The sequence below is a fragment of the Dysidea avara genome, chromosome 4, assembly GCF_963678975.1.
Source record: "Dysidea avara chromosome 4, odDysAvar1.4, whole genome shotgun sequence".
Taxonomy (NCBI): domain Eukaryota; kingdom Metazoa; phylum Porifera; class Demospongiae; order Dictyoceratida; family Dysideidae; genus Dysidea; species Dysidea avara.
Window position 1 is genome coordinate 20,147,670 of NC_089275.1, and position 144,179 is coordinate 20,291,848.

Below are 144,179 nucleotides of genomic sequence, written 5' to 3' on the forward strand. Positions count from 1 at the left end.
CCCAACTTATACTAGCCTATAGCTAACTATAGCTCTTTATTTTCAAAGTGTGGGATAAAAGGCATGTCATAACACATTATCAGCACCTCAATTTAGCAACTGTCACATTGCTTATAAAGTGAGGTGCTTATTTATAGTGTGTGATAGAAGCCTGTTAAAACCACACTTGTGCTCGTAGGATATCTGTTATCAACACCTTGGCCTTGGCTTTGCCTTGAGTTGATAACAATGATATTCTACATGTGGTGGGGTTTAACTATAACAATTATTGTAGCTCACTCCCAATGGTTTTGTACCAGAACAAGCATGTTTCATGTTGTAAACATATGTGACTGGGCCTGTGAAAATAGGGCATGTGGGCACAAACTACACCCCATCACATAACATCTCATATCTCAGTAGTGGGATGGAATAGTTTTATTCTGTAACTTGTATGTTAAACCCAACTAATTTTTTAATACATGCTAATAATTTCATGGCCAAACACTAATGGAATAATACAAAGTTATGACAAATCAAAATTTGAAAAAGAAGGCAATTTTTATGTCCCCACATTCCCTATTTTCGCAGGCCCAGTCACATATGTTTGTGTGCCTGAATCCATAATAAATGTATGGGATATTTTAAGCATCACTACTCACCTGTTCTTGCTCATATCAGAAATGTTCTTGATAATTAACTCCAGTGTTTAAAGTGTTTGGGATGCTCAGGTGAATGTGAACTGACGTGGTTCTACAAGCCATTCAAGCACAAAGCTTTTTGGGCAAGTCATTATTTTCTGGGCTGTGCATGTAATTGAGATGTCATTGGTACTGACTATTGTAACACAGCTGTGATCTACTGTATAAGCATATGAAGGGGCTCATGACGAACACATAGGGGAGAAAAGAATTATATACAATAATAATAATAGATTTGGACATGGAAAATGTACTGATTGTATTTGAAACTTACACCATAAGGTTATGTTTGACAATAATTATAGTTAATGTATGTTCAGTTTCATGTTCTTACCAAAATTGCATAGTGTTGTGAAATCATACTTCAAATGTGTTACACAAAAGTGTTGAAAGTAATAGAAATTAGTCACATTAAAGAAGTCAGAAAATTCAGTGGTATAGAAGCCAGTATATCACATGCATGCAGCTGCAGTAGTCATTGGTTATAGACACTTGTCTTCAACTTTATCGTACGACGGTTAAACTTGTTAACTTTAATCCGTCAATATTAATGTTGAATTGTTGATATAAACACCTCTAGATCAAACTTAAACACCTCTAGATCTATAATTTCTTGATTTTATCAGTGTTCAATTGGTTCAGTGAAGTGTGCATGTGGATTCATTGTCTTTTCCTTTCATCAAAATTAATTATTATTTTCTGTCTCAGACTCAAGCCACTTGACTATTCCTGTGGTGATAACTTGTCATACTCTCAAAAGTTCATTTAGCATACCGTGCATACAACCTCACAAATGGCTGTAGCTAATAAAAGACAAGGGACATGGACTTCTCATTCTCACGTGCACATTGTGGCATATATACCTATTGATTGCTCATACACAAACCAACTACATTTAGAAGTTGTATATAATGTCTTGCATAGGATTTGTTTTGTTTTTGTGTATCTTAACAATATGGTCACTAACAATAACAAATGACTACAAAACTATCTGTGTTTATTAACTAAATACAGCACCAGTGTTTATTCTAGGATTTCTCCTTTTCAGGAAGTTGGGGGTGAAAGTCTATACTGAGCTATATATGTATTGTTGTTCAAGTTCACAACTGTATGTCAAATAGTTGCATGTCAAACTGGTTAGTTGTTTAAGGCTATGTCAGGTGTGCTGATTTTGATTTTTGTGATTGGGTGAAGCCAGATCCTATGGTTGGTAGGGCTTGATGCATGAGTGTAGTAGTGATGACATAATGATGTAATATCTAGGACAGTCACATGCACCTCACGATCATGTCCACAATTATGTAAACTGATTGTTTAGTAAAATTCAATATCAGGCTAGGTAAACAGCTTCTTTAGGTATACGTAATATTGCACGTAGGCATTTTATGCTGTGAAATATTATAATCTTTATACACTAGCTCTTCTAATGCATCTAGGGTTAGATGCTTGAGTTGCTATAGATATTTTTTACTCCATTTGGTACCCACCACTTAACCTCCATCCTTTCTTGGTCAGCTTTTTTCTTCTGTCTGATTCATCTAATCATTATTATTTAAATATTTGTTGTATACTTATATTGCTTAGAGAATACACAAAAATTAATGAGGGTTGGATCGTCCTAAATGCATTGATTTGCACTTGCTAATATATTAATATTGAAAGACATGTACATCTGCCATTTATGTGACTAGTTTACTAGGCAGTCTAATGTGCAGATCATTGTAAATAGGCCTGAGTCAAATATGCCCAACATTTTTCTAAAAAAGGTTTCAGGAATTAATTTCCCAAAATTTTCACCTATTATGCTCTTCAGTGTTCCCATTATGCTTGCATTATGCTCCTAGGTTAGTAACATTTGTTACAATTACCTTGGAACATTTTAATCAGTGAATGCTCTCTTAGAGTATTTCACTACAAAGTGACTGTTCTATTAGAGAGTATCAATATGATGATCTATGTACAAATGCATTTGAGTGCTCTATTGTAGTTTGCAGTTTCCACTGACTGCTCTATTTAGGGAGTATCGATCTATTTTCATGGAATTAAGCTCCATAGTTTGAAATATCCATCTAATATGCTAGCACATATGTGACCGGGCCTGTGAAAATAGGGCATGTGGGCACATAAAAATTGCCTACTTTTTCACACTTTGATGTGTCATAACTTTGTATTCCATTGTTGCTTGGCCATAAAATTTTCAGCACGTATTAAACATTTAGTTGGCTTCAAAATACAAGTAACAGAATGGAAATATTTATCCCAATACTGAGATATGAGATGTTATGTGACAGGGTGTAGTTTGTACCCACATGCCCTATTTTCGCAGGCCCGGTCACATATATCTACCTAATATACTAGCATTTATATGCTGGCATAGCACTCCAGCCTATTATGCTTTTTATTATGCTTTTTATTATGCTGGCATATTTGACACAGGCCTAGTAGGGGTACAAAACTGAGCTTTGAGGGACACCACTAATAAAAGGAAGCCATAATGATTCAGTATCATTAACCAATGCTCGTTGAGCTCTACCAGACTTAAATGATGATTCAATCCAAATCAGTAGCTTTATTTCCCTGTATACCATGTGCTTTCAACTTCACCAAAAGTCTTTTGTGAGGAATAGAGTCAAATGCTTTGTGATAGTCCAGATGGATCGCATCAACCGAGTAATTGTTTTCAAGTTCACCCGTCCAATCATTCATAACTGAAAGCAGCTGGGTCATACATGATTGTTTAGGCATAAAACCATGACGATGTTCTGAAATTAAATTATTTCTCTGTGTATGTAATAGTGCATCCCAAATAACAGATTTAAAACAATAAAATTAATGTTAAACTTACTGGTTGATAGTTTCTGGAAGATTTCTGGCATCCTTTCTTAATAATATAGGCGCTACCTTTCTTCCAATCCTCTGGTAACACTTTAGGCCACCATCAAAGGGTTTCTGGAAAACGGAGAGAAATTTCATAAGCAATGCAAAGTCTAGTCTGGTACAGGTGATTTAGAAATAATTAAGCCAAAAAGTTTATTTAAAATATCATCTTCACTGATGGAAATGTTGTTTAATGCTGAGCAAAGGAAAGTGATTTGATTGATGGAAGTGAGTTGGCATCCTGAACTGTAAAAATTGTTTGTTGAGAACCTCTACTTTGTCCAGGTCATTCTATGCAAAACAGTCCCATCTTCCTTATTTAGAGAGTCCACTGTATTCTCCTGGTTTTCCAAAAGCCCTTAGGGTTAAACTTCAGGTTGTTAGTTAATTGTTAAGTTTCATATTTCGTTATTAATGAATGTGTAAGAAACCTTAGTTTATTTATTTAATTTATTTTTTATCAAAACTTTACAGCACAAGTGCTGAAGGTCTGTAGGACACCTGGTCCTACAGCCTGTCTAAAGTTATTACATAAAGTGCATTTGAAAAGGTGGTTTACTCCTTAACCTAGTAATGTGCGCAAAATCAATAGGTTGGAGATATTTCTTTCAGGTAGTATATATATATTTATTCCTGCAAAGACCAACAACTGTGGGAGTTGTGAATTTACGGGTTCTATGTTTAGATTTGTTTGGGATAAATCTGTTCATGATTCCCTTTAGCACTTGACTAAAGTATTCTGGTTGACATTTTTCTTGTAGTAGGTCCATCAGTTAATCTTATAAAATTCAGATCTGATGTTATTGTAGTCTCCTTTAGAGTATTTAGGTCTGTATCAAGGTGATGTACTTAGATTAGTGTAGCAGCAGCAGTATTAAAAGGCAAGAAAAGAGTGGTAGCTCTTACCCAGTGGAGGTAAATAAGCTTGTGAAGTATATGGTACATAATTATTTGTAGAACACAATAGCACTGAAGGAAGCTACAGCACGTGTTCTCATAATAGTCTGTCTTAAAGTGTTAGAAGTATGCAGTAGTGATCTCTGGTTGGTGAATCTGCACAATACCTATATAGTAAAGAACAACACTGCAAGATTAAATCACAAACAATTTCAAGGTAGATAGAAAAATATGTGAAAATGCGAAAAGTGAAACAGGTGAAAAGGCAAATATAAACTGCTTCCAAACATTGTGGTCTTGCTAGCATCTGGTTTGGTTGGGGTCTGATGAGCGATGCTAAACTGGCTAATGGAATAATGGGAGTGGATATTGGTGTTGTGATCACACCACCAGAGAACTCAATGTTACGAGCATACAAAAACTATACACCTGTTCATAATCAATATAGCTAAATATTGTATAGTACCCAATTTACTACATATATTAAAGTATGGGATGTTGTAACAGCAGAGAGCAGGAAGAACGAGTCATAGGCAGTAGAAAGAGTAGTTGAGGGAACAAAAGATATTGTATCCCTGTGTTAACCCATAGCCTTGAGGGGAGAGGGATATAAGCCCTACAAATGGTTGAAGGTCTTTACAGCTGCACAGGCTCATACAACCAACTATACACAGAGACCAGGTTTTACCAAACAGACATTTGTTGCTGAGTAGTTACGGAATGGCAGATAACAACTACCCAAGTAATCATGACACTTTTGTCAGCATTCTAGATGTTCATTACGACTGGGAGACAAACACTGGACGAAGTTTTGACTACTTCACATCTGGTGTAGCTTGTAGTGAAGTGGAAGTAGACATAGTGACAGGAACCCATCACATCATTTCTACAGATATTTTAATGGATGTAGGGGAAAGTCTCAATCCTGCAATTGATATTGGCCAGGTGAAAATCAGATAATTGATAATATAGCATGTGTGCATCGTTTATGTAATGTTTTTTTTACATAGATTGAAGGAGCTTTTACTCAACGTGTTGGATTATTTACAATGGAAGAATTAATATTCTTAGAAGAAACCTCGAGAAATCCTCATGGGCAACCATTTACTACTGGCCCAGGGAATTATAAAATTCCTTGCTTTTCTGATGTCCCATTAGAATTCAATGTATCTCTTCTGAAGGGATCTGTTAACAAACGTGCCATTTATTCTTCAAGGGTAAGTCAGATAAAATGTGACCAAATTTGTAAACTTGACTAGGTTTGCACACACACACACAATTGAAGTTGACATTTTGCTATAATTTTACCATACGGTAGTACTGTATATTAGAAGTTTGGATTTTTCTGGCCAAAAATATCACCCAACAACTACCTTCACAATACCATCCTGGTGCCTTCAGTTGGCAGTATTGGTTAGGTATAACCAAGCCCAACAATTTAAAAGAAATTATTCAATGGAATTTTTTGCTCACTGACTAACTGCCTGTGTGCCTGCCTGAAGCCATAACTTGATAACGGCTAAGGCTACAGGTTTGATTTTGTCACTGTTTGGTGTTGCTTTGTCCCAAGATGTGCCTTATGGCATACCGCAGTATGTAAAATGCACTTACTCCTTTGTGTCCCACTTCTTTTTGCTGACAGCCCTAGGTGTCAATTTGCAATGCATGGCTTCCTGTTTGTAAACAGGAATTGTCCATATTTTCTGTGGTGATTGGCAGATTTGCTTCTAATACTGGTCTTTGTTTGTAATGCTGTGTAAGAAGTGTAATTACTTTCAAGTCAGTAATTGGGGTGCACGAATCGTCTGTATTTTTTGTGGTAACTGGATTCATGCTTCTCATACAGTTTTTTGTTTGCAGCACTGTTAAACGAGTTGAACATAGTTGAAAGTGAAGTGGAATAGCCATTTCACTTTTGAGTCAGTGATTGATAGGTGGGGTGCGTGTTCAGATGAAAACATTAACTCTGGCGCTAGCTATTCTGCTTTCTTTAGATTTTTTCCCGGGCTAGATGTGCTGCCCTTGCCAACCATCCCAGCACAAAAAAGCATGTGTAAAAGCAAAATGACAGGCTAAACACCTTAGTAAGACAGGTGGGACTTCACTTTTACTAGATACATTGGTGGTGGAGCCCTAGAGAAGACACCAATGGAGGAAAGTGCATACATTGAATGGTAGATCTTTGTTTTGACACAGTATGACGGAATAATATATTGCATGTCTATGGCTTGGCTCTCTGTTGCTTAACATTGCAAATGACCTGAAAGGACATTTCCTTTGGGAAGCTTTTGGATATGTCCATTCCTTGCCTGTATATGCAGATGCAAAGTTTGCTATTGAACACTTTTATGGCTTTCCCAATACATTTCCTATTCATTATATTATTTGTCAAGTTCTTTTTTGAGCATGATATGATTGGTGATTTTAATGATACAGTACGACAGTACTGTATAGTAGGGACCGCAAATGTTTGGGTATGGCACACAAAAAAACACCCAAAAACCAGCCTCAATTTTCCCTGACGACAATGAGGCAGTATTGGCTAGGTAAACCTAAGCCCAAACAAGCTTTCAGATCAACCTGAAATGCTTTCAACAAGTTGAAAGAAATTTTTTCTACTGACTGACTGCCTGACTGATGCCTTCAGACAAGCGTAACTTGATAACAGCTGAGGCTAAGGGCTTTGATTTTTTCATTGTTCGACATTGTTTCAGCCCAAGAGGTGCCTTTTGGCATACCGCAGTACGTACAATGCATTCTTCATGGATTTACCAGTGTCCTCCTTTGTTTCCCATTCATCTTGGCTGACAGTGAAAGGTGTTGTCAATTTGGCAGTAGCACGTGATGGGGAAATCGCTTGTATTTTTCATAGTGGCTACTTTGATTGCAGAGGTGCTTTTTGAACAGTTCTTGATTCGTAATGCTGTGTAATGGGTTGAACATAGGTGACAACGAAGTGTAATGAATACTTCACTTTTTAGATGATAATTGGTAGCTGGGGTGCATGGCACCATCTCTTTTGATGCGGTATGCATGGGTTCAAAAAGTTAAGAAACAAGTGCACAAAAAAAATTGGAGTTTTAAACTAGGGTACAGACAATAGCACATCGATAAAAAAGTACTGAAACAAGCTGGAGTAGTGCACGATATTAAATCATAGTAAAGTGTTATATCCCTACTGTGCTGAAGATACCATAATGGAAATGCACAGTAGGGATATAACACTTCTTATTGTTTTACTATCATGCACTACTCCAGCTTGTTTCAGTACTGGTCCCTACTCTAGTTGAAATCCCAATTTTTTTGTGTACTTGTCTAATATGAAATAGTATGGTCAGGCAAATATTGTACCAGGTTTGGTGCTTTTATCAAAAAGTGAAAGATTTTTTTGCTTAATTGTTCTACTAGTATGCATATAACAGGCTGAGTGAAAATTGGTCATTTTCACAAAAATTTTTAGGCAATCGTCCTATTCAATCATTGATATGGTCTAGACCTACTGCCACAGTTAAAAAATTAATGTCATCTGATTGGTCTACTTAAATGCCAACTGAATTCATGGAATGTGGTCCAGACTCTTCTACATGGGTGCTTATACTGAAAGTGATAACACCCTGTGTGGAAAAGGGTCTGGCTTGCGAGACCAGTGATTAATGTGTCTGGCATCATTCTTTCCATTGATGTGGTATATATGAAATTACTGCAAAAGAAAAATGTAAGGAAAAATTAAAATTTTTACATTGAGTAGGAATAAAAAAGTGACAAAACAAGGGAGGTGCAGCTATGTATATTGAACACTTACAATAAGGCTTTACAGCACAAGTCCTGAAAGTCTGTAGGACACCTGGTCCTTTTTATTAGGCGCATGTGCTAAACACATTATAGTTAGTCACAGATATCAGTGGTGGATACAGGGGTTGCAACGATTTTGACTGAAACCCCTAGCCTTGAAAAATGTGTGCACCTGAAATCAGTTTGCTTGCAGGCAAATGATACTACGTAGTTAGCAGGCTAGCACTAGTAGCAGCTAAGTACGGAGCTACATTCGCCATAATTATGTAATTATGCATAGCGACATGATCATTGAGGAAGGAATATTATTAAATACTATGAAACTGTAGAATTATAAATGTATAGGTGTTGAGCATGCTGGTCCAGTACCTTGCCCTTATAAGGGTGGTGGCAGAAGACTATCGTTATTATTTTTTTGCTATGCAATTTAGTGTACCTAATGATCAAAAGTAAGTGGTATGTTAGTTAGATTGAAGCCTCTCCACTTTTATCTAGAGGGGATTCACTTTCAAAATGAAGTACTCTAACAGAATGAGAAGGATTAATTCTCTTACGGTGGTGTCATTTGTATGAATATACTCACCACATGTACGTATCAATATATTAAGTCCAGTTCCAGTGTAAATATCCATTGTGTGGAGTATGAAATCCATGGTGCAGTAGACCGTTTTACATGGTAAGCATAGCAAAATTCATGTTACTATTGGCAATATACCAAGTGAAATTTCAAGCCTTGCACCGGTGACAAACCTCTAGCATTTCTTCTCTTGTATAGCTCCACGTCATGTTGGAGCTTCATGTTCCATGTTGGAGTTTCTTTTTTTATCTGCAAGCACTTATCAACTATTATATTAAGTACAAGAACAAGTACAATTTTAATAAATAATATGCATTTAACAACCCTACTCTACAGTATTGTTTTGGAAGGAAAGTTGAAATCTTCATGATCTGTACTATACAGTATGGCTGTACTGATACCGATATTATTATCAGTATTAGTACCAATATTACAAGTATCGGTATAAGTACCATGAAAAGCATCTTACTTTTTCTGAAGGTTTTTTGCACCACTTTTTGGCTTTTGGTGTTAGATTTTTTTTGTTCTGCATAGGAGGCGGAAGGATGCTACAGTCGGGGGTCCCCATAATTTATGGTGGTAATAGTAGGTGTGTGAAATTCTAGGGGGGTCTGGGGGCATGCCCCCCAGGAAAAACTTGAAAATTAGGTGTCAGGAGATTGATATTTGGAGGCATGTTTGGTGGTTTTAGCTGTTAATCAAATACTAGTACTATTACTTTTATTTTAATACATGCTTGACTGTTGTATTAGGGTGACTGCTCTATTAGAGTGTTTCGATCGTGATTGACAAGTTCCTGGAAGTTCACGTGACGACTGTTGCACAATACAGCTTTGAGTTGGGGATGCTCAGCACCCCCAGTAAATAGTTAGGAGTGTTAGAGCACCCCCTCTTCTGCCGCCTATGTTCTGTGAATTTTGCACTGACAAAAACAGACAAGTTTGAACAAAAACTCTTTTGTGAACAGTCATAAGTACCAACAAATATAGGGATTAACATTGTTGAAAAGCACACGAGTGTAGTAATTTAACACAGTCATAGTGATCATGCTAAATACTCTATTATGCTGTAATGCATATCGGTTCGGCTTTGAAGTATCAACTGTGTATGTGATATCAGTTCATTAGAAAACCAGTATCAGATATAGACTATAACATTGGATGTAAAATGTGGTATTGGTACTGCCTTACAGTACTACCATAATTGCATGCTGTATAAATATACCGTTGTTGTGATAAATTTATTTCTGATCATAAAAGTTACTCTGTGTTTCTTAGGCCATTGGTGAACCACCATTACTTTTGGGAGCATCTGTCGCCTTTGCCATTTGAGATGCAATAGCAACTGTACGTAGACAAGCTGGAGTCTCAGAGTGCTTTACACTAGACAGTCCAGTAACCTGTGAACGGATCAGAATGGCATGTCCTGATCACATCACCAAAAAGGTATGCACATCAAGTATATTTTTAAGTTATGTTACCTACATGTTAATTCGATTTTCAGGTATTCAATCAATGGGGACCAAATGCAGAAAATGCTAAAAGATGGAACATCGTCATTTAAGAATACAGAGACATATTGCTGTAGTACCACATATATGCATATATTATTATATAACTAGATGAATAGAATACAATAGGGAATAGCTAGGGACCACTAAAAAGGCCATGAAACAAGAAGGGATTGCTGAGATGGTAATGTATACCACAAATCTCTATTTGGACTCTCTGTCATTAGTTACATGGTCCATTCATTTGTGGTGAGTCAAAATAGAGATTTGCGGTTTGCATTGTCACCCCAGCGATCCCTTCTTGTTATGGCTTTTTCAGTGATCTCAATTCCCCTTTTGAAATTTTATTGTTATAATAAAGATTGTTGTAGACAGAACAAATTTGCTTCCACATTGCAGTTAATGTTTTAGTACATGATGGAATTGCAATGTGCAGATTGCATTATTAGAGTATTTACCTGACTGCTCTATTAGAGTATTTGATGAATAATAATCACACAGCACAAAACAAAAAAGTCTCAGCAAAGATTATTACTTATTAGTGGACCTATGCAAAGGACCACCAGAGGACTGTTTTGAGTTGAAGGATGCTTTACAAGGTGGTTGCATGCATTAATATTTTTTGATGAAGGGTGACTACTTCACAGAATCAGTGGTGAAGAATAACCTAGCTTTTTCACACACAAGCACTTGCCTGCCTCACATTCTATATACTATGGTAGAGTAGCTATTTTTTCAGGCACACATCACTCACAGTATCAGATATGACAGATGCAAGTTGTGTATTGTTCTATATAAGTATTATATAAGAGGCTGTATTTATGGAAACCATCAAAGTGTGGTCAACATGAGGCCATGTTGTTTACACAATACATGTGGTTATAGACACTATGACATCCACAAAAATAGTTTAACACTCTAATTAGTGGGGTTAATAGTGACTCCACCCAACCTTAGGCCTCATGTGGAAAGGATATGGTTTATAAAAATTAAATTCACTACAAAGGATAAGCTGGTATCAATGCAGCTGAAAAAGTCCATGATTTTAAAGTAGTGTTAAACCACCTTATAATATTAATAATATTATGTGTAACACTTAATAATTTTATTTATGAATTTCACACTACTCTAATAGAATACACACTACTTTAATAAAATAATCATATCATGTAAAACTGAGCAAAAATGGACTCGACACTGTCAGAATGGCTACAATAACTGACATACTATACTTCAAGGATGGCCAGACCACAATCAGGACACACTGATCGCCATCATTGTTTACTGGCCATACCAAGATAAACTGACAGTATGATGACACCATTCACAAAGCTGTTGACTATAATTATGCTACAACAGGCACTGCTTGAAGGTTCTTAGTTTACTAATTTGTTAAGCTGCTTTACTGTAGTTGTACCCAGTTATACTGATAGTAAAATGTCAGTAACTTTAAGTTTATGGAACATAATTGTTTTACTAAGTTTTAAACTCTCAGTAAACATCAGTGAATGCAGGTTTACTGAAAAGCTACTAAATTCCAAACAATTAACTGTTCCATATACTGGGGATATACCACTCTAGTAAACTAAGAAACTTCAAGCAGTGAGGTACACACCAGTCACCAAGGATTGTACCAGAAGGTTGTGTTTGCTGAGCCAAAGATATGATATTCTGGCCTGGTACGGCAAAAGAGATACAACACCTGGATATATAGTCAGTGCTATACATGTAAATAGCAAAAGGAACCAGAGATACCATCAGAAGTGCCATCTAGGCTGTGGGTAGTTGTAGTATATAGTGGCACAAGACTTGTCCAACTTTGCCAGTAAATCCTAATCATGATGGACTACTACAGTGATTTCTGGGAAATTGATGCTGTAACAGACACATCCAGTGAAATAATTGCAACTTACACAAAAGCACATTTTGCACAATATGGTATCCCTGAAAAAGCAATCGCTGACAACATTCCCCAGTTCCAGTCACAAACCAACAGGGGAGGCTCCAGGCTTTTGGAAAGGGGACAAAATGACTCATACAGGGAAGGCATACCCACACCAGTATATGAGAAACATGCCAACCTAGGGGGAGGGGGGTCTGGAGGCATGCCCCCCTACCCCTTTAGGAAATTTTTGAAAACTGGAACCTGTATTAGAGATAACTGCTCTATTAGGGTATCTCAGACTTGAAATTTATGGTAGCTCCTGACTAACAAAGTTGGTTTCTCCTGTGTGTTCTATTATAGAGTAGCTAAGTGCCTTCTCTTTGTAACTCCAATTCTTTGTGATGTGATGAAGTGTGTGCCTGTGTATTAAGTTAATTTTGCTCAAACCTTTGCTTGCAGTATAATAACTATAACTGCTGTAAATACTGTTGATCACAATTTCAGTTTACAGTGTCTGCATGATGGGATAGCACCACATAAGTTGCACATGTCTTAGTAATTATTGGTTAGCTTACATGCGATTCTGCTGTTTAGTTAACTCTATATTTTCACATTATTAGGCTGGTTAATGTGAAAATGTGAAATAGTCCTACACGTAGGGCAGGTACCAATTATGCTAGTAATTGAATAAATGAACCTTGACGCACGCCACACCCTTCCCGTAAATTACCGCAGATCAGCTAGTATCAAAAGGTCAGACACGTCAGTCAACATGAATGGCAGCCTTCAGAAACGAATTATACTGTGGACAGCACCGAGAAGCCTCTCCACTCCGTTTTATTGCTCCATTGCAACTTTAAATAAGACGAAGCATTTGCTAGAACTCTTCACCGGTGCTCACCATTTTGGTCCGCTGAGTCAAAATAAAGGAGATGGGAAATACCACCCGGATTGTATGCAGAAGGAGTAACTGAGGTCAAAGATGTCACTTATGAAATGATGAAAAAGATACTTGCAGCTGACCATCCTGGTGCGGATTTGGTGTTTAGTAAAGAATTTGCATTCTGCCTACCAGAATCAATGTGGGAAGGCATGATCAGTGGGAAATTCGCTGACTTCTATCACACCTTCTTGATACGAGAACCGGAGAGGGTGCTTTATTCTAACTACAAGGCACCAAAGTCGCAACCTGGTGTAGAGCCACCAGGTGGAGGGCTGTATGAACTGTATGAGTTTTATCAATTTGTAAAGGAGAGAAAAGGAGTCACTCCTATTGTTGTTGATGCAGCCGATCTGCAGGCTCATCCTGATGAGACAATGAAAAGCTATTGTGAGGCCATAGGCATTACATTTGATCCAAACATGACATCTTGGGAAAAGGACTTTACCAGTCCATTTACTTACCCATCTAAATGGGGAGAAAGATGGTTTGCAGATCTTAAACAATCAACTGGATTTATTAAAATCAAACCAGATGAGCGAAAACCAGTGCCATTACATGAATTACCAAATGATTTAGTACAGTGTATCAAGGAATGTCGTGTGCAGTACTCAGAGATGCAGAAAGATTGCATTAAGCCATCACCTTTATCAAAAACTGCTTAAACTTGTGTAGCTAAGCGTACATAAAATTAATGCACACATTTATTTTTATTGTGCTCAGCTATTGTTGTAAGTTAATATGTAATGATTAAGTAATATTATGGACCTTATACCTTCTGTACCTGTTATAGTAAATTGATAAACAAACATGTGCCAGTAAAAATTTTGTTTTGTTCTGAGTTGCAATGGAACAATAAAAGATAACAGTTTTCTCAGCAGTATAACCCTTTTTAAACTGTGGTATCCATGCAGCAAAGTATTATTTTCTAAACTTTACCTGTTTAGACCACATAGCTAGCTACTTATTAGTTTTATATCCTCCAATACTTTCGATATCTACTTCAGTAGTTATATCTCACAACAAGAACACAGGAAAAATGTATTCCTATGGCACAAAGCTAACCTTGACTCAATAAGACACCACATAACTGAGTTTGCCAATACATTTTTAGAAGTTTATCATCATAGCGATCCAATCGATGTATTATGGAATGACTATAAAGCACTATGTAAGGCAATATGATACCACAAACGAAATCTGTCAAACAGCAACTACCTTGGATTACTAGAAATATTAAGAGACTGTCAAGAAAAAAGAAAAGAAACATAACTTAGCCCGTAGAACAAACAAACTTAAGGTGATCATTGGAGAGCCTATTACAACCTAAAGAAAGAAGTCCAAAGATTATGCCGTGCCTCACACAACAACTATGTTTCATCCCTCTTAGATTCTCATAATAAATGAACAAAGAAATTTTGGCAAAAGTATACGTAAAGATCAGGTTAATGGAGAATCCTATTCTGACAGCTGCTCCAAAGCCAACATTCTCAATGATTACTTTTCTTCTGTTTTTACTGAAGATGACCAATCTCCTCTTCCTGACATAAGCAACGGGCCAGTTCCTAACATATCACAAATATCAGTTGAAGTAGATGGAGTGTGCAACCTTTCAGTCAACTTAGACCCTTACAAACCAGCAGGTCCTGACAACATATTAACACGATTGCTTAAAGAAACTGCACAGCAAATGGCACCACTACTTACATTTATCTTCCAAGCATCACTTGACCAGGGAAAATTTCCTTCTGGCTGGAAATCAGCTAATGTCACACCTATACACAAAAAGGAAAAAGAACAGACCCTTCAAACTACCGACCAATTTCCCTGACTAGTGTCTGCTGCAAGATTCTTGAACACATAGTATACTTGTCAGTATTCTCACATCTAGAAAACCACCAAATATTAATTGATAACCAACATGGGTTTCATACATGACGATCATGTGAAACACAACTTATTAGTGCCATCTCTGACTTCCAGCAATGCCTCAACAATAAACAACACATTGAGTCGATGACGCTATCTTTTTCGATTTTGCTAAAGTGTTCGACAATACTAAGCTCTGTCATAAACTATCTTATTATGGAATCAATGGTCAACTTTTATCATGGATCAAGAACTACCTATCTGATTGATCTCAATCTGTAGTACTTGATGGAATATCTAGTAGACCTACTTAAGTTATTTCAGGTGTCCCGCAAGGGACTGTACTAGCCCCACTACTATTTTTATTCTACATTAATGACATAACTACTTCTGTTAATAATACAATCAGACTGTATGCGGACAATTTTAAATATACAGAGTTATTGACTCTGAAAATGACTGTCACATGCTACAAAATGACCTTAATAACTGGAACACTGGGCAGACTTATGGTAAATGAAATTTAATCCCAATAAATGTATACACTTAGCCATAACTAACAAGAAAACTTTCCTTAAATATAACTACAGTATCTATAGCCAACAGTTAAGACATGTTACTTCAGCCAAATACCTAGGGATCATTATTGACAGCCATCTCACTTCACATTAACGAATTAGCTCCAAAGCCAACTCAGCCAAAGCATTCCTAAAACGGAATATATACCAGTGCTCCACAACAATCAAGTCAAACTGTTATAAATTTTTTATTAGACCATTCTTGAATATGCGGCACCAGTTTGGTGTCCTTTCAACAAGCTCAGATCTATCAAATAGAGAGGATACAGTGTAATATGGCATGATTTTGTGATGAATGACTACTCCTGATACAGTAGTGTTACAAGTATATGTTAAACCATATATCCTGGCCCACATTAGCAAACATGCGAACTTAACTAAAGCTATTATTGTTGAAGTCAGTAGTTTATTTATACTGGCTAATGCTGCTCAGTAAAGCAATCAGTTGTTCTTTTTGGCACGTGATGGGGATTGTGCTATTTGGAACATTTAATTTTGTCTTTTTCTTTAATTTGTTTGTGCGTGTGTGTTGTACTATAACTTTAATAGTTCCTTACCATGCGCATAATTTATACTGTGCTTTTTGTACATCAGTATAGTTGCGTGTCCAAGATATAATTATGTAATTGCAATTGTATGTGTTTTTGGCATCTAAATGATGGTTTACTGTCTCTCTACAAAACTTTCATTCAATGTGGAATTTTTTCTACTGACTGACTGCCTGCCTGCCTGCCTGCCTGCCTGCCTGCCTGCCTGCCTGCCTGCCTGCCTGCCTGCCTGCCTGCCTGCCTGCCTGCCTGCCTGCCTGCCTGCCTGCCTGCCTGCCTACCTGCCTGCCTGCCTGCCTGATGTTTTAAGGAAAGCGTAACTTGATAAGAGCTAAGGATACGAGCTTGACTTTTTCACTGTACGACACCCAACAGGTGACCACAGTGCATACAATGCATGCATCACGGACTTACCTTTGTCCTCTTTGTGTTCCACTTCTTTTTGCTGACAGCCCAAGGTGTTGATTCACAGTAGTACGATGGCTTCTCAGCTACTGTTGATTTTATTTTCATTTGAAGTTGATCCACTGAAAAAATTGTTTTGAAAAGTTCTGTCCATGATACAAGTTTGGTGTTATGTATGAGGTCTTCTTCAGCTTAGCTTTGTCTCCGTATTGTCACAGTGACTTCTTATGAGTCGTTTTGGCCACGGAATAAATTTTTTCCCATGTATAAATAAATAAGGGATACACACACACACACACATAACAACAACAGCAACAACGTCAAACATCTTCCTCCACAGCTAGATGGAGGGCCTAATTGCATTATATCTCAAAAGGCATATAATAGTTGCTGAATCAAATTCCCGAAAGCCTTCTTTGTTGACAGTCCATTTCTTGCAATATTTCTTGCAGCAATATTCTTAATCGCTTGACTACAATTTGTTTATTTAGATTTGTAAGTAGTATATCTAGGTATAGTATTGTGTGATCTGTGTAACGAGCAGGCATATACCTTTTCTTACCTGTGTGATTACTAAGCCTAATTCAATGACATACACAATGATTGTGATGTGAATACGTTATAGTAAAGTCAGTGTCACATTATTGTACATGTGTGATTACAAATAAAAGCACGGAGTGCTGATTGGAGGAGTCAAATAATTAGGTCCCATGATAGACTGTCTTTGTGCCTAATTTGGATAGAATGGATTAAATATTCAAATTATTGAGATTGAATGACTGAAATACTAGAGACAATATCCTGAATTGCTCAATATTGATGGAGGACCGGCAGGTGATTTTGAGTAGTCCATATTATGGAGAAACAGTTTGTAGTACAGGCCATATTGCAAGGTTCACCCAAAAAAGCCCTTTCTTCTGTCAGACTTTGAGACTATACAATTTGGTTGGTCAGACTTTGTGTGTGCCAGTGTGTGTGTGTGTGTGTGTGTGTGTGTGTGTGTGTGTACGGCAAACTCTATACTGTACTACACATGCACCTTCAGCTGCTCTTTTCTATCGATTTGGCACAATGAACTACGTAGCCTAACAGGTGAACTTCAAATAGGTGTGCACTGATGTTGACATTGAGCCTGTTCTGGATAGTAAGCCTCTTCAGTTTGCTACTGCTAATCGGGAGGATGCATATGGTACACATCTCAAAGTGGTAGCATGGTGGGGTCATACAGACAGCATGCATTTTTTGACATTAAGGTGTTCAACCCCCATGTTCGTGTTCTCTTTTGTCCCGGTGCTATGTATCTAATGAGCAAGAAAAGATCGAGTCATGCATGTTATGACTAGAGGGTGAGGAAGGTTGAGAAGGTACAAGCACAAGCACCTGAGAAGGCCATGTTTCTCTCCTCTGGTTTTTTGGCATGGGGCTATCTGCTACCACAGCGGTGTACAAGAAGCTGGCTTCCATGTTGGGCTGACAAACGGGATATGAATTATAGCCACACTGTCTGTTTTGGTTGAGATGTAGACTTTGCTTCTCTCTATTTAAGGTCATCATGTGGGGACATAGCTACATAGCTTTTCAGTGCATCGTTCTTAATGCTGATGCCCTAGAATAATTTTGTTTTCAGTAGTTGGTGTCATCCAGCTGTCCAACTTGACAGCTGAGTAGTCGGTGGCATTCCATCTAGCCCAGGAAAAAAATTGTACGTGGGTCATGTGATATACAGCCAGCTTCTGCTGTTACGTAATTTTGTGGTTGAACAAGTTTGGACACACCTGTAACGCACCACTCTACAGGAACACACATAATCTGATAAAGGAATGACAACTCTACCGCCGCCAGACAACACACTCCTATACCGTTCAATTCCAAAGGTTAGTCCATAGATAATATACCTCGAATGCAGGGGTATCGAAACAGAGGTTTACACGCTTAGCTATAATCTCTTATCGATAAGCGCCACCGCTGAGAATAGGTTTGTGAGGACAAAATCTCGAGAGTATAGAGTTGGTAGGTAGGTCAAATATTTAATATTAAACTGAAAGCTCCGTCAGAAGCACATTTAGCTACCGTACGCAAAGAAATTTTGACACAAGAAAAATTTGACGAATTCACACTTCAGCAGATTTGAAATTGCCGCGGTATACAAAACCTGTACTTTTAGGCTCCCGGCCTTCTGCTGGAATTAAGATTTTGTCGACCAGTCTTGACGAACTCAGTTATTATTATATTTATTACTGTGCAGCAATCAAAAGATTATAACGCACAGGTGTGATCATAAAAGTTACTTACAGGTTTTTGCAATTGAATTCATCGCCTTTGCGATTGAATTCGTCCCGTTTGCAATTGAATTCGTCGGTTTTGCAATTGAATTCGTCCCGTTTGCAATTGAATCCGTCGGTTTTGCAGTTGAATTAGTCGGTTTTGCAATAGAATTCGTCGCGTTTGCATTACAATTCGTCATAAACAAAACGGTTCCAAGAAACCAACCGTTCATTAAGAGATGAATTATTTATGCCGTGGAGAGTTACACTTGAGACACTAGAAGGTAATTGAAGCTGGTAGTACGCGAAGTTGATAGCTGTCTGACAAGCTAATTAACTTGCTCGCGAGTGACCACACCCATCGCGAATGGCGTAGTAGAGTTTGGAATGTTGCTAGATAGGGGTCTTATTATAGAGGTGGTCTTATTATATAGGTGGTCTTTGTTAAGAGGTAGCTGTTTATATGAAGTTTTGACCAATTTTAGTTTTTCAGTTTCAGTTTTTCCGTTTCAGTTTTCAGTTTCAGTTTTCAATTTCCACTGTTTCCAATGTCCCCTGGATAGGCTGTAGGGGAAGAATTATTGCCTTATAAAGAGTTGTTTACTACTGTTGTACTTGAACAAGTTCTTGTAGCAGCTGCTACATCATGTTTTCGTGTTTCCTCCAGCTGCCATTCTTGTTACGGACGAATTTAACTGCAAAAGCGACGAATTCAATTGCAAAACCGACTAATTCAATTGCAAACGGGATGAATTAAATTGCAAAAGCGACGAACTCAATTGCAAACGGGACGAATTCAATTGCAAAACCGACGAATTCAATTACAAACGGGACGAATTCAATTGCAAAAGCGACGAACTCAATTGCAAACGGGACGAATTCAATTGCAAAGTCGCCGAATTCAATTGCAAAAACCTGTAAGTTATTACAAAACTCATTAGGGGTAGAGGAATTAATTACATCAGCAGGGAGTTGGTTCCATAATTTGATGGTTGATGGGAAAAAGGAAAATTTGTATGCATCAATTAGAGTCATTGGTTGGTGATAGTAGCCACTCCTTAAACTTGAAAGTTGGGTTGGTTCAGGAAGAAACTGGACTGACTTCCTTAGTTTTGTAACAGTCTGTGTAAATTTGTAGTGTAAAGTAGGTTGAAATAACTTTTAAAGATGCTTATAAACATTTGATGAATTTACTGTCAAATTTTTTTGACGTCAAAATTTTCTTGCATGCGTATGGTAGACTATGGCTGAAAAATGAATTTCCGATACCACGTCCCCTTATATTAATTTTTGTATTTTGTTATGCACCTATCAAAGTTTTGCCCCATCTACCCCCATGTGGGCAAACGAGAGACATAGCTAGGGGATTAAACAATTATCTAGGCCCAGGTGCAGGGGGTTTAGACAATGATTGAAACATAGGATTGAGATTGTTCCAATGGAGAAGGAAGGGATTAGACCTACAATTTTACCCCAGTGTAGGGGAATTAGACTTGGAATTAGGTCAAAATCCCCTCCTATTCCCCCCTCCTTGCCTGCATAGGGCAAAACTGATAGGTGCATTATTATGTACAGTAGGACCTCCATTATCTGAACACCTGTGTGCCAGTTCAGTCATAAAAGTGTTCAGATGAGTCACTTTTTGGATAAATGAAGCCCATTCATTAATACTACAATGAAAATAATTAAAAGCTGGGAATAAAGATCGCTGAAAAAAGTAAACAAACAAGAGTCAAACAAGCCAGCATGTTAAACACCCAGAGATCTCTATTTGGACTCAATGAATATGGTATAGAAGCAAGGGAAATAAACAGTAGTTTCTCCATAAATTAGGGGCAGATAAGTACTGAGAATGCTTCTATATAAATGTTTATTTGAGTCCAAATAGAGATCTCTGTGTGTTTAACATGCTGATTCTTGTTTCTTAACTTTTTCCAGTGATCTCTATTCTCAGGTTTTAAAACCAGGCGTCCACTCACAGCTGGCAAAGGCCAGCTGTGGGCGCACCTGGTTTACTGAAGTTGTTTTCGTAAAAATGTGTGCGTACCTATCTACGTATCTATCTATCTATCTACCTATCTATGTTTGTCCATGCGCACCCACGTGAGCAAATCCTTTTAGTGGTGAAAAGCAGTCAACCTATGAAATTAAACACTAAACGAAGTTCGTATTAAACTTGAGCATAGACAAGTTTGTACTGAAGCAATTTCTTTTTGCCGGTTTGAAATACGGGTCACAGTGTAGCGACTCTCTACAAACTTCATGAACTACCTTCCCATTGGGTTCTTCGTGCATCTAACAACTGAAAAACACCGTAGAAGGCTTCTGAGGCAACTAAGAACTTCCTTTCTGATTGATCACAACAAGTGGTGTTAGATAATAAAGAAAGTGACTCATGTAATGTGCTATCTGGTGTACCACAAGGAACTGTTCTGGCTCCATTACTATCTTTGATTTACGTCAATGACCTTCCTTTACATGTCTCAAGTAAAGTCTGACTCTATGCTGATGATGTCATACTTCACTCAAATATCTACTCTGTGGAGGACTGCCATCAATTACAATGTGATCTTGACTCCTTAACACAGTGGGCACACAAGTGACTTATGACCTTTAATCCGATTAAATGTGAATTCCTATGAATAACAAACAAGATAAACATTATACCCATAACATAACAATTAATATGAATTTGGTGAATGCTCTATTAGAGTCAGTGAATACAGTCATTATGGATTTTGGTACTATACAGAGCATTTCAAGAATACCTTTAAGCAGAAATGCTTAACACAGTGCTATATACACCATAAACTTCATTTAATAACAAATCACATTATAGAAGTAAAACGTGTCAGACGTGTCGCCGGTAGTGGTGTGAATATAGTTTACAATTGTAGGGATTACATTAGCTAGATAAACAGTCATCTAACCACTCAATATGTAGCAAATAAAGTGATTGTAAGTATATAACTGCTGCTGATATGAGCACAATTATTTTGAGTTACTCCAGTTACCCATTTTTTAGATTTATTTTTATTACAGCAGCACAGCAATCCTTCGAAGAATAATTGTAGGCTTTGACGTTTAGAGTATTATTAGTGGTATTGTGTGGGCTAATGAATTCATTGCAACTATGAATCTTGTTCAAGATAATAGTGGCAACATAGTCCAGACTAAATGACACTTATAACCATATGAATGTATTTCATTAGTTAGATAAGCTACTCGTTGATCAATAAAGCTGTCTGCACATAGCTTTCAGTACAACTATTTATGACAAGGCCATTTAAAACTCTCTAATAGAGCAGTCTTTCGTTTTCAAGTATTGAATAGTTGGTAATGCCATTCACTTACCAAATTGACAACTCTACAATCCAAGAGGTTACTCATGCTGAATATCTAGGTGTAGTCATTAATCAACATCCTAACTGGAACGAAAACATAAAACAAGTTGCTAGTAAAGCCACCAGAATTAATGCATTCTTACATCGTAATCTTTATCAATGCCCTCCCACAGTTGAATGTAATATTTATAAAGCAATGGTTCGCCCTGTTATGTAACATTAATTGATTAGAAGCTGTACAGAGATCTGCCGCAAGAATGTGTTATAAAGACTTTTCTAGATTCTCCAGTGTTTCCACAATGTTAACTGATCTCGATCTACCTACCTTGCAGAGCAGAAGAAAAAAATTAAAATAACAAATGCTGTATAAAATCATTCACCATTTTCACTGATATTCCAGATGATTGCTTAACTCCCGTTCCCTCCTTTCTATGAAGTGGCTACTTTATTCAACTAAATACTAGAGTGGACAGTTGTAAATTTTCCTTCTTCCCTTCAGTGATTAAACTATGGAATAGTCTACCCCAGAACATTGTTAACGCTCCCACATACACTGAGTTTTGTAATGATTTGGACACTTTTACAATTACACCTTTGCACTATAATCGCACATGATTCCTGCACAGTACACAATATAATAATTATACAACCAAGTAGCTACTAACAATAATATGAAATGCGGTAAAAATTACATCATAAATAATTAAATAAATAAATAAATAATGTTTGAGAAAACTACAAGGCCTAAGGCTTCGCACTCAACAGGAATAGAATCCATGTTGAATGAAGAGACAATCGTATTGTAGAGGTGATAGAAACGGTTTAATGCCAATCAAAACAGCTAGCATGTGATGCCCATTAATCGACCAGGCAGTGTATAATCACACATGATTCCTGCACAGTACACAATATAATAATTATACAACCAAGTACTAAGAATAATACGAAATGCGGTAAAAATTACATCATAAATAATTAAATGAATAAATAATGTTTGAGAAAACTACAAGGCCTAAGGCTTTGCACTCACTGGGAATAGAATCGAATGAAGACATAATTGTATAATCGTGGAGGTGATAGAAATGGTACGACGATTCTATTTAACACTGATCAAAACAGCTAGTACGTGATGCTCATTAATTGACCAGGCGGTGCAATCTAGACGAAGAACCACTGATAATTTGTTTTTGAAAGTGTTACCAACTGGCACACTAGTCTCAAGTAGCCATGCCAGCTGCCAGTGGATGCATTCTGCGTAAAGAAGGTGATTAAGGCCATGCCCGACACCATTACGAAGGAAGTTTGTGGCTATGCCAGCTGCACAAGACAGGGAACAGTACATATGTCTGTTTGTATTGTTTGTTTGTATTTTATATGTAAATGCATTGTAAAGAATGCGGTATGTGTTCTTGCATTGTTTAATTACTTGTATTGTATATATTTCCTTCACCTGGCTTACTATAGACTCTGGCTGGCTTGGTTGTCTTCCTTTATCAAGTTCACCTGGCTTGCATACTCTTAACTACTACAGTATTGTGTATCTCCTGCAAGTTGTGTATACATATAGTGCGTATCCATCACTGTGCCATTGCCATACCACTGATGAACCGTATTCAGCTACTGGTGACCTCTAGTTGATGTTGATACTGTGCTGTATGTTGGCTGCATAGCTGAATAATTTTCATCTTTGGTGATGTTGCCAATAATGTATTACTAATAATGTATAATGGTTCTGCAATAATGCAATAATGTATAGTTCTCTCTTGTATGTTTGTATGTATATATACTGTGTACACATCACTATGTCATTGCCACACCAATGGTGTACCGGCACTTAGTTATTGGTGGCCTCTAGTTACAATGCCACTATTGTGTTATATCTGCATGTCACTATTGTGACATATTGAGTTGATTTTGGATCATAATTTCTATCGTGCTTTCATGCACCACCTAGTCATGTGCATAGCCTCACCAGAGGATTGTCGCATTGGTGTACGCACTTATGAGGGGGTTGTCATGTTGGTGTATGTACTTGGTTGTATGTGACCCGGTCCTAGTAATTATACAACCAAGTACTAAAGATAATACGAAATGCGGTTAAAATTATGTCATTAATAATGAATGAATGAATAAATTAATTAATCAATTAATTAATAATTAATAAATAAATAATGTTTGAGAAAACTACAAGGCCTAAAGCTTTGCACTCACCGGGAATAGAATCCATGTTGTATGAAGAGACAATCATATAATGGACGGCTGTTTTCGTGGAGATGATAAAAAGGTACGATGATTCTATTTAACGGCGATCAAAACAGTTAGCACGTGACACCCACTAGACAAGCGAACTACTGTTCATTTGTGTTTGAAAGTGGGCGACAGCGACTATTTTGATTGGAAGACGAGTGGTTGCTACGCTTAATTAATAAACAGCATGATTGGAAGTTGCTACTAATCACTGGAGGTTGGTTAAAACACTTTGTTAGTCTTGTTTCTTTAGTCTCGCGTAACTAGGGTACCTTCACTAGTGTATGGGATGGGAGAAAGCCTCACCTGACAGGCCATTGTGCAAAGAAGGTGCAGTTTCTAGCTGGTAAGTTTGTGTGATGATGCATAGCTCTCCGCCTGAAGCCTTTTAATGCCAGGATTGCCCAGACTGATCACTGATATGGGCCCTGAGAAAACTACATAAATATTCACTGCTAAATTGCATCCCACGTATTGAATGCTGATGGAGAGAACAAACACAACATACACAAAATGTGCCCTTAGGCTGATAATTGCTGTGTACATGGTCGTGCTTGCTATTAAGTGCTATTATTATATGTAACTAAGTCTGTCGCCATCAGCAATGCTCCACATACTTGTGCACACTGACATATCCATGAAATTCTGGTATTGTATTTCAGTCATGTTTGTTCTCCAATTTTTTTTTTGGTCTTGCAGCATATCCACGGCATCTTGTCATCATTTTAGTACAAATGACCCAGCTCATGTTAAACATATACATAACTCAGATATCGGTTGTAGGTGACAGACAGTTGAAATACTCTGCTTTTATCCCAATCTTACCGTGGTCTGCTCTTGGCAACTCCAGCCATGTCTTAATCCAGTGCTTTAATCCATCCTCATTTAAACATATCATGTAACACAAATTGTGTACAATTGCATAAAATTAATGTAATAAATATTCGTTGGATGTTTTGCTTTTAGGCGTCAGATTCAATACCATAATTCTCACAATTTAAAGTGCAATGTCACATTCTCACATCTCCATGGTCAGATAATCACTGATTGTAATTGCATACTAATGCATCCCTTATGTTTATATGTGTATTACTGTGCATCTATTCTACCTGCACAAACTGTGTTGGCCATGCACTGTTTGTACATGCCCCATTAGTAGGTTGTCCCATTGGTGATTGTACTTGGTTGTATTTGACCCGGGCCTAGTAATAATAACAATAACTAGGAAATGCGTATCTCTTCGACTCAAAAAGGGGCATGTCCCTACATACACGAATGAAAATGAAGGGTAGCCTTGAGGTTTTGTAGAGAATTTGCGGGAAAAAACACTATAGACAAACTATAAAACAGTTGAGAAGATACTTCTGTGCGTAATAAGTTGTTGAAAGCGGTTTGTTCTAATAAATGTGCTTCCTTAGCAATACATAACAATGTAATTAGAGAATTACGAAATAATTCACTAATTATGAAATCTGAAGTTACAGTAACTGCATTATTACAAAACAGAAGCCTTAGTTAAAATATATTTCCAGCTATGCAGCTAAAGTAGCACAACATCAACTATGCTGGAACATTTAGGATGGGACACCCTTAAAAAAGGCGCACGATAACGAGACTACAAACGCTATTTAAATTTTACATAATGACTATGCTCTTGAAATCCCACACCACTATCTCTATCCAACAAGACACACCAGACAGTATCACCCCCAACACTTCATTATTCAATATTCACCTACTGTAACATATCAACAGAGCTTCTACTCAAAAACAATTAATGATGGAATAACCTAGCGTAAGCAATCAATTATTGGCCAGGTTGTACACCAACCTTGTTTAGAACAAGACATGCACAAGCTTTTTACACCCAGCGATAGGCAATTTAATACTCTAGGTGTCCACAATGTACCAGCTCCCCAGGCACTGGCATTCTTCAGTAGCATCTGGCCAAATACAGTAGTGTACGGCATCAATTATCAACCGTTGACATCGTTTATCGTCCACTCGTTAACTTGCGTACATCGATTATCATCCGGTTTGAGGTATTTCGCTTGGCATTCCCACACAATTCAAAACTAAATCTTGCCAATAGTACAAAATAGTCTACCAGTGCTAATTGTAATTCCACCAAAATTACAAGTAAGTCTTATGAGCGATTTTCGAAATACAGCTAAATCAATTTCTAATAAAACAAACACTTCAGTATTTTAAACACATTTTAAAACAAATTACACAGCACTGATATTTCATCAAGAATGTTACAAAGGTCAGCACAGTAGTCCTCGTGCCACTGAGAAGAGCCATAGCTACTGTGCTTCCTGCCGTACGGCAATGTAACCACTGACATACAAGCTCTTTGTCCTTATACAATAACCAACAACTGCTATCCACTGCGTATGGGATTCTTATCCACTAGCTTCTGAGCAGTGTAACATATCTTCCACACTTGACAGCATGTAACAAGCCTCCAACCTCTAAAAACCAAGCATACTGTAGTCGATGGTGCCTGAAAGTAGGTGTATTTTATTTTACAAACATTCTCTTGCTCTTGTAATCAATTCTCCTGTTGTTTAGATAGTCTTATAAGATTTTATTTTAATTTCTGAGCTAATTCCTCCTATGTATCTCCATGGTCATCACTTCCAACTATTACAGAGGATCCTTCCTTCTCTTTGCCCACACAAATTATCAGAAACTGCTGTCTCTCTACAGCCACTAATCCATCATGGTTAAAACTACCTTCAACAGTACAAAGGACACAAATTCCAAGTCCCATCAGTGGTGACTTCCTCGAAAACAGACACGTATACAAGGGGTCCGCAACTCCCTTGAAATCTCATACAGCCCTCTTTGAAATCTTGTTGAAATCTCTGCTTTTGAAATCTGAAATCTCTGAAAATTGTTGTAAAGTTCTGTATATTTCCTGTGTACGTCTGTATTTGCAGCGTCACGTATGCTATGTACAGCATTTGCAGAAAACTCAAGAAAGAATTCTGCGTATTTCCTGTATACTACGTATCACGTGATGCTATTATTCCTGATATCTAAGATTTCACATGTTCTGAAATCTTGCCATAATTGCTTGAAATCTTGAAAAATTGCAAAGATTTGAAATCTTGTACAGAATTTTTTGGAGTTGCAGACCCCTTGCACATATATGTGTAAACAAACATTATTCCACTGAGAAGGGTGATTATTCCGGCAGAGTCATTCACTAGGGCCTTTTGAATTACTGCAGTCAGTTTCTTCTTACGTCGAACGTCGTGTGTAAGGATCAGTGTGCACTACAACAACAGAAAAAGTTCAGTATGATACCATTTTCACGCCAAGAATAACAGACTAGCACATAGAAAATAAGTCATAAACAAACCTGTCATCATTCACCAACAGTACAACGTGACAGTAGTTGTTTTAAACTGTTAGGACAGCAAAACAAGGCAGCACGAGGTAGCTTAGTGTAGCGAAACTCCATGTTTGAATCCGGATTCCATATGATGATAATAGACGCTGAGTTGACCGATAATAGACGTTGGTCAATAATCAATTGCTTACGCTACCCACCGCAATAATTGAACATGATGATTTGAACTTATTTACTGATAACTTACTAACGTTACTATAGACTCCTAAATCATTGTACGTAGCTAGCTAATACATGTAAATCTTTGTAAATTCTTTTTTTCCTGGGCACATCAGCAGAGCTGCCTGCCCAGTAATAATAAATAAATAAAACTTGTTAAAATAGTTTGTTTACTTTGTATAAATATGGATCTAATCCAAAAAGCCTAGTTACCATCACAGTCATTTCTTAGTTGCCAACTTGGATTTCACATCTTTTTTCACCCTGAATTTTTTTGGGGTGCACTCTTTTTTTACAACTTGGATTAGATATATCACTTCTTTTTGTATTTGTATACCCCAAAGCCGGCTTTGGGGCTTTTTAAACCTGTCTTTTTTTTCTTTACCACAGGAAGAAGAAAAAGATTTAAAGCAGATTTTTAATACTTTAACTATTTTATCAGTAGTTATACAAGTTTTATATATCTTTATTACATACCAATTCTTTCCTAACTAGTTTGTAGCTGATCTCTCTACTGGGTGAGCTGATTTCTTTATAGGGTAACTTGTTTGTAGCTGAACTCTCTACAGGGTGATTTGCTTTTAGCTGAACTATCTACATTGTGTCTAGTTTCTAGCTGATCTCGGGTGACATGTTTCTAGCTGATCTCTCTACAGAATAACTTGTTTGTAGCTGAACTCTCTACAGGATGTCTTGTTTCTAGCTCTACAGAGTGACTTGCATGCTCGTGGCTGAATTCTCTACAAGGTAACTTGTTTCTAGCTGGTCTCTCTACAGGGTAACTTTTCTCTATCTGAACTCTCTACAGGGTGGTTTCTTTGTAGCTGAACTCTCTACAAGGTGACTTCTTCTAGCTGATCTCTCTACAGAGTGACTTGAAATGTAGCTGGAACTCACTACAGTGTAACTGGAAATGTATTTGAAGGGTTACTTGTATCTAACTGATCTCTCTTCAGGATGGCTGCTTGATTAGAGTGAATGCTCAGTCTATTAGAGTATCTTGATCTCGCACTTGCTACTCAGAGTTGGATTTCATGTTATAGCTCTGTGGCTTTAAATCTGATTCTTCTCAACTATTGAAGTGCCTTTCTAAGGTGATTAATCCATCTATACATCGATTTTCAAATCATTCTCCTGAGCAGTTTTTCTGGTAGGCATGGCAAGTGTTCATTTTTTTATTAGCTAATCTTGATTGCGTAATTGTTTAATATATTTCTTTGTATCTTCGTGGTCTTTTAACTCGATTTCTTTCAAACTACAAAAGGTTTGAGGTTCAATAGTTAACCTATCCATGTACCGATTTTCAGCTTCTTCCCATAAGCTGACGTCTCATATCTCGGGAATGCTTGAAGTGATTTTGCTGAAATTTGGTTTGTGGGGTATTGACATAGGTGGGCGTGTCCACAGCAAAAATCGTAGTGCTTCATAAAGGCAGCATGGAGTTACGAATCCATGAAAATCGCATTTACTTTCTTCCTGTCAATATACTCATGGTGTTGCATGCCGGCTTCTTGGGCTGTACGACACACTACCGTGTGTCTTGATACTTAACATGATAATTAGAGGTGCTGGTGGTGCTTGATATTACTCAGTATCAAGTCAGTCATCATGTACATTAGCATTAGTAGTTAGCTAATACTATCAGTGTTATCAAACACCAATGTATTGTTTCCTTAGTATTGAATGTATACTTTGTACTACACAGCTTTGATATATCCAACTATAGGCAACATTGTAGCATGCTGTGGGTAGCAGTAGTATGGCTTCAGTCAGGTGATTACAATAAGTCGAGTACCCAGTGGTACACAACAACATTGTTGCTCTGTTATGAACTTAATTATACTGTGGTTATAATTAATAAAATGTAGGTAAGGCAGTGCAAAGTGTTTCTGGTCCTACCAATTCCCCAAAATTGACCAGGTGACCAGGCTTTTTTTTTTTTTTTTTTTCTTTCTTTCTTTTTTTTTTTGCAACATTTTGATGTGGTACACTACATTTGACATAGCAGTACATGGAATTGTAGGGAAAAACAAAGTTGATGTATAAAGTTGGTGCATCTTTATAAGAAAAAAGTGTTTACAAGACATGAAAACATTTTTGGTTTTTAACCTTCTTGAAGATTAAGCAGAATAACCTGGCTGTTTTTACCAGTTCATTAAATGAGCCATTACAAGGGCGCATTTGAAGACTCACAGTGTAGTACCCGATCTAGTTTTTACAATGTGTTTCAGGCTTCGTCAGGTTGTAGTTGAGGATCTATAAAACCCGAGGCTGTACGTATATTTCTATTGTGTCTGAAGTCCTATGTTCAGCTTGAAAACAATTGGTATATATCTGAATGTGTTTTATCACCCAAAAGGCCAAGACCAACAATATGCTAGCTAGTTCAGTAAATAGAGCTTTACTTGCAAGAGTAGTAGTAGGTGGCAGTTAAACCAAGTTTGCACTATATCGAGTTCATTTAGTAATATGGAGCCTCTGCCTCTGTGTGCCGAACTCTCTTCAGGTCAAACTTAATCACATCAAAATAGTATTTTGGGTGATATAACCAGTCCATATAGAACTTGCATGAACATAAGGGCACATAATACAGTATCCTGTCCATGTGGTACCATCGACTTAACAATAGATGTTGTACTTGATGATTCTCCATCCACAATCGCCATCTGTTATCTTTTCCATTAGCCAGGAGGAGATCCACTAAAGAATAGTCCCTTGTACACTATAGAATTTTGATTAACTTTCTAATTGTTCAGTAGTCAGACTGTATCAAAGACTTTTAGACTTATAAATCAATTTGCTGCCAGCTATTCACAGATCATTGGATCTCATCCAAACAATCTGGGTTTGGCACAGAGATTAGACCTAAATCCATGTTGTAGATGCTTTAGAAGTGATCATGAGTACTATAACTTGTGGTCGAGCTCTATACTGCTGCATTGGCCCCAAATGGTACTTTCTGATTTACATTCAAAGTCATTCCAGTGTTTGTATTACATACTGTGTAGCCTAAATATTTCAAGTGGCATTTTTGAAGTTGAACAATGTTACCACCTAATTTAATTTTTTTGTGGATTTGCAAACACTTTCAAAATGTATTGGACTATATGGAGGTCTAAATATTTCAAGGATAAAATTTTCACTGTTAACCCCAAAAACCTCGAAATCAGCAAAAAATTACTCCCTTAAAATATTTAGGCTATACAGTACACATGGATTATGCAATTATTGCACTATATTTAAGTCCCAATCATACTGCATGAATCTCTTAAATCACAGTGTGGTGATGAGGTATATCTCATTTGTGACTGAATTTTGGAAAATCACCCTTATGGGTACATTCAACACATTAACTATTTATTTCTGAAACACAGCATTATATATGATTAATTCCTACACATTTAAGGGTAGAGACACCTTGAATTACAAGAAAATTTTTAGAAACATTTGAAAAGTGTTTTCTGCTATTAGCAACACCATACTAGTTTCAAAAATTCTAATTGTTTCAGGTGCGACAATAAAAGTAATTTTCCAAAATTTTATGTATATACAAGCATAGGCATGTAGTTCACTGTGGATGTCTGTATTAATGTCTGTATTAGTGGATATATATGCCTTTTTTCATGTGCATATGAATAGGTGGAGTTACATATTCATTTAAATGGTGCTTGCCAACTAGAGACACTTATAACCATAGCCAGGTAATCTGGTTTTTTTGATGACATGAGTGAATTATTAAAATGTACTTGATTTCAGGGAGCGTAAAATGCTTTTACCATTTAATAGCGTAGAAGAATTTTCGAAACTTGTTAGTTTGAGTAAACCACAACAATCTTTGACTGATTTCTTAAAGCCATTAAAAACTGTCCTGGATATTATTGGGTAAGCAGTCGCTTCACAAAATAAATTTACCTATCTTATTTGTGTTAGTGGTTCATGTAAAGCACTAGAAATGGTGGCATATGATTTTATGAAGACTAGACATGAGGCAGGAGTGCTGTATGCAGAATTGAGATTTAATCCTGTAGTGTTAACACACTCAGAGCTTGCAACAGACAAAGTTGCACTGACTTGTGATGAAGTGATGGATGCTGTGATTTGTGGACTAGACAAGGGAAGAAAAGAATTTGGAGTAGAATTTAATGTGATTATTGGTATTCTTTTCTGGGCACCAGGTTAGCATGACCAGGTGCCAGGTTTTACTTGTATATTGATACATAGAACAATCTGCTGAAATGGTAGAGTTAGCACTGCGTTATCATGATAAGGGTGTGGTGGGAATAGATATGGCTGGTGGTGAGACGTATCCCATACATCAACTTCACATTGATGGTTTTAAGGTATCAAAATGTATGTTGTATTTTGACCATCACATGCGTACCTCATAGAAAGCTAAAGAATCAGGACTACACATCACTGTTCATGCTGGGGAAGCAGGACCTGCAGAAAACATTAAACGGGTATCTATAGTACAGCTATTATTCAATAGTTGTAACCTGGGCATGGATGATTTACCTGATATCATATACACAAGCTCATGCAAGGGCTGCAGGGCTGAGGGCTAGTGTGTATATATCGGGCAAACCACAAGTGCCCATGTTATTACTAATAATATACCACTTTCACACCTCACTTCAAAAGGAAGAGAAGAATTCTATATAGCACTGATGTCAGTGCTCAGTGAGAAACAGAAGTAGTATATCCAATAATTATAAACATATTATTCATGACTACTCATGACTTTAGTTTATTCACGGCTATTAACAATAAGTACTACAGTGTACTTAAAACTTGTGTTTTGGTTTTCTATGCTTAATTGCACTCCCACAATCAAAGCTCTCTGTGTGCTCTCTTGTAATTACACTAATTTTTGGGCCTCGGTAATGCCTTGTCTTTATTTGTACATAAGTTATCCACAATCGAAATTCACATTGCCCAATATAAATATGCTCAAGAAGCTGCCTGCAGTTTCCTACACTTGCAGATGTGTCACCCGAGTGGAATAACATGGGCACTTGTGATTTAATGTACATACTTACACTCTGGTCTATGGTCCTCATGCTTGTGCATATATATCAGGCAAGTCACTCATGACCATACAGTACTATTAGATGTCAAAGTAGTTTCAAAAATATATCCCTTCAAGGAATTATTTTTGATATACTGTACGTTACCTCCATTTCTAGTTAATGCATTCCAAGCATTTTCAGAAATCATCAGATTTCTCTGAAAATTGTTATCTCCTCTACTATAACATAGTGATGGAGGATTAATTGTAAGTTTCAATTTTGTGAATAGCATTAAGAGTTGATATGTGGACTTGGAAATAAAGGTAGTCTGTTGTTTTGAGGTCACAGGCTATAGTAGAGCGGCATAGCACCAAAAAATGGGCGTTTCGTGCATTCTGTGATATGAAATTTTCCACACAAACTGTGCTCCTCGTCACATATGTTTTGTGATGTAGAACCATCACAGATTTGACCTTAATTTGGTGACCTTTAGAACCATTTTTTCACTGAAAATTGATCATTTTTGTCTTTATCTCCCTGAGGAATTATTTTACACTGGTATCAAATTAAAGGTGTTGATCTAAGAACTGTATTGACTTTTGTTTGAAGTTTGTATCTCATTCCACTGCAAAGTTATGATCTTTTTTGTAAGTCATAAAATTCTTTGCCCTTGCGGTATAAATTACTAATGGGCAAGTATAATTCGTAGGATTTCATGGTTAATATAAATGATCACAACTTTGGAATGCAATCAACAATTGACTTCAAATAAAAGTCGAGTAGTTCGTTTTAGCTGCACCTTTAATTTGAAACTGTGCAAAATGACGCCTGAGGGAGATAAAGTCAAAGCGATGAAATGTTCAATACAAAAATGGCTGTAAAGGTCACCAAAGGTCAAATATGCAATGGCTCTATATCCAAAAAAATAAGTCATAAGGAGTACAACATATATGGAAAGTTTCATAATTGCATCAAAAAGTGCACAACTATTGCACTATGCCGCTCTACTAGTAGAGAGATTAGCTATAAAAAAACACTTTAGAGAGATCAGCTAGAAAAAAGTTAGCCTGTAGAGAGTTCACTACAACCAAATTACCCTGCAGTGAGTTCAGCTGCAAACAAATCACACTCTAGAGAGATCAGCCAGACATCAGCTAGAAATAAGTCACCTCGTAGAAAGACCAGCTAGAACAATGACACCATGTAGAAAGTTACAAATCACTTTTTTTAGATCAGCTAGGAACAAGTCACCCTGTTGAGAGATCCGCTATAACAAGTCACATTATAGAGAGTTCAGCTACAAAAAAATCACTCTGTAAAGAGAACCAAAACAAAAAAATCACAGTGTAGAGAGATCAGCTAGAAAAAGTTACCCTAGAGAGATTAGCTAGAAACAAGTTACCCTGTAGAGAGTTCAGCTAAAAACAATTCACCCTGTACAGAGATCAGTTAGAAGCAGTTTCCTTGTAGAGAGTTCAGCTGCAAACAAATCACCCTGTAGAAAATTCAGTTACAAACAAATTGCCCGGTAGAAAGATCAGCTAGAAGAAGTTACCTTGTAGAGAGTTCAGCTACAAAGAAACCATTTTGTAATGAGTTCAGCTGCAAACAAATCACCTGTACAGAATTCAGCTACAAACAAATCACCCTGTAGAGGGATCAGCTAGAAGAGGTTACGTTGTAGACAGTTCAGCTATAAACAATTCACCCTGTACAGAGATCAGTTAGAAGCAGTTTCCTTGTAGAGAGTTCAACTACAAACAAATCACCCTGTAGAAATATCAGCTAGATTAATTCACCTTGTAGAGATTTCAGCTACAAAGAAACCACCATGTAGAGAGTTCAGCTGCAAACAAGTCACCCTGTAGAAAATTCAGCTGCAAACAAGTCACCCTGTAGAAAATTCAGCTGCAAACAAATCACCCAGTAGAAAGATCAGCTAGAAGAAGTTACCTTGTAGAGAGTTCAGCTACAAAGAAACCATTCTGTAAAGAGCTCAGCTACAAACAAATCACCTGTACAGAATTCAGCTACAAATAAATCACCCTGTAGAGAGATCAGCTAGAAGAAGTTACCTTGTAGACAGTTCAGCTACAAACAATTCACTCTGTACAGAGATCAGTTAGAAGAAGTTTCCTTGTAGAATGTTCAGCTACAAACAAATCACCCTGTAGAAAGTTCAGCTAGAAGAATTCACCTTGTAGAGATTTCAGCTACAAAGAAACGACCATGTAGAGAGTTCAGCTGCAAACAAGTCACCCAGTAGAAAGATCAGCTAGAAGAAGTTACCTTGTAGAGAGTTCAGCTACAAAGAAACCATTCTGTAAAGAGCTCAGCTACAAACAAATCACCTGTACAGAATTCAGCTACAAATAAATCACCCTGTAGAGAGATCAGCTAGAAGAAGTTACCTTGTAGACAGTTCAGCTACAAACAATTCACTCTGTACAGAGATCAGTTAGAAGAAGTTTCCTTGTAGAAAGTTCAGCTACAAACAAATCACCCTGTAGAAAGATCAGCTAGAAGAATTCACCTTGTAGAGATTTCAGCTACAAAGAAACTTCCATGTAGAGAGTTCAGCTGCAAACAAGTCACCCTGTAGAAAATTCAGCTACAAACAAATCACCCTGTAGAAAGATCAGCTAGAAGAAGTTACCTTGTAGAGAGTTCAGCTACAAAGAAACATTCTGTAAAGAGCTCAGCTGCAAACAAATCACCTGTAGAGAATTCAGCTACAAACAAATCACCCTGTAGAGAGATCAGCTAGAAGAAGTTACCTTGTAGATATTTCAGCTAACCCTGTAGAGAGATCAGCTAGAAGAATAGTTACCAGTTACCTTGTAGATAGATCAGCTGCAAACAATTCACCCTGTAGAGAGATCAGCTAGAAGAAGTCACCTTGTAGATAGTTCAGCTACAAGCATATCACCCTGTAGAGAGATCAGCTAGAAGAAGTCACCTTGTAGAGTGTTAAGTTACAAAGAAACCACCATGAAGAGAGTTCTGTAATAAATATATGTGTTATATATATATAACTTGTACATTTACTGATAAATTCAAAAATATTTAAAGTATTTAACATCTGCTTCATCTTTTCTTCTTCCTGTGGTAAAGAAAAAATGATAGGTTAAAAAAGCCCCAAAGCCGGCCATATTTGGGGTATACAAATATAAAAAGAAGTGAAATCTAATCCACTATAGCCAAGCTGTAAAAAAAAGTGTGCGGCCCTCAAAAAGGCTCTGGTGAAAAAAGATGTGAAATCCAAGGTGGCGGCCAAGAAATGGCTGTGATGGTAGGTTAATGGCTTGATTACGACAATTCAGGTGAATTTGGTGCCGAATCCTAGTGGAGGAGGCAATGCAAATTCACCTGAATTGCCGTAATTAAAATTTTTGCCATTAACCTACCATCACTGCCATTTATTGGCCGCCACCTTGGATTTCACATCTTTTTTCACCAGAGCCTTTTTGAGGGCTGCACACTTTTTTTACAGCTTGGCTGTTTTGGATTAGATAATTATACTAGAAATGATATCACTGTAACCACAATTGCTTCTTTAGAAAAGCATTGTGTACAGGCTGTATAACATAATAAATATTTCATGAATACCAGACATAGCCCATGCTTTGAACTTACATCAATGTATTGAGATACATTTGTAGGCGAATCCTGAGTGGCCATGGTATAAGTAGTGTATACCGCTTGTATGAGCTCACCTAATAGGTGAAAAAAAACCCCCACTAGTTTTAATACATGAAATATATGCACATCTGATGTCCTTGGTCTTGCAGCTCTCAAACTTGGGCATAAAATTAGGCAAATCCCTAGTGACTATTACATACTACCTCAATTTCTTGTAAATGCATTCCTGAGCATTACTGTATGACCTTCTCTTCCCTTTGAAGTGAGGTATGAAAGTAGTGGTTACCTAAATCATGTTGCATGCAGGCAATTGAAGTACTTGGAGCTGAGAGGATAGGCCATGGCTACAATATAGTGGAAGATGAAATGATTTATGAGGCAGCTAAGAAATGTAATATTCACTTTGAGGTAATTGTTGCTAATGTACCTTAATTCATTAAGTATGTTTGTAAATTTCACAAAACCTTGTTGTGTGTGATTGTTATTTAAGTAATACTTGTACTGTATAATTGTCTGGTTAAATCCCAGTGTTTGGGAGTGTCAAAGTGTAGTGCTGGGTGATAGCTAGCATAAATCTAGACAAAGCATCTCTGCTATACTGTGCGATAAGTATGCACCTATCAATGTATTTCCCCACCACACCACACATCCCCACCCCCCCCTCTTGGGAATAAGTGGGGCTTTACAGGGGAATTGATATGAAACTGTTGTCCCACTATGGGGCATTTGACAATTGTTCATTAAGTGCCTAAGTATGTTATGTTGTAACTTTCTATGCTATGTCAAATCCCAAGTAAATCCCCGTGTTGCAACTGGGGCCAACGCTGGGGATTTGACATGATAGGTTTGCCCTGCTATGGGGCATTTGACATTCAGCTGTGTCAAATCCCCACTATAAATCCCATATATGCCTGAGGGGGGATCCAGCCAACAAACTTTCTCCAGATGACCTCTGGCTCCATATTTCTTTTCAAAGTATTTCTCGTCACTTGCCAGTCTTTCTAGCCAACCTAGCATGCCATATAATGCCACTCCAAACTCCACCACCCCCAGACAAAAGTGTCTGGATACTGCTGCTTCGTAAAATCATCCATTGCTATATAAACATAGTGACTCTCTAGTACAATCTGGACTAAACCTTGTTGTCACCTACTGTACAAGAACTCAACCATGCACTTACTTACTATCCATAAATTCAGTACAAACGCTGGGATATATATTAAAATAGTTATATCCTGCATACTTAGATCCTGACTTAGATAAAATATCATCAAGACACACGACTAAGTGTGTTGTGCAGCCAAGAAAGCTGGCGCTCCACACCATGAGTATATTTAGACGAAGAAACAAAACATGATTTTCACGCATACGTAGCTCCGTGCTCCCTTCTCAAATTGGAATTATTTTTATACTGCAAATGCCCTCCACCTTTAGCACTCCACGTACCTAATTTGAGCAAACGTTCCTAGCGCAAACATGAAATATAAGCTTTCAAAAATTGGCTTGTTTTTCATTTAGGGGGCTTAGATTATTCTTTTTGCACACTTCACAAAAACCATTATAAAATGTAAATGCGTAGCTCCATTTTCTTGAGCTTTGGTACACTTTAAGAACGTACTGTGGTACAATTACGTACCAAGTGTGGTACAACTCTGATTAATAGTCATAGAGATATGGATGATTATTTGCATTAAAAAAGGCCGACTTGTTGTCACGCCTACAGGATAAACTGCTTATGGGAATAACTTAAAATTTGGTATGCTAACCATCATAGCTCAAACCATTTGTGGTTTAAAAGAAATTGCAGTGGCAGCAATAGAGTTACTAAGCAAAAATCAAATGGTTGGGTCGAAATACTCTAATAGAACAGTCATCATGGGGTAAAAGGTGCATGAAAAATGTGACCGGGTCTGCGAAAAGGGGTATTATAGCATTTGAACCAAGGACCCCCATACTGAAAACCCAAATCCTTAACCACTGAGCCGCTGCTATCATGGCTGATCACCTCACTTAATTTCTACTTTATTATCATCCACATCATCACCTTTGATTTCACAACTTTTATAACCCAGGATTTTTGAAGGCTGTACCCTTTTATATATAAAGCTTGGCTATTTTTGCACAGATTATTATTACTTTCAGCCTTGGCTAGTTTCATCTCGGTATCATGTATAATACATAATTATATGTAGTGATGTTGCATACAAGAAGAACCAAACCCTTAAATGCACCAGTGCTGTTTTAAAGCATATACTGCAGAATTCCACTGATGCACTGGTGTGGTTTTGTTGACTTCTGTTAGTCTTTCGAGTCTACAGAACAACCCAACGACAGTATGAACACCCAGCTACTTTTTTTCACTTCTAGATAGCCCAGCAACTGACCTACCTAGTAAAGCAACACTGAAAGTATTGTACACTACTAAAACATTACAGAAAGAGTTGCACACCTTTCAAGCATAGTCCTTTTCTGGTGGTCCTATTGAAAAACAGCATTCACTTTAGGTTTTTTGGCATTGATTCCTTCAGATCACATTACTTTTACAATATAATTTACGGGCATCTGATTGTACCCATGCACAGAAGACCTTACCCCATCTTTCAAGCCTGAGATGTGGCAACCATTGGTGCATATAGTTTTCTTTTTTCTGTCTACTCTCTACCCCCAAAGACTTTTTTGTAACAAAAAAAAAGTATTGCACCCCTCAGTATTTTCTTGTACTAATGTAACTGGCCTCCATGATCACACCTGTGCCTTACAATCTTTATGATCTTAAAATAAAATATGCTTGTGATGGGATATGACTCTAACTTATTTATGTAGTGTCCATGTATATAGGTGTGTCCCTTCTCCAGCATTTATACTGGTTGTCAAACATTGGGTAAACCTCATGCAATACAAAGGTGAGTAGTTCTGAGATACTGTATGCATAATAGGTAAGGAGTTTCTACAAAGTTATTTTAGCCCATAAGTACTAGATCAGGTTTGAAAAAGTTTGATCAGTGTTTATACAACCACATTTACTAGATCTGGCCCCCACCAATCTGTCCTATAGTGTCCTATGTGGTATTATCAATTTTATAGGTTTAGTGATGATGAGGTGAACTTTTCTATCAGCTCCGATGATCCTTGTCTCATGAAGAAGACCCTCATTGATGATTATGTTATGGCTAGTGATGTGTTAGGCCTAGACTACAAGCAGATAAAACAATCTGTAAGGTGTACATTTTGTAGAAATTGACTGTCTCTGGCATCTACATGTGTAGTATTAAAATATATTTTTGTGAGGATTTTCAAGTGACCTAAATATAGATACCCTTGATATGCATGTAAAACTCAGAATGACATAACTGTTTGTTCATTGTTGTATTACGCATTTATCATAACAAGTTGCAACGTAATAATGACTAAAGTTTGATGGATTTGACAAATTGAACAATGTGTCAAACTGTATTTGCAGCTCATTGTTCAATAGTAACTGCATGGTATATTTGCCCAACCCTTATCCGCTGTTTCTATTATGTTTTAAGCAGTAGTCAAAATAAAGCCTATTATACATGGTCAAGATAATTGTGATTTCAAAATAATATGTTCAAGAGTTGATTGTTTTATTAGAGTATGTCAGTCTTCCTGACTGTTGTATTAGAGTAAGTGATCCATTAGAATGTTTCAATCTGGGTGTAAATAATCAGCCAAGAAATAGTAAGTGTAATAATAAATATCATTTTATGAAACTGATGAAGATATAATGCAGTGTATTCATTATTTTACTGTGTGTGTGATGTGTGCACTATTTAGTTAGTTGAAATCTTGAAAATTGTGGTTGATCTAAATATTGTGCATGCCATGCAGTATATAATTGACGCAAGCATAGCTGATTTTCCAAACTTATACCAAATACTTACTCATCAAAATTACCCAAGTCACACATATTAAGTGATTATTCTGAATAGGTTTTACATATGACTGACTGCACAATACGTAGTATTGGCCAGTACTGTAAGTCTTGGTGACTGTACTTTAGTGATGTTAGCTATAAAGTTGAACACATTACGGCATTGTTGTGATATTTGAAGGTACTGAATGGTGTTGATGCTGCCTTCTTATCTGATGATAGAAGAACCTTGCTGAAGGAAAAAGTTATGCAAAAGTTTACTGAAGTTGAGAAACAGTATAACATTAATACGTAGCTGTAATATAATAATTATATGTAAAATCTTACATTGTTGATGTACTGCATTGGTAGATATCAAAGCCAAGCCTCTAATATTTATGTGGGTATATGCTATAGCTATGTATGCTAAAGAAAATCGGATATGGATCGATATTAGCAGGAGCTTGTACGCTGTGAAGGTGCATGCTTATGACCTCCTGGTATTAGGTGGCAATTTTGGTATACTTCTACAACAAAACAGAAGATAACTCGTTGTGAGAAGATCTACTATCTCCAACCAAGCAGTCCACATTGCTGCTACAGTTGTACATTGTATACATTCACCCAAAAGAACTGTACAAAGACAGTATGATGGTTTTTGCTGTAAATACAGGAACTGACAGCCCTATGCAGAACCATGCTCTTCCTTCAAAATGGAGATATTTCTAATGCTGTTTCCCATAATCTGTCAGTCACCTCCAAAGAAATACAAAATAGGGATTGGAATCAGTGGCGATTCTACAGGGCTACACAGAATTTCAGGGGAGTCTACAAGGGGTCCGCCATGCTACCCCAAGAAGCTATATATATATATATATATATTTTTTTTTTAAATTTGAAGGCGTTCAATATATAAAATGGCTTTGAAACATGTAATGCCAATCTATATGTATATCGTTGGTCAAAGGCAGATGCCTTGTTGTAATCACCATTGATCACTTGCTTTTTTAATATTAATAACAATACACAGTGTTGTATGGCATGCATGTGGCAGGATGCTGATGAATCACCAAGTCGGTGAGTCTATGGGAAAAGCCTTGTGGGTGTTCTCTGCTAGTATTAAGCAAGCATACATGCTCAAATCCTTTTAGAAAAAAATAGTTGATCTTTCTACACATTCATTGGGGTTTTTAAATTTCATGTCAGTTGTAAACTAATTCCTGCAAACCTGAAGGATGAAGCAAAATAAGCCTTTAGTGTTCTAGATATTGATCAGGATCTGAATTGTTCACAAAATTATCTGAAAGCTTACCACCGCCCTTATGCAATATTTCTTCATGAGAAGTGGACACAGTAAAATGAATCAGGTATAGACATGGACTGACTGGTGGACATGTCGCTCACTACCTGCAGTCCTGCAGAAATTGAGCAAAGCCTTCAGTTCTATATATAAATGCTGCTGATGAACCAGACAAGTTGCCTGGCATTATATAACAATCCGATACAGTTTCTGCCATTTCTGGCCATTGGAAAATCGATCACTCTATTCAACAGGTTTAATTTTGTGCTAGAGACATTGATAAATGCATGGAAATCTTCCATGATGTACAGGCTAGTAAGGATGTGGTGGTATTTATGCCCATGAATCCAATTATTTAAATGAAGGTGCAAATATTCATACAACAATAATGACTATTAGCTATACTACCACCAGCAGACTTACAGTTTACCAATTTTATAACAGATGCCTATATACATGAACAGTAGTAAATCCTCAAACCATTATAGCTGGTATCCTACCCCAACATACTTTTGAGTAAACATTTAATAATATTTATTTCAAAATCAGATGGAAAATTATTTTGAGTAATCTGTACTTAGCTATCTACTTAGGCTTTGGGGTCATCTTTTTATATCTATATCTTATAGAAAGAGTTTGAGCTTGCTCTGAAGATATTTATGGGCTTGGCTATGGCTAACCAACACTACCAAGCCGCTATGTAGGAATATAATTAATTTTAGCGATATTTTTGGGCAAGAAAGCCCAAAACCTAATACTTCTCTTAACAAAGTAGGAATGATAATTATGCAATCTAAAGAACATGGATAATGATCAATTGAAATAGATATTCAAATGACATACAGTAACCAGACAAATGAAGGAAGCTGAACATTGAAAGGATGGAGAATGAGGTGATGGCATGGGTACTAATGGAGTAAAGATATAAATTAATGATACAAATGTCTAACCCTGGATGCATTACAATAGTGCATTTGAGTAGCAGCTACTGTATGAAGATTGTAATAGTGATTCAATTTTGTATTAAACAATAAAATGCCTATATATACACATGTCCTAAAGGCATGCAGCTATTTTCCTGATTTTGCTAAACAATCTTACAAAATAATGTTAATGTTTCAGTGTTACAGAATCTTATTTTAATTTACTACACTTTTGGTCAGTGCCAAGGTGTCCTTAATAACACAGGTATCACTGTATTATTAGCAAAGGAAGTTACATTGTTCTGATGACAAGTAGAGTTTTGGCAGTTGTTACACAATAAACTACTTGACCTACCTTTTGGGCACATGCACCAACAAGATCAAAAATAACACCAGCATGAGATGGCTACATTATCTGGCTGACAATTTTCACACTAACTTTTCCTTAATCTTGCCAGGTCTTCTTTCTGGAGACAGAATTCTGTAGGTGTGTCAAAGCTCACTAGAGGCCAAGACACGGGTGACTTGGAGTGTCTGGCAAAGTTACAGAAACTCAAAAAATATGGTTTGCGCCAGTGTAATTCATCTAGAGCTCCCAGGGGTGTGTAATTTGGTCTGACGCTGTCACTCTGCAGATGGTCCATGCCACAAGTGGTCCAGCCAGACCAATTACAGCTTATCAAGTGGTCCAGCTGGACCATATAACATTGTCGCAGTTGGTCCAAATTTTCATGTGAAAGTAGTTTCATAAATGTTTACACTTAAAGTTCATATAAATAGAAAATCAATATGAAAGAAAGCAAATAAACCATACATTTACAAGCTAAAATAAATATACACTGTATGAACCTTAACTATTTTGAAGAATAATGGCGTTGTTGTCTTCTGGTATCAAAAATACGTTCAATTTCCTCCAGAGGTTTCCCTTTTGTTTCTGGTATGAAAATTGCTACAAATAAAACTGCAATAAAGCATGTTGTACTAAACGTCCAAAATGCACCCCATGGCTTCACCAGAATTTCATAGCTGTCAAACAGTCCAGCACTAATTGCTGACATCATTCCATTGACTACAAAAGATAAGCCGATTCCTACTCCTCTCACACGTAATGGAACTACTTCTGCCAGAAGTAAAAATGACACAGCAGCTATCCCAGCAGAATAACTAGCTATAAACAATGCCACACAGACAATAGCCAGTGGGTAGAGGTCACTTTTACACTGAGGATCACCTGGTGGATGACAATAAGGCTCATTGTTTAAATATTCATAAACACCCATCACTGCATGACTTAGACTTGCTACACTGTAACTGATCATCAGTAACTTTCTTCTACTAAACAGAGATACTGCAAATATTCCAATAAATGATGACACAATTTGGACACCACCTGTAGCAAATGATGATGTCAGTCCTGGAGATTTTACACTTGCTTGTTTGAATATGTCTTCAACATTGAAAATGACTACAGTTATACCACTAAGTTGAAGAAAACACATTACAAAACATGCCAAGATTACTGGATGGTACACAGACTTGTTCCTAAACTGTTTGATGACTTCCAATAGTGACAGTTTTTGAGATGAAATACCTGCTGTAATCTTTTGAATTTCTTCACCAACATTACAGTGAGGTCCATTAAGCCACCTTAAAGTTTTAACAGCTTCCAATCTCCTACCCTGTATTATTAGCCATTGTGGTGTTTCTTTGATAGTTATGGCAAACAGTATAAAAATCAGTGTAAAGGCTAGTGTGATATTAGCCAACCAGTAATAGGAAGTGTACACACCAGCAAGTTGAGCAATAAACAATCCAACTGTTAACATAAACCCATTTAGTACTATAAATGCACCACGATAGCGACTGGGAGAAACTTCTGCAACATATACCTATACAAAAAAAACAAGAGCATTTAACAGCATGTATGTACTCATGTACAAGTGTTGAAACTGAGTGAGCACAACACTGACCATAATAGTACAGTAGACCCTCATTTTTATCTGACCCTTGTTTATCCCACCCCGATCATTTATCTGAAATTGAAAATGACTGTTCTATTAGAGTATTTTGAATACAGGTGTACGTTTTATTAGAGTATTTCCTGTATATAAATGTATGGCTTCAGTTATCTGAACAATTCGCTTATCTAAACACTTTTACCATTGCTTGAAACCATCGTGGTTCAGGTCCACTGTACAGTAATTCAGTAGATATTTCAGTTTATGCAGCATGGGCTGAGAGCATTTCGGGGATGATGTTGCTATCATGGCAACAATTGGCATGCTTGTATATGCTATCAATAAATAACCGGCATGTTGAATAAAAGATTACTGGGACACTTGTTACTCTTTGACTGGTTTCACTACATGGTTCAATAACAGCTAAGGCTACGGGCTTGATTTTCCACAGTTAGACATCATTTCAGCACGACAAGTGCCTTTTGGCATACCGCAGTATGTACAATGCATGCATCATGGACTTACCTTTATCCTCCTTTGTGTCTCATTTCTTTTGGCTAACCACACAAGGTGTCGATTCATGGCAGTGTGTAATGGGTTCCCTACATTTGTAACAGGAATTGTCCATACTCTCTGTAGTAATTGGAGAGGCATTTCTTGTATTGCTCTTCATTTGTAATAGTGTGTAACAGGTTGAACATATAAAAAAATGGCTCCTTCACTTATTAGTAATTATGTAATTGTTAGTTGGGACATGCGTCCAGACAAAATCACTAACTTAAAGCCTGGTGCTATTCTTTCTTTTGATGCAGTATGCACAGGTTCACCAGTCATAATGATATTATCAATGTGTTACAAAAACTGCATGACACACGTTATTGGAATATGTCATTACATAAAGCTATGTAATCTGCTAATGTTTAATGTATCACACAAACTGAGCTCCAAAAGGGGTGGGTGGTAGGGGCAGAGGAGGCTGGTTTAAAAAATTAAAGAGAAAGGCCTAGGGGTGAATTAGTCCAAGTTATGGGCCATTCAGGCCTCTAAAATGAAAGGAGATTTACAGCACAGGTCTTTATTCAATACCACAGAGCTGTACAGTCACATACAGCCATCCCTATAGGCCAACCAGAGTTCCATTAGGGAACCAGACCACACGCATGGATGGCCACTGTACTTTAGAAAAGCAGCCAGCAAAAGCAGACCACTCTGATTTTGGTGGTGTCATTTGATAGTTTATTCATGTAGCTTTGTGTTCTTGGTGGAAAAAATCAAATAAACTGTCATGGGTGATAATACCAATTTTCCCAGATCCAGCTTCTTACATACAAACAATAATAAATAAACAAACTTTGCAAGACTTACATTAAAGCAGGAAGCTGACCATCCAGCAGCAACACCAACTACAAAACGTCCAATATAGAGGAGTGGTCTGAATGCAGGACCATCAGTGGACACAGTGAGAACTACTATCAACCATCCAAAAGTGTAAGGAATACAACATAAAATAATGGACAGTTTACGTCCCAAACGATCTGTCAAGTATCCACTGAATGGAGTGATGATGGTAGTCCCAATTAAAAAGGAAAACTAAACGAAAAGTTGGTATACATATAGTACAGTATAGTAGGGATCACATAAGTTAACATTTTCCTACCAGAATATATTGACAAAAACCAGCCTCATATTCGTTTCACAGCAACTTGACAGTATCGGTCAAGCATGATAAAGCCCAAATATGCCCTTAAAGTGATCTAAAATGCCTTTAATAAGGTTAATAATAAAATAAATTATTTCCCTATTACAATGGAACCTTGTTATCCCAATTTCAGTTATTCAAACTTTCAGTTATCCAAGCTCCGCATATGATTGTCCTATTAGACTAGTTAAATCTTTTATGGTAGCTAATTCTGCACAAAATTTCAAAGTGTTGGATTTTTCAGTTATCTGAGCACAAGGTAGTCCCCAGGGGGGTTAGATAACTGTGTACCTTCTATCAGAGCTTATCTACATAATAATTATTTTGGACCTGAGACATGTCTTTTCATGTACTGCAAGATTTGTGCATCATATTCAATCACCAGTTTAAAAGGGTTAATTCATAGGTAGTGCATCATTGACTTTGTAGTTGGCTAGCTACATATTATGGTACCCCATATGTAGAATTATAAACAAGGATTGCCTGTAAGTTTTGTACTGCACCTCCCAAGACTTCTCTATACACAGTCAAGGTGAGTAGATTTGACCAATGACCTGCTTTACTTACTGTTCTCCATACATAATGCTGTGTAGCTAGTACAAAACCAGTTAGCTTCAGCTGCAACTGCTATGGAATCTGTCCCACCCATTGCTGTTGCTAGAATACTTTTAAGGCCACAACATTTTTTCATAGCTTGGCTGTTTATGTGTGGATAGTTATACACAGTCATTAAATTTTACGTTTGCTCTAATTGCTACTATGTAATGCCATTAAAATTGCATCTCTTGGAACATGTGGATCATATCTGAATCCCTCAATTGGGTCAGTTTTGTCGACCCAATCAGCTAGCTTACAAGTTTTTATAGCACAGATATAAGAACTAGTGTGTTCTACTATACAACAGGATTTGTGCCACTCCATGTCATTTCTTACCTCCCTGCATACCTAGCTGAGCAGTTTGGAGCTATGTATAAGCATTGCTAGAAGATAATCCATCCTACACTGCATTCGACAGGTTCACAACGTATATCACTGGACATGGCTACAAGCCTGGTTGAAAAAAGTTGTGAAATCAAAGGTGGCGGCCAAGAAATGGCTGCAATGATGTTAATGCTAATAAACTTTAACACAGCTAAAGTCTTTCTGTATTAAACTTCAAGTTTGTTTTACATATCAGTATCAATAAGTGGGTGTGGCACCAAGTCAGGTTACAGATACCAATAAGCAATGTCAAACACAATTACACACATTCAATATACCACTCGACTAGTTTTGTCCTTCAATTTTTATTTCCTAGAGACTGCAAGGTGTTTTATATTGATCACCATTCCACCTTTACAAAGAAGGCACTAAATTGTCTTTCCAAGAAAAACTCCACAAGGATTACACTACTACTCATTATGTTGTCCTTCAAATTGCCACCTATGACCCATTTTAAAGCCTCTTCAATATGCACACTTACATTGTCGATTGCATGACCCATTATTTATCAAACGTGATCCATTCCCTGAATCAAGACACACGGTAGTGTGTCGTGCGGCCCAAGAAGCCGGCGCGCAACCCCGTGAGTATATTGACAGGAAGAAAGAAAACGCAATTTTCGCACCTCCGTAGCTCTGTGCTGCCTTGATGAAACAAGACAAATTTTGCTGTGTACATTCCCTCCCACTTCAGTACTCCACATTCCAAATTTGAGCGAAATCGCTTCAGGCACTCCTGAGATATGCGACTTCAAAAATTGGCTTAGTTTCTTCGTTTTTTTTTTCTTCTTCTTCTTCTTCTTATTTTTCTTCCTCTTTTCGCACACTTACAAAAACTGCTATAAAACGCGAACGCGTTATCCGATTGCCTTGAAATTTGGCACACAGAAGGGGGGTATAAAGGCGCATCTCGGTACCAACTTTGGCTGGAATACCATAAACAGGCAAAGAGTTATGAGCGATTATGCACGAAAAATAACACCAATATGTTGTCACGCCTACAGGGTAAACCGCGTATGGGAAGAAGCTGAAAATCGGTGGGTAAATAGGTTAACTATTGAACCTCAAACCTTTTGTGGTTTGAAAGAAATCGAGCTAAAAACCAGGAAGATACAGCGAAAAAATCAACAGTGTGTAACAATTACGCAATCGAGATTAGCTAATTTATTATTATTATTATTATTATGCTTGCCACGCCTACCAGATAAACCACTTGGGGTAATGCTTTGAAAATCGCTGTACAGATGGAGTTATCATCTTAGAAAGGCTCTTCAATGGTGTAGAAGAATCAGACTTAAAGCCACGGAGTTATAACACGAAATCCAACTTGGTGTAGCAAGTGCGAGATCGAGATACTCTAATAGAGCAGTCATCCTAATAGAGCAGTCACCCTGAACAGAATTCAAGAGATCAGTTAGAAATAAGTAACCTGTATAGAGATCAGCTACAAACAAATCACCCTGTAGAGAGTTCAGCTACAAACAATTCACCCTGTTCAGACATCAGTTAGAAGAACTTTTCTTGTAGAGAGTTCAGTTACAAACAAATCACACTGTTGAAAGATCAGCTAGAAGATGTCACCTTATAGATAGTTCAGTTACAAAGAAAAAAACCATGTATAGAATTCAGCTACAAACTAGTGACCCTGTAGATACATCAGCTAGAAGAAGTTACCTTGTAGAGAGTTCAGCTACAAAGAAACCATTCTGTAAAGAGCTCAGCTGCAAACAAATCACCTATACAGAATTCAGCTACAAACAAATCACCCTGTAGAGAGATCAGCTAGAAGAAGTTACCTTGTAGATAGTTCAGCTACAAACAAATCATCCTGTAGAGAAATCAGCTAGAAGAAGTTACCTTGTAGATAGTTCAGCTACAAACAATTCACCCTGTACAGAGCTCAGTTAAAAGAGGTTTCCTTGTAGAGAGTTCAGCTACAGACAAACCACCCTGTAGAGAGTTCAGCTACAAAGAATCCATCATGTAGAGAGTTCAGCTACAAACAATTCACCCTGTAAAGAGATCATCTAGAAGAAGTTACCTCGTAGAGAGTTCTGCTACAAACAAATCTCCCTGTAGAGAGATCAGCTAGAAGAAGTTTCCTTGTAGAGAGTTCTGCTACAAACAAATCACCCTGTAGAAAGATCAGCTAGAAGAAATCACCTTGTAGAGAGTTCAGCTTCAAAGAAACAATCATGTGAGAGTTCAGGTACAAACAAATTGTCCTGTAGAGAGATCAGCTAGAAGAAGTTACCTTGTAGAGAGTTCAGCTACAAAGAAACCATCATGTAGATAGTTCAGGTACAAACAAATCACCCTGTAGAAAGATCAGCTATAGAAGAAATCACCTTGTAGAGGGTTCAGCTACAAAGAAACTATCATGTAGAGAGTTCAACTACAAACAAATCACCATGTAGAAAGATCAGCTATAGAAGAAATCACCTTGTAGAGAGTTCAGCTACAAAGAAACCATCATGTAGAGAGTTCAGCTACAAACAAATCGGCCTGTAGAGAGATCAGCCAGAAGAAATTACCTTGTAGAGAGTTCAGCTAAAAAGAAACCATCATGTAGAGAGTTCAGCTGCAAACAAATCACCTGTAGAGAGTTAAGCTACAAACAAATCTCCCTGTAGAGAGATCAGCTAGAAGAAGTCACCTTGCATGGAGTTCAGTTACAAAGGAATAAACCATGTAGAGAGTTCAGCTGCAAACAAATCACCTGTAGAGAGTTCAGCTAGAAACAAGTCACCCTGTAGAGAGATCAGCTAGAAACAAGTCACCTTGTAGAGAGTTCAGCTAGAAGAAGTCACATTGTAGAACTACAAAGAAACTACCATGTAGAGTTCAGCTGCAAACAAATCACCCTGTAGAGAACTCAGTTACAAACAAATCGCCCTGTAGAAAGATCAGCTAGAAGAAGTTACCTTGTAGGGATTTCAGCTACAAACAAATCACCCTGTAGAGAGTTCAGCTACAAAGAAACCATTCTGTAAAGAGCTCAGCTGCAAACAAATCACTTGTACAGAATTCAGCTACAAACAAATCACCCTGTAGAGAGATCAGCTAGAAGAAATTACCTTGTAGATAGTTCAGCTACAAACAAATCACCCTGTAGAAAGATCAGTTAGAAGAAGTTAACTTGGAGAAAGTTCAGCTACAAAGAAACCATTTTGTAAAGAGCTCAGCTGCAAACAAATCACCTGTACAGAATTCAACTACGAACAAATCACCCTGTAGAGAGATCAGCTATAAGAAGTTACCTTGTAGATAGTTCAGCTACAAACAAATCTCCCTGTAGAGAGATCAGCTAGAAGAAATTACCTTGTAGAGAGTTCAGCTACAAAGAAACCATTCTGTAAAGAGCTCAGCTGCAAACAAATCACCTATACAGAATTCAGCTACAAACACATCACCCTGTATAGAGATCAGCTAGAAGAAGTTACCTTGTAGATCATTCAGCTACAAACAATTCACCCTGTAGAAAGAGCAATTAGAAGAAGTCACCTTGTAGAGTGTTCAGTTACAAAGAAACCACCATGGAGATTTCTGTAATCAATATAATATTATGTGACCGGATTTGCGAAAAGGAGTCTTCCACACACATCCAATTCCGTAAACGTTGGAGACCATAACTCAGTGTTCAAGTAACATATTAACCTGAAAATTTCACCATGTATTCAGCTATAGTGGTGCTCACCACTGCCCAAAATTCAAGGCAATAGCTCTTTCCAATCTGACGTTATCAATTGTCAAAGTTGGCAAATTGGATGTGTGTGGAAGACCCCTTTTCGCAAATGCGGTCAAATATGTATTATACAGTATATATAATTTATACATTTACTGATAAAATATTTAAAGTACATCTACTTCATCTTTTCTTCTTCCTGTAGTAAAGAAAAAAACATAGGTTAAAAAAGTCCCAAAGCTGGCCATAGGCCGGCTTTGGGGTATACAAATACAAAAAGAAATGAAATCTAATCCAAAACAGCCAAGCTGTAAAAAAAGTGTGCGGCCCTCAGAAAGGCTATGGTGAAAAAAGATGTGAAATCCAAGGTGGCGGCCAAGAAATGGCTGTGATGGTAGGTTAATGGTAAAAATTTTAATAATGACAATTTAGGTAAATTTTGTGAAGCGGCACAAAAATTCACCTGAATTGTCGTTATTAAAATTTTTACCATTAACCTACCATCACAGCCATTTCTTGGCCGCCACCTTGGATTTCACATCTTTTTTCACCATAGCCTTTCTGAGGGCCGCACACTTTTTTTACAGCTTGGCTGTTTTGGATTAGATATTCTATACAACAAGTGAAACCCACTTGTCGGTGACCTAATAAGTAATCTGGGGGTCAGCAATCTATAGTGTCAACCCAGTTCTCATCTTGGAATTCCTCTTAACACATGACAAATGAAGGAAAACCTCTATAAAAAAGGTAAATATTTTGGTCATGTTTCATACAAATGAAAATGGACATTATTACATTTACTCATGGAAACACTGTAAATTCAACTAACCTGCAAAGCTAAGTAAAACGTTATTGTTTCGATACATCATACTGTAAGGGTTAATGGATGTCAAGATGCTTGGGAATTCCTTTCGAAATATCCAATTTACAATCTAGTAAGAAAGTGATTTTCAACCTTACAGTGATGTACCAATTCCTCTGATTTCCTTCTGCTATATAGGTAATTTTCCATGCAATTTAGTACAGAATCTGTGTTATCTAGCCCACGTCATGGATTATTACACCATTTATTATATGGCCTTAAAACACCCGATATAAAATGTATCGGAGAATTAGCTACACTGGGTTATTTAGTGATACACCAAAATGAATTGTGGCATCATTGTACTCACACAGAGTTGCTCTACCAGTATCACAACCAGAGAATTATTGAAACACGAGGTGGATGGTACACAATAAACAATTTCATTTTAAACAGTTTTTCAATAGCAAACTATGTATTGGACATGACTGCTCTAACTGGTAATTGTGCCATAAACAAAGTGTAGTCTCTAAAAGAGGAAAACCTTTCAAAGTATACATAATAATTATGAAGAAGTTTGCTACATGGAACAGACATTATTTTGCTTCATCACAAAGACTGTAATTTTCACAAACTAACCTGCAGAACTAATTCACAGTGCTTTAGTTTAATTGTAACACTATACTGTAGTGAAGGTTAATGGCTGCAAAGACATCGAAATAGCTTCAGAGCGTTCCCTTCCAAATATCCGCAATTCAATTTGCAAAAGAAAATTAAGTGATTTTCAACCTTCAGTTTAGGCCATTTTGATGCACTAAAATTTCCGTGAAATAGGACTTCTTCTGGCATCATTATACTTGCAGGGAGTTGCTCTACACGTATCACACCCGGAAAGTTACTAAACAGATATGGTACACAATAATTAATTTTTAGTGGTTTTTTACCTGTTCCAGCTGGCACTTTTGCCATGAACTAAAGTATAGCAAATGTTTGCGAACTTCAGTGAAAACTAATTATGGTTAGGCCTAAAATTCTGAGTGTCCGTAATGGAGAGATTCTACTGGAACACATACAGGTTTTTAAATCTATGCTTTTGATATATGGCACACCCACAAACAGCAGGGTAACTCACATTGAAGAGGTCTTGATCCAATGTCCTCCGAAGTGAGGTGTATCCCTTCTTGCTCTTAAGGCTGCTCAATACAGGTGAATTAAAGCCCATGGTAAAACCGAACAAGAGAAATCCGAAGGCCACAACGGTGCATACGTAAGTGGCAGGCCAAACACGAGTGCGTTTTTCCTGTTTATCAAACTGCGCAGAAGTTGTCGTGTCCGCAGGCAGGTCACGTAACTCCTGCTCTGAGGTAATGAGTAGATTGTCTTCATCAGGGTCTGAGTCTATCTCTGAGGAGTCGGACTCTTCCATGGAAGGCTTCGCCAGCACTGGCATTCCACCTCTGCCGTAAACCAAAATCAATCCAGACTACTCCGGGGATCCAGACCAAACTCCGTTCTTGCTATCACGTGATTCATCGTTAGGAGGTGTATTCCGAGATTAGTGCATGTTACTGTAGAATACAAGGTAAAGGTTACGAATAAAGGCGCTTGAGGTGAGCGCTCGGGTGAGCGAAAGTAAGCGATTGTGGATCGTGAGGGTGAAGATTGAGGTTTCGCAAAGCCATGCAATCATAGCCACGCCCAAGGGATAGGGGCGTAACACTAATGGGTGCATTATTCTAACTATTATTTGTTACTGTGCAGAAATCAAAGGAGATTATAACGCACAGGTATTACAAAACTGATTAAGTGTAGGAGAGTTAATTACAGTGGGGGGAGGGAGTTCCATAACTTAACTGTAGAGGGAAAAAAGGAAAATTTATGTGAGTCTATTCTAGGTTATTATTATTATTATTGTTTTTCAGTCCACACACACAAAAAAGGTACTGACAAGTGCTGCCAGTGACTCTACTACAATTAATTACAGGAAATAATTACTTACTTATAACAGTACTGCATATATTGGTGATGGTGACGCTGTTGAACAGTGGCAGCAGGGACAGAGGTAATGGAAGGTATGAATGCACAGTAAAAACAAACTAGTGAACGTCACTACTAAATGTAGTGAACGTCACTACTAATGTCTGCCACAATACTCACTATTTTTGTGTAGTGACGTTCACTCAGTACTAATTTTGTAGTGAACGTCACTACATTGACCACCAAGTAGTGACGTTCACTGAAAAAAGTAGCTAGTGACGTTCACTACAAAAAGTAGTGAACGTCACTACTTAAAAGTAGTGAGTATTGTGGCAGAGCAATTCACTACTAAATTTTTACAGTGTGTTTGTATCATTGAATTGCCGCATGAAATGATCCCACATGTAGTTGTGCAGTTTGTGTTTAATAATGTTTGTGGACAGAGATAGGTCTATTTTTGGTAATGAGTTCCAGAGACGTGGTAAACGATAAAAGTAAAAGTTTTGAGCAGTGTTGGAGGAACATCTATGATGAACCATTTTTTCAGATACACCAAATCGTGTATTAGAGGTACTAAACTGGGCATATTCAGTAATGTTGAAATGTGATGACTGTTAAGTGCTTGTAGGACTTGATGAAGAACATAATATCATTCATTTCATATGCATACATTAGTGGTAATAGATGTAGAGTGACCAGGAGTGATCTATATGATGATTGGTAGTCATTCAAAATCCACTTTGTAGCTCGCCTCTGTATTCTTTCTAACGTATTGATATTTTTAATTAGATAAGGTCTCCACACTTGTGAACAATATAAGATTTGTGAACGAACAAGTGAGATATACAACCTTTTTCTAGTCTCAACTGGTCCATTACCTGAAAAACTTCTACGAATTAATCCAAGAATTTTGTAGGTCTTGCCTGATATTAATTTGTAGTGGTTCTCCCATGTTAAGTTCTGTGTTATTATTATCCCTAGATCTTTAGTGCTATCAACAGTAGCAATCAGCTTGTTGTCAATAAAATAGGAGGTAGCAGTCATGTAGCTCTTTAGCCAGAATTGTAAGTGTGCAAATTTGCTGAAATGGTAATATACATCAGATGTTATGCCCCATTGGAAGAGGTTATCCAGATCTTTTTGAAGGAGGTTCATTTCAGTTGTATTCAGACCACTTCGATGGTTCTTCTTGAATATTTGAATGACTTCCTATGACCTTTCAGCAGGTGTGACAGGATCGACGCAGTTTCACGAACAACGAAGAAAAGACAACTCAACCTACTCACACATGGCCTAGCTCACGTACGTCTGCGCTATTGTGGCATGTGGATTCCTTGTACTTATTATTATTATTGGGGGTACAGGTAAGGAGGCAAAGCCTGTAAAAACCTGATCTAAACATTCAAACTACTACAAAAATAACTATACAATATCATACTGGTAATCATAATAAAATCTATCTAGGTGTGTCTTAAACAAGTTGGTTGAATTAACACTAACTGAATCATGTGGGAGTCCATTCCAATCGTTTATAATTCTTACTGAAGAAAAGTGACGGCATGGCAAGCAGGTACATGTGGTTTGTAGATCTCTAAATTATGACCTCTTGTTATAGAAGATGATCGAAGGGTAAATAAAGATGAGCTATCCATGTCCAGCATGTTATGAAATAGTCTGTATGTGAAAATCAAGTCCCCTCTACAACATCGATATCTGAGAGATGGTAAGTTTAGGTGGTTTAATCTGTCAACATATTGCAAGTCTTTAATTTCACTCACTAACTTGGTAGCACTTCTTTGAATTTTTTCAACCGACTGCTGATCAAGTATGAACTGTGGACCCCATATAATATTTCCATATTCTAATATGGGACGGACAAAAGATTTGTATAGTTGGAGTAACACGTTGGTGTTCAAATACTCAAAGGATTTATTAATCACAGCTACTATACGATTAGCTCTTGCAGTTACTATAGCAGTATGGTTATGAAACTTTAGAGAAGAGTCAACGACGATTCCCAAATCTTTGACAGACTCAGTAGATGTTACAACATTACCATCAATACAATAATTTCCATAGAAGTGGGTGAGACCTAAATGCAAAACATAACACTTGCTAATATTAAAATTAAGTAACCAGGTTTTGAATATTCAAACAATATATCAATATCCCGTTGAAGTTGTAAGTAATCGGCTTCACATCTAATTGATCGAAAGATCTTGGCATCATCAGCAAAAGTAAGATTGGGCTGTCCACAGATAACGGAATATCATTAACATATAACGAAAAGAGCAGGGGGCCAAGGACTGAACCTTGGGGAACCCCGCTAGAGACTGTGGACCAACTAGAGTGGTCACCATTAAGCACAACTCGTTGCATTCTACCAGAAAGAAAATTCTGTACCCATCTTAGTAGAGACCCTCCTATGCCATATGCTTTCAATTTCATCAGTAGTCGATTATGAGGGACAGAATCAAATGCCTTTCGGAAATCTAAATATATAATGTCAACAGGATAGCCATCATTGAGCGATTGAGTCCAGTAGTCCATTGCTGTAAGAAGTTGTGTTGTGCATGACCTGCCAGCAATGAAACCATGTTGGCTTGGAGAAAATAAACTGTTAGTGAGCATGTAGCGTGTGATATGATCTTTAATGATTGACTCCAAAATTTGGACTATAGGTGACGTTAAACTTATTGGACGGTAGTTATCAGCAGCAGAACGATTTCCCTTCTTGTGAATTGGTGTGACATGAGCGTGTTTCCAACTACTAGGGAGATAGCTACTACTGACTTTTTAAACAGTATACACAATGGAACACTAAGTTGTAAAGCAGTTTCCTTTAATGAGAGTAGAGGCCAACCATCAGGCCTTGATGATTTGTTTACATTGATCTTCTCTAACCTGTCAAGTACAATGGATGGTGTTATGTCGACATCATTAAGTGTTGGTACTGTGTGATCAAGATGAAATGAAGGTATTGAGGATATATCCTCTCTGGTATATACACTGGCAAAATAATTGTTGAAAACATTAGCCATCTCAGTGTTGGAGTGTGTCATGGAGCCATCAACATGTTGTAGACAATTGATACTAGACTTTGATTTTAATCTGGAGTTTACATATTTCCAAAATACTTTCTAATATCGGAGGCAATTTTCTCTTCATATGATTTGCGAAGAGACCTTGTCAAACTACGCAGCTAATTTCTGGCTTTGCTATATAGTGAATAGTCAGTCTTTGTGCCAGATAACTAATACTGTTTCCAAAGCTTACATTTTTTCTTCTTCATACGAAATGCTTCACGTGTCATATAAATGTTTTTCTTCTTCATTTTAGGTACATGGCAGGGTATACATTCTTTAAGAATTGACTCATAATGAAAGGCTAATACATCCCATGCTTGATGAATGTCTAAAGAACTTAATGTATCATCCCAGTCAATAGCCTCCAGCAAAGTCCTCATCCTGTCAAAATCGGCTTGATGAAGGTTGTGCCTTGGCTTGTTATCATGGATGTACTTACCATAACAGGTTAAAGCAAATTTGAGACAAACATGATCACTCAAACCAAGACCATGGAGATGCTGTATATCACATATCATTCCTTCTTCATTAGTGAAAACAAGATCAAGTAAAACTGGAAGAGAAGCTACGATGTCGTGTTGGTTCCAGTACATGTTGAAAGAGATACATATCTTGAACAGTATCAGGAAATAGCTGTTCACAATGAGCTAGTGCTGATGGTAATGACCAATCTATGCTAGGGTACTTAAAGTCTCCACGTATAAGGACATGAGAAAACTTGTGACTAGGAATTGACTTCACTGAGAAGCTCACACAGGGAATTAATACTACTTAATAACTCAGAAGATGGGCTTCGATAGGTACACCCAACGAGTAAATTATCACGACCTTTGAGCGAAATTGATATCCAAATGTGTTCCTGAAAGCTGGAGCCTGTGAAATGATATTCAGAGACAGATATTCTTTTTGAAATATACTGTATATACCTACACCACGAGTGCTAGTGGTTGGTTGACGGCCATCAGGATCAAAATTAAAAAACATATTATAACCATTCAAGGATAGTCTCGAAGAAGAAATAGTGTTACAATGGCTCTTGGGCAGGATTTCACTGATCAGAATTATGTCAGGTTCATTGCCAGCAATGAACATCTGTAGTTCATCACGCTTATTAAGAAACTGATCAGCATTAGTATAAAAGACTGTTAAGGATTGAAAGTCAAAGTCAGGTGACTCACTATCAGAGTTATCGTCACTGTCATAATCACTGTCTGGAGTATCAGATACACTCGTGGTGTAGGTATATATTTTCAAAAAGAATATCTGTCTCTGAATATCATTTCACAGGCTCCAGCTTTCAGGAACACATTTGGATATCAATTTCGCTCAAAGGTCGTGATAATTTACTCATTGGGTGTATCTATCGAGCCCATCTTCTGAGTTATAGTTCATTTTCTTAATTGGATTTACTCTCATCACTCCATTCAGTGGATATCTATCAGATCATTTGGGACATTTTCTGTCCATTATTTTATGTTGTATTCCTTACACTTTTGGATGGTTGATAGTAGTTCTCACTGTGTCCACTGATGGCCCTGCATTCAAACCACTCCTCTATATTGGACGTTTTGTAGTTGGTGTTGCTGATGGATGGACTGCTGTTTGCTTTAATGTAAGCATATAGTACATAATATATATGATGTTGTGAAATAAATAGTATAATGATAGAAACATCATGGTGGTGATCGGAAGCCTTGAATAATAAAGCCATGCACTTATACGTATCAACTAGAGTATTAACGTTTTCGGAATGCACTCTCCAAAGAAATTGGTTTCATTAGCCTCAGACGCTAATGATATACTAATATGTAGAATGTAAGATTATCCATGGTGACACCAATTATAACATAAACTGTCTGTAACCAGCTTCAGAGAAAACGTAGGTATATTACATTTGGGACTCGGTGAAAAGGCACATATATCACCTTAATATAATTTTCTGATAAAATCTCTTTGCATTTAAAAGTATGAAAAGTGAAAGGTGTTGGCCACTCACTCATTCAATTAATCAGCCAGTCAGTTACTGTGTAATGATTGAAGGTATATATGTACATAATAAAGTGCAAATCATAATCTCATTATTAAGGTGGACTAAACTAAAAGGTGTTGCATCAATTCAAGATCTTGCATTGCTTAATGTAACATTATCAGCTCACTGACCAGAACAAAAAAGTGGCAGTTAATATTAAAAACTTTATTCATGTACACTGAATTTCAAATTTCACTCCGATTCTGTAATGGTACATATTATTTTAAAAGTGTTAAGAAAATATGATGATTGTAAGGGTAAAGAATTCCTCCCAACATGGCATGAATTTAGTAGATACTGGATGTCATCAAGAGGCTGGTGTGGAAGAGGTGGCTGACATGTATACCACTTTAGCACTATAAACTATATAGCATAGGCAGCAGAAGGGGGGAGGAGAAGTCAATACTTGTTAACAGCTCAAGATACTCTAATAAAAATTATGAAATAGTCAACCACTCAAAAGAATATTCACATGCTTTTGTAAACTGCTAGTTAATTTCTCTGTAACAAGAGTCACACAATGGAGGTAAAGTCAAGCCCACTCTAATAAACTCTAATTGATTAACGTTTTCTATTCACAGTATACTTTATCCGTGGAGCATGGTGTGTGCGTTCATTCATACATGTGTGTGTGAGTGTGTGTGTGCGTACGTGTGTGCGGGCGTGTGTGTGTGTGTGTGTGTGTGTGTGTGTGCGTGTGCGTGTGTGTGTGTGCATATATATAGAGAGAGCTGCAGGTGATAGCTGAAGGGTTGCTTCCTGACTCCCAGTGTGGCTTTCAAAGAAATTGGGGGGGGTGCTGGTATGATTTTCAAGGAAAGACAGCTAATGGAAAAAACAAGGGAACATGGGGACTCCTTGCTCTCATAATATTTTCTACTTGAAGAAGGCTTATCATGATTCTGTGTCCAGAAGTACCTTATAGACTGTTCTTTTGAAGTGTGGAGTGCCTCCAACAATGTTGAGCATCATCTGATCTTTTCATGAAGAGATGGAGGCCAGCGTAAGGGTGTTATCGGTAGGTTTAAAGTTAGAAATGGCTTGCGGCAGGGTTGTACAATGGCACCTACCCTCTTCAACTTGTACTTTAATGTGATGGTATTTGTGTGGCGTGAGCAATGTGGTGAGATTGGAATCCCAGTTTTGTATAGGCATGGTAGCAAGTTGGTGGGAGATTGCACAGCAAAGTCAAGGTTGACATGGGCTCTAATTAGTGAACTAAATTTGCTGATGATTTAGCTTTGTATGCTGTGAATAGTGCTATGTTTGAATCAGCTGGGAGGACGTTTTTTCAGGTGGGAGGTCTTTTGGTTTGACTGTGAGTATCCTGAAAACTAAGGGGCTAGTGATGGGTGTGGTGAGTGAGGGTGATGTATCAGGATTGTAAGCGGTGGTCAGAGATGTGTTCCAGTGCAATTAATGTTCTAGCACAAAATAGAGAGACAATTACTTGTACTGCTAATGTTTTCCAACCTAGGACACTTTTACTGTGTTTGTGGTCAATGTTTCAGGAGAAAGGGTGACTTAACAAGACATCATAACTTTTGTGGGGCTAGCAACTTGTCACTGGTTCAGGAGGAATCCTAGAACTCTGCCATCACAGTTCACTGTACTGTGGGCAGCTACCAAGTGACCAAGTGTGTGTGTGTGTGTGTGTGTGTGTGTGTGTGTGTGTGTGTGTGTGTGTGTGTGTGTGTGTGTGTGTGTGTGTGTGTGTGTGTGCATATGGAGAGAGAAGAGAGAGGCAGCTCAGCCAAGTGGTTACTTGGTTAGAGGACCAGTCTGATTTTCACAAGGTTTAGGTTTGATGCTTTGTGATGACCAGGACTGGTGTTATTGCTGCATGTTGTTTCTCTTGAGAAGAAACATTTTTTATACTGCTCCAGTCTAGGCACATAAGGCTGTTATGCTCACAATATTGACATCTGGTCTATTAATGTTTTACATTGATTACATAATATATTGTTGGTAGTTGGTGCGTACACTCTTAGTCGCACAATACACTGTTAGTAGAAATGATGTTTTATCTCATTGTACCACAATCTAAAGCTTGTTACTGTTTCACAGAATTATCTGTGGGTTTGATGTACAGTAGTACTATATATTCTACTGCTTTTTACACAGTCTCACTGAATATATACTAATGTTTGTTGTATACAGAACTTTAGCTTTTAATATACCGTATAGCTGGAAAGTTTGGCGGGAGGAGAATTTGGCGAGTAAGCAGTGTTTCACCAAACTAAAATCTGCCATCATTTATCCAATTAATAATCTGTATTAGCTCTATACAGAATTTGCCGAACTTTTTCTTGCCAAAATTCTATTGTAGCAAATTTGCCCTCAGATTCGCCGAAGTTACCTCCTGCCAAACTTTCCAGCTATACAGTAAATTACAAAAGTAGTTTCACAACATAATAATACATTCTTCTATATAATGTACTTAGCAATTATCTTTCATTTCTGCAGGCATATGTTGCTGAGGTGTTTCTCCTAGTCATTTTCAGAGTGCGTTTATAGTACTAATGGATTGATGCTAACAGTTGGATTGTTCATTGCACAAATTGTTGGAGTCTACATCACCTACTATTGGCTAGCAATGATTCTCCTAGCCTTTATGGCAATTCTTGTGCCTTTTGTCATGACCATCAAAGAAACACCGCAATGGCTGTTGACACAGGGTAGGAGATCAGAAGCAGTGAAAACATTAAAGTGGCTTTATGGACCTAACTGCAATATTAGTGAAGAAATTCAAAAGATCGAAGAAGCAATTTTATCAACAAAAAAACTTACAGTGTTGGATACCATCCGACAGTTTAAGAACAGATGTGTTTATCCGATTAATTCTGGCATGTCTTGTAACATTTTTTCTAGAGCTTAGTGGAGTTATATTCAATGTTGAAGACATATTTAAACAAACACAAGTTAAATCTCCAGGACTAACATCATCTTTTGCTACGGGAGGTGTCCAAATTGTAGCATCGTTTATTGGAATATTTTCAACATGTGTGCTTGGTAGACAAAAATTACTTATGATCAGTTACAGTGTAGCAAGGCTAAGTCATGCAGTGATGGATGTTTATGAATATTTAAATAACGAACCTTATTGTCATCCACCAGATGATCCTCAGTGTAAAAGTGACCTCTACCCACTGGCTATTGTCTGTGTGGCATTGTTTATAGCTAGTTATTCTGTTGGAATAGTTGCTACATCGTTTCCACTATTAGTGGAACTAGTTCTACTTTGTGTTAGAGGAGTAGGGATTGGCCTATCCTTATTCGCCAATGGGAGCATTGCAGCTATAATTGCTGGACTGTTTAACAGTTATGAAATTCTGGTCAAACCTTGGGGTGTGTTTTGGACATTCAATTTAACATGTTTTGATTTGTAGCATGTTTCGTACCAGAAACAAATGGAAGAAATTGAATGCATTTTTGATAGCACAAGATGACATGCATCCACATGCACTATCATGTAGTTTTTTCAGTTGATGATTACTTTCAAGTATTGTTTGAGTACTTACACCATTACCCATTTAATGTTGCTTGATCTGATCATAGGTATAATGGTGCGTGATGTTGTATAGGCATTGTTAACTAATAAAATTTATTTTTGTGCTATGTGTTATGGGAGAAACCAAACAATGGTGCATTGTTTTCTTGATAGCGGAAAATGCTATATCACTCCTTTACTACATTATAAAAGATTTGAGTATTCAACAGCTTTTTGATCAATGTGAGTATAAGACTGTTATGAGAACTTAAGTCTAATGTGAATGCTACTTAGCTACTTGATGTACAACAAGGAGTTACTCATGTGTATAGTGTATTCCCATAAGTAATTGTAAAGTACACTTAAAAGGATCTATCATAGATAGTTTGTTGGATATGTTGACTCACTACCCAAATATAGAAGCAGTAAACATCTAGCTACATGTAGCTATAGCAGGAAAGTTTGGTGGGAGATGAATTTGTTGCAATAGGATTTTGGCAAGGAAAATTTGCTATAGCTAACACAGATTTTAAAATGATTTGGCAGATTAAATTTGGCAAAACCCTGATCATTTGCCAAACTTTCCCGCTATACAGTATAATCAAGAGTAAATAATAAAAGAAAGAGTGACAGCCACAAGTCCACAGGTATCCCTTGAATTTACAGGAAGAGTGTTAATATGCTTTGGCTTGCATTCACTAACTTTCAAGGGGCTACTCATAGTCACCACCTCCTAAAGTGTTAACTCACTCAATCAGCACTTATATCATAAGCATGAATTTACTATAATATCCAGAAAGACTTGTGGCTGTCATTTTTGATGGTCCACTGGAGTACGAGTTAGACACTCACTCTTTTATTGTTTACTCTTGGTATAATGTATATTACACTAAAGGTGCTATACAACACCAATGGCCTGGCCCTCATCCGATATCTACTAGGATTTTTTGACACTCCAACTTGAACAAGTTTTCTATAGCTATATCTAGCAGAGAAAGTCAGCACTAGAGCTGGTGGGTGGAGCTATTGTTCTTTATATACACGCACTGGTCGTAAGGGCTACCTGTATTTCTCATATTTTAGGAAATCGGCCGATTTGTTATAAGCGCCCCGTTGGATGATCGATAAGCGCCCCGTTGGATAATTTCTAATCATAAGACCACAAGGGAGAGACTAAGTACCGCGCCCACAGTTTTGAGCCGATTTTCTACTTGCCTCAGTGATGGCTAAAGAAGAGACTTTATCAGACCCGACAATTTATTTATCAAACCTTAAAGAAAGATGCCCAGCCGTTTCTTACATATGCTCAACTCTGACGTGTAATCTCTTGGTGCAAATTGGGAATGATCCGTACGATCCAAAGGAGGTGAACCAGCAGTTTGTGGCTGATTATATATCTTGGGCAAGTATGAGGCAGCGAGTGAATAAGAGCAAATGGAAATTAAGGCAAGATATGTCTACTCCACACGTGGTCAACGAGCCAGTGACTGCAGAAGAGTTTATGCACTTAACGGAAGTCTTGGCTGAGGTATGCCAACATACATACTGTTATTATTTATGCTGTGCCTAGCTAGAGTCACGACACCGTGACTGGACATTTTGCAGCTAAAGTCACAGCGCAGTCACCCAGTAATTCACACCCTAGTTGTATGGAAGGTAAGTTTTTGTTTAGTTTGAGGCGAGCTAGGGTTGGCATGCGTCTAGTATGCCCCGAGTATTCAACTTTAGGGCATGTGCCTAGTAATATTCCCCGAGCATTTGACTTTAGGGTACGCATCTTGTACTTTAGGGTTAGGGTCAGGGTTCAGGTTTGGTTTCTTCTTTACTGGTATTATTTATATAGGCTTCTTCATGAATGACATATATAAGGTACAAACTAAGGGTGTAGCTGGCAGCACAGTAATACAGTGGCTGGAGTGTAAGAGGTCCTGGGTTTGATCCTTGCTTTAGTAAACTTTTTTTTCATTTTCTTAGGTTTTTTTTGTCTAAGTTTTTTTATTCACGTGACTGCTGTGACTAGGCACAGCCTATTATTTATCGAATGGATATTGTGCTGGTACCGGTTTACAAGCTAGAACGAATATTTTACCGGCATTAGCCGGTCATTTGTTGAAGAAACATCCGGGAAATTCGTGTTTATAGAGCATATTCACAAAAAAATTATAAATGAGGTGCTTAAAATACATGTGGAAAGAAGCCCACTGCTACAATACAAAAATATCACGCTTTCGTTCTTTCCACCAGACCTGGTACAACAGCAGCCAATTCATGGCTATGTGGTAATCACCAATGGATGGGTAATAGCATACTAGAAGTACAACCTCGTAGCTGGCCTACTTTCTAATATCATAAAGGATCTATGTCACAATAGAATGTCCCATCTGTTCACCCACGCATGTCATGATATGGCAGGTACTGTGGTGAATATTTCAAAAAGCAGACCAGCTACTCCATTGTGTTTCATTATCCATTAATAGACTATTGCCATACTGCCACGAATTGGTTACCTTTGGTGTCAACGTGGTGTCAACGTGGGTAGCGTAAGCAATCTATTATCGACCAACGTCTATTATCGGCCAACTCGACATCTATTATCATCGTATGGAATCCAGATTCAAACATGGAATTTCGCTACACTAAGCTGCCTTGTGCTGCCATGTTTTGCTGTCCTAACAGTTTAAAACAACTATTGTCACGTTGTACTGTTGGTGAATGATGACAGGTTTGTTTATGACTTATTTTCTATGTGCTAGTCTGTTATTCTTGGCGTGAAAATGGTATTAGTAGCATACTGAACTTTTTCTGTTGTTGTAGTGCACACTGATCCTTACACACGACGTTTGACGTAAGAAGAGACTGACTGCAGTAATTCAAAAGGCCCTAGTGAATGACTCTGCCAGAATAATCACCCTTCTCAGTGGAATAATGTTTGCTTACACATATACGTGCAAGGGATCCGCAACTCCGAAAAATCCTGTACAAGATTTCACAATTTTTCAAGATTTCAAGCAATTATGGCAAGATTTCAGAACATGTGAAATCTTAGATATCAGAAATAATAGCATCACGTGATACACAGTATGCGGGAAATACTCGGAATTCTTTCTCGAGTTTTCTGCAAACGCTGGACGTAGCATACGTGACACTGCAAATGCAGATGTACACAGGAAATATACAGAACTTTACAACAATTTTCAGAGATTTCAGATTTCAAAAGCAGAGATTTCAACAAGATTTCAAAGAGGGCTGTATGAGATTTCAAGGGAGTTGCAGACCCCTTGTATACGCGTCTGTTTTCGAGGAAGTCACCACTAATGGAACTTGGAATTTGTGTCCTTTGTACTGTTGAAGGTAATTTTAACCATGATGGATTAGTGGCTGTAGAGAGACAGCAGTTTCTGATAATTTGTGTGGGCAAAGAGAAGGAAGGATTCTCTGTAATAGATGGAAGTGATGACCATGGAGATACATAGGAAGAATTGGCTCAGAAAGCTGGATTAATTAAAATAAAATCTTATAAGACTATCTAAACAACAGGAGAATTGATTACAAGAACAAGAGAATGTTTGTAAAATAAAATACACCCACTTTCAGGCACCATCGACTACAGTACGCTTGGTTTTTAGAGATTGGAGGCTTGTTACATGCTGTCAACTGTGGAAGACATGTTACACTGCTCAGAAACTGGTGGATAAGAATCCCATACGCAGTGGATAGCAGTTGTTGGTTATTGTATAAGGACAAAGAGCTTGTATGTCATTGGTTACATTGCCGTACGGCAGGAAGTAGGCTTGCGCCAATTATGCCGGCATAATTTCGAGCATAATAGGCTAGCAAAAGCATCAAGCATTATGCCAGCATATAGGACGATTTTCAAGAATTTTAATTAAAACGTGCAATGTGCGCACCAAAAATACTGCACAACATGAACACACTGCACATTATTACTGCATTTCATATCAAAAACCTTGCAGTGTTATTGTCTTTACTATTTCTTGACTGATTATTCACACTTTATGGAAATAAGATCGAGATACTCTAATAGAGCAGTCACTTACTCTAATACAGCAGTCAAGAAATATAGATATATTCTAATAAAACAGTCAGCTCTCGAGCATAATCTTGATTTTTAGAGCATACTTTTGAGCATAATAGGCTGGATTTTTGAACACTGCTCAAAAGCATAATAGGCAATTTTCAAAGCATAATTGGCTCAAGCCTAGCAGGAAGCACAGTAGCTATGGTTCTTCTCAGTGGCACGAGGATTACTGTGCTGACCTTTGTAACATTCTTGATGAAATAACAGTGCTGTGTAATTTGTTTTGAAATGTGTTTAAAATACTGAAATGTTTGTTTTATTAGAAATTGATTTAACTGTATTTCGAAAATCGCTCATAAGACTTACTTGTAATTTTGGTGGAATTACAATTAGCACTGGTAGACTATTTTGTACTATTGGCAAGATTTAGTTTTGAATTGTGTGGGAATGCCAAGCGAAATACCTCAAACCGGATTATAATTGATGTACGCAAGTTAACGAGTGGACGATAAACGATATCGACGGTCGATAATTGATGCCGTACGCTACTGTATTTGGCCGGATGCTACTGAAGAACGCCAGTGCCTGGGGAGCTGGTACGTTGTGGACACCTAGAGTATTATATTGCCTATTGCTGGGTGTAAAAAGTTTGTGCATGTCTTGTTCTAAACGAGGTTGGTGTACAACCTGGCCAATAATTGATTGCTTATGCTAGGTTGTTCCATCATTAATTGTTTTTGAGTAGAAGCTCTGTTGATAGGTGAATTTTGAATAATGAAGTGTTGGGGGTGATACTGTCTGGTGTGTCTTGTTGGGTAGAGATAGTGATGTGGGATTTCAAGAGCATAGTCATTATGTAAAATTTAAATAGTGTTTGTAGTCTTGTTATCATACGCCTTTTTTTAAGGGTGTCCCATCTTAAATGTTCCAGCATAGTTGATGTTGTGCTACTTTAGCTGCATAGCTGGAAATATATTTTAACTAAGGCTTCTGTTTTGTAATAATGCAGTTACTGAGAAGTTGTGGATTTACAGGTTGCAGAGAGGTTAAAGAAGATCATAAAACTACGGTTGAAAGCCACTGAAGAGAAATTTGGTGAAGTGAGGTTACCAAGATTGGTGCGTCTGTGGCGCAAGTTCAACCTCTCACCAAATGAGACTGACATTTTAATGTTTGTGATGGCCAGACAGTCTGGTAGAGGTGATATTGTTGAATATGAAATTAATCCCATTACATTGGCAGAATTCCTGGAAATAACACTACAAGAAATAGTAGAATTTTTAGATCAAGATCATTTGCACATACAACAGGGATTGTTCCCTGATATTGAACACAGCTCTAGTGCCATATTTACTGAACAATTTTACATTGATCCCCATTTTCATAAGATACTACTAGGGGCAGATGTGAAACAAAATGATTTTTTGAAGCTCGAGCAAACCTGCTTGGCAGATGTGATTGCAGCAGAACCAGAACATCAGCACCTTCGGGACCAAGTAACACAAGACAATACCAAAGAGACTGACATTGAAGAAGGATCTAAAGATCAGGAAAGTGTGTAGTTGTGTAGTGAAATATTTACGCATTCTTTTAGTAAGTGATCAGCCATTTAAACATTTTCTGTCCTATATTAGCATTAATTTGACTAAATGCATATTATTTGAACAAATTTATTTTCTGCTGTGTGTCTTCAATACGAGCAGCCTACAAAAATGTTCACAAATCTATTTTTATAGCTAGTCCTAGGGACAGGGAAGATGGATATTTTGCTACACATGGTTGATATTTAATGAAATATTTGCATTTATGTTTCAAAGTATTGTACAGTGTTTTGTACAGTCTCTCATGTTGTACTTTAAATGTAGTTTAACTCCGAATGAGCTAGCTCCATGTAGCTAGAAGATCTGGGGGCATACGCCCTTCAAAAATAGCTATGCATCACAAGATAAATCTGGAAATAATACGTATTTAACCAAATATTGAACTAACTAAAATAGATATAAGGAGAGGAAACTAAATAAACTATAGCTATACAAGATTGAAAAAGTAACTAGCACATTATTAAGACAATTTTAATCTTAGTAGTAAACTGTACTGTAAGTGCTGCATAAGACAATTGGATTGTAAAGCAATTTTTAGAGTGATTTAAAGTGTACACAATACAAACTTTTACTTACAGTACTGTGTTATTTCAGTTTGACTCTTGCAACTAACTCCATAACCATTAATTTTACAACTAGCTCAAATTTACCTACGACTAGCATTTTGGCCAATTCTAACCCCCTCCCCTCAATTTAGCCCCTGGATTTTAATCTGTGAAGTCCTCAGCTGGCACCAGCAGAGACTGAAATTGTAGTCTTACAGGTAGTTGTTGAATTAGAATAATGATCTGCTTACAAGTCAGATAGTCAACCTTCTCACACAGTGACCTGCTTGCACTATGCATAGTGTAGTACCATCAATCATTTTCACAGAGCTGCTATAGTATACAGCACTTGATATTTAATCTCACACTGTAGGAAAGGTAGGGAATATTCAGGATTTAGACCAGCTTTTAAGGATAGAACGACTGAAGGAAAATGAGGAGAAATATGAGGTTGGGCCACCTGAAGTTGAAGGAGAGGAAACACAGGTCCTTGATTTTAATGTGGAGCCAAATTATGTGCTCTTTTAAGAGATAATATATTTATATGTGACTGGATTTGGACTTCCACACACATCCAGTTTATCAACTTTGACAATCCGTAAGATTGAAAAAAAAGCTATTTACTTGAAATTTTGTCATGAATGTACACCAAAATAGCTCAACAATTGGAGAAAATTTCAGGTTTGCACATTTCTTTAATACAAAATTATGGTCTTCCAAGTTCACAGAATTGAATGTGTGTGGAAGACCCCTTTTCACAAATCCGGCCACATATGTAGCCTGTCATTTGTGACCGGTAACAATATTAGTGTAAATTTTTTATTGTTCAGGAAGACACAGATCCTGACAAACTGAAGCCATACAAGAAAGACCTAGAGTATCTAGATGATCATTTTCAGGTTTATAGTGATGTGCTTGTAACTGTTGTTTGTTGTTTATATACCATTTGTTATTTGTATTACATAGTATCTTTATTTCCTGACAAAACTTAAGGAGATAGAGATGAGGATAGAAACAGAAGTGAGAAATTGTTCTTTTGTGCGCCACCAACAGTGAAAACGTTATAAAACAATAATTGTCGTACACTTGGGGAATAAGTGTTATGTACAGTTCCAATATCCAGATTGTTAACATACTCTAATGAAGCATTCGTTGCTCTAATAGAACATCATTGGAATGCTCTATTATATAAATTGGACACAATTTGGGTTTGAAAGGGGTTCTCAAATTCTAAAGTTGTAGAAAAAGATTTTTTTTGTCAACCATAAAACAAATGCCTTTCGTGTGCTTGTTTGTAATTAATACTTCTAGGACTAAGGTCTATGTACGTACTTAATTGCATTGTTAACAACATAAGTACTGTATGCAGTGTACTGTGAATTTGACCAATCAACTTGATTTTTGACGTATACACAAGTCTATGATTCTCATGTGTGGGCTATGTATGATACGCATTACTCACAAAAAAACACAAAATTTAGTATACCATGAAAAATTTTACATTGCAGTATAATAGCTATCAGCATAGCCTTAAAATAATTTTTGTGACATTGATATACGTACTGTATGCATATAATTACAACTTTTAAATTAAAATTTTAATGATACCAATTTGCTGCATGGTAATCACTTCACTGCCAAACAAATGTCTCACTTGGAATAATAAGTAACTGGTCTAGTGATACGTACCATTACATTGAGTGGCCTGTGTCTAGTATGTGTCTACTATTTGGCTATATATGCAGGCACAATATGACGACGGATCATCTGCTACACAGTACTTGAGACAAAAGGTACGTAAAATGCACACAGATCAACTGTACCCTTCTATTCTTCTACCTCAAGCTCATAGTCCCCTTGCTTCCCAAATATATAATCTATTCAAGTCTGTAGTGTATGTTGACTGCAGGGGTTTTGCATGCTTTAGTAAAAAGTAAACATTGTGGTGCCCAACTCACAATTCAACACATACGTTAGCTTCATTTTAGTAGTGGATGAAAGTTCAATACAATGGTAAAGGTTAAGTGCACACTTGTAATGTTTCATGTTTTATTTATCCACAGAGAGAAACAGAGTCCAAGTGTAAAATCCAGCAAAAGAAGTGTGAAAAGAGATTAGCTGTAAGTGCTTCACTTAGATATCTGTACCTTGTTGTTATTGTTGTTGTTGATATTTAAAGATCACACATCAGACCACCAGCTGGGTTCCTCGACTAGAGAGGATAGTAAAATCTCGTAACCTAACAGCATTTGAGAAGAATGTCATTTTGCATCTCATGGCAGGTGTTATTCGGCCAAACAAAGTACACATGGGGCTATAATAGTGTTTATGTTATCCCAGGTTTTTTATTCTCATTTAGTTCAACTATCAATTTCGACCCTTGGCTCAAACTGGTTTGTTGGTTGGTGTGTTATTACGTCTTTTCTGTAATGACCTGGAGGAGGAGATTGCCCATCGCAAATATTTCTACAAGTCTGCTACACTAGTGAGGGAAGGGATCATCATTGTGCACAATTCTAGTCTCACTGGTGACACCAACAATTGTACTGTAAGTAATGTGTAGTTTCTGTGTGCAGAAGAGTTTATGTGTATTGTATGTGTGTGTGTGTGTGCGTGTGCGTACATGTGTGGTGTGTGTGTGTGTGTGTGTGTGTGTGTGTGTTGTGTGTATGTGTTGGTGTGTCTCTGTGTGCCTGTTTTAGTGTGTGTGTGTGTGTGCGTGTGTGTGTGTGTGTGTGTGTGAGTGTGTGTGTGTGTGTGTGTGAGAGTGTGTGTGTGAGAGTGTGTGTGTGTGTGTGTTTATGGGTGTATTGCATCTATAGTGATATGAGCACTCAGTTATATCATTTTGCCAATGGGACTAGTATAAAAGTGTTTATGGTATAGTCATTATTTTATAGGTTGAAGTAGACCGTCGTATGCTTGACTTCTGTGTTGGACTGGACACAGAGTTCTCAGAAGTGGTGGAAGGATCTCACTTATACTTTCCTAAGACAAAGTTTGAACAGGTACATAGGAATTGTCCATTTGCTGTGGTTGATCCAGGGTGATTCCAATGGTTCCTAGCATACGTACCCCTTTTTGGAAAAGGCCTTGACCACTTTTGTTGAAACATTTTAGCTTTGGTGAAGCCAAAATCAGTTTATTACTGAAGAGAGTCCTTATTTTGCTACGTAAGTAACATTTTACTGACCAAATAATATAACTTAATTTCCCTTTGTCATAAAATCTGCTTCTACAATACATTCAGTACCTCTAGTAATTTTGCCTTTTGTTAATGGACTTCAAATTGTTTGCAAAGTTCTGGAATGATGAAGAAACAATGTTTGTTATTCCTGCATACAATAGCCAGCTGCCCAGATGATTGACTGTAATGGCATGTCTGAGAGAGGTTATAACCCATCCCATTTAAATGTCTGGGTATGTCACTGATTTGTAAAAAACTGACTCATTGCTATGAACTTTTATTATGCACACCGACTGACAACTGTTGTACTCATCTGACTGAGCATATTCTATTTATGTACTTATAGGTTGTACTGAGTAAGGAACAAAAGCAGTTGATTTATAACACTGTCAGCAACTTTGAAATGTACAAACGATGTCGTAGGAAGTTGGGGTTGGATGATGCAATTACTTACGGTGCAGGAATGGTGTTGTTGTTCCATGGACCACCTGGTACTGGCAAAACTATGATGGCTAATGCTCTGGCCAACAAGCTCAGCAAAAAAGTATGAATATTATGTTACATGCATGTGGTTAAGAAATCTTTTAGTATTTATAAATAATATAAATCTATATTATAAATCTATATATTATTTACTCTTGGTATTATAAATAAATCTATATCTAAACTATTATTTATCGATCTATATGTATTTATAAAGTATTTATAAATCTATTTCTAAATTAGATTCTGTTAATAAACTTTCCATCTCTGGGTGGAATGGCAGCTGGAGAGAATTTCAAGTTCATTTTCACCGAGGCTAAGATCAATGATGCTATTTTGTTCTTTGATGAGTGTGAGGCCATCTTTGAAACCAGAGAGCATGGAGGGCACAATGTGAACTTGTTGTTGACGGAAATTGAAAGGTGAGGAGTAGAGTGTTTATTGTATAATTCTGCTGCTAGCAGTGGGTATGTGGATGATTCAATTAACATATACCATATTATAGACATGATGGTCTCATCATAATGGCCACCAATCGTCCCTTTGATCTGGATGAAGCTATGCATCGTCGTATCACCATAGCACTGGAGTTCCATCAGCCAGATCACCTGTTGAGGAAGGCAATATGGGAGTCTCATATCCCAGCAGATATGAAGATGGCTGAAGATGTTGACCTTGTGAGACTATATTCACAAGGAATTATATCATTTCAAATCGATTTTTTGCAATATTCTTTAGCCTGAATTGTCATTACGATATGCACTAACAGGAGGTTTCATAAAAAATGCTGTTCTGTCAGCTTTAAGTATAGCAGTATCGCGTGATGGGGATAATCCTAAAATCACACAAACTGACTTGTTGAAAGGAGCTAGTCTGCAATTAAGAGGAAGACTACGCATGAAGGTAGATGTGTTGTATCTAAAATCTATTATAGAAATAAGCTTTTGTGTGCCAATGAAAATGCTTTTGACTGGAGGTTACATTTGCATTATAGTTGGTAGTAATATCTACAGGTCTCTGCTGTTTTTAACTATGATGCTGTGTGTATAGTAGATATGCTGTAGCTTTTTTCGATGCTGTGTAGGCAAATCAGTTGGTCTATATGAAAACTTGATTCATGCTAGATGCAATCGACAAATGCACTTTATACTCTTTTATTAACTATAAGCCGTGCTTATTTATTGTCTTATCACTTGTTCAGTTGTAATTCACTTTATTTTCATCCAAAAATATTTCATAATGAAAATTTTCATGTAAAAATATTTTCATGTAATTTTACATTGAACAAAAATTACTTTACATGACTGCTCTATTACAGTATCTCTATCTTTTGCAGCACTGGTAGCTACAGTGGTAAAGAAGCCCTATCCACGTTCTTGTTGCTTAGTCGAATAGATACAGTATAGATATTAGCTAAAGGCAGCAAAGCCATACAGATAATGCTTGGAAACTTTTTACCACTAGTTGTGCACTAAAAGTTTCGTATAAGAATATTTGTATAATTTTACATTATATGCGAATAAGAAAAGTGAATTACAGTAATACAGTCCGCTTCATATTGTAGGACTTCCATCATCGTGTGGTGCCCACTGGTGGACTAGATCAGGTGGTAGTAGAGGAGAAGTTGATGAAACAACTGAAAGAGATTGTTCAGTTTGAGAAGGCTCGGTATGTTGTGTTGTTACTAAGATATATGATGGACATGTATCACTTGTGCAGTTCCATACTCTTTGGACAGTGGGGATTTGGTAAGAGAATGACTGAGGTATGTACGAAGCATACTTCTTTGTGATTGTATACTACTTCAAGTATGTGACCACTGTGGCATGGCTGGTCTGCATAATGATATAATGGCAAATGATATAATTAATATACACAGTGAAGATGTCCTTGCAATCTGTTTAGGGACTTACAGTTCTACTTCATGGTGCACCTGGCACTGGAAAGACACTGGCAGCTGAAGCAATAGGCTATGAAGTGGGAAAACCATTGAAGGTATGGCAGATATTGTGGCACTCCAATTTGACATATGATTACCACTACCGTACAGGTGATCAACTGTGGTGAACTGTTGAGCAAGTGGGTTGGCGAGAGTACTAAGAATATTGACAGTATCTTTGAGGAGACACGTGGAACTGATGCCATCCTTGTGTTTGATGAAGCAGAAGGATTGTATGGAACTAGAACTGACATGAGGTAAGAGCATGATTAATGTAATATCTGATTCGTATGTTAAGCTGATGGTTTATGTGCGATTCAGCCTAAGGGGCAGTGAAAGTAGTCAGCTGCCTATAGCTCCTGGATTTATGGAGCACCAGGGCTACCAAAACTAGGGACCCTAAACTCCAGATGCAAGCTTCAAAGAGTAAAATGTGTATAGTATGCCCACTAACGTGGGTATTGTCTTCAACAAAGGAGCCATATTAAATGCTCTAATAGAACAGTCAGCCACTGTAATGGAATAGTTAATAGTCAGTATATGCGCCTAATTAAAGTTATGAAAAATATTGTTCAAAATTAAGCAACACCTACTGCATTCTTTAGCTGATATTAAACTAATGCACTGATTGGTTATAACTTTACAATAGCAATTTTCAGTCAGAACTACTACCAGATTTAATCACATTTTCATGTGGGGGCATTCCCCCCAGATCCCCTTAACAGTTGCATGCACTTTACCAACTGTGCTTATTTAATGACTATTCACCCGTGTTATCTGGATAACCGGATAATACAGGTTTTTGCAATTGAATTTGGCGACTTTACAATTGAATTTGTCCCGTTTGCAATTGAATTCGTCCGGTTTGCAATTGAATTCATCGGTTTTGCAATTGAATTCATCGGTTTTGCAATTGAATTCGTCCCGTTTGCAATTGAATTCGTCGCTTTTGCAGTTAAATTAGTCCGTAACAAGAATGGCAGCTGGAGCAAACACGAAAACATGATATAGCAGCTGCTACAAGAACTTGTTCAAGTACAACAGTAGTAAACAACTCTTTATAAGGCAATAATTCTTCCTCTACAGCCTATCCAGCAACATTCCAAACTCTACTACGCCATTCGCGATGGGTGTGGTCACTCGCGAGCAAGTTAATTAACTTGTCAGACAGCTATCAACTTCGCGTACTACTAGCTTCAATTACCTTCTAGTGTCTCAAGTGTAACTCTCCAAGGCATAAATAGTTCATCTCTTAATGAACGGGTTGGTTTCTTGGAGCTGTTTTGTTTATGACAAATTGTAATGCAAATGTGACGAATTCTATTGCAAGACCGACTAATTCAACTGCAGAACCGGCGAATTCAATTGCAAAACCGACGAATTCAATTGCAAACGAGATGAATTCATTTGCAATACTGACGAATTCAATTGCAAATGAGACGAATTCAATTGCAAAGGCGATGAATTCAATTGCAAATGAGACGAATTCAATTGCAAAACCTGTAATTTACTATCTGGATAGTAGTTTGATACCATTAAGGTAGTTTCTAATAATTCAAAGCAATTTTTATGCTAAACTTTCATTGATACATAACACCACAATTTAACATTGCTATAAACTTAGTTTTCATTTGAATGTTAGCATAAGTCGCCAATTATTGGCAGGTACCAATTATCGGCACTTGTAAAGTATAGAGGCTACAGGGGGATATGGAGACTACCCAGTACCACAATAGGCTGTTATACCCTCTAAAACATTTCTTACAATTGTTTTTTTCATTCAGTAATAATAATATTGTTGTTAAAGCACTATACAAGCTATGCTGGTTAACCATGGAATTAGTCTTGTCCCCAGTTGCCCACTCGCTTGATCATGTGAAGGTTGTCTGGTGACTTCAGTCCACTTTCTTGGCACTAGTAGAATAATGCTATAAACATGTTTCTTGTGTTCATTTATGCTTACATTCAAATGAATAAACTTTTCATCCGCCTAAATGAGTGTTACTTATAAAAAAATTGCTGGAGTGACAAATAAATGTCAATTAAAACTTGATGTACAAAACTCTTCTTAGCATTCCATGTAGAACAATAATCAATGGCGAAGAAGACCTTTAGACTACTGCTAAGGTAGTTTCTCAGGTGTATACCTTATTAATGTGCACTTTCTGGGTCAAGACGTTGAAGTAATGTCACCAGACGACCTTCGCATGATTGAGCACGTGGGAGGCTGGGGACAAGACTACCATGGAATTGCATAAAAATAATTTTATATTGCAAACCAGTAACCTGAATATCTGTTGCTGTCAGACCTTCAGGGACAGTCACTGTAAAGTATTAATAGATAATGATAATAATATCTCTTGAACGGTTGGCTCCATCTTCGTAAAACTCCTATGAAATGGAGTTATCCTAGGACTGCACCTCCCATAAATATTTTACAAAGAACCAACGAGGCATCATGGAGTTACACACAAAATTGCACGTTGAGCCGATAATTGGTCCATTACAAAAGTACAGTTGCCAATATTAGGTATCTCATGTTGATAATTGGTGCACGATAGGCATTATGATTTTCCTCATAATATAACAAGATGCTCACTCACGTGAGATAATTAAATTTGGTGCACTAAGAGATGAAGGACTGCTCTGTTAAATGGTTCAAACTGGAAGTTCATACGTCATTGAATTAAGGAATTACAATTGCGTGATGAAATGGTTGGTAACTTATGCTATGTTCTATTCTGAAGTACCAGTGTTTTGATGATAAAATGTGTATTGTTCTTATATAGTAGTCACTATACTTGTAGGATCTATATATCTGGAATGATTTTGTTCAGGTTATCTGGATAGTAAAATTGCATTGTGCTTCCAGTCCTATATTCGCCCTTTTTTTAGCTTTCATTATTATTTGCTGCTTACTTATATGCATGTAATAAAGAGCCCCATAGTTCATTTTGCCTAACTGAGCCCCAGGATCACTAAGGTAAGCCCTATGTACTCACTCATTTACAATGGCTTTATTATGCTTTCTAGCACTTCAACTGACCGCTATGCTAATTTGGATGTTGGTGTGCTACTCTATCACATTGAGCGATTCCCTGGAATTGTCATCCTCACCACTAACCTCATTGATAACATCGACAAGGCAGTTTTCAGGAGACTTAAATTTGTGTTGCTGTTTGATGTTCCACCTCCTGCACTGAGGGAGAGGTTATGGAAAGTATGTATGCACTACAATTAAGTATAAAAACAAAGATGTTGCCCAAAAAAAATCATATGATGCTTTATTATGTTGTGAAAAAGTGCATGCACACTAAATTCACCAGCTACTTTTGTTGTTCATAACTACTGATCAAGACACTCTGCCAGCGTGAAATTAGATCTTGTAGTGATCTGCAACAAAGCACAATAGGAGAAGAAATATTCAGATTTGCATGTGTCATTGAAACAAATTATGGTCTATTAAAAACCTTAGAATTAAATGCATGTATGTGTGCATGGAAGTCCCCTGTGTGCAAATTCAGTCACTAACAGGACTGTTGTCAAAAAAGTCTCAAATTTAGTATTGATAACTTGGCAACCTTCACATTGGTACTAAATAGTACAGCAATTGTAGCCTATCATAGCACATGCAATTAGACCTATCACCAGACTGCACTTCTATTCTCACAATGAAGTTTTATTGTATATATTTTTGTATATAAATGATTATACAACTATGCATCCTTTAAATTTAAATCTTGCTGGTTGGACAAATACATATTAGTCATAATGTGACCTCTAGTTGATATTACCACCTGAAGCTCCAGTAGCTGAAGATGTTGATTATACCCGATTGGCTAGCTATGAGGTTACTGGTGGTAGTGTTAAGAGTGCTGTGTTTAGGGCAGCATCCAGAGCTGCTCTGAGGGAGGAAGACAAAAGAACTATCAGCCATATTGACCTTGAGTCAGCTATTGAGGAGGAAATCAGCAAGAATTCATCACAGACTAGTTTCAGGAGACAAGACTCTAATGCCTGTAGAATGTACAATTAATGCATATGCGTTACGATAAATGTTTTATTAGTGAATGTACAAATTCTTTTGGTTATTCAATAAACATTATATAAATTTCATCACAGACAGATACATCAATTATTATTGTAGTAGTAACTTAGTAGTGGACATGTGTTTTCCCAATACTAGCAGTAATTTCCATTCCCATTCTAGGAAAATGGGAATGGAAATAGGAATGTGAACAACCATGTAATGAAAAATTTTTAAGTGCTGATAAGTATGCAGATTGACATCATACAACACAATGCTGAGCTGGACTTCCAACAAGGAGCTAGACTAAAGAAATTATAAACTGTCATAGAGCCACTCCAGCCTGACAAACATGGATACCTCATCACATGACTTGTTTTCCTGCCAGTCTGCCACACTATCCATCATGTGACTTTTATCCTGAGGCTATATTATAGGTACAACTATTAAGCAATAGCTAGTACAAGTTAGCTGATTATAATTCTTACAAATTTAATTTCTTCTCCCAATCAGTTTGCCTGTAAAATAGATTACAATAAATAGCGTCAATATTACCCTCAATTATTTCAGAACTCTAATAGCCTTGATAATAATTGATATTGTAGCTATTACACCAATTCTTACATTGTCCAACAATGCAGCAGAGAATTTTATTACTTAGTCTGTGCTATTGATACACTTTATTGGGAGACTACCAGCAGATAATACAATCTGTGAGTTATGCATTGCAATTTTTCAGAACCATAAGACATTATCACTGTGACATGCATATACATCTATGATGTGAAAACGTAAGGATACTAAAGAAGACATTTTGAATAATATGCCCTGCTATGTATAATGGAACAGTTGTCATAATTAAACTATGAAAGTTTCCATGGCAGGAGTCCCAGTGGTGGAGGAAGTAGTTGATGTGAGGGGGGATGACCAGGGGCGGAAATGAACTGAAGCACTACATTGTTTCTGAGACAAAACAAAAGGGTCACAGCCAGCTGACAATAGCTGCTCACCTCACCAGCTATGCATTTATAGCTGATAAACTATATAAAAATCCTTACATAGTTCTAATACTGTGACTGCTTTATTAGAGTGCTGACTACTCTTATGTAATTCATGATCAGTCATCAGTGTTATTTGTGTACTTGTATGTGTGGGTGGTGTAATGTATGCTATTGTCTTACTTTGTGTTTATCTTGTATATTCATGTATACTTAGTTAGTTATTGTTGTTGTTGTTTTTGTATTTTTGTATCACTCCAACAAGGAGGAATGGCACTGTGCCGATTGTTGTGAGTATAAAATAATAAATCAAATCTCTATTAGAGTATCTCAATCTTTATCATGGTTTTCAGCCCCAGGATAATTTTGTTGTGATATCATTTTGAGGGGGGGGATTCAGCTCCCTACCCCCCCCTTCTGCTGCCTATGGGCAGGACTTATAGTACGACATTTTAAAAGAATTATGCAAAATATAATTAAACTGCATGATGCATAATAAATAATTCACTACCAAACTTTTAGCAATCATGTCACTTGACATGCTGCAGCTGGTTTGTTGAGCACATGTGTACTAGTCTTGAGCCAAAAATAGTGACCAATAAGCCTAAGCTATGACTGTTTTATGACCATTATCTGACTGTTATATTAGAGTAAGTATCCTGATCTAATTGGAAAATGTAAGTAACTAGTTTAAAATGAAATGATATTAAAGTGTTTTCTATGATATACAGTAACGGTGTGTAGTGCTTTACTTTCTTTAGGTGCATCTACTTTTGATTATAATTTAAAATGAAAATCATTCCAATTTAATTATATGCTGGTATAATGCTTGTTAACCTTTCATGCTCGAAATTGTACGTTTCAGGCAAACACTGTTGTACCAAACTTTCATCTTTCTCTTCTATGCTAAGTGCATGATCAAGACACACGGTAGTGTGTCGTGCGGCCCAAGAAGCCGGCGCGCAACCCCGTGAGTATATTGACAGGAAGAAAGAAAACGCAATTTTCGCACCTCCGTAGCTCTGTGCGGCCTTCGTTAAAACCCGGAACGGACCGGACCGGACCAGAATTTTATTGTTGAGGAGCGCGTATCCAACTAAAATAAATTTAGGTGCGCTTGCAAGGGATACAGTACGCGGACTCTGTCTGTGCTTCATTTGCACTCAGGGCACGATTCTCCATTGATCGCCAGAGTGGCTGATGGTGATTTCGAAGCAAATATAGTCGTATACTGGTATATATAAAAGTTTGAGAAACGGAAATGTAGTGTAGCTATTACAGGGACTCGATACTCTCACCGTAACTAACAATGGCGGCGAGATACAAGCTAGCTAAGACTGGTCACAGATAATATACCAGGACTGATCTACATACCATACGCAAGGAAATTTATACGTAAGAGAATTTGACGCCGAATCGGGTTTGATTAGCTAGTCAAATTTTTCTTACGTCTAAATTTCCTTGCGTACGGTATGTATACAGATCAGTCCAGTTAGCTATATTATCTATGACTTGTCTTAACTAGCTTGTATCTCGCCGCCATTGTTAGCTACGGTGAGAATATCGAGTCCTTGTAACACACTACATTTCCGTTTCGCAAACTTGTATATATACCAGTATACGACTATATTTGCTTCGAAATTACCATCAGCCACTCTGGCGATCAGTGGAGAATCGTGCCCTGAGTGCAAATGAAGAACAGAGTCCACGTACTGTATCCCTTGCAAGCGCACCTAAATTTATTTTAGTTGGATACGCGCTCCTCAACAATAAAATTCTGGTCCGGTCCGGTCCGGTCCATTCCGGGTTTTAACGAAGGCCAGCTCTGTGCTGCCTTGATGAAACAAGACAAATTTTGCTGTGTACATTCCCTCCAACTTCAGTACTCCACATTCCAAATTTGAGCGAAATCGCTTCAGGCATTCCTGAGATATGCGACTTCAAAAATTGGCTTAGTTTCTTCGTTTTTTTTCTTTCTTCTTATTTTTCTTCCTCTTTTCGCACACTTACAAAAACTGCTATAAAACGCGAACGCGTTATCCGATTGCCTTGAAATTTGGCACACAGAAGGGGGGTATAAAGGCGCATCTCTGTACCAACTTTGGCTGGAATACCATTAACAGGCAAAGAGTTATGAGCGATTATGCACGAAAAATAACACCTACATGTTGTCACGCCTACAGGGTAAACCGCGTATGGGAAGAAGCTGAAAATCGGTGGGTGAATAGGTTAACTATTGAACCTCAAACCTTTTGTGGTTTAAAAGAAATCGAGCTAAAAACCAGGAAGATACAGCGAAACAATCAACAGTGTGTAACAATTACGCAATCGAGATTAGCTAATTTTTATTATTATTATTATTATTATGCTTGCCACGCCTACCAGATAAACCACTTGGGGTAATGCTTTGAAAATCGCTGTACAGATGGAGTTATCATCTTAGAAAGGCTCTTCAATGGTGTAGAAAAATCAGACTTAAAGCCACGGAGTTATAACACGAAATCCAACTTGGTGTAGCAAGTGCGAGATCGAGATACTCTAATAGAGCAGTCATCCTAATAGAGCAGTCACCCTGAACAGAATTCAAGAGATCAGTTAGAAATAAGTAACCTGTATAGAGATCAGCTACAAACAAATCACCCTGTAGAGAGTTCAGCTACAAACAATTCACCCTGTTCAGACATCAGTTAGAAGAAGTTTTCTTGTAGAGAGTTCAGTTACAAACAAATCACCCTGTTGAAAGATCAGCTAGAAGATGTCACCTTATAGATAGTTCAGTTACAAAGAAACCACCATGTAGAGAATTCAGCTACAAACTAGTGACCCTGTAGATACATCAGCTAGAAGAAGTTACCTTGTAGAGAGTTCAGCTACAAAGAAACCATTCTGTAAAGAGCTCAGCTGCAAACAAATCACCTATACAGAATTCAGCTACAAACAAATCACCCTGTAGAGAGATCAGCTAGAAGAAGTTACCTTGTAGATAGTTCAGCTACAAACAATTCACCCTGTACAGAACTCAGTTAAAAGAGATTTCCTTGTAGAGAGTTCAGCTACAGACAAATCACCCTGTAGAGAGATCAGTTAGAAGAAGTTACCTTGTAGATCGTTCAGCTACAAACAATTCACCCTGGAAAGAGATCAGCTAGAAGAAGTTACCTTGTAGAGAGTTCAGCTACAAAGAAACCATCATGTAGAGAATTCAGCCGCAAACAAATCATGTATAGAGAGTTCAGCTACAAACAAATCTCCCTGTAGAGAGATCAGCTAGAAGAAGTTTCCTTGTAGAGAGTTCTGCTACAAACAAATCACCCTATAGAAAGATCAGCTAGAAGAAATCACCTTGTAGAGAGTTCAGCTTCAAAGAAGCAATCATGTGAGAGTTCAGGTACAAACAAATTGTCCTGTAGAGAGATCAGCTAGAAGAAGTTACCTTGTAGAGAGTTCAGCTACAAAGAAACCATCATGTAGATAGTTCAGGTACAAACAAATTACCCTGTAGAAAGATCAGCTATAGAAGAAATCACCTTGTAGAGAGTTCAGCTACAAAGAAACTATCATGAGAGAGTTCAACTACAAACAAATCACCCTGTAGAAAGATCAGCTATAGAAGAAATCACTTTGTAGAGAGTTCAGCTACAAAGAAACCATCATGTAGAGAGTTCAGCTATAAACAAATCGGCCTGTAGAGAGATCAGCTAGAAGAAATTACCTTGTAGAGAGTTCAGCTACAAAGAAACCATCATGTAGAGAGTTCAGCTGCAAACAAATCACCTGTAGAGAGTTAAGCTACAAACAAATCTCCCTGTAGAGAGATCAGCTAGAAACAAGTCACCTTGTACAGAGTTCAGCTAGAAGAAGTCACATTGTAGAGCTACAAAGAAACTACCATGTAGAGTTCAGCTGCAAACAAATCACCCTGTAGAGAACTCAGCTACAAACAAATATGCAGTGTAAAAAGATCAGCTAGAAGAAGTTACCTTGTAGAGAGTTCAGCTACAACGAAACCACCATGTAGAGAGTTCAGCTACAAACAAATCACCTGTAGAGAGTTCAGCTAGAAACAAGTCACCCTGTAGAGAGATCAGCTAGAAACAAGTCACCTTGTAGAGAGTTCAGCTAGAAGAAGTCACGTTGTAGAGAGTTCAGCTACAAAGAAACCACCATTTAGAGAGTTCAGCTGCAAACAAATCACCCAGTAGAAAGTTCAGCTATGAACAGATCACCCTGTTGAGAGTTCAGTTAGAAACAAGGAATCCTGTAGAGAGATCACCTAGAAGTATCGCCTTGTAGAGAGTTCAGCTACAAACAAATCACCTGTAGAGAGTTCAACTACAAACAAATCACCCTGTAGAGAGATCAGCTAGAAGAAGTCACCTTGTAGAGAGTTCAGCTATAAAGAAACCACCATGTAGAGAATTCAGCTGCAAACAAACACCCTGTAGAGAACTCAGCTACAAACAAATCGCCCTGTAGAAAGATCAGCTAGAAGAAGTTACCTTGTAGGGATTTCAGCTACAAACAAATCACCCTGTAGAGAGTTCAGCTACAAAGAAATCATTCTGTAAAGAGCTCAGCTGCAAACAAATCACTTGTACAGAATTCAGCTACAAACAAATCACCCTGTAGAGAGATCAGCTAGAAGAAATTACCTTGTAGATAGTTCAGCTACAAACAAATCACCCTGTAGAAAGATCAGTTAGAAGAAGTTACCTTGGAGAAAGTTCAGCTACAAAGAAACCATTTTGTAAAGAGCTCAGCTGCAAACAAATCACCTGTACAGAATTCAACTACGAACAAATCACCCTGTAGAGAGATCAGCTATAAGAAGTTACCTTGTAGATAGTTCAGCTACAAACAAATCTCCCTGTAGAGAGATCAGCTAGAAGAAATTACCTTGTAGAGAGTTCAGCTACAAAGAAACCACCATGTAGAGAGTTCAGCTGCAAAGAAATCACCCTGTAGAAAATTCTGCCAGAAACAAATTGCCCTGTAGAAAGATCAGTTAGAAGAAGTTACCTTTTAGAGAGTTCAGCTACAAAGAAACCATTCTGTAAAGAGCTCAGCTGCAAACAAATCACCTATACAGAATTCAGCTACAAACACATCACCCTGTAGAGAGATCAGCTAGAAGAAGTTACCTTGTAGATCGTTCAGCTACAAACAATTCACCCTGTAGAGAGAGCAATTAGAAGAAGTCACCTTGTAGAGTGTTCAGTTACAAAGAAACCACCATGGAGATTTCTGTAATCAATATAATATTATGTGACCGGATTTGCGAAAAGGGGTCTTCCACACACATCCAATTCCGTAACCGTTGGAGACCATAACTCAGTGTTCAAGTAACATATTATTAACCTGAAAATTTCACCACGTATTCAGCTATAGTGGTGCTTACCACTGTCCAAAATTCAAGGCAATAGCTCTTTCCAATCTGAAGTTATCAATTGTCAAAGTTGGAAAATTGGATGTGTGTGGAAGACCCCTTTTCGCAAATCCGGTCACATATGTATTATACAGTATATATAATTTGTACATTTACTGATAAAATATTTAAAGTACATCTACTTCATATTTTCTTCTTCCTGTAGTAAAGAAAAAAAACATAGGTTAAAAAAGTCCCAAAGCTGGCCATAGGCCGGCTTTGGGGTATACAAATACAAAAAGAAATGAAATCTAATCCAAAACAGCCAAGTTGTAAAAAAAGTGTGCGGCCCTCAGAAAGGCTATGGTGAAAAAAGATGTGAAATCCAAGGTGGCGGCCAAGAAATGGCTGTGATGGTAGGTTAATGGTAAAAATTTTAATAATGACAATTTAGGTAAATTTTGTGAAGCGGCACAAAAATTCACCTGAATTGTCGTTATTAAAATTTTTACCATTAACCTACCATCACAGCCATTTCTTGGCCGCCACCTTGGATTTCACATCTTTTTTCACCATAGCCTTTCTGAGGGCCGCACACTTTTTTTACAGCTTGGCTGTTTTGGATTAGATTATAATTATTCTACCACTTTATGTATAGCTATGTTAGCTGTAATGTAACCATACCATTAAAGTGGTTTACTTTGAGTAGTCACATGTGCACACACTGTGCTTGTCTTTATAACAGTGTTTTAATCAATGACCATGTTGAGTGGAAAATTATATCTGAGGTGTACTGCTTCATCTATCACACCAAATAACCTAGACCCCCCTACAATATAACATGCACGAGTCCTAGTTATAGATTTGTAAATTGTATAAATATTATTATTAAAAGTGTTTTGAATATTATGTTTCACAACTACCGATCTTATTATTAATGGTCTAAACTTCAGTAAACTAATACTAAATTCTTTTAAAACCTTTTTCCTTAGTAACACCATTTTGTCATTATTATACATAATGATGGTATAGCATCAACTCCACATCATGATTAACAATTTGCTCAAATAATTAAAATGTTTAGGTGAGGAAGCATAATTGTGACCAGATCTGCAAAAAGGAGTCTTATAGCCTTTCCAAATTTCCAATTTTGACGAGTCATAGCTTATAATGTGTTTTAACCCATTGTCTTAAAATTACATTCAAGAAGAGTGCTATGTTAGGAGTGTAAGGTAACCAAAGTTCAGGCTGCTATCATACACACAAGTCAAGTTATGGATTGCCAAGTGCATGCAATATGAAAGGCTATAGACCCCTTTTCACAGATCTGGTCGCAATTATTGTTGACCTATATATTTAGCAATATATGTTTTATAAATAGCAGCTATCAGAATATAGCTATGTGCATGTGTATGAAATTTTTGTCTTCACTGTCTACAAGTTGTTCTGTATTAATTTGTTCTATTTATATAGTATAGGCCAGCTTGTCTGGTATTGGTATGGATTGTTACACACTACTACAGCAGCTATAGTAGTGCTGTATACAAGTTTAGTGCCCTGCATGTGTAATATTGTATATGACAGTGTGGAGGGTTTACTAACTGTTAATTTCCAATGTAAATACAGTGGTTTAAGTTGAAATCACTTATTACTTATTCAGTGTACATTTACTTTGCCATCACTGTACAGACTCAGGGGAGGGATGCATGGGGGCTGAAAGCACCCCCTCCAAAATTTTACATGTACAAGCTAGAAGCTGTAGTACAGGTACATTATGCATGGATGAGTAGTGAAAGGATTGAAAAGAATCAGGGGAATCTTCCAACAGGGGCTCAAAATTATACTTTAAGAATAAGACTTAAAATAATTATCGAAATACTCTAATAGAACAGTCAACTACTCTAATAGAACATCCAACATTAAAAGTTTTTTACAAGACCAGTGCATATAAGGTAAAGTTAAAGCTATTCTTCTTGACCTGTATACTGCTATCTCACCAATCATCCTGCCATATGCTGTACCAATTGCTTACAGTTAAAAATTCATAATTACACTTTATGCTCTGGATCACATAAAGTATCAATTCAGTAAGTCTTCTTGATACTGAAAACAACTTCTGTTTAAGGTAAAGAGTGGGTATTATCAGTGGTAGCTATAAACGTGATGTTTGTGTTGATCTCTTGCAAGTAAAGCAGTAAACTTTTTGGTATATATAAAGTTGCTACAAATAAAAGAGAGGAATTTAGTTAAAATAGCTTCAGATTCAATCTTGTGATAGCTATATATTCTGGGGGAGCATACCCCCAGAATCCAAGTATGCTACACATCCTGAGTGTATATAGACCAACTGGTGAGTCAACTTGCTCCCTCCACTGACACGTTCTACATAAGCCCTCTCTTTATTGACTGTTTAGACACTTAGAGTCATGAGACTGTAAAGTGTATACTATCAAAACACAATGGAAAATTTGTTTAATATTGATCATGATCATTTCTCTCCCTTTCTGTTCTTTAAAAACTGATTTTAAGCTACTGGCTGTGCATGCCTTTCATATGACAGCTATAGTATTAATTACAACATGCTACACAGTAAAAACAAACTAGTGAAGGTCACTACTATTGTCTGCCACAATACTCACTATTTTTGTGTAGTCACTTTCACTACTAATTTTGTAGTGACCGTGACTACCATGTAGTGAGACTGACCTTCACTACAAAAAAAAAAAATAACAAAGGTCTTTACAAAAGTAATGAATGTTACTGCTTAAAAATAGTGAGTATTGTGGGAGAAGTTAGTAGTGTAATTCACTACAATTTTTTACAGTGTAGCCTAGGGAATAATCAAGAGTTTGTAATACTTGTAAGAGTTCATAATATTTATACCCCTGATTCTTTTCCCCATACAAATACTTATTATGAACTCTAGGAATAATGATGCCACTTTGTCATTGCTTTTTAATACTGTAAGCATTGTGAGTCACTTAAACACATTAAGTGACATAGTTTTTCAGGTCTTCTTACCAAATTAACAAAATTTTCCTGTGGGGGCATATGCCCCAGATAGCTTCGCACATTGTGCAGCTAGAGTTGCATTAATCATTAACCAGTTGTCACTATTCTTACTCACCCATTATAGCTAATTTATAAGTTCCCCTGCAATACCCCCTTCTGAAATCGTAGATCTGCCCCCTGACAGTTTAAGGATGACAATGACCTTTGTGGATCAGACGTTTATCATTAAAAAAATGGAACATATACTTATAGCTATAGAGTATAGAGCATGTGGCAGACAACAAAGTCTATATAATCATATGGTAGCTAAAGCTTCTTCCCTCCTAGCAGAATAAAAACTCTAAAACATCATCCCTGTCAGAGCAGACTAGGAGGCTCTAGTACTGTTAGCTATAGAGAGCATGGAAGACCAAGAGTACGAAATACTTAATTACTGCATGATAGCATGAAGTGCACTACTTGAAGAACATTCTGAGAATGCAGTTGTGTTGGATATTAGTCTCCTGAAAAAAGCTCTGTTGGACCAGGCACTCTCAAAAATACTTTCACCCGGTCATATCTAGCCGTATCTAGCTAAAGACCTGACCGGGATATAAATTAATGTATAACTAGTTCACAAAGGTCTCAGTGAAGTTAACTAGCTTTAGGTATACTATGATTCAAACTTTTGTAGTTTATATATTATGTGCTTGCATAAGCCGGATTGCAAGCCATTACCCGGATTTTGCACGCCAACGTGACACGTATTTAGTAAATTACGCGAGTACTGAATCACTGCCGTCCCAAAAAATTAGAATATAGCTACGCCGGTTCTGAAGCTCGAGATGTTTGCTCCTCGAACACTTACGAAACTGTTTTTCAGCAGGTGTGGACCTTGCACTAAATGTGTGCGGTACTTAACAGTGGCATCTCAGTGTAACTCAAGGTCAGCAGGTGATAAAGGTGATGATGTTTATGGAAAGGACAGCTCGTACATACAGAAAGAAGAAAAGATTCACCCATTTCTTGCTCCTGTCATCAAAACTTATCTAAAGTTGGAGAGTTTCGGGAAAAGGTTTCTAGATATTGGGTGTGGTCCAGGCCAATGGAGTCGTATGGCTGCACTACATGGAGCCAAAAGTGTTGATGGGTTTGACATACAAGAAAAGATGGTAGAGGCAGCCAAACAAGCTACTTCAAAGTTCAGTACAGTTAACATCAAATTGGGAGATGTAAGGGACATGCCATATGATAACGATGTGTTTGATATTGCCTTCAGCATTTACGTCACTAGCACTTTACCGAAGAAAGCATTAGCCATGCATTACCAAGAACTGTATCGTGTGCTTGCACCTGGTGGGAAGGCCATAGTAGTTAACCTTACCAATTCAGCTTATCAACAATTATATGTGTCCGATGGAGCAGACAAATCTGCTGTTCAAAAAAGCATCAGTCAAGTTCTAACCAGTCTTCCAAAACATCCAACACTACAGCAAATTAACCATCATTTTCAACCATTCGATGCAGCTATTGAAAGTCTGTGCTTTGCCCTAGATAAAGATGGGTCACTTTTTCGTATTGACAATATAGAAGATTTGACCATTGGAGAGGATGTGTGGTTCAAAGCTCGTTCTTTAACATTTCCAGACTATTTTTATAATGAGCAGTATTTAGTTGACCTAACTGTTGCCAGTGGTCTTCATGTAGACAAAGTAGAAAACTACTGTACAGAAGAAATCAGGTTAGCCCACAATACAAAGCATCCTGATGCTTTTGCCAGCAAAAGCCGTGTTGAGAACCCATTATCCGTTATGTCTTATTTGACAAAGCCATTATAGTGTAGTGAACTTTTTCACTGTAGTATTGCATACCTGTGTTTTTGTATTGTACCAAGTGTACAAAAAAAATGATGCAATGGTGGTCTATCAGAGGAGGTTGGTCATGCGTCATAACCATATGATGCAACTGAGCATTGTTCTAGGTGTTAAGACTAGTTTAGCAGCTAGGAAAGCAGTGTGTTGTACTTGTACTCAGAAGACTTGTAGAGGCCCTGGGTCGCTGTGGTTTGGATATACAATCTGTCCTTTAGAACATTAAGAGGTGTAAATGTTGAATTAGTTCAACACTTTGAGATCAGGAGATGAATGATGATGTGTGACCAACCTCCCCTGGTGGTCTATGCAGCTAGGAAGTTTGTATATGCATGTACAGCTAAAGCTTAGTCAGCAGGTGAAATTATGGGTCCATGTAGAAAAGTAACTACACATGTTGCATACTTTTTATAGACATGCGTACATTGTGCCAGAATAATTTTGGGAATAGTTTGTGGTAAAAATCAGGATTGCTGTAGAGTTGTTATTATTAATGCATATGCTATGTAGCTTTCACTGGAGTATAGCTGTACCATGTATTAACAGTTTGTGTCTTAGTTAGCCTGAAAAAGGATGTCAAATTTCAGTTTTGCAAACAAATATTGATAGTGACTATGTACAGCTGTACAGAACTTACCATATTAACAATGCATGCGATATATTTTTGGAAATGCTATCCCTCTGATGAAAGCTAAGCCTGTATATACAGAGACTCATCTTGACATAACGCTCTGCTGGATGCAGACAGGAATCCCAGACCTAGTGGTGACTCGGTCTTCTAGCAACAGCACTAGGCATGCCCCATGCACAACAGCTGAGATCCGGAACTTCCTGAGCATTTAGTCCTAAACTACAGCATTGACTTGTTGCCAGCTATAACATGCAACAATGATTTCTAGCCATCTTCACTTTAATTATAGTGGTTCCTGACACTGTTAACAGCATCACTAGTTGTGGTTTTTACCTGTGTCCTGAGGTGCAATATTAAACACAGGTGTATACTTTAGTTCCCATGGATGCATACTCAGGAAGCATCATGCAGTATTAATTAAAACATAGCAAATTAATTTTATCATATTGCTAACTATGTATATTCCTCATAGATTTTTTAGACCTTTGTTTATCCTTACTTTCCCTAGCACAATGCATGCAGCATATGCATGACGTGTATATAGATTTACTCTGTTATTACTAGGCAGATGGCAATTGACAATGCACCGAGGGGGTGAATCACCAATTTGCCAATTATTGCTGTAGCTTACCTACAGCAAATAATTAAATAAAAGCCAGCAATTAGTAAATCTATCCAGATTTTCCACTCAACAATAGACATAGATATTGGTAAGCTGTTTCAATCCTTATAATTATTTTTGTAGTAGTTTGATTATGTTTAGATTAGGTTTTTACAGGCTTTTCCTTCTTACCTGTACCCCCAGTAGTAATTGAAAAAAATGAAAATGTTGATAAGAAGAATTATTCTATTCACTCTGAGATGAATGATAAATTGTTGAGTATAATTAGTGTGTATACTGTACTAAAGCACTGTGCATCTTATTGTAATTTCTCTTAATTTCACGCTGCTTCTGATGTACTCTTCCCACATGCAGCAGTCAATTTACTATGTTGGAACATGCAAAGTATACACATTCTCTCAGCCTATACCTCTGCTTATGTATTGAGTGGCTGTTCTGTTGCCTTGACACAGGGCCAGTTGACTCAGTTCATATTATTGCCACAACTAGCTAGGTTTTACACTGCTTGACTACTACATTTTCTAAAAATTTAACGTGATCTCGGTTTATGCTTAGTTGCCTTGATGCAAACAAGTGATTCTTCATATTTAACGATTCCCTCTTCTCTCCTTACCACCCTACATTGTCCTTCACAACGTACGAGAGAAACAACTCAGTGGCCTTGTTAGGACTACATGTCCCTTGGATACTGGACCATTGTTGGGGATTGTAAACAGGGGAAAGAAGAATAACAAAGGTTGATGGAAATTGATTGCCTGCATGGACTGAAACGTCTCGTTTTTACAGCACAGCTTGCTAACATTGAATTAAGTGCTTCAGTCTTGCCATCTACTCTATCATCCTTTCAAAACTGTGTCAACTTCATTCATATTGGGTATTGAATTCAGTATAGCTAAGTTAAATCTGGCTGTAGGCAAATTTTGATGTGGCAGTTAAGAGTATCAGTTACTTCTACAACCTGGTTATAGCTATTACCCATGCAGAGTGGTCAAGGGAAATGATCTGGGGGTGTAGCTAGCTTATCACCCCACAAGTGGGAAATATAGTTGCATGCATAAACATACATAATTTTAAATTAAACTTATTATACAGACCCAAGTACAGACCAGTCTGTGCATGGCTGTGTGTGCATCTGGGGACCAACCATTACATTTATTTATTGTTTATTTATGATTACTTTACATGCACAGCAGGATTACAGGGAAGACGTCTTGTTTTGTTAAGACAAAATACAACATAATTACAGGGGTCTAGACTGAGGGTTACCAAGCACTGGATGGACAGTACAGGAGCCCTGGCAAGACTTGTACTATTAAATTAAAATACAAAAATAATTATAGCATGCAGAAGAGTTCAGTTTAGGCAAACTGATAGATCCCAGTCCGGGGAGGCTCTAGAATTAAAAATTCTGTATGAGCAGGAGACAGCAATGCGAGCAGCATGTTCAAACAGGACAGGGATCTTATGGTGGTCTTCTTTGCCACTTCACAAGAATTGGCTACTTGGGCAATTGTGTCTGGCATAAAATGGCCTAAACAGCCAATCTCAATGGAAATGAGATTGACAGATAAACCAGAAGCTGAAGGTTGTATTGTAAACAGCTATACTGGTCTTCAATTAAAGCAGCTATGTGCAGAAATAGTGTGGTCATGTGTGGGGCAAAATTGTGCCAACTGCCCAAACTAATTACTTAACTACATACTGTACATGTAGACAACATACAAAGACACTTACTTAATAGCTACAATTGTTGTATAAATCAAAATTGATGACATAATGATTCAGTGTAAAAATATTTTTTTTAGCTAGCTAGTTTGATTTGCTGAGTTACTAGGGGAGCTACAACCTATACACCTCATCCATCAATAAGCCTATAATAATATTTTTTACTCAAGTCAACGTATTTGGGTAGTGCGCCGCAACTCTAATTATTATAAATTGTTGCGAAATTATCAATTCACAAAATGCGCAGCGCAATTTATAAACTGCGCAAATTCACCTAACAATTGTTGATTGTGTCCTACCCTAATTTACGAGGCGATTGAGGTGGCTCGAGTGCAATGCTCAAAACACCGTCTCAGGAAGAATTTGAACTAGAAGTGTTGAAGGATCCGACTAAGGAAGAGGAGTTGAGTGATGCGGATGCCAGTACGCAGATTCAGGGGCACGAAGAAAAACCTACTAGTCCTAGTGCTACTCGCATTTGGCCTGCCACTTACGTCTGCACTGTTGTGGCGTCTGGATTTCTTTTGCTAGGCTTTAGCATGGGTTTTAATTCACCTGTGTTGAGCAGCCTTAAGAGCAGAACAGGGTACACGTCACTGCAGAAGACACTGGATCAAGACATCTTTAATGTATGTTAATTTTAGTGAAGCATGAGGGCGTGGCCAGTTTGGATTGTTAAAATTTTGGTTTTGAATTGGAATTTAGATACTGGGTAGGCAGCAGGATGCTGGTGTGATACCCTGGTTATGTAGCTAATACTGATCGAACTACTAGACACTGACAGCTGGAATGACTTCCAGTATAGCTACACCCATTTATATAGGCCACTAATTTTGCTGGGCCATTTGGTTGCGTTAGTAAGCCACTTCACACTACTTAGCTATGGAGATTGTAAATGTGTACTACCCTTGCAGGAGGTTGTCATTTAATCCTGTGTTTAATTTGTATTACCATAGCAATACATTAATAGGCAGTGATCTGTGTAACAGGTAAAGGCGTTAGTGTAATAGTAGTTTCAACGACATGCTATTTTGTACTAATATTATGTTGATGTGCATTAAATAAATAAATAAAATCGTGTCATTCTTGTTGGAGTAATCTTGTGTAGTCAGATCACTTTCTTTTCATTGCAAGTGGACAAGAAAAAGAAATCAGTGGTCTGGTAAACATAGCATATGCGGTAACACTTCGCGTTGTTCTGCACCTGGGAGTTTTATTGCATGCATGCATGACTTTTGATTCTGCAGCAGAGAGGTTCATTTTCTTAGTGAGAACTACATGTGATAGCTCTAGGAAGTTTGCATGTTGTAATTATTGTCACTATCAGCAAGTCTCAAGTCTATAACCACACGGCATTTGTTCATTGCATGCAGAACAACAGCGCCATGTTCACTAGACTATTTTTTCAACCTGCACACAAAAGAACCAGCTGGTTTTGAAAGCACACAAGGACCAATGCATTCACTCTGAAATCAGATTGTCATCATAGTACAGTATAATAGCTGTAATACAACTAAAAACTGGTTTCATGTATAAGCACAATCAGTACAGAACCCAAGTAGCCTATACATCGTGCACTTTGCATGTGTACGTGGGTACAGGTGTATAGGTGCATGCAGCATAAGTTAAGATATTTTTAATAGATAGCTATGTGCAATGTAAACTATAGTATGTATATACAGAAAAATTCAATAAAATAATTGAAATTATACCGACAATAAATTGTAAAGATGTGTTGATTTATTGCTGCAACTTCTGATCTGTTTAGTTCACCTTTTTAATTGGACTTACTCTCATCACTCCATTCAGTGGATATTTGACAGATCGTTTTGGACGTAAACTGTCTATTATTTTATGTTGTATTCCTTACACCTTTGGATGGTTGATAGTAGTTCTCACTGTGTCCACTGATGGTCCTGCATTCAGACCACTCCTCTATATTGGACGTTTTGTGGTTGGTGTTGCTGCTGGATGGACTTCTGTTTGTTTTAATGTAAGTGTGGCTGTGCACACAGATTATTTTTCAGTTAATGTTGTGTTATTTTCAATGTCCAGACAATTGGTCTATTATTGGGGAAATTGGATCATTTTGTGGACGCATATAATTGCAGCTACTGTGCTTAACAAATTTTAAATCATAAGGTTTTACTGCAAGTTGAGAACTCAATAATATAATAATGGTGCATCTTCAGTGCACAGCTTCAGTGATGTGCCCATGCAGGTTTAGAATTGTACATAGTGCTGCATGGCTATAAGTGACAGGGTTGAGTCCAGTAAGTTGCAGTAGTGGTGGCTATTTTATTTGAGTGGTTGTCAGTACCAACTACTGTAGGCACACCCCTGCAACTTGGAAGTACGTACCTTGTAGTTCTATACTATATACACAAAGAGGCGAACACTTTTAGAGAGGCGGACACTTTCTGTCTACAATGTGCACAAAAATATTAGTCTGTGTTGCCACAGCCAATATCAAAATAAACCAACCAATTTTATACTTTTGTAGGCATATGTTGCTGAAGTGTCTCCAAGTCGTTATCGGAGTACATTTATTGTACTGAATGGATTGATGCTAACAGTTGGATTGTTCCTTGCTCAACTAATTGGAGTGTACATTTCTTATTACTGGCTAGCGATGATCCCCCTAGCTTTCACAGTTATTTTTGTACTGTTTTCCACAACTATCACAGAAACACCGCGATGGCTGCTTATACAAGGTAGGAAATCTGATGCTGTGAAAACTTTAGCATGGTTTAATGGACCTAAAAGTAATGTTGGGGAAGAGATTCAAAAGCTTGAAGAAGGAATTTCTTCAGAAAAACTTTCAGTGTTTGATGTCTTCCGAGAGTTTAAGAACAGATCTGTTTATCATCCAGTGATCTTGGCATGTTTTGTTACTTTCTTCCTTGAGTTAAGTGGAATCAGTGCAGTTATATTCAATGTTGAAGACATATTCAAAAAAGGTAATGTAAAATCTCCTGGCCTGACATCATCATTTGCTACAGGAGGTGTCCAAATTGTGTCATCTTTTATTGGAATATTTACAACATTTGTGTTTGGTAGACGAACATTACTTATGATCAGTTACAGTGTAGCAAGTCTAAGTCATGCAGTGATGGGTGTTTATGAATATTTAAACAATGAACCTTATTGTCATCCACCAGATGATCCTCAGTGTAAAAGTGACCTCTACCCACTGGCTATTGTCTGTGTGGCATTGTTTATAGCTAGTTATTCTGCTGGAATAGCTGCTACATCATTCCCTCTATTAGTGGAACTGGTTCCACTTCGTGTTAGAGGAGTAGGGATTGGCCTATCCTTATTTGTCAATGGGAGTATTGCAGCTGTTATTGCTGGACTGTTTAACAGCTATGAAATTCTGGTCAAACCTTGGGGTGTGTTTTGGACATTTAGTTTAACATGTTTCATTGCATTTTGGTTTGTAGCAGTGTTCATTCCAGAAACAAAAGGAAAAAGTTTGGAAGAAATTGAACATACTTTTGACAAGAGAAGGTAACACTCACCTAGATCCTGGTTTTGTGAATTGCCTAAATATATATATATATATATATACACATATAGTCTTATAACATATTTACTTTATATGTAGTCAAGAGCTTATTGGCATATTTATTACATTGTTGTAACTGTGTCAGTGTTTTTATGATCTTATGTAATTAAGATCATCTACTTCTTGAGATTATTGGTCACATGAGTTATATAAAATTATTATGTTGCATGCAACATGTCTAACAAACTAATTTGTATATAGGAAGTCAGTTGGATCAATGTAACGTGTTAATGAGATAACTTAATGAGGTTATGAACCGCACCACGTGGCATCCTATACACAACACTTAGCAACTATATTGGTAGTATCTCATCAGAAGTATCCAGTTGCCTTCGATCTTGCTTCTATAAATATTTTTATAATTTTTGAACTTTGAACAATGCTGCAATTGTTAAACAAATTCATATACATATTATGTCTAACAGCATATTGTGTCATTTATTTGTTGTCATTTGTATTGGCACAGATACTATACTTACATATGTGGTATTGGTAATATAGCCTATGGTTCACATATTTAAAGATACATACTATCTAGCTCATGAACTACCGTAATTTACTTTTTTTTTGTTGTAAAATAATTTTCATATACAAAACTTGTACGAAAATGTCTTACACAAGATCGAACATCTAAATTTTAATTTTAAACACCATCATGATTATGATGAAATTAAGTACATGTATATGGATCCTCGGTCAACATGTCACCACACGTTTGACCAACTTGGGTCAGCTGTGGGCATGGCAAGGAAAACAAGCACATTAGTTATAAAACTAAATTTACAGCTAACATACAAATTAAAAACAATTCGGGTTGATTGTCCATTCTTTTACCATAGATAATTCTCTGTGAAGCAGAGGTTGAAGCACTGGCCATTTCATTCTATAGTCCTCTAGCACTTGCTTCAGAAAATAGGGATACTTGCTGGGTAAAATTAATCACATCCTTAATTGCGAGAATAGAATTACATTGAAAATGATAACTTCCACAGTTCTGTAGCAGTGAGAAATCTTCAAACGATCTAACTCAGCCAAAAGTTGTACACATTTAGGTTTAATTTGTTCTGGCCACATGCAGATTCAATATGTTGTATTGCATCAAGTGGGCATGTAAGTTCTATGATACCTATCGATGAAGACAGTCTGTTATAGCTAGATGACAATATCAAGTCAATAAGGAGTGACTAAACAGTGTAGGGGATGGTTTCTGGAGGAGAATCATTAAAGTGAAATCCCTGCAGATCGGCATAGACACTGACTACTTAGCAATCAGTAAAGAGGGTGGTTAACTTGGATACCAATATTTGATTATGCCTATAGGTGTACCTTTGCTGAGATAGCGCTACAGGGAAACCACCCAAAATATGAATGGTAGTTGGTCGGTTAGAGCATAGATAATAGAAACCCCCTTATCTATGGTTAAAACCACACAGGGTACACTTGGTATCACACTGGATGTGCCAGTGACACAGGTTAACTGCAGTAGGCAATGTATCTGAGGATGTATAACCAAGAAGAAAAGTAGCCCAGGATACTTATTCCATGTTCTACGACTAGTCTCTTATCTAGCAGAATACACTGTACAGTAAGTTGGTTACGATGGGCTTCATTGTCTGATACAATGTTACTGGTTTGTAAATATATTGGTCTTTAGCTCTCTTGTACAGAGATCGCACTGATGGCATTTCAGACACTTGGCTTTTGGGGAGCCGACAAGATGGAATAATCCTGACTCTGGAACTGCAGGAAATCATTGCCAAGATGGAGATGTAGGCCCAATTCCTGCAGACAGGGATCAGATGACACACAAATACAAGAAAGCAAACTATGTTTTGCCTCTCTAGACACGTGAAAAAGATTAGGGCAACATATTCCAGGATAGTATAAGATCACTTGAGTGGCATTTCTTGGAAGTTGTAACCATTTCTTAAGCTAATGAGTGACCATAGACTCAAGCTGATTGATAGTGTGGTGGTTGCATCAATGCATAAATGAAATCTCAATAGAGATATATTGTAATTCCTGTAAATGCACAGCTTATACCCTCCCCTAATAGGAAGAGTGTTAGTAGCTATACCCTCCCCTTGCCCTGTAAGTAGCATAAATTATTAAAATAAATGATTATAATCACATGTTATATAAATCTAATCCAAAACCGCCAAGCTGTAAAAAAAGAGTGCGGCCCTCAAAAAGGCTATGGTGAAAAAAGATGTGAAATCCAAGGTGGCGGCCAAGAAATGGTTGTGATGGTAGGTTAATGGTAAAAATTTTAACAACGACAATTCAGGTGAATTTTGTGCCAAGATCAAGCAGCACCAAAATTCACCTGAATTGTCGTTATTAAAATTTTTACCATTAACCTACCATCACAGCTGTTTCTTGGCCACCACCTTGGATTTCACATCTTTTTTCACGATAGCCTTTTTGAGGGCCGCACTCTTTTTTTACAGCTTGGCTGTTTTGGATTAGATTTATATAACATGTGATTATAATCATTTATTTTAATAATTTATGCTACTTACAGTGTTTACTCCCACTCCTACTCATACATCACAACCATCAAGTATGTATTATGACTGTATTACAAATGCTTGAACTACGAATACAACTAGACCAATAGTAATGGGGTGTGTCATATTAATTGGGTTGTTAAAAGGCGTGGTCTCAGTGCTTGATCATTATTACTCAACCAAGATCACATTAATAAGCGTGATCTTACCTATTATAAAGTGATAGGTATCTACCAAGCGTAAGGGTTGAAATAAGTTTGCATCATCTAAATAAATATGTTGCTCAAGGAAAGTGTTGATAGGGAAAATTAATGCCATCATTGCATGAAAGAGGATGAAGACTAGCCTGATTGAAGATAAAGAAAGACAAGTTGCAGAGTAAACACACTCATCAGAACCCCAAAAAGCACATGCCACTGGTGAGTTTGTTATTGTGGCATATAATGGTGGCCGTGCGCTGCTTCGTTTGGCCTCCAGCCTTCAGGCAGGCAGGCTGGCTGGTAAGCAAATTTGAGTTTTTGTGGTTTTAAAATTCTATATCTGGTTGCCTGTACAAATAAACATGGACAATCTCTATTATGAACCACAGTAGTGGTCAATGATATTTAACCTATGAAGGCTTTTTATTCCTTGATTTCTGCTGGTGTTGTAGTCATGTAGTTGGAAATGGTGGAAATGGAAAAGTAAACTTTTCTTGTACATATACTATGATAGAACCTCACTTGGTGACACAAAGATACCTCTTAACCAAAACCACACTGTTGTAGTGAACATGTCAAGTTGGCTAAATCCCAAACATTGCTAATGACCTCCACCTCATTATAGTAGCCATTTCTACCAAATCTATGGCACATTTCAGTTAGCTCTGATTTCAAGACACACAGTAGTGTGTTGCGTGATGTGCCACACTGTGCATATATTGACAGGAAGGAAAGTTTTCACACATGCATAACTCCTGCACTCAAGCATTAAAGCTGCCCACCAACTTTCATACCACATTTATGCAAAATTGCCATTCAATTGTGGTAACTACTTGTGGTGGCTATACAATTTGGCACCCCCGAATCAAATAAAAACCTATCATGCCAATCTTCACGGTGTATTATTAAAAACTTCTCTGAGTAAAGCAGATAAAGGAAAGTGGCAAATTGTGGGTGCTAGCATCAAGATTTGTACTTCAAGTGTATTGTTTTAATGCCACACCATGACGTGTATGAAGTAGTTACACATAGATAAATGCCAATGATACTTGTCTTGTCCAGAAGTAAGCCAGCATGCATTTCATTTTTGGAATTGCTGATTTTGGGGTTTGATAAATGTAATAAACAACCTTGGGGTGGTTGCTAACTATTTAGTAACCCTGCTACAAGCTTCTATTGCATAAAGTTCTATGACTTCATGAGTGACATAACCCCATGGCCATATTGGACTATTTTCTGGTTTTAACACTCACTGATACTTATTCAAGTACATATGCCTATACAGTGCTGTGAATCTTGCAATATAGGCACCCTATCCCCTAATGCTCTTTCAAGTTAGTGGCCCTTGCCCAAGTATTAACAGAGAAATTAGTTTCTGATCATACTTTTTAGTCAGGGTTGAAAAAGGTGTTTTTGTGCACTTTTGGATAAAAGTGTGAAACTTGGCACATAGTTTATATTCATCATAAGGTCAATTTACAAAGGGAGCCACTCCAGATATGACCTTTTGTGACCTCTAGAGATCAATTAAGTATGCAAAAATGTATAATTTGCATTAATACCTGTTTTACAAGATGTAAACCTAAAGTGTTGGGTATCAAATGAAAGCAGACACTTCAGGGAGCATACTGAGACCAAAATTACATCAGTGTCACATTCCAGTCAGAAGATATTTCATTTTCAACATAACAATCTTATACCACCTTTTCAAACATAGTTTCTGTTACAACTTTAAACTGGCTGTAGGACCAGGAGTCCTACAGACCTTCAGAACTTGTGCTGTAAAGTCTTAATAAATAGAATAAAAAACATGTACATTACTTGTGTTTTTTAAAATCACATAGTCAGAAATGGTAAAACTATTGGCATTCTCCAGAAGCTCAGAGCAGTACACTTTATTGCAGGTCTTACACACTTACAATGCCTAGTACACTCTTTCTTGCATCCACAATGAATCAATTCATGGCATGCTTGAGATGCTTCAGGTACAGTAGTCCATAGTAGCTTCCAACCAGTATTACTTCTTTTCCATCCCCAATTTGCAAGATCAGGAAGCTCTTGCATTGGAATCAGTGCTCTCTTCCAGCAAATAGACTAGTAAGTGGCCCATACTTTAGTGCTTCTTGAGTAGGGGCAGGTTCTCAAGACTCCTTGACGTCAGTGTAAACAAGTACTTTCTACTGTCATTAACAGTCACAATGTCACTTGTGTGGTCATAGAACAGCACCACCAATTGTTCTATGGTTTTCAAAATCATGTCACAGATTTCTGTTTGCATCAGCTGCAGCTCTTCAAATACTTCTGTGACTTCAGGATGAGCTTTCCAGATATTCCATGCTGTCTGTTTACCTCTACCACAGAATGCAGAGAAGGTGTCACATCCTGTAAATGCATAGAACATTGGAGGAGTAGCACAAATTCTGGGATCCATGATAGTCACAACCTCATGAATTGGTATGTACCAGAAATTTGCTCCCATCCCAAAAGCCAACCACAGCTCATCAACGTTAATCTCAAAGGTAGAAATTGCTAATACGTACCACTACATCAGTGTACACACACTTTCTGCATCCTTTCCTGATAGCATCAACAGCATGAAGAAATAGATGAGTATCTGCTTCCTCATCAGAACAAGGGACTAGGTTACTCAAATCAGCATCAGCTAGGGAGCATAGCACATCACTACTATCAGTTGCATATATACTTTTACCATCATCAACTGGAACTTTTACAGCCTGCTGTAAAAGGAATTTGAAAATCTCAGTTCTGTTATCATTCATAGAAAAGAAATCCTTCCATTTTGATGGGAGAGTTGTGGCCCTGCTTTGAACACTCCTCCTCTCTTTCCCCTGTTACTGCTTTCAAACTGTAAGAGATATACACATCCCAAACAACATCAATTCTATTTGCTTTCTGCAGCTGAGATAAAATAAAAGAAGTGAAAACTTTGTCCACATAATCTTGAAAACTTTTTGCTCCACCAGGATGAAGCATTTGAACAACTGCAGCACAATGTGCAGTGGTAGTACCGTAGCCAGTGAGGTCTAACTGAGGCGAGGTTATTGCTAACTGAATATCATCTAATAGTATGGCATCCATGTTAGGTACCTGCAATAATTGTTTCTCTTTCAGTTCAAGACAATGAAGGAGATCTGACGTAGTATTTGGTCTGATTTTTTCCACCTACTGATAATGATTGTAGTGTGGACTAGTTTCATGTGCAAAGAATATATCCAAATCTCCATCTCTAGTCTGACAAGATGTGTACAGTCTGGAAACGAGATTAGAATCGTTCTTCAGTGATGTTATGGAGCTGAATCACCTTAATGGGTGTTTGATAGGTGGACTACTAAATAATGCTAGCTTATTCTTGCTGATAGGTTCTGTGATGGCTTCACATTTTACCAGCTGTTCTTCAACAAACTTTTTTTACAGATTGCTACCAAGTGCTTCAATTCCCAACACTGTTTCTCCAACAGGTCAATCAACAATACATATCTCTTGTATCATGAACTAATAATTAAAATCCTGGCCCTTTGGCAAGAAATGGATTTCCATGTTCTTCAAATACTGCAACTAGTGACTGTACATTTTTCTGAAATGCACACTGTGCACTTAGATGCTGTTCATGATGCAGATTTTGTGTATTTTATTTGCATACTGTTCAAACTCTGCCACAATTTGAGCAACTTCAGGTCCTGCCACCATTCAAAGCTCTTAATGTACATGAATCAGTGGTCAGTCCAATTGCTCCACCAGACTCTTTAACTGTTGTATTATTCTGCTCATGGCAGCCATCGCTGAAAACTTGGAGCTAGTCTTGTGGACAACAAACTTTCCCACATTGAGTTCATCCAATATTTCAGGATATTTTGTAGATAGATCATGTTTTGAATGTGTATTGGTAGTCACCTGGAATAGTGAACATAATCCAGTGCAAACATCCAGGGTAGTTAAACATTAAACCTTACTGCGTTTGTGTTAAACACCACTGCTCTAATTGTACTTGAATACCTGACTCAGAAGTATATTCATTATATGCTCATTCAGAAGTGTATAGAAACTTGCAGCTGTTACATGATGGACTTGTCTGGTCCTTGTAACATGGCTTACTTCAGGAAAGAGTCAGCTGTACCAGTGCTTGCAATATCTGCCTGTACTAGCACACTACTTCCATCCAGCCAGTTTCCCAGAACCTAAAGGTACAAAATATTCAGTGATCATAATCTAATGCACTACTCGTATACATGTGTGGTACACACACATGTGTGGTGGTACACACACATGCATCTGTAATATGCATGCATGTACGTATATACGTACATACGTAGGTACATGCATACGTATCTACCTTTAACATGGCCATCTCTATATGTAGTCCCCCTAGCATCAGGACAAAGTGATCTTCTCCCAAAATATTTGGCCATGTCCACTGAGGGAAGTGCATACAATAGCTGGTCAGTTGAGAGAACAAGAACTTTACCAGGGTTGAGATACTGAAAAGTGGCTCTGACAACTTCCATCGAATGTTTAATCATTGCTATTGAATGAGCACTGTCCGGGAATAAGGGTGGCAATGTATTGAAAGCAGGTGGTGGAATCATTGCTGTTTACATACTGGAATGGTAAGCAGACCAAGTTATCCAGTCACCATTTTGCAAAGGGCTTTTTAAGCTGCATTTTTACTGTTTCAAGCCATTTCCATTCTGCTTTTGTACCTTTGGAAATCTGTAGGCAGCATAGGATTGCTGACAGAGGGTACTTTAAATTCTTTTGCTGTAAAGCAGCTGGAAGTACATTGGTATATACTTCTGAGGAAGTGGGGCAACCTTCTTACCGTGAGCAATGGTTTGGTCAATGATCAGGACACCTCTATCAAGGCCTCCTAATGTGTGGGAAGGATGCTGCATGAGTGAAATTCCAATGCCATGAAATGAATTTTGCTGTTGTAGCAGTAGGATTGTGGTTAAGATTGTCTACTGCTACCACTGTAAAAAAAGTCAACTTTGCATTTTTTGGAAGGCACACAACACCATCTAACTTAAATTGCTTACAGACTCCATTGCCTAACTCAATTGTTAACTGTAGAAGACAGTAATACGAAATACAAATCCCTAAATTAAAAAATGCATCAATCAATAAGTGATTTCTTTCTGGTATCATATGTAATTTAATGCCACATACAAAGCTAGTGGTGTTTTGTGATCACAATTATATCGATCATGACTAGTGTCTCCACCACAACAATACTAACTGCACCACCAGTGGATAACCGCACTATCGTACTAATAACTTTTGACACTTGTACTACTCAAACTATATACTCGAGGCTGGTTTTAACAGACGTCTTTTCTGGGTGGTGTAGAGATCTCGAATAACAGTTAGGCCTTGTGAATGGTCTGGCTCAGTGGTTTACTGGTGGATGGCCTGATGATGTTGGCCAGACCTTTGTTCTGTGGATTTTGCTACGTATCAGCCACTGAGGAGCCAGCACAGCCCTGTAATCTCGTGTTTGGACTCCAATTGTGGTCTGCCTCCATTTTAAAGTCTATCTCTTGCCCACCCCACCACTCCCCCCGCCTTCCACCCCTTTGTGAGCATTTGTGATACTACTTCGCTCATCCAACTACTCAGATTTTCTATCTTATTTGGCAGGAAACTCTACAAGCAGCTACAAGTACTGGAAGTGGTTTGAAAGGGATTAGATTGATGCATCTTTGTAAAAATTTCATACGCGTGCTTGCTATCCCCATGCAGCAAGTTATGCTGACTTGAATTCTTTGGAACCGTTTATCTCAAAACTTCTACTGTGCGATTTGGATCATTTTTCCAAAATCCAGTCACAATTGCCAAGTTATTCAGCCAATAACAATTCTTCCTTGAGTGCTGTCATTGGGCAAGCAAGTGAACAAAGATCAAGTGAAGCCATTAAAATTAAAACACCTGTTGGATTAAGTAGGGTAGAATCAAAATAATATTATATTCCTCATTTCCTGAATCAAGGTAGAATGTAGCTTTTTGTTCACCTAATCCTTACTCCCTGCCTACTTTTTTTGCAGATATTTTACTAAAGACAAAATTTGGGAAGCACAAAAGCCACAACATAACTCTAGCCATCAAACAGTGCAGTTAATTTTTCTGTTGAATATCAACATTAATTTTTGTCTTTGAACAATAAAGCACAGTGCTTTGGCTTGGGTGTGACAGTTATCCTAATGGGAAGTTTTAATTTAACATATGAAAAATAAAATGCACTGTATCTTTTAATGTCATCCATGCAAAATTATTTAATTAGATATGTATGCAGCACATGCATGTATATACACAGGTAATTGTGATACATCAGATGATAATCTCTCAACAACAGCAGTAGTTGCTATCAGTATAGTGGTCACATTTCTTGTCACACTTGTTGTTTCAACAGTGGTTAGTGTCATCATTACCAGAATATATTACAAGTATCAATTTGAGCATAAAGCAAAAAGTGACTACATGAATAATCACACTAAGGAAAATAATCAGTTTGTGCTAATGAATCGAGATGTCAAAATGGAAACTAATCCATCATATGCTGTTACGTACAAGGACACTATCAAAATGGATTCTGACCCACTTTATGCTATTAATTAAGTGACTAAACGATTGTGATGTTGCTAGATGTGATAATTGAAGACATTAATATCCTGTTTTCTTAATTTTTATATTTTGTAGTTAGTGTCTTCTTAATTTGGTACTTAGTGAGTAATTTTGTATAGTTATTTAGAAAAAAAATATAGCTTTACAATGTTCTCGAGTGTACATGATGGTTAGTAGGAACCTCACTATATAGGTAGTGCTGTTGTGTGGTGTTGTATGGGTATTTCTGTGTATATAGCTTTGACTGGTTGTTTCAACCTGAGCTAGTTGGCCCCAAAAGTGGGGGGGCCAAAACATGCTTTGAAAATAGTGTGGGACCTCCCACCAGTTCCAATGCCCTTGACTATGCCAACTGTTCAACTCTCTTCTTTTCCTCAAGTGTACTTCAAAAATAGGTTCAATTGTGGGTGTTGCATCTCCAGTTACAGAAATTTAATTGTGGATTTTTATTCAGATGATTAGCAGTGTGGCTATAAGAGGTCATTTTTATACTTTAATGTATGATTTTAAAAGTGTTAGTTGGTTTAATTGGTTAGAGTTATGAGTTTCAGTTTAATATGTAGCTACTGACTCAGCCATTTAGCAACTGTACAATTCTGGTAATTTGCAGTCTCATAAGGCATATTCACCCACTTTTGTCTTTGAATGTATAATCTGTATCAGTTACCTTCTGATGTGACCCCATGCTGTGGGTTATGGTGCTGGCATTTGTAGCTAGCCTATAGCTAGTTCAGTCTTCATAACCTGGCAGGTATAATAAGTTGACTATCACAACAACGAATTCAGAAAGTCCATAAATGCAAATATAGTTGCACTTTGCTAAGGATTACCAGTGGACTAGCTAATAGCTACTAGTACCTTCACTACATTCTGCTTTTCAATACACTTTATTGGTGTTATGGCTAGCAAAGTGTCACTAAACTAAGGAGTATGCATACTAATAATTGTGACATTCAACACTACTACTACTTAGCTATACATGTTTCTGCCTTACAGATTTAGCTGATTAAAGCATGGTTAAGAGGAGCTGATGCATTATGGCATATAGCTAGCTATATATAAATGCTTGGTAGCTACAAATGAAAAGATTATCATGCATGCATGGTAGCTATACTCAATGCATATTGTAATCAGTCTTGATTTAATGGAAAAGTAGAATTTGAATGATAAATGATGTAAACTGAAATTCCATTATTTTCCACTGGAAAACTGTTAAAAACACTCCCAGATTCACCTTTGGAGGGCCTAATTTTCAAACATTCCTGGGGGACATGCCCCCAGACCCTCCTAGAGTGCTCCTCACACTACTAATGTAGTCGCTAATCCAAATAAGTAATTTGACCATGAATCTTACCACTAGCTATAGGGCCTTGTGATAAGGCTTGGTATCTTTTAGTGTCTGGCTAGTTACCTATGTTCCTGTCCAGCTTAGCCCCTCTTTCAAAAAATCCTAGATCTGCCCCTGGGCCACTAACTTTGCTTGGTCATTTGGTTTGTGAGTTCTGTTAGGTCGCTTCATGCAGGTGGTTGTCATTTAATCCTGTGATCTGTTTGTATTAAAATAGGAATACATGTGATTTGTGTAGCAAGTAAAGAGCTTAGGTGATGTTAGTGTAATAGCTAAGACATTAGCTTCAATTACATGCTATTTTGTAATATGTTGATGTGCAAATCATGTCATTCTTGCTGGTGTAAGTCATATCGCTTTCTTTTCATTGCAAGTCGACAAGGAAAAGAAATGGTTTGGTATATGGTAATACTTCACGTCGTTCTGCAGCTGACAAATTCTGTGAGTTTTATTACGTGCATGCATGGCTTCTGATTCTGCAGTAGAGAGCTCAAGGTTCATTTATTAGTAAGAATTGCACATGATGGTTTTAGGAAGTGTGTACAAATCAATAAGCCTTAGTCTAGCCACACGTACATGTACAGTATTTCTTCACTGCAGAACAACAGTATGGTGTTCATCAGACTATTTTTTCAACCCACACACACACAACAGAACCAGCTGGTTTTGAAAGCACGCAAGGACTATGATTTATGTTTAACTCCATCCCTGCATGTGGTTTGACCTATCTTTGAAATCAGATCTCCTATTATAATTATTATACTTATGGCTATTATCGTTGTAAAACTATATTAGTTATAGTACAACTAAAGCTACCCAAGGGATCTATACATACAGCTGTTACTTTGTACATTTGTATGTGGGTAACTATATTAGGTGCATGTATAAGTTACAGATATTTTAATAGATAGCCATGTACAAAGTCAATGTAAACTACGTACAGATAAAACCAATTGAAACTACCAATAATAAATTGTAAGGATGTGTTGATTTATTGTTGCAATTTCTGATCTGTTTGGTTCACCTTTTTAATTGTACTTACTCTCATCACTCCATTTAGTGGATATCTGACAGATCATTTTGGACGTAAACTGTCTATTATTTTATGTTGTATTCCTTACACCTTTGGATGGTTGATAGTAGTTCTCACTGTGTCCACTGATGGTCCTGCATTCAGACCACTCCTCTATATTGGACGTTTTGTGGTTGGTGTTGCTGCTGGATGGACTGCCATTTATTTTAATGTAAGTGTGGCTAAAAATTTTATACACACAGTGCTCTCTCGATTATCTGACCCCCTTGAAACCAATTGCAAGACACAATCAGATAATCAAAAAGTTCTGATAATCAAAACCCATTCATTTATATACACAGAGCCCTGTTTAAATACTCTAACAGGACATACATCTTTGACAACATATTCTAATAGAGCAGTCATTTCTACTGTTCAGATAATCAAGTGTTCGGATAATAAAGGTTCGGGTAATTGAGGGAGCATATGTGTCCACAAATTCTTTCCAATTATCTGGACATGGCAAACACAACATTAACTGAAAAAATAATAATCACATAATATACAGTGTAACTGGAAATGTAGTAAGAAAATTTTATATAAATAGCTATCGTATTCATGAGACTTTTCTATGAAAGTCTCAAGCTTTACCTACTTATACATATTTAGATTGGCTGTGATACAGTGTCAGCATTTGTGAAGAAGTCAGCTTGGGATACTCCGCCCGGCCTAGTCACTAACCCTCTCCAACATGGTTTCAGGACTGGTCACTCACATTACTTTGTTCTATATGTTGATGCACCACAGCAAACGTAACACCTATTCAGTGTCTGGAAGTGATTTAAAAGTTAGGAGTTAATGCAATTGACAATTGTGACATGGATTTTGGAAAAAAAATGAGCCAAATCACACATTAGAAGTTTCCAGATAAATAGTTGTAAAGAATTCAACTTTGCAAGGATAGCAAGCATACATATGACATGCAAATCTATTACCTTTCAGACCACTTCCAATACTTGTAGCTGCTTGTAGAATTTCTGGCCAAACAAGATAGAAAATCTGAGCAGTTACATGATTGGACCATGATTGGAGTCCAGACATGGGATTACAGGGCTGTGCTGGCTTCTTAGTGGCTAATACTGTAGGTAGCAAATCAAGAGAGAAAATGTCTGGCCAACATTATCAGACCATCTACCAGTAAACCACTAATTCTTGCCAAGCCAGGTCCTTCACAAGCCAGGCCAGAAACTGTCATTCGCGCTCTCCACACCACCCACAAAAGACATCTGTTAAAACCAGCCTCAAGTAGTTTGAGTAGTACTGAGGGTCAAAACTAGTAGTACATTAGTGTAGCTATATATCCACTGGTGGTGTTAGTTCATGTGCAATTCGGATCGGTTTTGTAAAATCTGCTCACAATTTTTAAATCAAGAGCCTTTACTATATAAGTCTGTATAATGGTGCATCATGAGTGCAAAACTTAGAAGCATGCATGTGTCTTGTAGTTCTATACTATTCAGCTGTCAAGTAATGCATGCATCTGATAATTGGTCACTCAAGTACATGCAAAATCCATACTCTCCCATACAGCCTTAGACCTGGGGGTATCCACAAAGAGGAAAACACTTTCAGAGAGGCAAACACTTTTGGTCTACAATGTATATTAACCTGTGTTGACACTGCAAATATTGAAATATACTTCACTAAATTTTATAAGGATTTAGTGTATACTATTTTCTAAATTTATATAGGCATATGTTGCTGAAGTATCTCCAAGTCATAATCGTAGTGCATTTATTGTACTGAATGGATTGATGCTAACAGTTGGATTGTTTCTTGCTTAACTAATTGGAGTGTACATTTTCTATTACTGGTTGGCAATGATTCCCCTAGCTTTTACAGTGATTTTTGTACAGTTTGCTATAACTATCACAGAAACACCACAATGGCTACTAGGAAATCTGATGCTTTAGCATGGCTCAATGGACCTAAAAGTAATGTTGGAGAAGAAAGTAGCAGCTATTCCAACAGTGCCACACAGACAATAACCAGTGGGTAAAGATCACTTTTACACTGATGATCACCTGGTGGATGACAATAAGGTTCATTGTTTAAATATTCATAAACACCCATCACAGCATAACTTAGACTGTAACTGATCATAAGTCATGTTCGCAAATGTTGTAAATATTCCAATAAATGATGACACAATTTGGACACCTCCTGTTGAAAATGATTATGTCAGACCTGGAGATTGTACATTAGTTTTTTTTAATATGTCTTCAACATTGAAAGTAATAAAACATGCCAAGATTACTGAATGATAGACAGATCTGTTCTTAAACTCTCAGAAGACATCAAGCACTGAAAATTTTTCTAACGAAATCCCTTCATCAAACTTTTGAATTATTAGTGGAACTGGTTTCACTTCATCTTAGAGGAGTAGGGTTGGTCTATCTTTATTTGTCAATGGGAGTATTGCAGCTGCTGTTATTGCTGGACTGTTTAACAGTTATGAAATTCTGGTGAAACCTTGGAGTGTGCTTTGGACATTTAGTTTAACATGTTTCATTGCATTTTGGTTTGTAGCAGTGTTCATTCCGGAAACAAAAGGAAAAAGTTTGGAAGAAATTGAATGTACTTTTGACAAGAGAAGATAACACTAATCATTTCTCATCTAAATTTCCTTGTTTTGTAAATTGCTTATAACATATTATTTTACTGTATATATGTAGTTTATTGGCATATTTTTTGTGCTGTCATTGCTGTGTGTTATTTAAGATTGTGTGCTTCTCGAGGTGATAATTATTAGTCTCATAAGTGATTCAAATTATTATGTTGCATGCTGTAAATAGGTAATCAGACTGATCAGTGTAACATTGTTCTGCATTAATTCAGCTACAGGCCTGAGACTGACCACAATAATAAGATGAGGTCATGAACTACATCACGTGGCATCCTATGCACACAACACTATAATTGTATTGATATAGTGTCTCATCAGAACCATCCAGTTGCCTTAAATCTCCTTCTATTGTTAAACAAATGCATGTCATCATTTATTTTGGTTCAAAGTAGTTTGTATTAATAGTAGTATAGCTCACTTATAGAGTTATTATTTAATAGTTATACCATGGCTGCAAGGGATTTGGCTGATATAATTATATGCCCAAGCCCAAGGGCTGCAGGCCCGAGGGTGTGAGCATATATGTTAGGAAAATCCTGAGTGGCCATGGTACATAATATGAGTATAATATCTAGCCTGCTCACCTATTAGGTGAAGGAAGACAAACCTGCATTCACTATACACAGGAAAAAAAAGTGACATTTCTGGACCAAAAAATTGGCATGGCAATAAAATTAATATACAGGTTGAATTTATCATATCAAACCTGGAGTAAATCACCGTAAATATCACATGTTGTGACATTTCCTAAAACATTGGAAATTTCATGTGTCTGGACATTTTGTCTGCCAAAATATGAAATGTTAGATTTCCTGCATGTATTCAGAAATTTGACATTTACATGAGATTTCTTAAGTCAAGGACACATGGCATGTAGCTAGTGAGATTTCCTAACCTAAGCAAATTTTCATTCATTTTAGTTCAAGATTGTCTCACTCCAACTGCTGTCATACCTGACTACTGTAACACCTTACAGATTAGGATAAGATCTATATAATTATGTGTAACTTGTGTATTTGGAAATGCTATATATATATATATATATATATATATATATGTATTATTTGGTACATTATAGAGTAGACTCCAGGACACATCGTGTTAATTTCAAGTATCAATTTTACTGGATATTTCCTACAGTAACAGGAAATGTGATAACCCAAACCCACAATGAAATAGTATTGTGGTAATATAGATTTCTTATACATTGCAGTGGTGACGGAATGTAGGGGCTAGAGGGGCTTGAGCCCCCATAACTTTCAGATGTCTGCTCCTCCAATGTGTGACATTAGGAGTGTATCACGTGATTAAATATCATCGTGGTTTCAAAACTGGCAGTTATATAATTATATTATAGTGAAAAGATTCATTGTACATATGTATCTGAAAGATTTTAATACTTTTGCCATCAGTTCAAAAATTTTTGAGCCCTTCAACTTTTCCACCTGCAAACTCAATTGTAGTAGGTAAGCTAGCTAGCTTCCTGTTTCTTGCCATTTAGGAAATGTCCATAAATGTCATGTGTCCAGAATGGTGGAGAGGATAATACACATGACATTGGCACCATACTGTTCCCCATCTATACTGTGTTTAGGAAATATGATGACACTGACATTTCCTAGACAGGAAATTTGCATTTTGACACTACCTATCCTGAATACAGGAAATGTCAAGAAACTTGATCTTTCCTGTGTTTCAGAATTAATGTCACTAAATTTCATCTATCCTGCATTAGGAAATGTCAAGAAATATCATCAATCCTGCTATTAGGAAATGTCATGGAAATTGTACCCTATACTACTTCAGGAAATGTCAAGGAAATGTGCAATTTTCATTTACACCAGAAATGTACAGAAATATGGAATTCTGTACATTTACTGTGGATTTCCGAATACCTGAAATGTAGTTTTTCTTCCTGTGATATTGCTTTTATACAGAGCATTGATTGTGTGTTTAAATTGTGTGCACAAAAAAGAAATGATTGTAGGTTTTGCTAGTCAGTTGTAGTGTAACCAAATAACCACCTAAAGTAACCTAAGGTGCTGAAATAAGTATTTAAGAGTATAGGTCTGAGCCATCTTGTCATATGGTTGAAATGTGTTTTGTAAAAAACATTCCCCACATTGCAAAAAAAATTATTTAGTGAACTATACAATGCTGACTCATTCATTATTTCCCTTCAAGAGAATGCTTAACTTAACTAAACCAACATGCTAAACTCAAACCCACAATGCAAAACTTTAAGCAGTTCAATAATAAAGTAAAGAATCAAAAGGGACTGATGTTTTGTAACTACCTTAGCATTGAAGGCAGTTGTGGTCAGGGCTATGTCATGTATCTCCCTAACCACAGGGCGATATCATGATATCACCCTGTGGTCAGGGCAATACATAAAAAGTGACCCAGTCTGACAAATGGGTCTTATTGCCTATTTAAAAAGAAAAATGCCAGTTTAAAGTATTCGGTGTGTTGTGTAACTCACCATGAAGTAGTAGAAGCTAAATGTACCAAAGTTTCACAAGATTTGCACCAACTTCTTACCTTCAAGAGCATCCACAGGAGAAGTAACCAACACTTAAGTTTCAGATAGTTTTTATACTGAGGTTGACTCTACCAGGCAAGCTCCAAAAGGGGTGGGAGGCGAGGGCCAGCAAAGGATTGTTTTTAAAAGTTAAAGAAGAAGGTGTAGGGATGAGTTATGCCAAGTTATGGGATATTAAGATCTCAAAACTGGCTAAAATGAAAGGACAATTGCACATGTCTTTATTCAACTCCAACAGTCATACATTAGCCATCCCCAGGCTTGCCAGAGCTCCATTGGGGCCCTAGACTGCTCAGACAGATCGCAACTGTGCTTGGAAAAAGCAGCCAGACCATGCACTCAAGTTGAGCTGATATTGATTATGAAATTTGATAGTTTATTTAAGTAGATTTGTGTTCTTGGTGAAAAATCAAATTTGCTGTCATAGGTGATACGACTGGTTTTGCCAGACCCAGTCAAAAATTACATATAATCTTGTGGTTTCCTTTGATCTAAGTGGTATATAGTATAGTGGCACAACCAAAAAATCATGTACTTTTTCATAAATCCACGAAACTTTCCCCATAAATAGTAGTCCTCAATACATGTATTTTCAGATATAGTGCCATCGCTGATTTGACCTTTGGTGACTTTTACGGCCATTTTTGTACAGAAAATTGATCATTTTTGTCTTTAACTCCCTGAGGCACTAATTAACTTGTTAAAACATGGTACCAAACAAAAGATCTTGCTGATAGAAACAACGTGGTTTTTGTTTGAAGTCAATAGTAGAGAATACGGATGATAACCGGAACATTGACATATAAATAGACTGAGATGTATCATTGTGTTAGTTGTGCTTGTCATTGATTTCGTGTCCAGTTGACAATAAATTATTTAAACTGTGTATGCGATCAAATAGGGGCGCTCCTTATTCTCTATGACAAGCACAACTCAACGCTCAGGGTGACGGCTGTCTGGCGACTGGCTTCCTCAAGACCGGGACGAAAAGCTTGGCAATCTACCTGGCGAAAGGTCAGCTGATCCAATTAAAGAGCATCGCTATTGTGAAGAGATGCCTGCCATCCGGTGCCCAATTGAAGGTTGCGTGTACCAAACGCCGGATGTGGACCCTGTGGTGGCTGCTGCCCTTATCACAACACATGCGAGCGTCCATGCTGTACCCCACCCTGTTGTTCCTGCGGCGAAAGCTGAAAAGGTGAAACGCCCGTGTATATCGTCTGCTGGAACGACGGAAGAATGGCAGTATTTTCAGTCCAGATGGAGCGACTATGTGAGAGCGACTAACCTATCAGGTGTGGACAAAGTGATCCAACTACTTGAATGCTGCGACGACCAACTACGAAGGGACCTTACTCGAAATGCTGGAGGAACTCTTACGGGAAAGTCAGAAGAAGAGGTACTTGCGGCTGTGAAGACCCTGGCAGTCAGGGAGGAGAACGTTATGGTGGCCAGAGTGGCGCTCCACGATATGAAACAAGACAGAGGTGAACCAATTCGTGCTTTTGGAGCTAGACTTCGAGGGCAGGCCAGTGTATGTAAGTTCATACAAAAATGTACAAATTGTGACACTCATGTAGGTTATACTGAAGCCATACTACGGGATGTGTTGTGCCGGGGTATGGAAGATGCTGAGATTCAGCTCGATCTATTGGGTGATAAAAACCAGGACATGACCTTCGAACAAATGCTTAGATTTATAGAAGCTAAGGAAGCTGGTAAGAGGTCAGCTACCCAGCTCCTTTTGCCACACGCAACTGATGCCATTGCTGGCAGTACATATAAGCGTCAGAAAAGGGACGCTGCGGAGAGACCACCAAGGGAGCAGGATTCATGCTCATATTGTGGGAAGAGAGGTCATGGAAAAAGTGCACCCGCACGTCTGAGACGTAGAGAATGCCCAGCATATGGCACAGTTTGTGGCCATTGTGGCAAGGACCATCACTTTGAAAGTGTCTGCAGAGCAAAAGTCAAGGTCAGAGTGGATACCACTAATGAGAGTGCGATATTTGACGCCTTATGTGAGTTAACAATACAGCATAATTTGACATCTGTTTCCCTAGATCATCATGTTTATGATCAACCATCAAACAAATGGTTGCGGCGCCCATCAAAGCCCCAGCCATTTGTCAGGTTATCAGTGAGAGTGGAGAAGGATGACTACAAACGTTTTGGGTTTCACTTATCCTTCTCACCAAGCAATATTCTAATTGATGCCATGGCAGACACAGGATGCCAGAGTTGCTTGGCAGGGCTCAAGCTGGCTGAGAAGTCAGGACTTTCCAGTGAGGATCTCATCCCGGTTAACATGCGGATGCATTCTGCTGACAATCGTGACATCCCGATTCTGGGTGCTACGATTTTTAGGCTATCTGGGAGGGACCGATCAGGTAGTGAGAGGGTGACTCGACAGATGGTTTACATCACCAACAATACAGATAAGTTCTTTCTTAGTCGGGAGGCTTGTATGGACTTGGGTATTATACCAACTCAATTTCCGATTGTAGGTGAGATACCTCCACGGGTGGATCACCAGGCACTTAGTATTGACCATACCAGTTCCTCTCGGGAGGTGGCTTCTCTGAAATGTGATTGTCCGAGGAGAACCAAACCGCCGCCTCTCCCCACCACCCTCCCCTGTGCTGCCACCGAAGAAAACATAGTGAAGCTCAAGCAATTCTTATTAGAATATTATGGCTCCAGCACTTTTAATACATGTGAACATCAACCTCTGCCCACGATGGAGGGACCACCTATGCGTCTAATGATTGACCCCAAGGCGAAACCAACTGCCTATCATTCACCAATACCGGTCCCTATTCATTGGCAAGATGACGTTAAGGCAGAATTGGACAGAGATGTCAGGCTGGGTGTTTTAGAACCTGTCCCCATTGGTGAGCCAGTAACTTGGTGTCACAGAATGGTCATTTGTGCCAAAAAGAATGGAAAGCCTAGGAGGACCATTGACTTTCAACCACTCAACAGTCATGCCACTCGGGAAACTCACCATACTCAATCTCCTTTTCATCAGGCTAGATCTGTTCCCCACGGAAAGAAGAAAACCGTATTTGATGCTTGGAATGGCTATCACAGTGTTCCTCTTCACCCTGATGATCGTCATTATACCACCTTTATCACTCCGTGGGGCAGGTACCGATATTGTACTGCACCTCAAGGATACATTGCTTCAGGGGATGGTTACTCCAGGCGCTACGATGAAGTTGTAGCATTGTTCCCCCAGAAGACTAAATGTGTGGACGATACGCTCTTGTGGTCAGACACTATCCATGACTGTTTCTTTCAAGCAGCCAAATGGCTTGACATCTGTGGACGAAATGGTATCATCCTCAACCCAGAGAAGTTTGCGTTCGCCCAAGACAATGTGGAATTTGCTGGATTTGAGATAACAAGTGATACGGTTCGCCCTTGTAAGAAATACCTTAGAGCTATTGTGGAGTTTCCTACACCTAGAAACATTACAGATGTTAGATCATGGTTCGGCCTACTCAATCAAGTGGCATATGCCTTTAGCATGGCTGAACGGATGCTCCCATTTAGAAATCTGCTCAAACCAGCCACACCGTTTCATTGGGATGGTAGTCTTAATCAGTTATTTGAGGAGTCCAAAACTGTGATTGTTTCTGAAATTTCTGATGGGGTGAAGATCTTTGACAAAACCAAACCAACTTGCCTTGCTACAGATTGGTCCAGGCATGGCATAGGCTTCTGGCTTTTTCAGAAGCACTGCTCGTGCCCATCAATTGGCCTCTTCTGTTGTCGTCAGGGATGGAAGATCACCCTAGTGGGCAGTAGATTCACTCACCCTGCAGAATCCCGTTATGCACCAATTGAGGGAGAAGCTCTGGCAGTGGCGGATGCCCTCGACAAGGCAAGGCACTTTGTTTTGGGATGTGATAATCTTGTGGTTGCAGTTGACCACAAACCTTTATTGAAGATATTTGGAGATAGATCTTTAGATCAAGTAAGCAATCCTCGACTACGTAACCTTAAGGAAAAAACTCTCCGCTATAGTTTTAAAATGGTACACATTCCGGGAGTCAAGAACAGAGCTTCCGATGCTATCTCTAGGTATCCCTCTGGTGACCCAATCCCATCCAAGATGGAATTATCAGATGATGACATCTCCTACATCACCTCGGATTCTCTCGTGTCTCCGGGACTTAACATTCCTCTTCAACTTTTTGCAGGTGTACTTTGTGATGATCAACTACCATCAGATGACATGGAGGCTGCTTTGAGGCATTCTGCGGCTGCTCAACTTGAGGACATTCAAATAGTTGATTGGAATCAAGTCCGCATTGCCACAAGTTCAGACACAGATATGCATTCCTTACTCTCTATTATTGAAGATGGTATGCCAGACCAAAGATGCCAGCTACCATCTCAGCTTAGAGACTATCACCAATTTAAGGAGCATCTGTACAGTATAGATGGTGTAATTCTGTACAAAGATAGAATCGTTATTCCACCATCTCTTCGGCAACGCTGCTTGTCTGCTCTTCATGCAGCGCATCAGGGCACTTCCTCAATGATTTCTAGAGCGGATGCTTCAATCTTCTGACCTGGTATTACCTACGACATTCAAGCAACTAGGGCCAATTGCAGCCACTGTAACCAGATGGCACCATCCCAACCTGCTTTGCCACCTACACCACCAATTCTTGCAGTGTATCCTTTTCAATGTATATGTGCTGATTATTTTCACCAACAGGGAATGAACTACCTTGTCATTGTGGACCGATATTCCAATTGGCCAATAGTTGAAAGGGCGCAGAATGGATCCGAAGGCCTCATTGCGGTACTTCGACGGACATTCGCCACTTATGGGATCCCAGATGAGCTGTCTTCTGATGGCGGGCCTGAGTTTGTCTCCCACATAACAAGATCGTTTTTATCTAGTTGGGGCGTTCATCACCGACTTAGCTCAGTGGCCTTTCCTCACAGCAATTGCAGAGCAGAAGTTGGAGTCAAAACAATCAAACGACTAATTGTCGACAATGTTGGACATGGAGGTAACCTTGATGTGGACAAGTTCCAACAAGCAATTCTGCAATACCGCAACACTCCAGACAAGGACACCAAACTATCTCCTGCAATATGCATATTTGGCAGACCTATCAAAGATCTCATCCCAATCCTACCTGGCAAATACCAGCCACATCCAGTGTGGGAAGAGTCATTACTGGCTAGAGAGGCAGCACTGAGGAAGCGTCACATAGCCAATCATGAAAGATGGCAAGAGCATACCAGACGCCTTCCACCTCTGTCTGTCGGGGATCATGTAAGGATTCAGAATCAGGTTGGTAATCACCCCAGAAAATGGGATAAAACTGGAATTGTCATTGAAGTACGTCAGTATCATCAGTATGTTGTTAGAGTGGATGGTTCAGGCAGAATTACTATCAGAAATCGTAAATTTCTACGAAAATACACTCCTGTGTATAAACCTGATAGGAAAAGATCAATACTGGATGACTTGAAGTACCTGCCACCTAGCTGCTCTGCTGATCAGTCACCACCAACCTCCACTACACATACTGATGATGTACCCATCCATCCTGATGTTTCCTCTCCAGGCAATTCACCTGAGGTGCACATATCGACCTCCCCTCCTGTTGAACAGGACCAACCAGTAGCCCCGATCCCTCCACAAAGTTACTCTCCTACATTGTCACCAAGACCACCCTCAACAACTCCAATTATTTCACCTCAGTTGATGGCCTCACCACTGCCAGCCCAGACGGAGACTTCACCACAGCCGGCTGTTGAACCACAGACCTCTCCAATCAAGTTGCGGCGCTCTACCCGGATCAGACAACCCCCTAAATGGCAAACCTCAGAAGATATCATCCTTTATTAAATTAGTCTCTACCATGTGATTATGATACAGACTTGGGGGGAGATAGAGAATACGGATGATAACCGGAACATTGACATATAAATAGACTGAGATGTATCATTGTGTTAGTTGTGCTTGTCATTGATTTCGTGTCCAGTTGACAATAAATTATTTAAACTGTGTATGCGATCAAATAGGGGCGCTCCTTATTCTCTAAATAGGTGATTTCATTCTTAAGTTATGAGCATTTTTATTAGCTGCAAAATTTGATATATTTATGCATAATTATCTTCCCACAGGTAATTCACACCTCGAGGGCAGGTAAATTTATCAAATTTTTCAACTAGTAAAAATCCTCATAACTTTGTAATGAAATCACCTATTTACTTCAAATAAAAACCAAGTTGTTTCTATCAAAAAGATCTTTTGTTTGGTACCATGTGTTAATTACTGCCTCAGGGAGTTAAAGACAACAATGATCAATTTTCTATACAAAAATGGCCGTAAATTAAAATTCACCAAGGGTCAACTCAGCGATGGCACTATATCTAAAATTACATGTCATGAGGAGTACTATTGATGTAGAAAGTTTCATGGTTTTATGAAAAAGTGCACAATATTGCCAATTTTGGGGGCCACACCGCTATACTAATATACTAGCTCATGAACTAGGAAGCTTCCAGTTAGAGTATATGAAAAAGGATGAGACAAAACTGTAGCTAAACGTACACTTACATTATACAAAATCAAAGAATCAGTTAGAAACAATGCAAACTTAGTACCTAATGGCAAAGACTCTGAAATGCAACCTACTGACAATAAAATGAAGTCTTCAAATGTAGAGATTAGATGCCTGGAGGGAGGGAGATCCCCTAGTTTCAGCATGCTGGATAATCCTGCATCATATACATACCAAACAAAAAAAGGTCCACCTTTTCTTTTAAAGAACCTATACACCCAGAATCTGACAACGTCCTTGCAGCTGCAGTAATATCATATATGGTCTTACTAGGTGGCTACTGTATACAGTACTAGCCATCTAGCAGTGGTGTACTATTGAGGTAATTAAAGGTAGGAACTTACCCTGAATGAAAAGAATTTGGTACTACAACAAACGATTTAGATGCTACTCTAATAGGTTTGCCTTGCCATTGATGGTTTTCTGGCTATGCCCTTGCCTAGTGAAGGAAGGTTATGAAGTTTGCTGCTATAGCTGATTTCCCTACAGGCCATAGGCAGTGGAAAGGGAAAATAGCCCCCCCTTTGATCTGCGGAGGAAGTAGCTTAGCCCCCTTAGACTGATATCTCACCAAATTATCCTTCTTGGAGTGGGGCTGAGTTGGTATCTAACCATGGTACCAAGTCTTTCCAGGTGCCTAATGGCTATTTTGTACAATGTTATAAATGCTGTATATTGTTAATTCAGTTATTAACTTTGAAAGAAAAGGGGTTTTATTGACTGAAAATATAATCCTTTGACCAAAAGTTGGTGTTTTAGTTTAAATACTTCAAAATATACCTATAAATGAACTATAGTGAATTTTGAGACATCGTGAAAGTTAAAATGGCTACAGCTTCTGGAGGCACAACCCATGTTATCAGAGATTCTATACTCTCACATCAACTATTTTCTCCACCACTAGACTGCTACAGCATGGCTTGTTTGTAACTGAACTCTCTACAGGATGACTTGTTTTAGCTGAACTCTTTAAAGGGTGATTATAGCTGAACTTTTTATATAAATTGGTGATTTAATTGTAATGTAGTTGAACTTGACAGAGTGCCTTGTTTTGTAGCTGGACTCTTTACAGGGTGAGGGTGCTGCAAATGAAAGTTTTCAAGCTTAGATTATAACTGTGGAGGATTCTTAAGTGTTAAATGGAATAACTGTTCTATTAAAGTATTTGACTGACTGCTCTGGAGGAGTATCTTGGTCTTGTGTAATAAATTTTTGGGGAGGTGGGGGAGGTGCACATGCCCCCCAGGGATCTGCCACTGGGTGGGTGGCAATGCATGAAGCCAACCTCTTAAGGACAATGGTACACAGCTACCAGCAGCTGAAAAAGTGGATAACATCCCATCTCCACATTACACACCTGCTGGTCATAAACCCTTGCTGCTCATTACAGTGATGGAACTGGAACTGATTAATAAAATGGGGCATAGAGATTGAACACATGTACATCAAAGTAAGCATGTTGATGTGAAATGTCCCAAAAAAACTACAACATGAGCAGCAATATCCAAGCGAGCACCATCATCTACAATGATAAGACAGGTTCTCTTCAGTCAACGGCTAAAGGCCAGGTTCAACAGAACATCATCTTTTAACAAATGAGCAATAGAATTGTGAATTTCATTATGGCACACAAATTAGAATCCTCCCTGAGGACAACTTAAATAAGGTATGCTCAACAGTAAAGGAGACACACACACACACAGGAAGCTGGCAGAACAGGCCAAGCCAGGCATCCAGCCAAATTGCAGGCAGAGGGGCATGAAAGGGCATCACGCCCTTATGTAGATGAAACTCATGGTCTCTCAGAGGTAAAGCTGACAACTGAGTGGAAGGTTCTAGGCTCATGGGCAATATCAATTGAGATGCAGTTTCTTAAAATTCAGTTAGATGGTCAAGCCACTGTTAGGGAGACAAGAGGATCAGCAACAGTAACTAAAGCTCTGAGTTGGACATCAATAACCAGTAAGGGATTGATAATTCCTAACCACCTATTGAATGGAGTATGTGTTTGTGTTCTATGGTAGATTTTGCAGTGTGAAAAAAGAAAACAAAACCTGAGAAACTTTGGCTGCTTGTATTATCAAATATTATTGCTGGGGTGAGTTCCTTTGGTATGTGGACTCCTCTAGCTACCTGGTGGGTATGTATCTCTGCAGCAAAATTGGATCTGGTCAGTTTAGGGATTATGGAGCTACGTATGTGTTAAAATTGTATTTTCTTTGTTCCTATACCAATATATCCACAGTGTGGCATTGGCTTCTTAATTGGTACGCATGATACAATACTACGCGTCTTTGGGGATGTCGAATTTATCACAGTTGTACAGTTGAGCTGGTCTTCTATATAACATTTTCCCTAACTTATTTCCTTAAACCATTGGTCACATTGGACCAGTTCATAAGCGCCTCTTGATTGGATGGAACCCACACATGGGCTTTACATTAATGTTACAGAGTGAGAACTAATTATGGTAATAGGACATTAAAACATTGCAGAACTATTATTATAACACTGCATATTGTATGATGCCAAAACTGTTAAACAATGTACATCTTTTTTCTGTTTAGCTACTAACTTTTTGTGCTTTTGTAGCATGACCCAACTGGAGAACAGCATCTTTTAGCTGTATAAATACAGAAATTAATAAACAAAATTACCCTAAAAATGTGAATGAAAGCAAATCATGCCAGTCCAGTGATTAGACGCATATACCCACATGTTCCTGTACCTTTGCTAGTTTACCATTCTCATTGTAGCATTAATTGTCAACCATCATGTGCACAGCAATCTATAGTTTAAAGGAGATCATAAATTACAATGAATATACCAAACACAAGTATATTGATGTACAACACAAAGAATCTTTGATAGTTCATCGGTGATACATATTAATGTATAATAGTATACATGAAGCTGTACAGTGTTTTATCTCTACCATATATACAGTAATACATTTTGCAGTTTTCCTTCCTTTGCTGTGTAATCTCCATTGTCTCGTATAATTATACAGGTTCTATCAGTCTTTGTGTAAGATTCTAACTAACTGCTCCCTAGTCATGCAGATAAGTTATTGTTGAAAGGCTAAGTATTGTATACTTGTAAAGCTTTTCTTTCTAGCTGATAAATTATGTTACATGTTAAGCTCTACCAGTGTTGTGTTTGTTTTGAGATCTTCACTAAGGGATACTGCTCCATTATCAGAGAAGTTGTTGTATGAAATATTAAGTATTTGTAATGTTTTGTTAGCTTGTAAGGTTCTGAAATCTTTGTTGTTATTTGATCAGTTATATAATTATGTGATAGGTCTAGTTCTATTAATGTTGCATTTGTTTTGAGACATTCAATAATGGCTACTGCTCCATCATCATACAATTTGTTGTAAGAAACATTAAACACTTGCAGTGATCTGTTAATTTTCAAGATTTCAGAAATCTTTCTTGCTCCCTCTTTAGTGATATCATTGCCCGACATGTTAAGCTCTCTTAGTGTTGTTTGTTTTCAGACTTTCACTGATGATTACTGCAGCTCCATCAAACAACTTATTCCATGAAATATTAAAACTCTTGTATGATTCTATTTACTTGTAAGGCACCTGAGATAATTACTGCCCCTTCACCAGTAATATAATGGTGTGATATGTCAATTTTTTCAGTGTTAAATTCATTTTGAGACATTCACTGATGGCTACTACTCCAACATCAAAAAATTGATTCCATGCTATGTTAACCACTTGCAATACTTTGTTTACTTCTAAGGCTTCTGCAATTATTATTTCTTCATCATTAATATCACCATGTGATATGTTAAGTTCTATTATTGTATAGTATTTGTTTTAAGATTTTCACTGATGGCTACTACTGTATCATTAGATACCCTAGTACACCCAAGACTCTGAAATGTGCCAAGATGGTCTACAATACTCTTAAGCACATCCACTCCATAGCACTGCTGGGATAGATGAAATTTGACTGAATTGGATCTTGTAGTACTATGGGCTTGTACGTAGAACCTTTTGTAAAACCATTGTGCCTTCGGTTACGCTCAAACTATATATATCCTTAGTAAGATCGCAGCTCCTATACTGTGCACCAGTGTGGCGACCTCATCTCTTAAAAGACATCTCCAAAATTGAACAACTTCAACGTAGGGCAACTAAATATATTTTACAAGACTTCTCCTCAGACTACAAAACACGGCTGACAAAACTCAATTTGCTTCCATTAATGTACATCTTTGAAATATCAGACATAATCTTTTTTGTCAACTCTCTGAAACATCCCACTCCAAGCTTCAATATCAACCTCTACATTTCATTCTCCCATAGTACTACAAGATCCAATTCAGTCAAGCTACACCACAACATATCCTTTACTAATAAAGAGCGTCATTTTTATTTCAACCGAATCTGTCGCCTTTGGAATTCCCTACCAATCATTGATATAAGTTTGCCTATAGAACCCATCAAAAGACGCATCAAATCTTTTCTCTGGAATCATTTTATCACAAACTTCAATTCTACTGACCCACACAAATATCACTATCTCTGTCCGTGTGGTAACTGTGTCAGCAATCATCTTGTCATGAACTTTGATCTCTTGTAGTTACATACTAATTGATTTATAATTAAATAAATAAGTAACTTACTGTAGTTAAGTAATTAATTTTTGTAACATACTCAGGCCACTAGCACAGGTTGCTAGTGGACCCTCAGCATGGACTAATATTGTTTTCATGAATGTATAATCACTGTATCTGTTTGTAGTTGTACCCATGCTGAAAAGGATTATAAATAAATAAATAAAAAAAATAAATAAATTTAATCCAGCAGTCCTCCTTAATACAGCATTCAACAAACTCAGTTCTGTACTTTGTATCAGTAATTTCATTTACATACCACAATTCCTTCTGGATTTTATCTGATTTTGTAACCTCACTATTTTCAGAAGACACATCTAACAAATGCATTGTTGTAATGATGGCTAAACAACCATCCTTACTACTAATACTATTCCATGATCCCTTAAATATTTCTACTGCATTCTCCTTCCTGATGTATTCATTGATTACTGCTAATCCAGATTTTGATAAGTTGTTGTGTGTACACACTAGTTTGTGTAGTGTTCTGTTTTTTGTACAAGCTACCACAATCCTCATTACTCCTTCTTTATTGATCCAATTTTTAGATACGTTCAACTCTCGTAATGTCTTGTTATTTTCAAGAGAGTCTCTAATTGCTACTGCATCTTCATTGCACAGTTGGTTCAAAGAAACATCAAGTTTTTGTAGTGTTTCATTTATCTGCAAAGCCTCTGCAATCCAGGTTACTCCCTGCTTTGTAATGCCACAATTTGATATGTTAAGTTCAATCAGTGTGTTGTTTATCTTGAGACAACTACTGACAATTTCATCAATAGATATATTGTTTCCTGAAATATCAACTTTTGGTAGCAATTTGTTTATTCCAAGATCTTCTATAACACCACGTAGCACATCTATCCCATCACGTGTCCTGCAAATACGTATAGAATCACTCTCTTTTATGCAACACTCAATAAACTTCTTTTTGTACTTCATGTGAGTAATTTCTCCTAAATACCACAACTCTTCACCAATATAATCTGATTTTATACTCACTGCACTACGTGTAGAAGACATGTCTAACAAATGAAGTGTTGTATTGATGGCTAACCAATCATCCATGCTACTAATACTATTCCATGATCCTTCAAATATTTCTACTGCATTCTCCTTCCTGATGTATTCATTGATCACTGCTAATCCAGATTTTGATAAGTTGTTGTGTGTACACACTAGTTTGTGTAGTGTTCTGTTTTTTGTACAAACTACCACAATCCTCATTACTCCTTCTTTACTGATCCAATTTTTAGATACGTTCAACTCTCGTAATGTCTTGTTATTTTCAAGATAGTCACTGATTGCTACTGCACCTTCATTGCACAGTTGGTTCAATGAAACATCAAGCTTTTGTAGTGTTTCATTTATCTGCAAAGCCTCTGCAATCCAGGTTACTCCCTGCTTTGTAATGCCACAATTTGATATGTCAAGTTCAATCAGTGTACTGTTTATCTTGAGACAGCTAATGACAATTGCTTTAATAAACATAATGCTTCCTGAACTATCAACTTTTGGTAGCAATTTTATTCCAAGATCTTCTATAACACCATGTAGTACATCTATCCAATCATGTGTCCTGCAAATACGTATAGAATCACTCTCTTTTATGCAACACTCAATAAACTTCTTTCTGTACTTCATGTGAGTAATTTCTCTTAAATACCACAACTCTTTACCAATATAATCTGATTTTATACTCACTGCACTACGTGTAGAAGACATGTCTAACAAATGAAATGTTGTATTGATGGCTAACCAACCATCCTTACTACTAATACTATTCCATGATCCCTCAAATATATCTACTGCATTCTCCTTCCTGATGTATTCATTGATCACTGCTAATCCAGATTTTGATAAGTTGTTGTGTGTACACACTAGTTTGTGTAGTGTTCTGTTTTTTGTACAAGCTACCACAATCCTCATTACTCCTTCTTTATTGATCCAATTTTTAGATACGTTCAACTCTTGTAATGTCTTGTTATTTTCAAGATAGTCACTGATTGCTACTGCATCTTCATTGCACAGTTGGTTCAGTGAAACATCAAGCTTTTGTAGTGTTTCATTTATCTGCAAAGCCTCTGCAATCCAGGTTACTCCCTGCTTTGTAATGCCACAATTTGATATGTCAAGTTCAATCAGTGTGCTGTTTATCTTGAGACAGCTAATGACAATTGCTTTAATAACCATAATGCTTCCTGAACTATCAACTTTTGGTAGCAATTTTATTCCAAGATCTTCTATAACACCATGTAGTACATCTATCCAATCATGTGTCCTGCAAATACGTATAGAATCACTCTCTTTTATGCAACACTCAATAAACTTCTTTCTGTACTTCATGTGAGTAATTTCTTTTAAATACCACAACTCTTTACCAATATAATCTGATTTTATACTCACTGCACTACGTGTAGAAGACATGTCTAACAAATGAAATGTTGTATTGATGGCTAACCAACCATCCTTACTACTAATACTATTCCATGATCCCTCAAATATTTCTACTGCATTCTCCTTCCTGATGTATTCATTGATCACTGCTAATCCAGATTTTGATAAGTTGTTGTGTGTACACACTAGTTTGGGTAGTGTTCTGTTTTTTGTACAAGCTACCACAATCATCATTACTCCTTCTTTACTGATCCAATTTTTAGATACGTTCAACTCTTGTAATGTCTTGTTATTTTCAAGATAGTCACTGATTGCTACTGCATCTTCATTGCACAGTTGGTTCAGTGAAACATCAAGCTTTTGTAGTGTTTCATTTATCTGCAAAGCCTCTGCAATCCAGGTTACTCCCTGCTTTGTAATGCCACAATTTGATATGTTAAGTTCAATCAGTGTGCTGTTTATCCTGAGACAGCTAATGACAGTTCCTTCAAAAAACATATTGCTTCCTGAAATATCAACTTTTGGTAGCAATTTGTTTATTTCAAGATCTTCTACAACACCACGTAGCACATCTATCCCATCACTAGTCCTGCAAATATGTATAGAATCACTCTCTTTTATGCAACACTCAATAAACTTCTTTCTGTAATTCATGTCAGTAATTTCACTTAAATACCACAACTCTTCACCAATATAATCTGATTTTATACTCACTGCACTACGTGTAGAAGACATGTCTAACAAATGAAATGTTGTATTGATGGCTAAACAATCATTCTTACTACTAATACTATTCCATGATCCGTTAAATATTTCTACTGCATTCTCCTTCCTGATGTACGCATTGATCACTGCTAATCCAGATTTTGATAAGTTGTTGTGTGTACACATTAATTTGTGTAGTGTTCTGTTTTTTGCACAAGCTACCACAATCCTCATTACTCCTACTTTACTGATCCAATTTTTAGATATGTATAGTTTCTGTATTGTCTTGTTTTGTGTAAGATAGTTACTGATGGCTATCGTATCGTCATCAGTTATGCCAGTTTGTGATATGTTTAAGTTAGTAAGTGTTGCTGTTTCCTCTATAACAGGTAACACATTAAGTTTTCCTAATGTTTTGTCTATTCCAAGAAATTCCGTCATAATATAAAACATATTTACACCAAAACATTGTTTTGGTATGTGAGCTAGCATAACTTCATTTTCATTAATACAACATTTCACAAAATCATTTCTACACTCGATATCAATAATTTGATTTACTAACCATAGTTCTTCACTAATGTTATCTGATGCTATTACCTTCTCACCATCTTTACCAGACATAAGCAGTTTTGTTTGGATGGCTAAACAATCATCCATGTTACTAATACTATTCCATGATCCCTTAAATATTTTTACTGCATTCTCCTTCCTGATGTATTCATTGATCACTGCTAATCCAGATTTTGATAAGTTGTTGTGTGTACACACTAGTTTGTGTAGTGTTCTGTTTTTTGTACAAGCTACCACAATCCTCATTACTCCTTCTTTACTGATCCAATTTTTAGATACGTTCAACTCTCGTAATGTCTTGTTATTTTCAAGATAGTCACTGATTGCTACTGCATCTTCATTGCACAGTTGGTTCAATGAAACATCAAGCTTTTGTAGTGTTTCATTTATCTGCAAAGCCTCTGCAATCCAGGTTACTCCCTGCTTTGTAATGCCACAATTTGATATGTTAAGTTCAATCAGTGTGCTGTTTATCTTGAGAGAGCTAATGACAATTCCTTCAATAAACATATTGCTTCCTGAAATATCAAATCTTGGTAGTAATTTGTTTATTCCAAGATCTTCTGCAACACCACGTAGCACATCTATCCCATCACTAGTCCTGCAAATATGTATAGAATCACTCTCTTTTATGCAACACTCAATAAACTTCTTTTTGTACTTCATGTCAGTAATTTCATGTAAATACCACAACCTTTCACCAATATAATATGATTTTATACTCACTGCACTACGTGTAGAAGACATGACTAACAAATGAAATGTTGTATTGATGGCTAAACAATTATCCTTACTACTAATACTATTCCATGATCCCTCAAATATTTCTACTGCATTCTCCTTCCTAATGTATTCATTGATCACTGCTAATCCAGATTTTGATAAGTTGTTGTGTGTACACACTAGTTTGTGTAGTGTTCTGTTTTTTGTACAAGCTACCACAATCCTCATTACTCCTTCTTTACTGATCCAATTTTTAGATACGTTCAACTCTCGTAATGTCTTGTTATTTTCAAGATAGTCACCGATTGCTACTGCATCTTCATTGCACAGTTGGTTCAATGAAACATCAAGCTTTTGTAGTGTTTCATTTATCTGCAAAGCCTCTGCAATCCAGGTTACTCCCTGCTTTGTAATGCCACAATTTGATATGTTAAGTTCAATCAGTGTGCTGTTTATCTTGAGAGAGCTAATGACAATTCCTTCAATAAACATATTGCTTCCTGAAATATCAAATTTTGGTAGTAATTTGTTTATTCCAAGATCTTCTGCAACACCACGTAGCACATCTATCCCATCACTAGTCCTGCAAATATGTATAGAATCACTCTCTTTTATGCAACACTCAATAAACTTCTTTTTGTACTTCATGTCAGTAATTTCATGTAAATACCACAACCTTTCACCAATATAATATGATTTTATACTCACTGCACTACGTGTAGAAGACATGACTAACAAATGAAATGTTGTATTGATGGCTAAACAATTATCCTTACTACTAATACTATTCCATGATCCCTCAAATATTTCTACTGCATTCTCCTTCCTAATGTATTCATTGATCACTGCTAATCCAGATTTTGATAAGTTGTTGTGTGTACACACTAGTTTGTGTAGTGTTCTGTTTTTTGTACAAGCTACCACAATCCCCATTACTCCTTCTTTACTGATCCAATTTTTAGATATGTTTAGTTCCTGTAATGTCTTGTTTTGTGTAAGATAGTTACTGATGGCTATCATATCATCATCAGTTATGCCAGTTTGTGATACGTTTAAGGTAGTAAGTGTTGCTGTTTCCCCTATAACAGATAACACAGTAAGTTTTCCTAGTGTTTTGTCTATTCCAAGAATTTCCATCATAATATAAAACATATTTACACCAAAACATTGTTTTGGTATGTGAGCTAGCATAACTTCATTTTCATTAATACAACACTTCACAAAATCATTTCTGTACTTGATATCAGTAATTTGATTTATTAACCATAGTTCTTTACTAATGTTATCTGATGCTATTATCTTCTCACCATCTTTACCAGACGTAAGTAATGTTGTTTGGATGGCTAAACAATCATCCTTACTACTAATACTATTCCATGATCCCTCAAATATTTCTACTACATTCTCCTTCCTGATGTACTCATTGATCACTGCTAATCCAGATTTTGAGAAGTTGTTGTGCGTACACACTAGTTTGTGCAGTGTTCTGTTTTTTGTACAAGCTACCACAATCCTCATTACTCCTTCTTTACTGATCCAATTTTTAGATAAGTTCAGTTCTTGTAGCGTTATATTGCTCTTGAGACAGTCACAAATAGCTGCCAAACTTTCATCAGATACCATATTGTCTGAAACATTTAATGCACTCAGTGTTGAATTGTATTTCAAAGCAAACATCAATTCTTTCAATCCTTCATCACTTAATCGATTATGTGATAAACCTAAAGATGTTACTAACAGTAATCCACTGCTAGACAGATCTGTTGCTGTGTGATTACCACTTTGCTCATCTGATTTGATGTTTGTTCCCAACATGGAAGTAAGATGGTTGAAACTGAGAGAAATACTTTTAATAGCAGTAAATATTTCTTTACAGTCCATACTGTGTTTGAATAAAATGCTCATTCCATTATTGCCAATGTTACATAGGTTCAGATTCAGTGTCTTCCATTTCGTAGCAGACCTCATCATAAAGTAAGTTAATGACACAACATGATGTGGTAGTAGCGTTAGACCACGAAGGTTAATGTGACCATCACTAAATATGGAAGTGATAGCTGGAGGTATTATATCTGAGTTCTTTTCCTCTAAGCAACACTGAAATAAGTGTAAGTAATGTTTTGACCTACCTGCAGGATCAAATTGCTCTATGGAATTAAATATTTCATCAAAACGTTTTGATTTGATGCCAGCAATTCCTACAAACATCATCCACATGAAGTTATATTGACCTTCCCAAAATGTCTTCTTAATCAACGATGACCGCTGGTTACTAGGGAGGTTAGATACATAAAGAGCAGCAAGATACTCTTGCATTGTGAAGTGCAGAAAGTTTAATGACAGATCACTTCCTGCTCCAATTCCCATCGTAGAATAATGCCTTACAGCTTGTAATAAACCAAATCCATTGATGATTTCAGGCATGTGTTGAACATCAGGACAGACTGCTTCAATTTCATTATATGTAAACACTAACTGACTATTCCGCAATCCTTTAAATGCTAATTCAGACAGTTGATACACAAATCTGAGTATGCTTTGAGGTAGATCCATTAATTTACTAAATTTACTAAACAAATATTGTTTTTGCTTTACCAAGTGTCGATATATTGTGTGTACTATAAAAAATTCATTTATTTCAGTAAGGGTTTCAGGTAAGTTTCCTTCCTTGAACAAGTATAAGAGAACAGCTAGGTGGAGAGGAACATAAAGGAGACTGTTAATCACTGGGTGCTGTTTCAGGTACTTTTCTAATTCTTCAATTTTTTGAGCTGAATTATTTAGGGATTCTGATATGTATTCATCTTTTTCTTTACTTGCAAACCCAAGAATTTCGATTCTCCGACTAACTATCTGACGTAATAACATTGAAGCAGTTGGTCGTGAGGTGATTACTACCAAACAGTTAGGCAAATAAAAACCCCTAATTAATTTATCAATAAATTGTTTTAACGGACTATTAGGAGGACACTCATCATATCCATCTAATACAAATACTACTTTAGTACCCCTAGATCTTCTCAGTTCATTAGCAGCACATTCAACATCATTATCACTAAGGTAGTCATTGTTTAGGTAATGAAGTAATTTGCTAACACTGTTTACAGTGTGTAACGGTGGATCTCTTATAACCAAGAGGAACAATATCATGTCAACTAGAATTTTATTATTAGCCCAATAATAAGATATTTCTTTGGTTAATACAGTTTTCCCTATTCCTGGAGCACCTTCTATTAGAACACTTTTAGATATAGTTGCAAATATATCTACAATACTTTTAGTGACTCTTAGTTTGTCTATCGCATGAGCACCTTCCTTGCGATGTACGGACATGTCGATTAACTCTTGTTGTGTTTGCTCCCCTTCATGATGCATTAGTGCAACGTTGACAATGGTCTTTGGTTGGTTGGGTGGCCACTCATTTTCTTCAGGTTGACATCTTATGATTTTGTACATATCCTTCAAATTATCCATCAGACAGCTAAGTCCACTTTGCACAACTATATATGTATACAGTAGAAAGAGAAGATATAAATGTAATCTGTAGCTGTATATATGTAACATGGGAAAGAGATTTTAGTAAAGTTACAAGTCACATATCTCAAAGGCCTTGAGCTGAATAGTATGCATTGTGGGTATCATTTATTTATGTACCTTGCACTACAGTGAAACCTATATGTATAATGATTTTCTAAATCAGTTTAAGTACTGTACAAAAGGGATACTTTTTGACTTACATAACCAAGTAGCTGTCTAGGTTTCACATATGTTCTCATTATTAATTTTATTGTCTATACTACATACTATACAACACGGGTCTAGCTGTTCTTTTAGGTACGTATTATCATCAGTATTTTAACATAAAAATTCTATCTGTTGCTGACAGTCTAACTTTCTAGCAAGAAAAATAAAGTGGTATATTGCTTCCAAGTATAAGAAAAGTGAGTCAGAGTCACTCACAAACCAAGTATCCAATACATGTGACCATCTCAGCAAAAACCTGACTTGTTTGCACAAGCATGCATTTTGAGAAACATGAATTTTTTTTTAAAAATTCATAAACTACACATGCTACAAAGAAAAAATACACAATGTTTTATTGGACCATTACTCAGAAAAGCAAGATCCAAATCAATTAAGATTACACACCATCTTATTCACCTGCTCATGAAGAGCTCGAAAATATTTTTGTTTCCTTTCTGTAACCCCAACAGAATGGGTGTCACATGCGTTTGTTTATGATGCAGTAAACAAATGCATGTGTAAATGACAACAATATTGTTGTCATTTCTTCAATTAAATCACCTTCATACCCATATGAGTAAGTGACCACAGGGCTAACGCTATACTTTGGTTGATTTGCTAATCCATGGTGAACATTTTAAGCCAAACTCCAACATTGTAGACTAATGCTATGGCTGTGAATGTAAGCACCTAGTTTATTTTTGTATACTGCATGTGCTTATAATTTTGGAGAAAACTTTTGTAAAGATAATACTATCTGTTAGGTGCATACACCTAATTAATAATTACGATATGAATATATGAATACAACTATACAATTCAAAACACCTGTACAAATGCCACAAATATTAACTGTCAAAAATTAATTACAAAACTACGTAGCTAACTACAAAACTTATTGTGTCAAATTACAAAACTAGATAAGATATATAACTGTCCTTCACATTCTCTTCCCTTCTCTTCAAATGACAAATTAATGTCTAGGTCTATACGTTGTTGCCACAGAACCAGCTGGGTTTACTGATACCTTAGGACAGCTCTTCTGAATAAAAGTACACAGAAAAATTTGGAATTTTCAACTAGAGTAGGGACCATAGCACATCGATAAAAAGTACTGAAACAAGCTGGAGTAGTGCACGATATTAAATTACAGTAAAACAATAAAGAAGTGTTATATCCCTACTGTGCATTTTATATATGGTATCCTGAGCACAGTAGGGATATAACACTTCTTATTGTTTTACTGTGATTTAATATCGTGCACTACTCCAGCTTGTTTCAGTACTTTTTATCAATGTGCTATGGTCCCTACTCTAGTTAAAAAGTCCAAATTTTTCTGTGTACTTGTTTGTTAACTTTTTTGTAAATAATTATTATGACTGGTGAACCCATGCATACTGCATCTGAAATGGTGCCGCGTGCCCCAATTATCGTCTGAAAAGTAAAGTATCCAATACGCTTCGTTGTCAGCTATGTTCAACCCGTTATGCAGTATTTTCGAATCAAGAACTGTTCGAAAAGCACCTCTGCACACCAAGACACATTCTGAAAGAAATGGTGCCGCGCCCCCCAGTTATATCAATTATCGTCTGAAAAGTGAAGTATCCATTATTCTTCGTTGTCAGCTATGTTCAACCCATTACACAACAGTATGAATCAAGAACTGTTTGACAAGCACCTCTGTTATCAAAATAGCCACTATGAAAGATACGGACGATTTCCGTTATGCGAAGGGAAGCCATCACGTGCTATCGCCAAATCGACACTTTTCGCTGTCAGCAAAGATGAATGGGACACAAAGGAGGACACTGGTAAGTCCATGAAGAATGCATTGTACGTACTGGGGTATGCCAAAAGGCACCTGTCGGGATGAAGCAGCATCGAACAGTGAAAAAAATCAAGCCCGTAGCCTTAGCAGTTATCTAGTTATGCTTGTCTGAAGGCATCAGTCAGACAGTAGAAAATTCTTGTTAAATAAATTATTTTTAAAATTCCGTAGCAACTTGTTGGAAGCATTTCGGGTTGATCTGAAAGCTTGTTTGGGCTTAGTTTTACCTAACCAATACTGCCTCATCGTCATCAGGGGAAATTGAGGCCGTATTTTAGGGTAATATTCTTTCGTGGGCCATGCCTACTCCTTTGTGGTCCCTACTATACAGTACTATCATACTGTATGATACCCAATCTCACCACAATGATGACATTTACAATCCTAAATCCCTTCCTTAATCCCCCACCAGAAGGTAAACACACAAACACCCTGGCCTGCAGGTAATCATCTGCCAATCGGCCTTCCTTAATGCTTGTTTTCCGCTTCCGGTCTCAGGCCCAAATTTAAATTTCTTTGGAAGAACATTCAACAACTGCTCTGTTACCAATGTCTCTCTAAGCTCCAGCACAGTAGTACATCCTCTTGTCTATGTTTGCCAAGCCCATTAGGCAAATTGCTCTCACGGTAGGTATTTCCCTTCTTCCTGCATTAACCTGTTGGTAGGTCTCTTCAGTAATATTATAACAATGCAAAAAATCTTTTACTGTACTAGTCTCCACACTATTTGCTGGGTTTGGATGCATACACTTGATGCACATGTCCTGACAACCTCTGCTGTCCTGGTACCTCGAATGCCTCCATCATCCTCTCAAAGGTCACCAAATAGCCTTCAATATCATTGTGATCAGTTAGTTTAGTAATAACATTAGGTACCTATGTTTCTCCTTCCACACTATGGCTATGGCTCCCTCTTGACTCTACCAATTGTAAGAGCGTAAAAACCTGTTCTCGCATCTCTGCCATACAATTTTCTATCTCCACCTCACGCCTTCACCTTTCCTCCGTGATCTCTTCCTCTCTCTTTCGTCAATCCTCAATAAGTGTCGATGTTGACATTACGCATACACTTAACAATAATACACGAGATATATGATGTAATAGTGTGTTGTAATCGGAAGTTTTGACAGGTCATTACTTAGTGTTGAGCTCTTTGAGTTGTATCCGTGTATAACGAGCCGATCGCGTCCTTCCAGTCCACGAATCTGTTGCTATACTATCCTGCCCCCCGTCATTTCTGGTGCTGTGACTAAAGAAAACTGGATGGATCTCAAGAAGCTGATTTGCTCGCGTCGTGGCCACAAGGGACACGTGTCCAAACTCATCACCGGTACAGAAGAGATATTAGCCAGGCTTTCTCAAGCCCAAGAATTACACACTAACTCAAAGCTCTCTCCTCCCAATGCTGTCCTCCTGGCGGACCTTGTGAAGCAGCTACAACTGAAAGCCCAATTATTTGAAGAACTGGACGCAAAGATAATTGACGCTACCGACGATGAAGAGAAGCTAGAAGAAGCCGTGTTTGAATCGGCTGATCTACAAGCATCCCTGTCGGCAAAAATCGCACTATTTTCCCACACCTTGGCGACGACTTCGCCTCTACATTCGCCCGCAGTTAACCCGCAGACAGTCGTGGAGACCAACGCTTCGCCCCCTAGCAACTCTTCTACCACTAGTAACAGTTCGGAGAACCCTCAAGCCGAGCAGGACTCTGACACTCAGACCAGTCATGCAGATCACGTGAGTATTACTAGTAATCATAGTGTACATCAGCCGGCGGTTGATTCCAGTAATATTAGCCAGTCTAGCAGTCAAGCACGACCCTCCTCCTTGCCGCATGAATCCACAGAGCCCAACTTTGACCGACATCTTGCTGTCCGCCTTCCCAAACTAGAAATTCCAGCCTACAATGGAGAACTACTAGAGTGGCATCCATTCTGGGACTGCTTTGAGGTGGCCATCCATACTAACCCCACCCTTTCTAATGTTCAAAAGCTTAGTTACTTGAGAGCCCAGTTAAAAGGCGAAGCCACTATGGTCATAGCGGGACTTCCACTGACTAACTTAAACTATAAACATTCTGTTGACCTTTTGAAGGAGAGGTATGGGCAGCCACACCGAATTATTACCAGTCACATACAAACTTTATTAGACTCCCCAAGCCATCCAACAAGTTGACAAGCTTTAGGCTATTCCATGACACTGTAGGGAGCCATATCCGTTGTTTAGAATCCCTAGGCAAAACACCAGAGGCACTTGACACCCTCCTAGTACAAACAATGCTGTCGAAGTTACCCGAAGAAACCAAACGAAATATGGCCAGAAACCACACAAACACTGAGTGGGCAATAAAAGAGCTCCAGACTGCCATCAGCAATGAAATTAGGATTTTTGAAGCAGGCCAACAAACGTCTCTTCCCAGTCATGATCAGTTTCCCCCTACAGCTTCCTTTTACACTTCGGCTACCCGTAAACCACACACTAGAAGAGAGGCTAGCAGCAAACTGAGTTGTGTGTACTGCAAGGGCAACCACACTGCTATGACATGTGAAACGCATAAGGATGTGCCAGCACGTATAGAGGTAATAAAACAGCAGCGATTATGCTTCAACTGCCTTGCACACCACCGCGTATCACAATGCAACTCCAAGAATCGTTGCCGAAAATGTGGAAGCAAGCACCACACCAGTATTTGCAGTGATAAGCCCAGCAACTCGGCCAGTAACACAGTTTCTACCACAGAGAACACAGCCCTTCAGCCGGAGTCTCTAGCTCAGCCACCAGCAAACACCACTAGCAATGCATCTCTCACCACTCTAGCTCCTGCTAGAAATTCTACCTGCAAACTGAAGACAGTGATTGCCACTGTTGTAGGAGCTGGCTCACAGAGTGAAGCCAATGTGTTGTTTGATGAAGGATCACAACGATCCTTCCTTACAGAGAAGCTGGTTAGTGAGCTTGCATTGACGCCGCACAAGTCTGAGCACATTAGTTTGTCATCATTTGGAGCTGACAGACCATTATACAAACAGATGGATGCAGTCCTGTTCCAGATTCGAACTACAACTGGAGAATTAGTGCAACTCTCAGCACTTGTGGTACCCAAAATCGCTACCCCCATCTCCAACCCCCTTGACACAAACGTCTTGCAGTTACCACACCTACAGGGACTACCACTAGCGCACCCAGTTACAGCAGCAGAAAATTTTGAAATATCACTGCTTATAGGTGCAGATTACTACTGGGAGCTGGTAGGGGACCATATTGTACGAGGAACCGGTCCAACTGCAATGAGTTCAAAACTGGGATATCTGCTATCTGGACCAACTCTGCTCCCTAGACCACCTAGTGCTAGTATCAGTACCCTACATGTTGCTGCAGGACATGATCAGGAGGAACACAACCTAATGAGATTCTGGCAAGTTGAGGACACTGTAACAGCATCTACTGACTCGGGTAAGCAATTTTTGCAATCGTACAGTAACTCTCACATATCCAGACAGAGTGATGGTACTTACTGTGCTGGCTTCCCTTGGAAAGCGGAGCACCCCCCTCTGCCAAACAACTTTGAAGTGTGCCAGAAACGTACTCGATCATTGGCTTATCGACTTGTCAAGTCGCCTGGGCTGCTGCAGTCATATGACAAAATCCTTACGGAGCAATTGGCCAGAGGCTTTATTGAACCTGTTACTGAGTGTAACATGGGCGATACCGCCCATTACATTCCACACCACCCAGTAAAGAAGGACTCGGCCACTACTCCGATTAGGATAGTCTATGACTGCAGCTGCCGCCAGTTGAGTGACCACCCAAGTCTCAATGACTGCCTAATGCCTGGCCCTCCATTTCTAGTAGACCTTTGTGCCATTACCCTGTGCTTTAGGACTCATTGTTATGGTTTGTCAACTGACATAGAGAAAGCGTTCTTGCAAGTTACACTGAAGGAGGCAGATAGAAACTTTACCCGCTTTCTATGGCTGTCAGAACCCCTTAACCCGAACAGTGAATTTGTGGTATATCGATTTAGGCGAGTCCTATTTGGTGCGGTAAGCTCACCCTTTATGTTGTTTGCAACATTACACTATCATCTGCAGCAACACAGTACACCACTATCATGCAACATACAAGCTAATCTGTATGTAGACGTAGACAACATTGTTTCAGGTTGTGAGACAGAGCAACAGGCCATACAGTACCTCGAGGAAGCGAGGTCATTGATGTCCAGTGCAGGACTCAACCTCAGGGCATGGACATCCAACTGTGTGTCCCGAAGGCACAGGAAGATGGCGTAGCCAGCAACTCCCATCTAGCAAACATTTTGGGTTTGCAATGGAACACCAAAACTGACCAACTGTCCCTGATGCTGAGAGTGAACATCACCATGAATCGACAACTAATCACTAAGAGAGAGGTACTGAAAGACACATCTAAGTTGTTTGACCCTCTAGGTATTGCCAGTCCTGTGTCTGTATGAGCCAAACTTTTCATGCAGATGTTGTGGCAGCTTCGTGTTGACTGGGACGAACCCTTAGATACTAGCCTCCAAGAAGAGTGGACCACCATAATTAGGGACATCCAACAGTTATCCGGATTAACAATAGCCCGGCGTTACTTTCAGCAGGGCTTCGTCAGAGAAGGCACCCAGCTACACTTGTTTGCAGATGCCAGCACCAAGGCATATGGTGCAGTAGCCTTTCTTACCAGTGGTGACCATGCAACCCTAGTAATGGCCAAGAATCGTGTTGCCCCCTTGAAGAGCCTGACATTTCCCAAGCTGGAACTGATGGCTGCCGTGAGTTGCAAGGTTCATCCTTGATGCTCTACAGCAACAGGACACCCCTACCTACTGTTGGGGAGATAGCCAAATTGTCCTATACTGGCTGAAGAGCACCAAGGATCTGCCACTCTTTGTGAGACGCCGAGTCCTGGAGATCAGGGGAGCAGTCCCTGAAGCAACCTGGAACTATTGCCCTACAATAGACAACCTGGCTGACCTGTTGACACGTGGCATCAGCTTCCAGCTCCTCAACTCACCCAACAACCTGTGGTGGAAAGGCCCATCTTGGTTAACCACATCCACTGCTTGGCCCCAATGGCAGCCAGAGCCTATCATAGAATTACATGCAGCTGCAGCCATAGCTGAGGAATTTACTCCACAGCCAGCCATCCATGTAGTCAGCGGTCTCCACACAGTCATCAATGTCTCTAACTACAGTACAATGAATAGGCTTCTGGCAGTTACCGCATATACTTACAGATACGTCAACAATTTGCACAAATCCAGGCCCAAGCTAGGCGGCCCACTAACAGCCGCAGAACTCAGCTCTGCTCAAATCAGATGGGTTCAAGCTTGCCAGGAACTTGTGTACCCTAAGGAGATGGCCAGCGCCAGATCCAAGAGTGACCGTCCTGCAGTTAAGAAGCCTCCACTTGTCAGACAGCTTCGGTTGTTTGTGGATGACAAGGGCCTCCTGCGGTGTGGGGGACGGATTCACAATGCTCCACTCAGTGAGCTGGCCAGGTTTCCATACCTGCTGCCTTCAAACCATCACTTAACCACACTTATTGTTAACGATATGCATGTTGTTCTTTTCCATGCAGGTGTTGGAGCAACCCTGACAGCACTTCGGTAATCATTTTGAATCCCTTCAGGACGACAATGTGTGAAGAAACTACTCCGTCGTTGCACAGTCTGCAGAAGACATGGTGGCCGACCCTACACTGCTCCAGAGACAGCACCACTCCCAAAGGTCCAAGTACAAGATGTGCCACCTTTTACAATCACCAGCATGGACTTCACTGGTGCCCTCTATGTCAAACAGGACTGTGGAGAAGAGCAGAAGATGTATATTTGTTTATTTACTTGTGCCACTTCTAGAGCAGTGCACCTTGAGGTGGTAGCAGACCTTTCGACAGCCACATTTCTACTTGCTTTTCGACGTTTTGCTGCCAGACGATCGCTACCACAAGTGATGATGTCTGACAATGCCACCACCTACACATCAGCTGCTGAAGAATTAACAGAATTACTCTCCTCAGAGGAGATCAGGACAACTCTTGGCCGGGAAGGCATCACTTGGAAGTTTATCCCGAAGAAGGCACCCTGGTTTGGTGGGTATTGGGAAAGATTGATTGGGCTCACCAAGATGGCTGTGAAGAAGACGCTGGGAAGAGCACGCATCAACCTTGTGACACTGGAAACTATTGTTGTTGAAGTCGAGACAATTTTGAATGATCGCCCATTGATCTACATCTCTGATGATCCAGCTGATCCACAACCGTTGACACCAGCACACCTCTTGCGTGGGCGAAGACTCACCAGGCTACCCCATGAGCAAGCAACTACTGAAGACTTGCAGGATCCGACCTACCGTGATGCTAGTAAGATCAGGCAAGATGCTAAGGTACAATCCATTTTGCTGCAACATTTTGCCAAAAGATGGCGTCATGAGTACCTGACATCCTTGAGGGAGTTTCATCACCCTTCTAACAGAGGAGGACAGCAAGTCAAGGTTGGCGATGTCGTGCTGGTCCATGATGACTGCCCACGGACAAACTGGAAGATGGCAATAATTGAGAGTTTAAACATGGGCAATGATGGAAGAGTTCGTTCAGCAAACATATGTACAGGAAATGGAACTACAAATAGACCTGTAACAAAATTGTACCCACTTGAAGTGACTGACGAGGGTGATGCTGAAAGCATTCGTGATGAGGTGGTGACTCAAGACTCATGTGATCAACCTACTAGCAATCGTCTCCAGCGTGCTGCAGCTCAACGAGCCAGAGAACAGATAACAGAGTGGGTAGAACGCATCCATGCCCCCCCAGAGGATGTCGAAGATTGTTGGCATTACGCATACACTTAACAATAATACACGTGATATATGATGTAATAGTGTGCTGTAATTGGAAGTTTTGACAGGTCATTACTTAGTGTTGAGCTCTTTCAGTTGTATCCGTGTATAACGAGCTGATCGCGTCCTTCCAGTCCACGAATCTGTTGCTATACTATCCTGCCCCCCGTCAATGAGCATATGCAACCTATCTTCCACTTTACTGCCTGCACTACTCTCTACTCTCTCATCAGACACTTCTTTGGTGGAGCGGCTTTCGGTGGCTTTGTTCCCATTCTTCAACCTCAGCATGATATACGTACAATGTAGTCTACGGATCGATTATCCCACTCCCGTCACCATGTGTAATGGATACAACTTGAACGTCACTAGCTAATTCAACTCTTATCAAATGATTGAAAGCACATCATACAAAAATGATTTAAGTTGCTATTTATACTCAATTGTTACACTATGTTCTAGTAGTCTAGCTGTCAATGCAATAAATTACATTACAGTTCCTACATTAATATGATTTAAAATACCTGCACAAATACCACAAATATTAACAGGTGTATCCATTCACTGGACTGGACTACTGGACTGGATTACTGGACTGGACTACTGGACTGGATTACTGGACTGGACTACTGGACTCATGCACATAAAATTTGCTCAAACACATTTTTTCAATCACAAACATCTATTTCAACTACTAAAAGTGATTTCATAGAGTAGTACACCACACTTGAAGCTAGGGTTCTCTTCTCCATGTCTTGTCTTGCATAAAAAAGACACATACAAGTAACTGTAGTCTATCTTTATTAAAATTAGGCGTTACAGCGCTAGTGCTGAAGGTCTGTAAGATACCTGGTCCTGCAGCCTGTTTAAAGATGTTATTTGAAAAAGGTGCTATATAGTTTTGGAGGTCTATAACTTTGGTTTGAACCCCTGTTACACTCACTATATTTTTTGGCAAATATGTGTAACCTTATGAAAATGTGTGCATTGGGAAGCAATTCTTTAACACTACATACTTGTTGCTATTTACAAACATAAACCAAAGAGCCAGCAAAGCTAGAGTGAATGCACAGATTACAGGCATCATAATGGTGTAATACGTATAATATGGTGGCTGTTTTACAAAAGAAGGCTAAACAGATAAGACGGCAGTGTTAACAGTGCACAGTGCTTGAAACATTGCTAGCAGTAGGCAAATTATGATAAAGAACTGTACCAAGGTTTTAGTGTAGCTTTTGTGATCAATGTATATACAAGTTCAGTTTATGTCTCATGGTGAATGGTGTCAGTTTCTATAAGACACTTATTTTAGTTAATAAGTCTGGTGATAAAAGGCAAGATAGAAAAAAAAAAATTGAGTCCAGTAGACCAGTCCAGTAATCCAGTCCAGTGAATGGATACACCAAATATTAACTGTCAAAAAAATTAATTACAAAATTAGCTAACTACAAAACTTATTGTCTTTCAAAGACGATTACAAAACTAGATATAAATTTTAAGATATGTAACTGTCCTTCACACAACTTGTGACTCAAGAATATACTACACGTAAGTGTGACATTGTGTTTGAGCGGTAATGTATATTCCTACTGTATAACCATTTGAGGAATCAGAAGTGCTACACACAGATGCATGCAATGTTTACTCATGTATATACACACAAGTGACCTGATTTTGGCACACCAATCATTTTGGTAACTGCGTTATTGGCTTGGCCTGCCTTGCAATAGTATGCTAATTTAAAACCTGTCAATTTTGTGCCATAAGGTGATTTTCGTCATATATGGTATAGTTTTTAGACATGGAATTTTTAGTGGCGCCTGTGAGAACCCTACTAAACACTACATAGTACTACTGTACTGTTTGATAACAGCTGTACATGCAGTGCATATAGTGTATATACTTCACACGAACTGTCAACACAACTTTAATATACTATTCGCTTTACATTTAATGTTTATAAGCATGGCTAATCACAGGTTACTGTAAAATCTGATAGCTACTCTGGTTACTCTGTTATTGTGAGAAAGAATAAGTAAACTTGGACATATTGAAAGTAAAAAAATAGGGAACACTGAAAAAACCCATCAAACAAGAAGGAATTGCTGACACAGATTATGATTATATTGAATAAACCCACAAATCCCTATTTAGACTATGCTTACTTTAACACTAACTAATGAGTCAAAACAGGGTTTGTGGGTATATTCAATGTAACCACAATCCTTGTTAATTTAATCCAGCAATCCCTTCTTGTTTCTTGGGGTTTTCAGCGATCCCAATTCCTTATTTTTAATAAAAAAAAAAAATGTCTAGTTTATGAAGGTACAGTATATTGCACCTAAAAGGATAGCTGTCCAAATTTAGGTCACAACACACAAACACACGCGTACATGTACACACACAAACACACACACACACACACACACACACACACACACTACACAAACTCACACAAACACACACATGTACACACACACTACGTACACGTACATACACAAACACACACACATGTACACACACACCACACACACACACGTATACACACACACACGTATACACACGTATACACACACACACACACACACACACACACACACACACACACACACACACACACACTACACAAACTCACACAAACACACACATGTACACACACACACACACACGTACACGTACATACACAAACACACACACATGTACACACATACCACACACACACACGTATACACACACACACACACACACACACACACACACACACACACACACACACACACACACACACACACACACGTATACACACACGTATATACACACACACACACACACACACACACACACACACACACACACACAGACACAGACACTACACACGTACACACACACGTACACACACAGATACTACACACACACACACGTACACGCACAAATACAAACACACGTACTCGAATATATGCATGCACACATGTTACTGTATATATTGACAGAAAATGATTACTGACCATTTCCATCTTTAACAACTGTGTTAGTAGTTGTCATAGTAGCATTACATTGCTCATTGGTAGTACCCTTATTACAAGGGGCTGCAAAACATAATACTCTAGTCAATACCAAATAACAGCAAGAATGATGATGTAAACAAGAA

General features: G+C 37.9%; 8 protein-coding genes, 1 long non-coding RNA gene and 1 pseudogene across 13 annotated transcripts; 9 read left to right on the plus strand and 1 right to left on the minus strand.

Moving 5' to 3' along the window:
- Window positions 1–4,887: 4,887 nt before the first annotated feature.
- Window positions 4,888–10,468, plus strand: LOC136253224 (xanthine dehydrogenase/oxidase-like). Its single transcript, XM_066045850.1, has 4 exons — window positions 4,888–5,399; window positions 5,465–5,671; window positions 10,101–10,268; window positions 10,327–10,468. Exons 1-3 carry the CDS (start codon window positions 5,175–5,177, stop codon window positions 10,152–10,154), a joined length of 486 nt encoding a protein of 161 aa, XP_065901922.1. The 5' UTR covers window positions 4,888–5,174; the 3' UTR covers window positions 10,155–10,268; window positions 10,327–10,468.
- Window positions 10,469–12,948: 2,480 nt separating this feature from the next.
- Window positions 12,949–13,998, plus strand: LOC136253047 (uncharacterized). Its single transcript, XM_066045627.1, has one exon. It carries the CDS (start codon window positions 13,215–13,217, stop codon window positions 13,821–13,823), a length of 609 nt encoding a protein of 202 aa, XP_065901699.1. The 5' UTR covers window positions 12,949–13,214; the 3' UTR covers window positions 13,824–13,998.
- A 4,297-nt stretch (window positions 13,999–18,295) lies between these two features.
- LOC136252975 (adenosine deaminase-like) lies at window positions 18,296–40,963 on the plus strand. Of its 4 annotated transcripts, XM_066045560.1 has the most exons (11): window positions 24,506–24,630; window positions 24,681–24,759; window positions 31,633–31,694; window positions 31,750–31,875; window positions 31,924–32,168; window positions 32,215–32,333; window positions 32,382–32,453; window positions 36,951–37,052; window positions 39,483–39,547; window positions 39,729–39,858; window positions 40,721–40,963. In XM_066045560.1, exons 4-11 carry the CDS (start codon window positions 31,760–31,762, stop codon window positions 40,832–40,834), a joined length of 963 nt encoding a protein of 320 aa, XP_065901632.1. In that variant the 5' UTR covers window positions 24,506–24,630; window positions 24,681–24,759; window positions 31,633–31,694; window positions 31,750–31,759; the 3' UTR covers window positions 40,835–40,963. The 4 variants fall into 4 exon arrangements, with proteins under 4 accessions (XP_065901629.1, XP_065901631.1, XP_065901630.1 ...); XM_066045557.1 differs by lacking the exons at window positions 24,506–24,630; window positions 24,681–24,759 and adding an exon at window positions 18,296–18,432; XM_066045558.1 differs by lacking the exons at window positions 24,506–24,630; window positions 24,681–24,759 and adding an exon at window positions 24,403–24,450.
- Window positions 40,964–43,467: 2,504 nt separating this feature from the next.
- On the minus strand, window positions 43,468–53,405 carry LOC136254156 (solute carrier family 2, facilitated glucose transporter member 8-like). Its single transcript, XM_066046836.1, has 3 exons — window positions 52,998–53,405; window positions 46,065–46,289; window positions 43,468–44,630 (listed from the first exon to the last, which is right to left on the minus strand). Exons 1-3 carry the CDS (start codon window positions 53,313–53,315, stop codon window positions 43,596–43,598), a joined length of 1,578 nt encoding a protein of 525 aa, XP_065902908.1. The 5' UTR covers window positions 53,316–53,405; the 3' UTR covers window positions 43,468–43,595.
- An 817-nt stretch (window positions 53,406–54,222) lies between these two features.
- Window positions 54,223–62,579, plus strand: LOC136254158 (uncharacterized). 2 transcript variants are annotated; one of them, XR_010700339.1, is made up of 4 exons: window positions 54,223–55,412; window positions 55,458–55,565; window positions 57,182–58,540; window positions 61,424–62,579. It is a non-coding gene; the product is annotated as an uncharacterized lncRNA (long non-coding RNA). The 2 variants fall into 2 exon arrangements; XR_010700340.1 differs by having other exon boundaries at window positions 55,461–55,565.
- Window positions 62,580–63,613: 1,034 nt separating this feature from the next.
- LOC136254155 (uncharacterized) lies at window positions 63,614–78,357 on the plus strand. The gene is made up of 20 exons (XM_066046835.1): window positions 63,614–63,975; window positions 67,521–68,040; window positions 69,006–69,118; window positions 69,463–69,531; window positions 69,599–69,652; window positions 70,378–70,425; window positions 70,696–70,752; window positions 70,812–70,934; window positions 70,992–71,180; window positions 71,533–71,640; window positions 72,166–72,363; window positions 72,546–72,724; window positions 72,808–72,979; window positions 73,041–73,205; window positions 73,867–73,970; window positions 74,022–74,067; window positions 74,208–74,297; window positions 74,353–74,498; window positions 77,275–77,461; window positions 78,026–78,357. Exons 1-20 carry the CDS (start codon window positions 63,670–63,672, stop codon window positions 78,275–78,277), a joined length of 3,126 nt encoding a protein of 1,041 aa, XP_065902907.1. The 5' UTR covers window positions 63,614–63,669; the 3' UTR covers window positions 78,278–78,357.
- A 14,387-nt stretch (window positions 78,358–92,744) lies between these two features.
- LOC136252990 (solute carrier family 2, facilitated glucose transporter member 8-like) lies at window positions 92,745–96,166 on the plus strand. The gene is made up of 3 exons (XM_066045578.1): window positions 92,745–93,100; window positions 94,240–94,464; window positions 94,975–96,166. The coding sequence occupies exons 1-3, from the start codon at window positions 92,807–92,809 to the stop codon at window positions 95,983–95,985; spliced, it is 1,530 nt and encodes a 509-aa protein (XP_065901650.1). The 5' UTR covers window positions 92,745–92,806; the 3' UTR covers window positions 95,986–96,166.
- A 5,591-nt stretch (window positions 96,167–101,757) lies between these two features.
- LOC136254901 (U4 spliceosomal RNA) lies at window positions 101,758–101,888 on the plus strand (annotated as a pseudogene).
- Window positions 101,889–114,027: 12,139 nt separating this feature from the next.
- On the plus strand, window positions 114,028–117,555 carry LOC136253651 (uncharacterized). Its single transcript, XM_066046311.1, has one exon. It carries the CDS (start codon window positions 114,028–114,030, stop codon window positions 117,553–117,555), a length of 3,528 nt encoding a protein of 1,175 aa, XP_065902383.1.
- Window positions 117,556–117,612: 57 nt separating this feature from the next.
- Window positions 117,613–118,854, plus strand: LOC136253652 (uncharacterized). Its single transcript, XM_066046312.1, has one exon. It carries the CDS (start codon window positions 117,613–117,615, stop codon window positions 118,852–118,854), a length of 1,242 nt encoding a protein of 413 aa, XP_065902384.1.
- The last annotated feature ends 25,325 nt before the right edge of the window (window positions 118,855–144,179 follow it).

Coding starts and splice junctions, on each gene's coding strand:
- LOC136253224 (XM_066045850.1), top strand. CDS start 5,175: ATGGCAGATAACAACTACCCAAGTAATCATGACACTTTTGTCAGCATT. Junction 5,400..5,464: donor CTGCAATTGATATTGGCCAG/GTGAAAATCAGA, acceptor TTTTTTACATAG/ATTGAAGGAGCTTTTACTCA. Junction 5,672..10,100: donor GTGCCATTTATTCTTCAAGG/GTAAGTCAGATA, acceptor TGTGTTTCTTAG/GCCATTGGTGAACCACCATT.
- LOC136253047 (XM_066045627.1), top strand. CDS start 13,215: ATGATGAAAAAGATACTTGCAGCTGACCATCCTGGTGCGGATTTGGTG.
- LOC136252975 (XM_066045557.1), top strand. CDS start 18,379: ATGACAACTCTACCGCCGCCAGACAACACACTCCTATACCGTTCAATT. Junction 18,433..31,632: donor TATACCGTTCAATTCCAAAG/GTTAGTCCATAG, acceptor GCATATGAATAG/GTGGAGTTACATATTCATTT. Junction 32,169..32,214: donor TATTCTTTTCTGGGCACCAG/GTTAGCATGACC, acceptor ATTGATACATAG/AACAATCTGCTGAAATGGTA.
- LOC136254156 (XM_066046836.1), bottom strand. CDS start 53,315: ATGCCAGTGCTGGCGAAGCCTTCCATGGAAGAGTCCGACTCCTCAGAG. Junction 46,290..52,997: donor TGGATCAAGACCTCTTCAAT/GTGAGTTACCCT, acceptor CTTTTCGTTTAG/TTTTCCTTTTTAATTGGGAC. Junction 44,631..46,064: donor GGTCAGCTTCCTGCTTTAAT/GTAAGTCTTGCA, acceptor TTTTTTGTATAG/GTATATGTTGCAGAAGTTTC.
- LOC136254155 (XM_066046835.1), top strand. CDS start 63,670: ATGGCTAAAGAAGAGACTTTATCAGACCCGACAATTTATTTATCAAAC. Junction 69,119..69,462: donor TTGAAGGAGAGGAAACACAG/GTCCTTGATTTT, acceptor TTTATTGTTCAG/GAAGACACAGATCCTGACAA. Junction 70,753..70,811: donor AGTGTGAAAAGAGATTAGCT/GTAAGTGCTTCA, acceptor TGATATTTAAAG/ATCACACATCAGACCACCAG.
- LOC136252990 (XM_066045578.1), top strand. CDS start 92,807: ATGCTCAAAACACCGTCTCAGGAAGAATTTGAACTAGAAGTGTTGAAG. Junction 93,101..94,239: donor TGGATCAAGACATCTTTAAT/GTATGTTAATTT, acceptor TGATCTGTTTAG/TTCACCTTTTTAATTGGACT. Junction 94,465..94,974: donor GGACTTCTGTTTGTTTTAAT/GTAAGTGTGGCT, acceptor ATACTTTTGTAG/GCATATGTTGCTGAAGTGTC.
- LOC136253651 (XM_066046311.1), top strand. CDS start 114,028: ATGCCTGCCATCCGGTGCCCAATTGAAGGTTGCGTGTACCAAACGCCG.
- LOC136253652 (XM_066046312.1), top strand. CDS start 117,613: ATGGCACCATCCCAACCTGCTTTGCCACCTACACCACCAATTCTTGCA.